The 100,990-nt window shown below is 40.1% G+C and overlaps 8 protein-coding genes across 10 annotated transcripts; 1 reads left to right on the plus strand and 7 right to left on the minus strand.

The window, feature by feature from the left end:
* Positions 1–6,453: 6,453 nt before the first annotated feature.
* LRRC38 (leucine rich repeat containing 38) lies at positions 6,454–25,581 on the plus strand. 3 transcript variants are annotated; one of them, XR_005102953.1, is made up of 4 exons: positions 6,454–7,232; positions 19,746–19,813; positions 22,499–22,734; positions 22,957–25,581. XR_005102953.1 is itself a non-coding variant. In XM_037378905.1 (3 exons), the coding sequence occupies exons 1-3, from the start codon at positions 6,605–6,607 to the stop codon at positions 22,574–22,576; spliced, it is 774 nt and encodes a 257-aa protein (XP_037234802.1). In that variant the 5' UTR covers positions 6,454–6,604; the 3' UTR covers positions 22,577–25,581. The 3 variants fall into 3 exon arrangements, 2 of the variants coding, with proteins under 2 accessions (XP_037234802.1, XP_037234800.1); XM_037378905.1 differs by having other exon boundaries at positions 22,499–25,581; XM_037378903.1 differs by lacking the exons at positions 22,499–22,734; positions 22,957–25,581 and having other exon boundaries at positions 19,746–22,036.
* An 18,440-nt stretch (positions 25,582–44,021) lies between these two features.
* C3H1orf158 (chromosome 3 C1orf158 homolog) lies at positions 44,022–48,546 on the minus strand. The gene is given in 9 exon segments (XM_037380062.1): positions 44,022–44,902; positions 44,905–44,984; positions 44,986–45,046; positions 45,645–45,744; positions 45,747–45,842; positions 46,720–46,833; positions 47,859–47,900; positions 47,902–48,006; positions 48,475–48,546. Coding segments are annotated over 9 exon segments (807 nt in total). The 3' UTR covers positions 44,022–44,765.
* On the minus strand, positions 48,355–52,774 carry LOC119145387 (arylacetamide deacetylase-like 4). The gene is made up of 4 exons (XM_037381827.1): positions 52,372–52,774; positions 50,381–50,600; positions 50,116–50,179; positions 48,355–49,429 (listed from the first exon to the last, which is right to left on the minus strand). The coding sequence occupies exons 1-4, from the start codon at positions 52,537–52,539 to the stop codon at positions 48,655–48,657; spliced, it is 1,227 nt and encodes a 408-aa protein (XP_037237724.1). The 5' UTR covers positions 52,540–52,774; the 3' UTR covers positions 48,355–48,654.
* Positions 52,775–54,047: 1,273 nt separating this feature from the next.
* Positions 54,048–56,500, minus strand: LOC119144562 (arylacetamide deacetylase-like 3). The gene is made up of 2 exons (XM_037380063.1): positions 55,780–56,500; positions 54,048–54,898 (listed from the first exon to the last, which is right to left on the minus strand). Exons 1-2 carry the CDS (start codon positions 56,498–56,500, stop codon positions 54,048–54,050), a joined length of 1,572 nt encoding a protein of 523 aa, XP_037235960.1.
* A 2,234-nt stretch (positions 56,501–58,734) lies between these two features.
* Positions 58,735–63,260, minus strand: LOC119144896 (arylacetamide deacetylase-like 4). Its single transcript, XM_037380838.1, has 4 exons — positions 63,084–63,260; positions 60,738–60,954; positions 60,275–60,338; positions 58,735–59,509 (listed from the first exon to the last, which is right to left on the minus strand). The coding sequence occupies exons 1-4, from the start codon at positions 63,258–63,260 to the stop codon at positions 58,735–58,737; spliced, it is 1,233 nt and encodes a 410-aa protein (XP_037236735.1).
* A 2,237-nt stretch (positions 63,261–65,497) lies between these two features.
* On the minus strand, positions 65,498–69,976 carry LOC119145643 (arylacetamide deacetylase-like 4). Its single transcript, XM_037382317.1, has 4 exons — positions 69,794–69,976; positions 69,198–69,414; positions 66,598–66,661; positions 65,498–66,272 (listed from the first exon to the last, which is right to left on the minus strand). The coding sequence occupies exons 1-4, from the start codon at positions 69,974–69,976 to the stop codon at positions 65,498–65,500; spliced, it is 1,239 nt and encodes a 412-aa protein (XP_037238214.1).
* A 7,834-nt stretch (positions 69,977–77,810) lies between these two features.
* LOC119145527 (arylacetamide deacetylase-like 4) lies at positions 77,811–82,855 on the minus strand. Its single transcript, XM_037382089.1, has 4 exons — positions 82,700–82,855; positions 80,468–80,684; positions 79,609–79,672; positions 77,811–78,588 (listed from the first exon to the last, which is right to left on the minus strand). Exons 1-4 carry the CDS (start codon positions 82,853–82,855, stop codon positions 77,811–77,813), a joined length of 1,215 nt encoding a protein of 404 aa, XP_037237986.1.
* Positions 82,856–88,111: 5,256 nt separating this feature from the next.
* Positions 88,112–96,870, minus strand: LOC119144563 (arylacetamide deacetylase-like 4). The gene is made up of 4 exons (XM_037380064.1): positions 96,700–96,870; positions 92,162–92,378; positions 90,562–90,625; positions 88,112–88,883 (listed from the first exon to the last, which is right to left on the minus strand). Exons 1-4 carry the CDS (start codon positions 96,868–96,870, stop codon positions 88,112–88,114), a joined length of 1,224 nt encoding a protein of 407 aa, XP_037235961.1.
* Between the last annotated feature and the right edge of the window lie 4,120 nt (positions 96,871–100,990).

The following is a 100,990-nucleotide window of genomic DNA, read 5'->3' on the forward strand; positions in this document are numbered from 1 at the left end:
TTGGGGTTTTTTTGGTTGTCTTTTTTTACTCTTGAGTATCACGCAGGCCTAATGATCTGGAGGGGTTTATACTCAAAGAATATATACGTGGTGTTTTTATAAACATCAGCTGTCAACTGTTTTAATTGTTGTAAATCTATTCGCTGCTCATTAGAACAAGGAGAACTCCAATTGGTTTTCAGTGTGGGACAGAGTACAAATTAAAACTATATACTTCCTACTGAGAGAATACAGTTTTGTTTCCCAGATGTTTCAAAATAATTTCTGGTTTTCCTTCCTTACAGGCAAGGAAAAATTGTCTCCTTTTCACTAGAACATACACCATTTATAATACTTTACCCTCTGCCTAGCCAGATTGCACAGTGGTGTGTTCATCCTCTGAATGCTTTGATCAAGTGTTTGGCAAGTTGTTCTCTTTAAAAGGGCTAGAAAGAATGAGTGTGGAGTGCACAATTTGGAGAAAATCAGTTCCTGAGAGTTATTAGTTTCCTATCTTTTTAAGCAAATATGCTATGTTTAGAATGGCAGTCATGGGTTAAAAATAATGATCTATTTAGCTTTACATCAGAGCTGGATTAAAGTTTGTGATGTCTTGGGGCTTTGAGAATTTGCCCAAACTTCCTTCTCTGTTCAGCTTTGCTGCTTGAAACTTGGGTGCAGGTTGCAGCAGGTTTCAGATATGAAAGTTATGGTTCAACTGCTACTTTAAAGTCACTGACTTTTGTAAGTTTTCCTCTACAAATCCAATGTTGGATTTCTCATATATGTTTTTATTTAGAAGCTCTGAGCTTCCAAAGAATCTCTGATCTCGCTGAGGTTTTTCAGACCCATTGGCGAATCTGATCAGATAAATAGCATTTTAGAAGAAACCTGAGACCAGCTTTACTTGTGACTTTGATACATGCAAGAGTAGCAGTGGATATACGTGAGCATATCTTTGTGAAACAGCTTAGGAGAACTTTCACTTTTAGTCACCTTTAATTTACTTTAAAGCTGCGGTAATTCTGAACCAGTATATACACTATGTAGAGGGCATGCAGTTGACTACACTGTCGTGGCTGGATACAAACTCATTCCTGAGGGGGGAAAAGGAAACATAATTTGCACTGTTCCATCTCTTGTGAATGCTTTTAGTGACTGTAAATGGTTTACAGTAAGATAGTGACCACATGTCTGCGTGAGCCACCTTGTCTAGAGCAGATGATGGAAGTCTTTTGATGGGTTTAGGCTGGTCTCATTTGGCTGCTGAACTGCAGTGTCTCAAGTTTTCAAATTCAATCATTGCTGCTGCTGCATTGATTCATTTTGATGCAGTTTCCCTCCCAGTGGCATGGCTGCAGCAGTGAAGGACTGGGCAGGTGTAAAACAAGCTTCAGTTCACAATTTCTACAGTTTCATAAATTGTAAGACAAAGGAATATACCTTTTTTCTCTTTGGCTTTTACAGTCCTTCTTAGATGTAAGATCAGAGGGAAAACTGTCCAAAGGTGCCCCTTGGCTGTATACACAAAAACACGCTGGTCATAGCCAGGGAAGGTTTTTCTCAAAAATAAAACCCTCTAAAGCCAAAATGGTAGGTATCTGAATAAAAATGGGACTTCTGTTCAGAGATGTTGTTTAGCACTTGATTTCAGTGTTTGGTTAATTGATTAGCATACTGTTAGTCATTCAAGTTTGAACGTTAGTTCCCATGACACATTGCTAATGTATGATAATGAGGAGGAAAACCCTTTGCAATCATTTGTGCACCTGGTACAGCAGCCTTGGACATGACATGTACCTTAACTCAATGAACCATAAGACTGGAATAATTTCCTTCATGGAAAAATATGCTTAATTAACTGTTAAAAAATATGAATGAGGATGGACAGTTTTCAGTTTCAGTCTCTTGTCAGTAAGGATTTGTTGGCTGAGATCTGAATCCTTTGTGTGTGTCTGTACTATGATTGCTCTTTCTTTTTTCTTCCATTACTTAAATCACTTTAGGAAGTTTTGAGCCCTTTTGAGGGAAGGCCTAGAACTTTCTAAGGGAAAGATGAAACGTTATTTTCACGCAAAGCTATTTCTTACTTCACTAGGCAAGGAAGCGAATGTTTTTGTATTAGTTTCCTACTGCTTGCCATGATACAGTACTGCAAGCACGCTAAAGTTCCAGGACCAGTGTGGCTTGTCACTCCCTGGTTTATTTTAGAGGTTTCTCTTAGTAGTATCCTGAATAGAAAATTAAAGGAATGGAAAGCCAGGGATTTGTTGTTTTAGTCCAACACCTGTCTACTGTTGTGCTTATTCAACTCCTACAGCTGGGAGGTGGCAAGAAATTGTTTTTGCATCCTCATTCTCCACAAAAGGATTTGACACAAACCCCTCCATAGTTCTTTGATTGTTATCCCGTTTGTTTTACAAGCATGTTTTTCAAACCCATGCTGTCCCCCTTGCCTTAGGGAAGCCTGGAAGCCAGGATCATAGATAAAGGAGCTGATAGTTGGGATTTGATCTGTGTGGGATCCCATCTGTGTGGAGAGCAGAATGTCTGGGTTTTGTTTGGCATCCATTTCTAACTGGGAAGCTTGTGCTTTTTCAAAACAATATGGAGTAAAATTTAGTACCAGAAGTATTTTTTGATAACAGGTAAGAAAGCTATGAGGGCTTGCTTATGAGTACTGAAGAAGCATACATTATAAATAAATCTTTATTTCTGAGACTAATCACTGGAGCGATTTTGTATTACCATAGTGTCAGTTGAAGCCAAAGTCCTGATCTGCATTATCTATTGCAATGTATTTTCAAATTTACTCCTCCCCATACCCCCAAAAAAAACTTATCCAGATCCAATAGGTGATTGGCAATCTATGATCAAGTGTCCCTGTTACTGCAACAAAGAGCCAAAAGGTGTAACCGGCTGTGCAGGTAGAATGAAATTCAGATGGTGGGAGGGCAGCATGCAGTAGGTTTCTCATTTGGCTCCTCAGCCTTAGTGCAATCAGAGAACTAGAAGCTTGCTTTGCTCCTTGCATTTTCTTCCCTTCTCAGGTCTATGCGTTGCTTAGGCTTGCTCTGTGACACTTCTGCTGTCGTCTTGTACATGCCTCTAAAAATAGCACATAAGAACACCACCTCGATTATATCTTTTATTTTCTTGCAGGGAGTGATTGGGGTTTCTTTGATAGGCCGCTGGGAGAGGAAGTGAAGCTCAGAGTATAGGTAAACCAGGAGTATAATAAACAACTTGCCAGGAGAGACCAGAGTGGTTGTGGAATGGCCACTGTCCTGCAGGGCACAAGAGGGTGCTGTGCACTTAGCAGACAGCAGGCAAAAACTCCTTATTTTTAGTGGTACAGGTTACTATAACTGACTGATGCAAATAAAAGACTAAAAAATTAAAGCTTTAATATCTTATTGGATAGAAAGCTTTTCAGAATCTCCTTCCTGCTGTCCAAAATCACATGTCTGGCAAGTGAATGAAGCTTCAAAAAGATATAAGGGAATTTCTATGCTGTGGGAAACAGACGAGGTACAGAAATAGGCAGTAACTAAGGAATGAATAAAGCTGAATGGACAAAATGAAATGGGAAACGTTACACAGAGAAAGGTCAGAAAGAAGCTCTGTGAAATCAAAGAGCAAGAGAAAGGTGTCAGACCATGGCAGATGGCCTGTGATGGCAGGCATTGCAGCTGTTTGCGTGGGTGCTGTGGGAGCAGGGCCTGTGTTTGACAAACCTACAGGGTACCTATCTGGAAATATCCAGGGCCTGACAGTAATCACTAGTCTGCTGCCAACCCCTTCACAAACGTCTCAGGAAAGCTCCATGGATTCTGTGGAGAAATTGCAAACTGCGTGTGAGTGTGCAGAATGAGCAGTGAAGAGAGTGTTGCTTACAGTGCTTCCACTACAGAGGGTAAGATGTAAAGAAAACCCGTGAGCAGCTGAGCAAAAGCAAGGTCTGTTTCTTACAGAAAGGAGTGGTAATTTTAGCAGGGGCTGGTGGAATTTTTTGGGAAGCTGAGTCCTATTCCTACCCCTGCCACTAACATGTTCTTGGATCTTTCACAAATTGTGCCTTATTGTCTCTAGTCTGCCATCTGTGAAATAGGCATAATAATGCTGAGGCATCTTTGAAAAGAAAATGTCAGAGTCTGATTCTGTACGTTCAATAGAGAAAGGGTGGGTCTGCATAGGGGCCCTTAAGATCCTGTGTGTTGATAACCTCACTGAATAGAGAGGTAGATCTATTTATAGCTATCTGTTTATAGACAGCTAGGTAAAGTTATCATTACTACAAGGTATCAAGTCAGTTCTGCTTTCCTGTGTTAGGAACAGCTTTATCTCTGACCTAAAGCCTTAATTGAATTAGGGGCAGAAAACCAGTAAATTACAACAGGAGCCAGTATTTGCAAGATACGGACTGAAAAATTGAAAAAGCATCAGTTCTGTGTGAGAAATGCCAGTTGCAGTTGCTTGTTGATGCTGATTCATTGAATCCTGATGCCAAGAGTTACTTTACTTGTTTTTTTTTTTAATTTTATTCAGAAGTAGCCTATCAAACTTCAACTTCCTTCGTAATTTAAAGGTAAATATTTTAAATACTCATCTCGGGAATTTAATTGGGCTTTGGTCTGGTGACTTAGAGGCAGCTGTGCCTATTTCTTTCTGGGTGGTGGTTTAAAAGTAATTCAAGACATGGAAGACACCTGGAGCAGGATGTGTGTTTATAGGAAGGATCTAGAGGCTAGCTGAAGGTGGTAATTTAGCTAAAAGACTTACGAATTAGAAGCGAGGTGTGTGGCAAAATGTGAGAGAGGTGTTCAAAGTTGTAACCCTTCCTGGCATGTTCATTTCCGAACAGCAGTTCACAGAATCGCTGAGGTTGGAAGGGACCTCTGGAGATCATGTAGTGCCACCCCCCTGCTCAAGCAGTCAGAGCAGGTTGCCCAGTGCTGTCTCCAGTCCAGTCCAGTTTTCAGTATCTCTGCAGATGGATACCACAACCTTTCCAGGCAACCTGTTCCAGTGTCTGACCACCCAGTAAAAAAGTGGTTTTTTTGTGTTGAGGAATTTTTTAATCTGTGCCTATAGGCCTCTTTTCCTGTCAGTGCGCGTTACTGAGAATAGTCTGGCTCCCTCTTCGTTCCCTCCCAGCAGTTCAGTGTTTCTACATGATTACTGAAGGAGAGTAATTTAAATAATAAATTAAATTAAATAAAATGCTATATAAAAATAAATATTAAATACTATATATATAAATAAAACATAAAATAAAATACTGCTTTCGTTGTTTGAGATTTAAGTGCCGGTATCTTGGGAGGGTAGGCTGTCTTTGAAGGAGATTTTTGTACCTTGTCCTGGGTGAAAGACACTCTGACTTCACATATGAAATATGACCTTAAACTGAGATTACTGGTTTCTCTTTGGCCTAGGAATGCGCTTTCCAAAGGTGTTTGAGTTTGTGCTCTAATATTCAAGACACATGCACCCAAATACAATCCTTCTTTTTAGAAAAATCTTCCGTTATAGTCATAGCACATAGGTGTGGCCCAAGCACTGGAATCCCATTTCTGTCTGCTTTACTCAATGTGCATAAAGAGGGAGGGATGGAGTTAGAAGTTCAGCTTGCAGCTGGCAGAGGACTTGCCTTTCTGGGTGTGGATTTGGGGATATCAGAAAAACACAGATGCCTCTTGCAGAATCATCTCTGCTGTCCCATGGCAGGCAGGCAGATTGATTATCAAATATTTCAGCCCCCTGAAAATGAAGAAAATCTGTTCAATTTTAACTACCTGAAGATTTGATCCACAATTTTCACTTTTATGTGGCCCATCAGACATTACTGGTGCCACTTTAGAAAGTAGCTGATTTGGTCATTAGAACAGAAAGGAAAAAAAAAACCTCTCACTTTTGAGACCATATTCCTTGTTGCTAGAGTAGGTTATACTACTTGGTTAAAAGATAATGAGTCATATTTAAATAATGTTAACATGCTTGTTCTAAAAGCTGAGAAGGCATCCAGGAACAGCACCAGTCAGCCTTCCTTGTCTTTGGGCTCCCTCCTTGCTGTTCTTCTGCTCCCTGTTTTACAAAAGAAAAAGAAAGCAGTCCTTAGCAGTCAGCCAGGATACATACCAGCCCGACCCTCACTTGCATTTCTATAGGGTATTGGTCACCTTGACAAAATAAATGATTTCATCAGGGTTTATTACCTGGAGGGCTTTTTAAGCATAAGCTGTTGCTGTCAGAGTCACAGGATCAGGTGTGTTTTCCCATTTGCTGGAATATGCAGCAAATAGGCAAACAGGCTCTCGGCTTTTTTTGGCTCACAAAAGCAAGGGAGTCCTTTGAAAGATCCTCCGTTTACCCAATCATCGCTTCCCCTTACACTGTACAGCATTATAATATTCTGACTGTGTAAATCCTCACATTTGCCTCCCTCCCTCTTTCCCTCAGTCACTCTCCCTCCCCCCTCCCAAGACTGCTGCTATCGGATCTGTGATGATATGTGATCTCCTGGATACAATCACACACACACACAAGTACCAGGCACTACTGCTCAGCTGAGCAAAATGTCTTTCTCTTAGAAGTGGTGCTCATCACAGCTTTCAAATCCTTGACGATGTTGCCATGCTTTCCGTTCTGCCTTCTGCCTTTTTCTGTCTTTGCCTGCCTGCTTTTCTTACCCGTGGGTCATTTTTGCCCTGCTGTCTGTAGCTGTATGGACTACCACACCATAGATTGCCGGGATCAAGGACTCCCAAGTGTTCCTAATCCATTTCCATTGGATGTACGGAAACTTCTTATAGCTGATAACAACATTCAGGCGATACCAGCTGATTTCTTTATATTTTATGGAGATCTAATCTATTTGGACTTCAGGAATAATTCCCTCACTTCTTTAGAAGAGGGCACTTTTAGCAGTTCTACCAAACTGGTGTATTTAGACTTAAGCTACAATAATTTAACGCAGCTTGATGCTGGGATATTCAGATCAGCAGAAAAACTGATAAAATTGAGCCTTGGAAACAATAACCTGGTGGATGTGGATGAGGCGGCTTTTGAGAACCTGGAACAGCTCCAAGTGTTAGAATTGAATGACAATAACTTACAAAGCCTAAATGTGGCAGCCCTAGAAGCGCTTCCCTCCCTGCGGACTATACGCTTAGAGGGCAACCCTTGGGTCTGTGACTGTGACTTTGCCAATCTTTTCAGCTGGATACAGGACAATGCATCTAAGCTTCAGAAAGGTAAAGCTTGGTGGCTTACAGTAGTGTGTACCTTTCTCTGTATGTGTGTCTTGGAGGGAAGGAGGGTTCTTGGTCAAATTGTCTGTGTGCTGCCTGCAGTGACCCAAACTGCATTTTTGGTCAAACAGTAATTGCATGCTTTCAACAAATGAGTCCATTAAAATGGTGTTGGCTTCTTTTTGGGAGCAGGTCCTCCTCCCAGTTAAGAAATAAAATTTAAACATTAAGCCCTAATAATTTTGATTTACAGACTAAACTTACCTAGGCAGTGAAAGAGCCTTTTCAAATTCATTCAGCCCGGAGCTGGTTCTCTTCCAGATTTCATTTTCACTCTGGTAAATATATTTTCTACAATAAGCCCTTTGAGCAGCTAAATATTCTGTGCCAGCTCCTTAGGAAAACTGATTTATTTCTCATTTAACGGATCAGCTATAAGCTGCTACAGAAGAGTTAAATCTCCTGTTTTATGCAACTGTGACTGTCAGCCCTTTCCTGAAAGTAATTTGTTGTGATACACTGTTTGAAACACTCTTCAGTAGCTTGATTTTGACTGTTTTCATTAAAATAGCACTGCTTCCAGTATTAGGAATAAATTGAAATGGCTCTGGAACACCCCAAAATGCAGGATATATAATACTCTTGTTTGGGCCAGTAATTTGCAGAAAAGCATGAGCAAGAAATAAAAGTATTAAGACTGCCATGCATAGGGAATCCAGACTCTTGCTCCATGTTTCCCACTCGACCCCAAAGCCTCTCTTAATCCAGCTTTAGCAAGAGATCATCTCACAGTTCATGTCTCCCAACAAGCACCAGGGCATAGACTCGTGTCAGCAAGCTGCCCAGCTGCTTGGAGAAGGCAAACGGCTTGGAGCATAAAACTTTCCAGAGAGTATTCAAGTTATTACTTGGCCTGAAACTGCTAGTGTCTGGGCTGTGTTCAGGGGGGTATGGCTGTGCAGAAGATGGTGAGAACTGTAAGGCTGGGGGAGAAGAGCTCAAGAGAACAGGTTATGGCCAAGTAACTCCTGCTTTGAATTCAGGCAACAAGGGAGAAAAACACAGTGAGCCAACAAATTTCAGAGGCCTTTTCTCTCCTTTCTTGATCATCAGAGTCTGTAGTCAGTTATTCAGGTTCTGCCTATGCTCATGACCTCGGGTAACATATTTTTAATATACTCATCTAGGTTACCCTAAATATTCTTAGCTGTAAAACTTTGCTGTTTTAAGGAAGAAGTCACGTGAGGAAAAAATGTTGGGATTTTTCTTGTCTGCCTTGGTGAAACTTCCATCTTGATTCTTTCCAAACCAAACCTGGGGCTGTTCTCCCACCTTCCATGATGCTTTAGCTAAAGTTTGCTCTATTTGAACCAAGTGCTTGCCCATCTCTCATACTAAACATCAGTTTGATTTCCCTGTGCTTTCCATCTCCTTTAATGAACTTCTAGCTCCTTCCCCTTTATCCAGAGGCTGTTCAGTTTGACAGCCTGTCCCAGCCCATCTCTCTTCTCTCTTCCACCCTGTCAGTATTTTAAAGCGTATCTGAACTTACGTCTGGAAATCTCAAGTGACTGAGCTTTCCCATGGTATTGCCAGTGTTCCCCAGTGTCTTGCAAGCTTAGGGAGAGGTTTCCTCACAGCCTTTTGTCTCATCCACAGTTGTGTTTCAGCCAAGTAGCTAAAAAGTTACTAGCTCATCCAGATCTTCCAAACTTTCATTTAGATTTGATTTGAGAAGACGAGGAGGGAAGGAGCAAATATTCCAAGTGGTAGGTTTTATGAGAGCTGTCCGCCTGACATGGCCGAAGCAAATGTTTTGCGTTTGTGCCCAGGAGCAAGTCCCCTGAAATCTTTGCAGGCAGTCATATTGGCGAGATCTAGTGCATGTATGCAGAAAAGTGCAAAGTCAGCAGTTTCATTGTTTGTTGTGAGCAGCTGCCACAAAAATACTGGTTGTCTCCTTTAATGAATTAGCAAAACATTATTCATAAAGGTGCTGGCAAAACTAAACCCAAAAAGAAGACTGTCTCAATGAGATTTTAAAACCATATGGCCACAACTGAGTGCCTTTTAAAACAACTTTTGGAAAGTCAGCGTAAAACTTAATTCTTAGAATTACGATTTGATTGCATTTTATATCCAGTTTTCAGTTTTTAATGATGTTGCAACTTTATACCCATTAGGAACTAATCACGTTAGTGTTACTTGTCTGGTTTACTTGTCCAAAGCCAGGTTTGCCTGGCCTTTCCTGGGAGGGGTGGGAAGAGCAAGTGACTGAAAGAGTCGGCGTTCAGACTCCAGACTTATGTACCATACTGCTGTAAGGCTGAGACAAGTGTTCTTGCAGCAAACACATCAAGATAAGTAAGGCAACAGGCATTATGCCTGGAAATACAGCAGAAGCAAAAGACAGGGATACATTTTCAGGGCCCAGGAAAAGAGCTTAATTATCCCGACTGCATGCTTCTTCTTTATAATTCTGCAACAGCTCAAACATCTGCATTGCATGGCCTATACAAATGGAAAACGGCAGGAAGGAAAAAAAAAAGTTGGCTGGTGTTTTTCTTCTCTTGGTTTTCTTTAAGAATAAACTGTGATTAGCAGTACAGAATGGTTCCCTGACAGATTGGAGTTCCCCGGCCTTTAAACGGCAGACTTTGTAACCTGGGGTTACTGAGAAGGGAAACAGCGTGGAAGGGTGAATGACAGTAAACTTGCACTAGTGATCCCCAGTCCTTTCATGAAAAGTACAAAGCATTGCAGGGAAGCTAAAGGCTCTGTGCACCGTCTTACGCAGGCTTGGGATGCTTCACAATGGTTAGACAAGACCAATTTGATTTGAAAATTAGAGTTTTGTCAGTGTGAACTGGAATGTTGATAATTGATCCTGAAGTTCTCTACCTCTGTAATTAAGGTCTCTGGAGAACTCAGTGATCTGAACAAAAGCCATACTTCAACTCATTAGTTTTGCAAAAGCCAGGTCCATTTTCTTTCTGGCGTGCTGCCAGAAATAGCTTGTAAAGTTATAACTTATGCTGACCTGTCTGACTAGCTGACTGTAAACCCTCTGCCCAGCTGAGCTGCCTCTGCACCTCTAACATGTCACTTCACACAAACAGCTGGGGTTTGAATCGTTTTTACAGATCCCAGCATTTATTCATCTAACCCAAATTTCGAAATGAAGTCTTAATTGGCCGTAAGTGAATACTCTGACATGCCAGATTCATAGGCAGACTTATGAAAGAAACTGCACTGAAAGTCTGGCAATTAAACTCAGCGCTTTAAAACAGCAAACATATTTTTATACTCATGAAGAGATAGTAATATCTGCATTTTCATCATACTCCAAAACCAAACCCCATCCCCCCCCCCCCCCCCGTTTTGGTTATTAATTGGTTAAAAACAAATTAGTGTCTGTAGAGCAAAGTAGACAAAGGAACTGTGAAGATCACTGGAATGGTGATAAGTGGAGAATATATGCAGGTTGTTCTTTTTCCTAGAGAAGGTAAAGTATTCATTATGGATCAAACTGGTTAAGTTACAAAGCTTAAACATTTTCTGTGAGGTATGTTTGATTTTATAGGCATTTGTTACACCTGAATAGCAGCATGGTGGCCAGTGATTCATATTAAAGGCTTCCCATTAGGAGGAGCATGGAAATCAAGAATACTACATAATTTTTTAGAAATAGAGAAGTTGTTGTAAGATCTCTGTCCCTTCAAAGATAGGTGTAAAAACTTTCATGAAAGGCTTTACTCCATGGGGGGCATGCAAACTCTCAGAACAAACACACAACGTGAAAGATCAAAGATCTAATTTGGTCTTAAATGTATTAGTCAAAGGATTCAGGGAAATCATATATTTGAGCTGTCTGCTATTATCTTCTACCCTCTGCTTGCCTGTATTTGATCCATCTTCTTGAATTTTACAAAAAGCAGTTGACAAGGCTGAAGTTCTCTGACGTGAGAACTGAAGAAAGAGGTGGACTCTTGACAGTAGAAATTAAGAAAAATTTGATTAAAAGCAGGAGAGGTACTGAATAAAGGCAAGGATGGTTATAGGTTAAATTAAGCAATTTTGGGGCATTATGTTTCAAAATTTTGAATTTAGTAAAGTCTAAGGACATTTGGCATTCATTTTTTCAAGATCAAGAGTCACCTTGGAAATTTATTGCATTTTCTGCTTCAAGGGAAGCTGGAAATCCTACAAAAATACACTCAGCAATTTCTTATATTTTGAAGATCTTTAATCTGCTTTCAGAGCTTATTCTGTATCACATTTTATCATGGCTAAAAATGCACTTTCCTTTCTTGCTTCATCTCTTAACCTACTTTTTTTAGTAATACTGTTTGAAACTCTGGGTTTATCCAGCAAAAGGTTGTTACTGGTGCACATGACCTACAGAACTGAGTTGTGTGAACGCTTCCCATTTCAGTATTTCAATACAAATGGCTTGAATGGAATAAATTTAGGTGAAAGGTGCTCTCTTAGTGCGTAGCACTGCAGAATATGTTCCTTGAACCCATCTGAAGATCCCATGTCAATGAAGGGATTGGATTCAGATAAATTGCGTGTAACAAAAACCAGTACAAGTAGTCTGCAACGGCCACATTGAAGTACTTTGTAGAGAACTGTGACCGCATTTCTCCTTTCCGTCATTTTGCCCTCATTTTGCTTTTTACTTTCTTTCTTCTCAGTATCTTTGGAAAAACCTTTTTGGGAAGTTGTGTAGAGTTTCTAGGATTGCAAGAAATAGTTGGTTTCTATGTTTTTCATGCTAGATGCAATGTTTTCTTCAACCTTTTATGTTTAATACATACTCACAAAAAATTTTGCTGCCCTCTATTAAAACAGTAATAGAAAGACTTAACAATTTGATGAGAAGGCGTAGACTGAGCATTTTTATGGGTAACCTGTGTACAGTGATGTTTCCAGAAAGACTTGCAAAAATCATTCAGAATTGCCAGTGACAGAATTCCAAATAGACTTGTGCTGCCTGTGTGATAAATAAAGGAGACAGATGTTCTGAATGTTTGGAATTAAAGTAGCACAAGTTTAAGTGAGGATCAGTGCTCAGTGTTAGGCTTCCCTGTTACACACAGGATTAGTTGGCACAGTGTCAGTTCACCATCTTCCTGAATTGTAACGTTTATGTTCACACCACTACAAGCAGAATTGGTAAAAGAAGCCTGAAGAAGACAGAACTGGGTCCACGTGCAGAACTGTATCCTAAGCAAAGGTAACTGCTGAACTTTACTGGAAGAAAATTCATTAGTGGCAGCAAATCCCGTGTCACAGCATAAAGGCTGTAGTTGCCACCACATTTTCCTCTTCATTTGGTCCCATGTTGCTCCGCTTTGGGCAGTTGTGGGCGAAAGACTAAGATACTCGAAGGGGGTTTTGGTGCCAGTACTGATACAGATGCCATTTAGCTACTTCCAGGACTTCTGTAGCTAGTACCTCCTCGATGTGAATGGATAGGTAAATTCTGGTAAAGTGGCATATTTCCAGACAAAGACTGTCTATGCAAAAGAGTAGGAGAGAAGTTTGGCAGTGAGAGGAGGCAGAAAAAAAGAAAAAGCAGGTGACAATGAGACTGTAAGCAGCCTTCTGGAACAGGATGCTCAGATTGAATTCAGTACAAAAAGAAAGCGGTTTTGAGATTCAGAAGTGAATCAGTGTAGTGAGAAGAATGGATTGATTTTTGTAAGCCTGCTTAGAAAGCTTGTGCCATGAGGGGATCACCTCTTGCTTCTTGGGCTGTTTCTATCATCCCATTCCAATCTAAGATGCAATACTAAACTTATTCTGTGAATAAAATAACGCCTTACTTCACTAGTCCAGACCTTTATAGTATCCCTGGGGCTCACTGAAAATATTAAACATTGTCTTCAGAATAAAACATCATAATTTCATGGTGGTACCAGTTCCATCTGACCTTCTAAGCTAACTAAAAGACAGTGAAACAACTGAGCATTTTGTAAGTCCTCTTGACTTACCATTCTTTATCAGTACCTGTTTATTCATCTGCTATGTAGAGAAGGTTGCCTTAACTTCATGCACTAATATAGAACCAGAGCAAGCTTCAAGTAAAAAGGACAGGCTGTTCTGTCCATTACAGCCGTGCAGTTCTTCCCCCAGTATCATGCACATGCTAGTACATCACTAATACGGAACATAATATCCTGTTTTTTTGGAAAGGAATTAAAAGCCTTAAGACATTTCACACATTCAGCAGCTTTTATTCTGTTCAAGCAGAAACTCCTAACAGAAATTAGATTCCCTAACAAGCGCATCAAATCTGTTTCTATATATATACGCATATATAAGTACATAATTTGATATCCTAGTCATTTTCAGTAAAATGATCTTACTGCCACTGTCTTTTCACTCTGTTTCTTCCATCTTAAGGTTTTTTGGAGTACTTCCATCTTTCACGGATTTGACGATGTGAGGACAGCATTTGCAGATGTGAACATCTAATGTTAAACTTTGTATTTAGACATTGAGGCAAAATGTTAAGTACCCTCTAATGTTGATCTGTGGGACTCTAGGGCACTTGGCCATAAAAAGTTTTATTTAGGGACCTAAATCTAGGCTTTGGGATTTTTTTAAGCCTTGCTGTTCTGATAGCTTGAGGCTATTTCCAATGAAATTTCATAACTCTTCAGAGGCAATGCCTCTCTCACTGCTTATTAATACATCTAATACATTAGTGACGGTGTTTAAGTAGACTGAAGAGAACTACAGCTGGAGGCAAGATACCATACAAGAAATAAAATGCCACATTTAAACATTTCAAGTCTCTGTCAGCTACATTCAGCAATGTGAGAGAACAGCTAAATTCCACCCAAAAGGGCAAATACCAGTCTTAGTTAAAAAAAAATAAATAAATTGCAATATCATATTATAACGCTCTTACATTTATTGTATAGATAGTTACAAACATCTCTGCATGCAGCTCACTTAAATATTTATGGCTTCAGGTATTTTTTTGGATGTATTTCCTATACATACCAGTGTACGTATGAGCAGACATTTTCATTATCTCATACTGTTGTACATTGCTGAATGTTAGGAAACATTTCTGTTGATAACCTGTTTTTTTGAACTCCACAAATACCCAGCAGAATTGAGGCCACCTTTTTTTTTTTTTTTAAACTCTGCATCAAAATTATAGATGGGAAATCTCACTGTGAGGGTTAACAGACAGACCATAATATCAAAGTGATAATGAATTTCAGAAGTTGTCCAATAAGATACGGTTAGCCTAGGTACTGGAAGAAAAACGAGTCCAGGAATACACATGGAGTCCTTCAAAATAGTGTCAGGTGACCTGGAGTAAGTGACAGCTTCTTGCTGCTTGTCTTTAGTTGAAGGAATATAAACTGAAACTCATGTTACAATATCTCATCGGTCAACATATCTAGGGAAAATGCATGTCAGGTCCGAGGGCAGGCAGTTTCCATGGGCTCGATGGTCCGGCCGATGTACTGTTGGAAAATTTCTGATCAAACAGTACCTATGAGAAACGTGGTTCAATTATGGCTACAGAGTACTAGCAGAATGCTAATGAAACTTGGTATCTGGGGGTTTGTGGGTTTTTGAGATTGGAAGATCAGTACAGTTATGACTTTAGGGCTTTACAGCATTGTCAGTCTGTTTTCATTAATTTACAAGGAAATTATTAATTATTTGTATAAAGACTGGTTTCAGGCTGCATCCATTTTTTAAGAGCTTCAGTTTTACAGGGGAAGTATTTCAGCCTCTGCCTCTTCAAGAGAAGCAGGCCTGCAAATAGGCCTCTACAGAAACAAAAGCTGCAGCTTAATTGCTTACAATTAATTGTAAAGGTTTATGTGCTAGACTTCAGTGGAGTCATAATCCTCTGATTGTAAGGCATCTTAAAGTCATGTTGTTCTAAAACCTATTAGGGAATTTCATTGAAATAAACTCTATCTGTAACCCTCCTGCATCACTTTATAAACACAAGTATCTTTTTTTTCTCTTTTTAAAAACATGCCCCTCCCTTAACATCTTTGCTCTAGAATCCCAGCATTTTCATACTTCCCGTGTTGCTTAGGTGATCTGTTCCTCAGGGTACAGCCCCATATTTTTATCTTATTTTTTTAGTGTTGAGACAAGCCTATATAGAATCTAGCACCTGTCCCTTGACTGGGGCTTCAAAGCATTCCCTTTTTAAAAGCAAACAATACATTACAGCTTGCCAGTATGGTACATCTGCTTCTTCAGATGACGTAGCAGAAAGATACAGAGCGTGTGACATTGTCCTTGGGACAGCTGGAGTTATTACAGATAATGTGATGGCCCTGACCAAAATAGCATAAGCTATATATTTATAACACACTCACACTTGTTATTTCATCTACAGATTTGTTTGGTATGAAGAAGCAGCTCTTTGAACATGTTGTGGGAACAATGATGTATATATGTATATAACTACCATCAAAAGTTTTCTTGCTGCAGCCAAGCACTAAATATCGAACTGCTTTGAGATAACCCTTACAAGAAGCCTGGCTGATTTTTTAAAAGAATAAATTGAACAGGTTCTACAGAATTAAAAAAAGAAATCAAACAAACTTTAACCACTTGAATGTTGTTATTTTTTTAAAGTGTGTGAAAGTAGAGCACTAAGGTTAAATGGCACTTTCCTGTCCTCCGCAAGTCTTGGGGGTGGGGGGGGTCAGGTAATTTGATCGAGCCAATCTATATGCAACAGAATCACCCGGAGGAAAAAAACCACACCTTATAATTAACACTGATCACTTTATAGAAGCCGTTCCTCTGTTCATTGTTCATTCAGAGGGTGTATGATGACCTGGGATTACTTCCCGCCCAAGCAAAGAAAAAAATTGGATCTATTGCTGGGCACGAATGTAACAGGACGGGTTGAGTATAGAAAACATCAGTTCTCCACATGCACTGGATTCTCATGTGATAAGGGCAGCCTACTTTTAAATAATGTAAAGAAAGTAATGCATTGCTGTGGAAAGAAGCAGATGAAATGGTATTGTTCATATGTCATCTTAAGCAGACGTGCATATGACCTTCATGTTACGATGTGTTCAGGTAAGCAGTCAGAAGCTCTGGTGAAATAACCCCTGAAGTATCTTTGGGAGGAGAAGTTCCTTGTGCTACCAGAGATCCAGCTGCTAATCTTAGTACTGTCACAAATGAACAGTCTGTTCCAAATTCTCTTTGGAGTTGAAAGAAAAGCTTCCGTTAACTGTACAGGGGTTTGCAATAGTGTCACAACACAGCAAAGAAAAACATTCACTGAACAGGATGGACTAGTAAAAGTTCCTCTCACCCTCAGTCACTGGCATGGCTTCCACTGAGCTCTGCAGCCCTCCTAGGTTGCCTCCTGCACGATTTTAGCAGACTGCCTTGTGTGTGCATGGGAGAGGTCAGTTCATTCCTGTCTTGTTGAAAAGATGGTGCATATGCAGGGTGGCTGAAACTGTAGCTGGGAGCTAGCCAGGCGTCTGGACTGGCCCTTGCTCTATGATGCTCTATTTTGCCTATTGACATCTATTTTTCTCAATGACTAAGAATTCTGCAAAAACTTGAGGCTAAGCTAGCACATCGGAGTTTCACAGAATAAAGGGAGTAGAAAATTCCCATCTAATGTATTTGGTTTGAGAACATGACCTAGATTCCAGTACCCATGGCTACATGAAGAGGAGCTTTTTTATTTCTGGTTATTGCATAATCAGACTCAAAATCATTACAGTATGCTGATTCTCATAGCAAGAAATACTCTCTAAAGTGACTTAGTATGTTGCAGATTCTTTTCTATTTGTATTCTATGTGTTGTGATGTTAGGTGAAAGCCTTTGGGAAACAGGAATAGAGCTTGCAGTCTGCAGGCTCAGTTTTCATCCGTAGCAAAACTGCTGCTGGTAATAGTAATGGATAAGTGGTCTCTTTTCCATCTCTAGGATCCCAGGCAAATACTGCCATACTAAATTATTTCTAGAGGCAAGGGCTGCAGTATGTAGAACTTCTTAGTTTTCTTCTGGAGTCTTTTTTGCTTTGTCTCTTTCTTTTTAATATATTATTTTTCTGCTTCCTTATGGAAGCTTAGATCTGATACTCCAGCTCATCAAGGCTATTCCAGTGTGGAGATACTTTTAAAAGCTGGCAGGTGAGGACACTAGAGGATTTCTTTTGCAGTTGGCAGAAACAGACAAAGTTGTTTATGGTCACCTGTGTACTCTATAGACATGCTGCAAGCATGGCTCAGCTGCTGTGAAAGCAGCAGTTCTCATGAGGTCTCAACAGAACAGTTTTACAGAAACACAGTTCTGTGGAAACTTGGGTTTTCTTGTCCTTGCTACAAGAAATGGAATTTAGGTGCCATATTCACTTGGACCAGGCTTTTCGGCCAAAATACTGCAGTGGTCTTTTCCTATTAGCAAGGATCTTCCTCTTCAAATGCATTTGCGATATGTTAAATTCATTTTCTTGCTTTTTCTACACAACAGCAGTAACCGCTTCGATTACTGTCAACATCACGTTGATTCACTGAAAACTGTTTGCTTTTTAAGATCTGACTAAAAAGGCAATCCCAGCCTATGGCTTTTCACTTCTCTCTGATTTCTCATGATTTTGAATAGGGAAGGATATCCATCTGTGTCCCCTTTCGCTTGTTACTCTCATTAACCCCTAGAATTGCTATTCCCAAGTTGTGACAAAAAGAAAACAGACTCAGTGAACAACTCTCATTTCTTTCAGTAGAAAGGTTTGTACAAAGAGCTCTGTTGCAGGCTATAGAGTGCAGTAGTATGTACTTCCTCCAGCCATCTGTGCACTTCCAGGCACACTCAAATGCTCCAGTATGGCAGCTTGTATACGAGACATGGTGCCTATGAATACTGCAGGTTGCAAAAGCCTCAGAGGATGCTTGAAACTGTGCAGCTCCTTTACCTTCTGGTCCAGTTCCATGGACAGGATGTTTCAAAGTCCTGCAAAGCAAGTTGCCTCACCATCTGGTATGCATTGCCAGCACACTCCAGGCTCAGAAAAAAAATGCAGCATGTATTCAGGTGGCAGTTTGCCTAGAGGAAACCATTCAGCCTTGGACATACTGACTGTTGTCCTGTTCTGCTGGCAGCTTTTATTACATTGTCTGTGAGAGGCAGCATGAGAAAGAAGGAACATGACAGAACTTTAGGCAAACACAACAGATAGAGGATGGCTTTGAGGGATCGAAATTTAGTACAGTCATCATTGCAAGGTCAAGTAAGTCAGGGTGGTAACTGGATCCATAGTAGACTTGGCTAAGACTCCCGCTCAAATCAACATAACAGCTGAGCTGGATCCAGAAAACCAGTCAGGTTTGCACCACTTGCCCTAGCAGCCTGTGTTTAATAGTAAAACATCATATGCCATAGCTGTTCAGCCACGAGAAAAATGGGATTCACAAAAGCTAACGAGATCTTACCATCACACATTCCTTATTTAAAGTGACTTAATGGTTATGTGGTAGAGCTGTGTGATGGAAGTGCCCTAGACATTGTGTGCCCACAGCAATGTAGAGTCAAAACCTGGGAGTCCATTCTGTGATCATTAGCAGACAAAGAGTAAAAATGTATCAAGTAAGCCAGCAGCAGTTCTAACATCATTAATACATAAATCTTTTATTTTTCCTTTACGTTATATCCTTAATAGCAAGATAAAAGCTCTCTTGCTAGCAGCCTTACAGACTTTACTTCAGTATTGTTCCGTTCTAGCCCTGTTAATATACTTTCCTGATTTTCCCCTGTTGTGAATGAAGAGGGAGTTGGGCATATGCAATGAACTCTATGCTTTTATTGTTTAGTACCAAACTGTATTCTCACCAGTTTTTAATTTTGATTTTTTTTGCTTTCACTATGAAGAATGCAGCTCTAGGCGTTCTTCAGTAATACATGGGGGAATAACACCAGCTAGCCTGCATGTCCTCATGACAGAGAGAAAAGGTGAAAGCAGGGCATAGAAAAAAAGTTATCTGTTAAACTTGAGCTTTTGTTTTGACCAGAAGAAAAAGACAATTGTAGTTTTGGAACTACATGGAACAAAGCAGTGTAGGTTTTTCCACATCAAGGTGTGGAAGGAACTTCAGAATCCTTGTTATCCTGTTTTGCAGTCAGAATTTCTGTTCAGATGGGGTAGCTGGGAAGTGCTTTCAGGTCTCCAGATTTAGATGCATCCAGGGTTCAACATTTTTTTAATTATTTTTTTTAAATCCTCAAAATCATGGTCCTAGGTCACATGTGGCCTTCTGGAAGACTGAAGGTGAAATAACTTTATTTCCAGGAGCCACTCAAGGGAGTTATGTTATGGCTTTTGGATAGCAACAGATTTTGTCCCTTTTTTCCCCCTGAATTTTGTAAAAATCCATAAACCTAGAATTAACCCTAAAACTTTGCTTCAGCCATTCGGTCTCTGACTGGAGCAACAGAAGGATTCATCGATATTCTGCTGATTTGTTTCCCTTTCCTCTTCTTTGCAGGTCTCCATGAAATCCAGTGTTCCCTGCCTGTAGAAAATAGAAGAATCTTTCTGAATGAATTATCTGAGGTCAGCTTTAGTGAATGCAAATTTAGTTTGTCATTGACGGACCTTTTTATCATCATCTTCTCTGGAGTCGCAGTCTCCATTGCTGCTATTCTATCAAGCTTCTTCTTAGCAACCCTAGTACACTGCTTCCAAAGATGTGCTCCCAGTAAAGATGACGATGATGATGAAGACGACAGTGAGGACTGAACTTAGTCTATATACTTAAGTTTCCCTGGTTTATAACTTACTAGATCATCAGCCAAAGGCTAGGAAGAAAAAAAGTAGGGTAAAAGCTTTAAACATGAATTAAATGAAATCACAATGTGTAAAGATCCCTTCTCATCTCATGATGGTCACAGGTAGGAACTGTAGTTTGCATCTGAGACTGTTAGCTTCGCTTACATATGTAACCTGATGCAATGAGACCGGGTTCATTTCTATGATGCCTAATCAAACACTGCATTTAAATTAGAAGATTAGAGGGAAAAGGGGGAAAGACAAAAAAAAAAGTTCCAGTGTTTTAAAAGACTAACACATCTTCCAGATTGTCCTGATGAGATGCAGATTGCTGTAAGTGCTTAATAGGCTTGTTCTAAATACACTTTGAAAAAGACTGCCTAAATGGAGGCATTTCAGCTGGAAAATACAGAAGAAATTTAAAATAGTGTCCCTCCTAGATTTAAGTGGTGGGAGATTCTATTAAGCTCACACAACTTTCTAAGTTACAAAATGCAATTAGATTAATTCCTAGAATTGTAGAAACCGTTATAGGAAGGTTGGCATTTTTCTCTAGAAATGCAAATGTTCTCTATAAACATTCATCCTCCATTTAATAACAGCAGTTGCAAGCATCATTCAGCCAAAAAAATTTTTTTCTGGAAGTGAATGTAATTCTAGGTTTGAGTCATCCACTGCAGCTGCCTGGCACCTCTTTGGTCATGGCACAAATACTAAATATAACATTCTTTTGCATTTTTAGATGCAATGAAGTAAAGGATTTCCCTTCCCTGTAATGCTAGGCACAAGTAACTCTTGCAGCATCCAGTCCATTTAGTTATTTTCAAACCCTAAGGGCTGTATTCTGCTACTGATTATACTAGAGTAACAACAACTGCAGTGAACACCATGATCCAAATTGGCAACTGTATAAACAAGAGTGGAATCTGGCCCACGAGGTTTCTGACTGTATTATAAATTTGTCGAAACTTGAGCTCTTCTATATAATGGTAGATATTTTTCTTAAAATTAAAAAAGACATTTATTACAAGAGATTTTTGGAATAGTGCCGGACAGCTTTTTAGGATAAGTATATTTTTAAAATATTTGTAATGGAAATATTTTTTTAAAGCTCTGTGTATTTAAAGTATTATCTAGAGTAGCTGTGAGGGCTTGAAGTAATGAATAATATAGTAATAAACAATCTAAGGACGGTATGCTATTATAAAAGAATTAGATCTGATAAAAAGTAGCATCTATTTAACTACTGTAAATGCTATTATTTCTTTAAAAACACTCTGGTTAAAATATTGCCTTGCTCAGTTAATATGAATGGTCTTTCATGGACAGTTAGTTCCAAATCTCTTGTATCCGTTGTACTAATTGTTCAGGCAGACAGGGTGAATTACGGCGTGTGCGTTAAGGGGAAACACGGTGCAGTAGGTAGGGCACATGGGTAGGACTCCATGCTCCCGATGTCCCCATCGAACAGTGATCAGGTAGAAGACCTTCAGCAAACCACTATCTGTCTCTGCCTCAGTTTCCCTACCTATGAAACGAAGATCATCATAGCTGTTTATCTGTTCAAGTGCTTTGAGATGTGCGGGGGGGGGCACTATATTGGGGCTGCGTATAATGATTATCTATGTTAGTCTGAAGCAGATGTTACGCAGTAGGTCTAATTGAACTGTTACCAGTATGACCAGTATGACTTCACTGACATCAGTGGAGTTACTCCATTGGCTGACAGAGTTTGTAGTGGAGTTTGCACCATGCTGAGGTCAAAACCGGGACAGGAGTGTTTATTTCTGTTAGCTCTACAGCTTATTCAATGCGACTTAATGCTACCATTGTTAAGATTATTATTTCTGAAAACACATTGAAACAGAATTAAGTAGGACAGTGAGAGGATATTCTGTATCAATACTGTCTTAGTCTATTCTGATTCTTTCAAGCAAAATGAAATGACATGATTTACACTGTGTAGTGCCACGATTATAAATAACACAAATATATTTATAATTTCAACATGGGCTTTCATGTTTATTTGTATATGGGTATGAAAAAAGGAGAAAAACTGTGCCTGATTCTCTCATCACTTATAAACAGGGTTTTGCAGTATGGCTGGAAATATGCAGCTTGTTGCCCCATGCAGTTGCTGAAGTATGCTCCCTTTGCAACAAGTTACGGATACGTTACCAACAGTTTTATATTTAGAGCTGTGCAAATTGTTCAGTCATGGAAGGAGAAACTGGGTCACACTTTTTTGTCTGCAAGTGTTATTATGGACTCAAAACTTAAACCAGTTAGCAAAATGATTTGTCCTACCAAACTTTTCAGTGAGACATCAGTGAATGTTTCAGCAAATGTCTACCCTTCCTGTGGTAACAAAATTATGGTTTTGTTTTATTATCCTGTAAGGCTAATTGATTTTGCAGAGGTCGCACCTCAAACTCAACTATTTTGACTGGGTTCTGCTCTTACTTGCAGGTTCATCCTACCGTGGTGCCTCAAACTGAAGATCTAGATTTGTTTATAGTTTGTAGCTTTTTGTTCAACCCACCATAAAGCACTGGTTGTATTTGGAACTTAGCACCCCTCAGAACAGCAAGGAACAGACCAAGGTGACACCCATATAATCCAGTGCAAGCTGAAGAGCAAGGTTTAGTAAAGCTTTATGAAGCTGCCATTCTGGATACTCCATCACATCAAAGTGGTTTTGCAATGTATGTTTTCTTCCAGATAAGAAACTTTAATCATATTTTCCCCTATTAAGTAATGTATATTTCATAAGTATTGAACTCATCCAGTCAGTAATATTTAGTCATTGTAAGCATCAGCAGTTACCTACTATTAATATTGATTTTGCATTATTCTAATTGCTAGTAAACGAGACAGAACATGGATTAGTTCTTACTGAGATTTTTCTTATTTTATATACTCTTCAGAGGAAAACATTCTCCTGTTGGAATCTTGCCAGAACTAGTGATCACCACAATGATCCCCTGCAAAACTTTGAAAGCAAACTTCGTCATGAATAGGAAGCGGCCTGAAGGCTGCATTTATTATTGCAGTTTTACCCCCACAAAGGTAATAACATGCAGGTAATCCCAGTTCCAGCTTTGTGGACATGGGAAATGTTCCTCTGCAGGGATGCTGCTGTGGGTGGGATCCAGTGAGCATGCACTCCCTTCTCAGACTGCAGTAACCCCCGTTAAGATTAGTGAAATTACAGTGGTGCCAAGTGTAAAAGCTGAATTTAGCTCCCTGTGCAATACATCGCTAGCTCAAGAAGCGCTGCCTGTAGGCGATTATAAATGTGCAGTAGAAAGTTTGTCTTAATTTATGATTTTCCTTCTAAAATGACTTTATTTTCGTGGTGGTATCTTTCACTGTCAGAAGTGAGCAGACATTTTACCTGCTTCAAGGGGAAGGAAAGATCCTATGTGTGACCCAAATAAAATGTTGCAGGCTGAAAGAGCCGGGATGCAGCTGTCACATTGCCTGCAGCTATGTCTCCTTGATGAAATGCTGGATCTTGGTATGTGTGAGGATCCAAAAAACGTGCAAAGAAGGAAATCTGCATGATGTAATTGAGATAGAGTCTGACTTTTTAAAAGTGTGAGCATTGGTTTAAAACATCTCTGATCCACAGAATATTAAAATAAAGATCACCTGAAGCAACTGTCCAAACCTAGCATTTCACGCTCAGCCAGCCAGCATCTTTCTGAGGCAGCTTCAGTCCTGCTGTGATTCTTACTTAGATGTGAATATTAATGGATTGTTTTCTAGAGCAGCATAAAATGCATTGGGAAAGTACCTGGAAGGGATGGTTCTGGAAGCTCCTAAAGGGGCACGCACTGCTTGTCTACCTCAGATACATAGTAGGGAGTGACCCATTGTACACTGACAGCTAAAATTTAGTCTGGCACACTTAGAGAGGACCAAAAACGGTCTCATCTTTCGGCTGTGGGAAGAACTGTGTGCAGTCACCTCTTTATCTGGATAGGATGTACACACTTGTGCGGTAGGGAGAAGGGGTGTGTGTAACAATACTAGAGCTTGCTGTAACTATCACCCCTGTAGACAGCCTCAGTTGGGACAGCTGAAGCCTGGTGGGGGTGCTGAGCCTGAGACAGTACATCCTTAGCAGAGTTCCTCTGTGCTGGCTTTCAGACCTATGGGAGCAACTCTACAGAGGACCTTGTACGGATTCCACGTGTGCTGCCTACCTGCTACGTGAGTAAATGACTTCAGTTTCCAGAGTTGCTAGCTGGCACATTTCTAAGTTCAGCTCATGGCCCCCAAAATAAAGGGGGTTTGATAGTGTCCAAATCTGACCGTACCTCCTAGAGAATGATCTTCTCACTTGTGGTGTAACTTGTTTTATTGACCACTAGTGGCAACTGAGACGCTTTACTGTGGAGGTAAGTCATTGTGATTCATTGTGGTGAAGGAGATGTCAAAATGCTGAATCTTTTCATACTCTTTCCAAAAATAAACCAAAATATACATTAGGAAATTAAATTTCTTGGAAAGTAAGATCTGCCATGGACTCGGAGTGCCAAGCAGCCTGTAATATGCACGAACCACCAGAAACTTTGTGTCCTGTCTGTTAACATTGGAGCAATACAACCTTGTTGTAGAATTGTAGAAAATAGCTATGGAAGAACCTCAAATACATCATCTAATGATAGCTGAAGCTTCATAATGAAAATACTTTTGTTTTCTAATCAAATTCCTACTCTCATCTTGCCATCATCTTCCCCCTTGTGTCTTGGTTTCTGTATCTTACTATCTTGACTGTATCTAGAACAGAATCTCAGTTCGGTGTTATCTCTGAATGGCACAGCAATACAAGCCACCAGCAGCAGCAACCTACCAGCAGACTAGGAAAAACGGTGCTTTGTTTATGCTGACCAACCATCCATCTGTGACTGTAAAAAGTTAGCAGGAAAAAACTATGGAATTTTAAGCTGACAGAGAGAGCAACAGGAGACCTTCTGTTGCAAAGCAGAATGCCTGAATTATGTGTCTCTCCAGTTCCCATCAGCTCTCCCACCCCACCCAGAGCTCCACGAAGCCATGAGAAATTGTGTAACATTGGGTTAGCAGCACATAATGTGCTTTTTTGGGGGCTGTCAAAAAACATACGAGTAAACACTTCAGAGCAGGCTTCTGTTAGTTTTGTGGGAAGTGAAAAGTTTGCAGGGAGGTGAGCAGCAAATAAGAAGTGAAGCAGCTTGGGCCAGAGTTGTTCAGTGGAGTCAAATTTGCTTCAAAGAAGCATTGTTTGGATCTCAGAGCCGCTTTTTCACCAATTTCTGTTAGCAGTTGTGAGGTCTAAAGGTTAGCCAGTTCACAGCCAGGTATGAAGTAGTATAGTCTATTTCAAGCAGAAATTGATGTCAGTTGAATTTCTAAGGTTTACTGCTCCCAGCCAAAGCACAATTTGCCTATTTAAAAGCTTTAATTCGAATCTGAAATGTGATATGTCACTAAGTAGGCTGTACAAAAATCTTATATCAACTCAGAACTGAGAAAATAAAAAACGTCCATCCAGATAGTGGTGCTAGCAAGATATGCTTCAGTTGTTTTGGTATGTGAGGTCATTCTTCCAAGCTTGCATATAAGCAACTGGATTTTGACTCTTCCATGCTCCTCACCAATAGCTAAGCAAAGAGCAGGATACGGGCATTGTACACCACCTTGGAAACTCCCCTTAGCTGGAAGAAGAAGCAAAAAAGAATTGAGGATTGAGTGGGACATCCAGCTTTGTGACCTTCGCTTAAAATCTAAATGTGATACAGTCCAGCTAACTTGACATTCCAAGGCGTAGCTTGCTGCTGTTGTGTGGGGGGTTTGCTCTTTAATTAGGGCAAGTGTTGAAAGACTTTGCAGTAGAAATAATGTTTGGTCTTCATGGTATTTAACAGGGAATGAAATGACTGTGAAGATACTTGACAAACAGTTCTAGCCTATTTTTGTCCACCAGTTTTTCTCAAATTGAGAAACTGTCACTCTCTTAAGAGTGGATTAGGTTTGCAATCTGCAGTTGGTTAAAGCATTACTCTTTATCCTTTGAAGATCTGGCTTCAGATGTGAATTTGGGTCACAGGAGGAAATGACCAGAATAAATCCCTTAAGGTCATTCTGGTCAATTGGGCAAATGCACAGAGATGCTCTTACTAACAATGCGAACTGTATGCTTGAAGATGGGAAAACACTTCTTTGAACTGAGTGATATGTAAATATATTCTAGAAATACTTTCTCGTAGAGTAACTTGATGTTGAAAATTCACAAAATCCAATTATTTGTTTCCAAGAGTGATATAATATTGTGAGTGCAAAGTTAGATCTATTGTCCACATCTTAAAAAAAATATGAAAGAATTGGAAGAAAAAACTGGTTTAGAGATTATTCAGTTTGGAATGGCTTTTTTTTTACAACTAAATTAAAATAAACCCTGCGATGCAGGATTTTAAATGAAAGCAGAAAGTGTTCTAACCATAAACTCATGAACATGATACTGTATGGCAGGAAAATGACTACAGATTTAACATAGTCTAATTTATATCCTTCCTTGAGGGAACAAAAGTCATTAGGCTGAGAATTTTGTATTGTTTTCAGAGGAAAGATTTAATGCAGGCTAATTTCTTCAATATTGGTGTATAGGTTGCAGATTATCCATCATTGAGTAGTGTGAGCTTTGTGAGACTGTGAGTGCTTCAAAGGGAGTAATTGCTTTCTGGTTAACCTGGAGTATGTTTTGACAAAAACAATTGTAGTTGTCTGTTGGCTTCGATTCTGATTTCACTACTAAATTATTTGGGATCTGGTCTTATCTGGCAAAGATTGGGAGGACTCCATTAACTTTACTACTCCGATATGCTGGTTTACCTAATGAAGATACTGCCTGGATAATAGAAAGTCTGCAGTCATTCATCTCTTTGTGTTATGTTTTCATACAGAAAGGAAGAAAATCACTCTGCGTGGGCCTTTTGTAGTGGTGATCTGCATGTATGTTGGTAACCTGAGTTTGTGATTTCTGCATTGGAGGGTGAATGCTAATTTTATTTAGGATTATAGGTGGCATTATTCGGAGGCTGCAGACATCCTGTGCAGAGAGGCCGTACAACTTTTCCAGATTCTTTCTGGATTCAGTGGTATTGCTCTCTGCTCTGTGAAAGGAGGATCTGACCCTGCTTACCAAAACCTGACTGCAGTCTTGTGTATCTCAGGCAGCAACAAGGAGGTTGTCATTCTAAGCACACTCCCTCAATCTAATAACCACTGTACATCTATGTCCTAGTTTGATGATGGATTTATAGTGAATGTCTTTAACCTCAGTGTAGCCATCTGCTCTGTGAAGCAAGCTGGCACTCCAAAGCCATTTTTTGCTTCAGAGTGTCTCCTTGTAGTCTTACAGAGCAAATAGTGAGTCATCTCCTCCCACCAGCGTACAGCAGGATTGTAACCCAGCTCAGTGTGAATGCCCAGTAGGAAAGACAGGTTGCAGAGAGTTCCCCAGCCAAATACAGTAATAACCTTTGTGCTGAGGAAAATGAAGGCTTGTCAGAGTAAGCAGTGTAGACGTACATATGTCCTCAGCAGGGGCTGTAAAGGGGGCTGGAGTCATGATTACGTTAGCCAGACATGTTGAGGGGTCATTTGTAGAATCTCCTTGTTGGTACGGTTATGTAAAGACAGGCAGGCATTTTTGGGTGAGCCTTCTTAAAATGCAGAGGGCAGAGAAATCAGATGTTTCCTATTTTGTTGCATCTGTTTTACTGAAGACGTCAGAGCTATGTATTACTGGACATGGGCACCAAACTTTAGCATTATTTCTTCTCAGCTGAACCATGGAGCAATGACACACTAATCTCTTGAGGGATGTGTTAGGTATGGGAATGTTTAACTCCTGTGGTGTATAAAGAGAGGGATTTTCTTGTGCATAGGATTGATGGGCTGAGTAAAACACAAATCTGAGATAATAGCTTTGTCTCTGCCGTGGTGGTATGATTTATTTCTCCAAATGTTATATGAAATTATAGGAATTTTAGACTGATTGATTGGTTTTCTTTTGGTTTAAGATTGTCTTTGATATAATAGAGATATGTGGAAAAGATTTTAAGATACTGCTACCTCATTTTCATCCTTGCAGCATCACTGGTGCAGCTTGTATGCAGTACATGCGTACGGTAGCACTTTGGCATAGTGTTGCGTATAGTGCTTTATATACCCCTTTCACTGTATGACATGCACAGAAGCTGAGGCTTAGCACAGTTTCTCTGTAAAACCCATGGTCACACAGGGAATTGGTTCCAAAGCTAGGTTTCAACAGAAAATAATAGTTTTTAAATTTATCTATTACTCTACACCTTTGAATCTTTGATAACCTGTTCTAAATCACATGGCTACTGAAGAGAAGATGCCCACTGACCCCCTACCATATGGGCTTTTATCAAGCAAAATGCCTTTGGATTCTTCCAAGGACGTATGGTCTATGTATTTATTTAAGGAAAGCTTGCCATTCAGTTAGTTGCCCGTTTGCCCATCCTGAAGGTCCATCTGTTCTTTTCTGAGATGCAGGAACTGAGATTTCACTGTCAGCAAGAGGCACTATTCCTGCGAGCCTCCATCACATACCTCTTTGCAGTGCAGTGAAGCCCCTGGCGCACATCTACAGGCAACGGGGGAAACCCAGTGCTTATTCTACTTTCAAAGTCCTCCTTTGCAGTTCCTGATGAACTTCGGTCCTTGCCTGTTTCATATCTATGTCACCATAGATTCCTGAGACTTTATTCTTAAACTTTGATGGCAACTGTCCATTTTTCTATTTGACAGGATGGCTCAGAAAGGGAGAGTGTCAGTGAGGGCAGTCACTTCATTAATGGAAATAATTTTGGGGTTATTAAACTGATGTCCACCTGCCTACTGTTAGCAAAAATGAACCTTTGCCAAGTCTCCAGGATTTTGGTCTGTCTTCTATTGCAGCACTAGAAAATTCGGAATGTCCAATCTTAATGGAAACGTATAAGAAGCTTTGTCTCATAAAGTGACGCTTAAGACTTGTCTGTCGGTTTTTCCATGTTCTTTACTAGATGATCCCCCCTGCTGCCACCTTCAGATGAAGTGATTTAAAATGGATGGGATATTAAAGCTTTAAGATAGGGTTTTAAAATAAATTAAATGCTATCAGGACTGTAATAGTAACAGCTGTTGTGTCCGCCAGCTGGATGGTAGACTTAATCACTCCGTCAAATCCCACTTTCTACAGTGCTGCACTTGTTTTCTCTACCTCCTGCCCTTCCACCAAAACCACAGCGGAAACTCTACAGAGGGATGCTTTGCTGTGGTCCATAGCTGGCTCTGTCAGAGCTGTGGAGGGAGAAATCTCGCTCTCTGAATTGGCAGCGCAGCATGCACTGTGCAGCTGAGTCTGCCCCTACCTGGAACGTGCTTTCTAAAGTCCACAAATCAGGAAAGAACAAGAGCTCAGGCTTAAACCTGTGCACACACTTTTTATTCCCTATCTGCAAGATACAGGTAGGAATGTGCTGTTCAGCGCATTGCTATATACTCTTACAGCCATAAAGCTGGGCATTTGGGAATCTGCTTTTGCAGATGTTGGAAAAGAAGCTCTGAAGGCCAAAGTCCTGTCTTCTGAGCCTGCTACTTGTAGTGCTGTTTTTCAGAGAGAAGGAACTTCTGTGTTCAGTATGGGAGTGAATATTAACGATGTTAAATATACTCCATTAATGCTGTCGCTTTGAAGAAAAAAGAACTTGTTGCTGCTGACTTTTAGGCTAGCACTATCATTCAAAGCAGCAGTTCCAGGTACCACCAGTTCACCTGTCGAAACTGATTGGTGAAACAAATTATTTCCAACCGCCTCATCTCAGAAAACAACATGGGGTTTCAAAATGTCAGATTTCCCTTCGACTTTCACATAAGATTTAGATAAAGTCTAGCAGAAGGTTTCCTTTGAGACGAAACTGAATTTTTTGGTTGACAAAAATTAAATTTTTAGTCGTACCTCACTTGGTTAAAAGAGCCATTCGAAACTATTTGTAGTGAAACTGAAAACACTATTTGTACATCAGCTACCAAATAAAGAAATTTATTATTTAGTCAGGTGTGGGTTCTGACTCCCAACAGTGCAGCTAACTTAGTGTGCAGCCGTGGACAAGGCAGTTACCCTTTCTATGGGGCGTTTATCCATCTGTAAAATGGATATGATGCTACTTACCTGCCTGACACAGCTGCACAGAGGCTTGGTTTTTAATCAAGCTCTGTTAAAACACTTTAAGCTCCCTATATAAAAAATGCACAGAGACGCAAAATAGTTTTATTGTGATATTATTGCTTTCATAAAATATACATTTCCAAGAGTAATATATGGTGATCTGTATCAGCGTTCTAGAAGTAACATCAGAAAGGGAAGGAAGTCTCAAGAAGTGTGAGATGTACTGGGATGGAGTACAGACTTTCTGACAGTCTAAGGTTCCTTCATCCCTATTAATTATACATGTTGAGCAACTTGTTAATGCATTTCTAAATACATGTTGACACAAGCTCAGACCTCCAACCTGGCAGGCAGTCTTTTGAATTAATTTAACCCCAGGATCAGAAGGAACTGGACCAGGTAGTTGAAGGCATTTCTGTAACAACCAAAGTAGACTATTATCAATGAAACAGATTTCCTGGGTCTGTGAGTGAGAACAGGAAGTAATGGTACACCTTCACGGGAGCTCGGTATGAATAATTTCTGTAGAAGGGCCTGGCATTACATTTCAGGCTGATTGTCCATGGAATATGACCAGGTATCATTTTTTATGTCATTTCTCTACCCACTATGACCTCCAGCAGTTTCAAAAATAATTATGAAAACACTTAATTTTACTAATAAAGTGCTTGAGTTATTCAGGAGTTATGCTTATGGTAAAATATAATTGTGTATATTTAACAGCTAACAGAAATAGAAACCAATGATTAATTATATTTGAACAGATTGCCTAATACATGCTACAGTATTCAAATCTTACCTAATATTTTTAAGAAAATTTGACACTGTGTGCTTTGCAGGCACAAAATTACTGTAATTACTGTTCATTTCCACAGCAGTGGAGATGCAATGTTTGAAGTGCAGTTCTGCTATGCGAAGTGGCTGCATATGCAGGTTTGTGAGGTTTCCTTCTTTGTGCCGCCTGAGAACCTCAAACCACACGTGCGTTCTTTACCCAAGAATTGAGAACAGTACAGCCTGCAACTTCCATAGACCAAATTGTGGCAATTTCTTGAGTCTGTAGATGAATAAGGTCATAAAGAACACATGCCTCAATATGATACGAACCTATTACAGGGGATGCAGTGCTCACAAGATTTCTATTGTCTCTTTCAGAGGCATTTAGAAAATTAGACTTTCCAGCTAAAAAAATGGAGTGGTCTAAATTAAATAAAAAGCATTACTGGAAGAGACATCCACCCTGAGTGTCAAAACTATGACATTACATTAGTTTGATTATTTTACATTGCTGATTCATTCACAGGGAAGTCCCTCTAAAGCATCTAAATATCACCGTGGGTGTCTCAGACATTTATAAAATGAATTCTTAAAATAACCAAATGACTTAAGCAAACACTTTCTAAAGTAACTATTGATTCTGAGTGTGCGAGCTGAGAGATCCTGAGGAACCTGACCTTAAAGTGCTGAGCACCTACTGTCTGGGAAGTGCTAAAATTTGGGGGCATCCAAATAACTTCAGTATGTTTGAAAGTGCTAAATCTTAGGTTTAGCATTACCTCTTTACCTGAAGACCAGATCTCTTGCATAATATGAGTTCCTGTGGAGAAAAAAATTTAAAGATGTAACCTGAGACATTATAGCCATTACCAATATTATGGCTTTGGATTTTGTTGGTTTAGTGCGTTCTTTTTCCCTCTTCCTTTTCCTTCCCATGCTGTTCAGAAATATCCTGAACAGCTGTAAAGGTTAAAGCTTTATCCACCAAGATATATTTTCTTCAAGCACAATGCATTTAATCCATAGCCCAAACAATCCAGCAGTATTAAGCCTGTACTTTATGCTTGCTGCTAGAATTTATGGAATTGAACGGACTAATTTTTTTTTCTATTTACTTAATAAAAATAGGCTTCTGGATAATCTTTAGGAGCAATCACATCAGTCTGTGACACTTGTCACTGTAAAAATCCACTCAAGTTTCTGTCATTCAAGTTGGTCGGGTCAATCTAAGCTACGTGGTGGTTCTTTTTTCTGATTTGTTGACACAGCTGTGGAAATTACTATGAAGAGTTTACTGAGTGTGTGACACTGTAGGAGAAAGCTTTGAGAAAAGCACCGTTTCAGCTGTGCGAGTATAGGTGAGAACCCCTTGTAAAGGATGTTACCTATTACTTCTTTAAATAAAGCCCTGCTCATGAGTTCCAAATCTCTTAAGGTTTTTTTTACAGGAAAACCTTAGGAAACTACTCACAAAACAAATTGCAAAAAAAGTGGAAAAGGACGAAAAAATATTTTTAAAACCTGAACAACTAGTCAAGATCTGCTAATGGCCTGTGAGCTTTGGGAACGATGTCTTTCTCATTGCATTAGCAATTAGTAGATGCCATGCTCCACAGAATAAGGGACAACAGGAACAGATTTATTAGAGATTTCGGGTGGACTGGGAAAAAATGCAACTTTATTACCCAGTCAATATTACTGATGTTTAAACAGATGCTCACACCATAGACAAGTAGCTCTGCAGCTTCCTCCTTCAGACTAAGGCTGTACTCTGCTTTTAAGAGTTAACGTTCTCTACTCTTCCTTTTTTTCCTCCCTCTCTGCTACTGGCTCAGAGCACTGCCTTTCATTTGAAGGGCACAGCATACTGAGTGATGTTCACATGATACCAATGACAGCAGCATGATAAGCCTATTTCTGACAGTGTGGCAAATTACTATTATGAAATCCCAGTACATTTGATTGTAGAGTGACTTTCAGAAGGGATCACACAGCAAGGTTATGAAAGGCTCAGTGTTTATTGCAGTAACGCTGACTTACTGGAAAAGAATATCAAGAGCTCTTTAAATAAAAAAAGCTTGGGAGAGTCCCAATTCATAAAATATTTGCCTGAGTATATCCAACCATGCATTATGTTTCTCTAAAATGAAAGGGAGGAAATTATCAGGAAAAATCCATAGGCTTATTGTTTTCCCTGTGCTGAATCAGTGAAATGTGTTTGATAAAGATTCACTCAAAAGGGATCATCAACTTCAGGCTGTCCTTCCCCTCTGACATCGCTCACTGTGGGAGGTTACGGTTTCTCCATTCTGCCTGTCCATTCCAGCCAACAGCCAGGATCTCCTATGTCTGTATAGTGCCCCTTTTAAAAGGAGAACAAGATTCAAATAAAAAAATGACAAAAGCAGAAGTGGGAGGAGAAATAGGCAATTTATGGGCTAAGAAAGCAGGGAAGTTGCCAGTAAAAGAAGCTTATCTGAAAAATACCAGATAGCAGTAACCCACCTGCTGAATTATGGTCAGCATCCAAGGGTGTGTTACAACATGGAGAGAAACTGTCCCTGTCCCAAACACCTTCCTTTTGAAACTTATTTGTGGCATAACACAATCAGCAAAATAGAAAAAGCAGGCATCAAATGGCTCAGGTTTACAGCAGGATTTTTATGACACCAGTGGGCAGCAAGGTATTTTCATGGTGAAGTACCTTTTCATACAATTACCTAATAAATAAATATGATTATTACTTTTTTTCCTAGACTTCATTGGTAAATATTTTAGTTATGATAACCCAGGTAAATCTCTAATCGATTTTCTTTTATTAATTCTAATACCAACAAGTTCTGATTACTCTATCCATAAGCAATGTTCTGACTGCTCAGCTTACCTAGACCCTGTGTATTCTCTTTCACATAGAATTCACATAGTAGTACTGGGAAGCCTTAGCATTCCTGTTAAATTTCAGTTCAAGCACATTGTCCCCCTAAATGCAAACCTACCGGTCTCTGCTGCCTTTTAGCAGTGTTTTGGAGCACTTTTGTGCTGTATTATAACCAGGGTGATGCAGTCAAGAGCTCAGCATGCACATGAATCTGATGAGGTGAGGATGATGCATTGGGAGAAAAAACCCAACACCCCAATACCCAACAAACCCACAAAAGCAAAACAGTCAGCCCAATGGAAAACATTTTTTTTTAAGTGTTCCTGATTTGGACTTGTTATAGCTTTGAGATGTTGAGGCAAATAAGGTTTGTTTTAAGCAAGTTTGTAATAAATGTGTGCTCTAGATTTAGGAATTTTAACAATTGCTCTGCACTTCATTCAGTGAAGCAGCTACTTCGTTAGTCCTGTCTGCCTTTGCTCAGGCAAACATATTTGCCCTGGCAGGTAAAATCAGGTGTGTGGCAAATTCAGATCTCTTTTTTTTTTTTTTTCCCTCTTCCTCCCTCCCTCCCCCCTAATTGAGGAACTATTTAAATGTTGGCTGAAATACACCTGATTGCTGTAAATATGGATACAAAACATAAAAGCCCCTGAAGTTTAGGTAGAACCCCCTAGGTTTGTATGAGGTTTTTGAACAGCAAAGGAGTAAAATATGTCTCCAAAAGCCCCCAAACACCTGTAATTTCTATTTCTTAGCACATTTTTAAGCTAGGAAAAACCATGTCAGTCAATAGATCAGTATACAAAAGATGATGGTTCCGACTCCTAATTATCTCCATTTTCTTGGCCAAGTAGAGCATTCATATGATGTTTATTTTGGGAGACACACACAATACAAACTTTTTTGTCTGCTGTTCCAGTCCGCTTTGATTACTTTTCCCAGCTGAATTAGGGAATCGATCCCTTAATTTAGTAAGTGGAGACTTGTAGGTTTACTTGTATTCTGCCCCTATTGTGATACAAATATATTTAGCTGATGATGGGATACGGCTTTCATATGTAGGTGGCCACAGCCTCTCATAGGTTTAAGCTGACTGACCAAATGTCTGAAGTTAGATGTGTAAGGTCAACAGCTGTCTTTTTTAAAGGTTATTTTTTAAAGGCACATGTTCTTGGAATTCGTTTCCTGCGTGGCATGTTGCACCGTGAAGAGGCCAAGTGTTTAAATAACCTCGTGAAACATGTATTTTGCACTTTGCTTTAAGGCCTGAAGGCAATTGCCTTTGAAATCAAACTCATGATGGCAAAAGCTTTGGTTGCCAGTGAATGTTTAGTTATTGCCTTTCCCTCTTTGTGAAAGGGAAAGAAATGACAAAGTGGGGATCTTTTTGCATGTCATAACAAATTTGGATAAATGAGACTTTTACCTCTGACTTCAGTGGGGTCAGAATGGCACCTAGAAGTTTTTGGAGAAGAGAAATGCTGATGCTGAAGTGGGTAACGCCATGTTGCTGGGGACAAGCTGGGAGGATGAGTGCCATTATTATTTGCAGGGATCAAAGACACACCACCACTGTGATTGCCGTGTTCCCTAGCCTGGGTGCACAGAAATTGTGTAATCACAGCTGCGGAGCATGTGGCACAAGCTGCAAAACTCACCAGAACGCTTGAGCTCCATGTGCTGAACCTGGGCTGCTGCGAGCGTACAGGTTTGCTGCTAAAAAGCTGCTGCATTCTAATTCTGAGCAGACAGGGTGACTTGTTTGTAGACCCACCCATGTCTACGTGAATGCCAGGACATGCTTTCTTGGATAATTAAACTCGAATGAATTGCAGTTATCTTACTGAAATGTCTTGTGATCGCTTATGGAAAGTCCCAACACTGGGGGGGAGAAGAGGGTGCAGGGGGTATCCAGCCTTTGCAGTGGCACTCTTCCTCACAAACCAAAGGAAAAACGTTTGGTGGTGCTACCCAGCTATCTGCGACCGTGATCTAATAATGACAGTTCTTGGTTTCAAGGTTGATGCTGGCTAATTGGACAATGTGTGATTTAATCTACAAAGAAAAAGGGGGGGAGGAGGGGGAAGAATGTCCCCCAAAACTTTGAAGTGCAAGTACGCAAGTGGGTACAAGAAAAGGGGGAATTTTCTTGTCATCAGGGTCTAGAAATAGAATTATTTCTAGCTGCAGTTCTAAGAACCAAGTATTAACAGCCTGACCATAAGTCTTTTACAGGCAGTTAGAAATCTTTTCCACTGTTTTCAATTTACTTTGGACTATGTTGTATGTAATGCATCTCATGCTGTAGAATTCCTAATTTCCCCCTGGAAATATAGTCTGGATCCCTGCTGTGTTATATATATTATGATGCCATTTCCAGCAGAATTTAAGGACCTACAATGATAAACACTAGTTTCACAGCAAATTTTTGCTTAGGTATTTCAGTTTAGTCATACAGTGGCTGATTATACAGTAAATCTGCATGTCAGTATTTTATATGGGCAGTCTGTTGTACTTCTGACATAGGAATTGCATCAAATAGATGAAAATAAAGAAATAATTACTGTTGCAGAATTCTGAAGGGAAGACAATAATTAGCAGTAGTTGGTCTAATTAAATTAGGCCTTAAAAACATCTGGAAGTTTGCTATGACTCGGTATGTTTGAAGGAAAGAAAAATGTTATTTTAACTATGAAGCTGGCAAATTCTACCATTTTGATTCCACAGCAGTGATCTCTGTAAAAGACACGATTTAAAAGCTGCTATTTCTCACTGTCTGAAGCTAAATAAACTTCTTTATTCTAACAAATTTGAGTAAAATTAGAGCACTCTGAATAAATCCACCCTGCCTCTGCGCCTGCTGTCTTAGCTCGAGGCAGAAGCAGATGACTGTGATCCTCTAAGACTGTCAAACTAGCACCATAAGCCAAAGCTACATTCACCTTAAAAAAAAACCCATGAAATTTATTTCAGCTTGGTAACAAGCTGGTCCATTATTTTGGGGTTTTGGTGCCAGTGTTCACCTTTTAAAAAGGCCATCTGAAACCTCACAGGCATTTTTGACATTTCCCATTAACAGGGTTGGTATTTGGGGGCTTGAGAGTGCTCTGTTTGCATTCAGATTTAAACTTTTAGCACCTTAGATCTGTCGCCAGTTCACTGGAAGATGCTATTTTGATTTTCCTTGTTAGCTGCTCTGTAAAAAGGGAAAAAAAATATTAGCCCATTTCTCATTTAATATTAATTGGAGCATATTTTTCCCTGTAGCAATTTGCTGATTATGAGATTTCAGTGCTGACTGAGGTGGCTTTGCAAATAGTCTCTATATATAGAAAATCAGAAGCTGTTTCTGTGAAATGACCAGCTAGAGAAAGACTCGTTAATCAGAGAAACAGGTACAGCCCGAGAACCCTGCTTACCACTGACCAGGTAAACAGGGGCTGACAGAGCTGTCTGAGCAATCAAGGGGAACAGTCTGGGCTGCGCTAACATTTTGTAGGGAGAAAGTTTAGTCAAGTGTTTAAAATATGGAAATAAGGATCAAAATGCCTGTGTTGTTTCTCCAGCTCTCCCACCGAGTAGCTGCAGGCAAACCACCTTGCCTCCTTGTAATTTAATCACTGACAAAGGGCCGGTTTCTGCCCCAAAACTGAGAGCAACATTTCCTGGACAAGGCAATGTCTTCACAAATGGAGTGCGAGAGGTGAAAGCGGCTGGTGTGTAAATCACACAAATTTGTGTGACAATGCAAATTGTTTGTGTTAAAACACCGCGGGTGGTTCTGGGCTGGCTGGCATCAATGTTTTCTGCCTTCCACGCCCTGTACTCTGTAGTAAGTGCATTGACTATTTCCAGAAACAATTATTGATGAAGGAGAGCCAGATCTCTCGCTACCTGGTCCATCAGCCACGTACCATTTAACAAGTACCTGTGCCAAGGTCTGCTTTTTGTGCTGATGGCATAAAATCAAGTGCAGTTTACCTTCGACGTTGCTTTGACCTCGTTTCTACTGTAGTAGAAATAAAGAATAGTAACAACACCTTTCATCTCCGGGGGTTTCAAAACATTTGGAAAAGCTGCCTCCTCTGAAAAGATACACGGCGCTGTTTTAGGGAACGCGTCCCCTCCCCGTAAGGAGGAGGGGGTGCTGCTTTCCCTTAAATCAGAGATGGGCTCTAGGCCAGCGGGGGCTGGCTCAGAGCTCAACTGCCAGCAGCCCTGTGGCCACCACTTGGGCTTTAGCTCGCCGTGCAGGGAGCCCCGGTCCCCGCAGATGCGCGGGGTACCCACCAGCGGGCAGCTGCTCCTGAGCCGCCCCTGGGTGCCGGAGAACCCAGGGCACCGTGGTGCAGGCTGCAGGGAGCTAAACCAGGGCACATTCTGCCACCTGCTGCTTCCCTGCACTGCTACAGTGCCCTCGCTGTCAGTAATGCTCAGCCTTGGTCTGCTTTAACCTGCTTGAGATTTACCGAGATGGTCTGTACCGGTGGGATTGCTGCACTTAAGCCTAAAACACTTGAGCAGCTAGATTAGGTGATTTGCTTCCGATATTTATGAGTAACAGCAGTAATGAAAAATGTCTGTGCAGTATGTAGTGATATACATGGTGAAGAATGTCCACACCTGTTTTACAAAAACAAATAATTAGATTGTGCTAAGGATGTATTTAAAAGTAAAATTACTGATAACACAAACTGTCAGGAATATTGACGAAGAGTGGGCTGTCCAGCAGGACCACTGACATAACTAAAGGTCCTTTCAAAGCTTAATCAATTGAGGAACAGAGGAAAAATGCAGGCTTGCCTGTACAAACCAGTGGATTTTTATAGCATCCCTCTAGATATCTCAAAGTGAAGAGTTTAAATTAGCAAGCTGGCTACGTGGGCAGTTACCAGCAACCAGCATGTGCAAAGCCATAGCTTCTGCATCGCTGGAGGAATTCAAACTTGCTTTATTTTTAATTTTAAAAATCTAAGATTTTCTCTTTATTGGCTGCTAGGCTGCAGCACACAAGAAGCTTCGGCAATGCCTAGCCGCTGAGCCATAAGCACTTCTCTGTCTGGTATGAGTGTTGCCCCCCTTGAGGTGCGCTAGGGAGGACAAGGCTGGAAGCTGCTGAAGTGCCGATATCAAGGATGTTAGGGTTGCCACGGCAGAATGTTGTTGCTTGGAACTTAAGGGAGATGTTGGCGGCATTCCTCTATGGATCCTGAACTACCTCTCAGGCCAACCACTGTCAAGGACAAGGGCTACTATCAGGTCAATGTTCTCTTTATATATAGTGCTAACTAAATTTAGTGTTAAATCTGCTGTGAAAATTTACAGCTTGTAATATTTACCTGACAGACATCCAGACCCTCTTCTCCAAATATAGAGTTCCTTAAATTAGACACAAAGTGTGTCATGAGGCAGCAGCCTAAATTACGTATTTACAGCACCAGAGCAGGTAAATAGATATTGATGTAGCCAGTCCTGAGTTTTTATTTTAAAACAGTGGACTGGCTTGTCCAATGTATTTTTTAAAACCTTGACAGAGTATTTAGATGATGCTGGGTTTGGGAGCTCTCCGGGCCAGGGGCTGTCTTTGTATTGTCTGTTACAGCTGAGTTCTGCACAATAAGGCTGGCATCCTTAGGGGTTGTTGCAATTGAAAGAATAAAAGTATGTGACAGTAAAGAGCAACTCCCTATAAAATGATTGTGCCTAGAGATTTTTTCCTTCTTAGCAAATGCTATTGCCCCAGAACAACTAGTATATTATTTATGTAACTATTTCCTTATGGGTCATTGTGGAATAGAACTCAGGTCCTTCCATACCCAGAGCGAATGCCCCCATCACTGCAACTACAAAATTATTTCCTTTATACGCTGTCAAGATGGAGTTCTCTTCACCAACAAGCTTGGGAGCTACCTCACGGTTACACACAGGAATAATATAATTCTATTCTGCAGCAGTTCTTCAATATCCCAAACTTACTCCTTTGTGAAGTAATTCTCACAAATAGCCTTTTGAACTCATGTAGCTTTTAAATCATAAGAAAAGAAGATCAAAGAAAGAAAGAACCAAGGGAATGTCTTTATTAGCGACAGCTCACAGCACAAATCAAGTTCCTGACATGCTGCTGCATTTCTGTGGCTTACAGCTGCTCTTGAAGACAGGTGGCTCCTTTGAAATGCGAGTGTGTGGTGTAGATTAGGTAAGATGTTTTTGTAAAGAATGTGTCACGTTTTGGGAAGTTTTTGCACTCTTCGTTGGGGTGAGTACGCAGGGCCTAACTCTGCTTAATGGTTAACTTGGCCCTACTGAACCCCGTGGGACTGTGCCCCCCCTTGGTCCCTGTCCCTGGTGGGAGCCGTGTGGTACAGCACTGTGTTTCAGGTATTTTCTTGGTTCGATGAAAATCTTGACGGGAGCTGTAGTTCCTGCTGGTGTGTAATAGTGTTTCTATGAGGAAAGCTGTGCTGTCTAGGAAAAGAAAGACCGAATACATATTCTTTTTAAAAGCTAGGAAATGAATTTTTTTCCTGAAGTGTTACAAGCCCATATGGCAGTAAGATTATCATCATAGGTGTGCTGCAAATGAAATCTGTTTAGACTGCTTAGACTTACAGGGGGAAAAAAGGGTATCAATGGTATGGTTTTAAGATGGTGCCTTAAGAGCTGATCAGTTCACCTCAGTTCAACAAACAGTACAAGAATTTAGAAAAGGAAACTGCTAGTTGCTAGTGGCAATTTGATGTTTCATCACCAATATGAAAAATGCATGTTTAAATATACAATGAGCTTTGCCAGATATGTGTGCCTTGTGTAACTGCCATCAAAGACAGCTTTTTTATAGCCTCACGGAAGCAGGGTGAGGCTGAATCCCAGTCCCAGGAGCTATACGTGTTTAAAGGTGCTGTTCAAAGAAATCAGTGCAATGGAATGTGCAGATTTGGAGGACAGGACTTGGCAGCCATTGTGTCCCTGTTAGGCAATGCTCAAATTCAGACCAGTGAAGCTGTTTTACCAGTTAACTGACTTGGATAGCTCTTTTTAAGCACCTTCCAAGGAATATTTGTAACTTTCTGAAAGAAGCCTCCTGACCAGGCAAACCACCTCTTGTCAACAGCCTGTTTCTCCTCTCCCTGAAACCCTGCCATTTAGGCTCTGTGACCACCCTCCCTTCACAGCTGGCATCCACAGTCCCCAATTATTTCAGAACTTGCCAGCCAGAATCAGTGTTCCTTGTCTGAGTCCCAACCCTGACTGAGATTCTCGGTCCAAAGAATCTATCTTCTTGTTTATGCAGCTCATCTAGGCTGACATCCGTCTCCTTCAAGGCAAGAAATGTGCTTGCTTTGAGAGATGTGCATCAATTCTAACTACCGCTTTGTCTCTTTAATGTCACAGAAGTTCAGATATGAGTCTGATTTCATGCAATCAAGACTGTCTAGAACGTTTTTATAACAGAGCTGTATCAAAACATCTATTTGCTCCACGAAAAATTGAAGAGACTGGTGCACTCCTTTTCCAGACCACAAGGCCCTGAGACTAAAAAAAAAAAATTCTCAAAAAAAGCTTGGGTAAATCTGACACAACCACAAAATATAGTCCTTTGCATGTTATAATGATTCTCCCAGGAGTCCCAAAGTGCTTGTTGTGCATTAATGAATTATGAATTACAACAGCAGAGTGTACTCGTCTGATAGAAATGTACTTAAGTTCTGAACTGGATCCATATTTCACAGGTCTCCAAGATTAAGAGTTTTTATCACCAGGTCTATATCTCAAGCTGATCTCTTTCCTTTCTAAGGCCATGCTATTTTCATCATTGATATCCCCTCTTCCTGAAAAGTGTACACCTTCACAGGGTAACCCAGCCTTTCTGTTGCACGTTTTCATTAGCTGGCTGCATTTTCTATTTACTGGTAAAGGGATTTCTAAGCTATTGCAAATTTTTTAATGATGAAATTTCAGTTTTTCTCACCTCTTTTCCATGGCAGCTGCAAACATCTTAATTGTTTCAGTTTTTACCTGTTCTTGAAGCACAGGCAAAATGACCTCTGTTTTAGTGGGTTTACCTTGCATTAAAGTCCTCAGAATTTCTGAAGTTTTGAGGGAGTTGGGTAATCTATTTGTGCTAGACACAGCAAGGATATTTATTATTAAAGGAATCATCAGCACAACAGTGCTGTAAATGATTAAATGGCATTTTTTGCCTCAGCAAGGATTGGTGTCTACAAACTGTAGGTGTAGGTATCCTTCATTTTTATCTGCCATTCCTACTTCTGCCAAATGTAGTATAGGACCTGGAAAAAATTGTGTATATGCTTACCTCTGCCTATTGGCAATGAAATATATGTACAGGATCAGAACCTAGGATTATGGCCTAATCAAAAAAATATAAATGAGGTGTTCTTGGCATAGCCGTGCGTTTGCAGCAGTGACTCAACCTTATGGTTTTGAGGGGCTCTGGACTTATCTAGGCCAACTATGTTTTGTAGGGAAAAAAAAGGGGGGGGGAAGCTTGATTATCAGTGCTATTTTGCCTGAAATTCTGTCTTGTAGAATACTTGAGCAATGCTTTTGAGATAAGGATACATTCATTCAATTTTTGTTAGTCTGGTTGGTGTTTGATTCCACCTTTGCTGAACTCAGATCAAGAGATGGAAAAGCCTGGACTCTTTCTGCCATGAGTTCAGCTTGAGGTGTGAGTCACCAAAAACCTAGCAAGATGCATATTTAGCATTGCTGAAGTGAGAACAGCTAATCAGTTAAACAGTTCCGAGCAGATATTTTGCTACCACTATTATTAATCACAACTGGCATGTTTGTAGAGTTGTGCATTTATCTCTTTAAGAAGCTCTCTATCAAAATGCATTTTATCTGGTTAGCCAGCATGCTTTGTTTGGTTCCTCTGTCTGTTGTAGTTGTAGATTTTACTTGTAAATGGCTCAATAATTGAACAGATTAGACCTGTGCTTGGAGAGCCCTGGCCAGTCAGCTTACAGATTTGGAATTAATGTTTTCATACAGATTTCATAGGTGGTACTTGTGCATCTCAGCAATTCCCTGTACATCAAGCTGGTCATTTCTTTCCATATATGAGCTTTGGTTTTAGAAGCAAAGTAGATAACAACCGTAAGTGTTTCATTTCCTATAAATATTCAGTAATTATGAATGATTGGTGACCAAATTTCTAAGGAAACTGATAGTTGCATAAAATGAAGGCTACCTTTGTGTAATTTTCTAGGCCGTATTCTAAATATTATATGGGTTTTGTTGTGCTATTAAGATGCATGCCTGATTGGTATTTTCATTAAAAATATTAGCATATGGGTGACAAACAGAAAAATATATTTTTATAGTTGTACTGGCAATAAAATTGATCTGCATGCACTTCCTCATGGAGACAAGAATTTCTGTATCAGCCCATTTCCATTCCATTGTAAGGCATGTCTTCTTTATGGGTTATTTTAAAGATGTTTTTTCAGGAGAATGTGGGGTTTTATGACACAGCACTAACAGCTGGCCGCGTTTCAGTAACTACTTTCACTCACTTTGTTTTCAATTTTTTCTAATTGCCTTTGGTCCCCCTGGGCCTTTGTAGCCAAAAAAAGCCCATATAACGCTTATCTAATTATCAGGGCTCTTGCAGCTCCAGAAGATTTCATTAGCAATGCTGCTTTCTGATTCATGCAGCCAGCTGAAGGTCTGCGTCCTGCTCCCGCAGAGGCCTTTGGGTGTTTCATAGATTGGTGAAGAATCACTTTGCCAATAGATGCCACTGTTGCTCTGTGCACATGTCTGAATTGTCCCTGCCCTTCAATTGAAAATCCAACCTTGAAAAAGCAAACCTAAATCACGGTGGCTAAAACGTTGCAGAGGTAATACTCTGTACAGACCATGGCCAGGGGCTCGTCCATGCCAAGGCTAAGGTATATGCTTTATCTTATTCCTAAAAATAATCATATTATTGCTTGAGCAAAACTGATGAAGAGATAAATATGCGTTGAATTAATTCCAGATATATTTAATCTAAGCCTTTCACTTGCTGCAACTTTATTGTTAAGCCTCAGACCAACAGCAACTGAACTTTGCAAATATCTCCTCTGGACCAAATGTGGTATTTAAATACAGAAGCTGCACATCGCTGCAAAAAGAATTCAGACTTCTGTCAGCACTTTTTACATAGGCCATTCACATACTTTCTCAACTGAGTAATACAGGGTAGCCTACCCAGCAGTATAAAGGTCACCTACAGAGATTTCTTCCACGTTTACAGTCTAGTAATGTAAGGTCAGCTAAAGTAGTTCACTTTGCAGCTTATCTACCATTAAGTGCCATTCAGTACATAAAGCCAAGGGCAGTCAGGGTCTGCTTGCTTACTGCATTGGGAGAAACCTTGGTTCACCTTGTCCTTCTTGGGTATGCAGCCATTTCACATGTTTACTTTATTCTTGGGTGTTTCAGACACACTGTGGGATAACACAAGTTTCTTTTCTACTCTTGCTTCAAAGAAACATGTCAAGCTGTGTAAAAATGAAGAAACAACTCAAGAGAAAGCAATTAAGAGACTTACATCCTTTCAGGTTCACTCCCACTCTGTTTTGTTTTGTTTTTTGCTTACAGCAGCTATTCATTGACCAGACACCAACAGATGGAAATTTTGTTTTCAGTGATTTTATATCTTCTGAAATATTCCCAGCCATCTGCAGGTCAGAATGTAACCCAGCAACTTGTTCTAACTAGTAGACAGCCCTCCGCCTATACAACCTCATTCTCCTTACTTCCACGTGGAACAGATCCCTCTTACGTACATAAACAACAAGCTATATTAAGTAGTACTTAAGATCACCCTAAGCAGTTTACACAGAGGTGTCCCTTGCTTTCCTGTCTCTCACCAGTTGGCCAGTGGCTTGCAGATATTTCTGATCCCCTTCACAGTCCAGGATTCCTCTAATGTTTTGGGGAAGATGTTCCTGGTTGGAAGAGGGGTCATGATTTTAGCTGGTTGTCTCAGCTGACAAGTAGCAAAAGCAGAAATCAGTGGGCTCTGATAGGAAATGGTGTAGACGTTGTTCATCAGCTTCTTTCTTGTGCCATTTTTTCATCAGGTGCTCAAGAAGGCCATAGTTGGTGGGTGGTTCTGAGGCAGGAAATGATTAAATATTAGATATGATAGAATTAAATTGTTGATCCTGGTCTTTTTACTCCACAGTTGTCATAGGAAATATTTGTACTATTTTGACAGCAGGTCAAGGATGAAACTGATCTTTTTGTTCCCAGGGCATGTGTGTCTACCCTCTGGCTGGAAGGGAAAATCACTGTGACAATAGGACAGCAGTAATGGTATAAATGTGAGGAGTCCTGATTCTTCATAGTCCCTCTGGCAGATATTAAAAATACTAGCAGAGCTGTACATGTCACTTGAATTCAGAAACATAATACTCCATGAATTCTCCTGCTAGTTGCATCTCCTTGTTTTCAGTTGGTGTCTTGCATAACTGCACAGGGGAGAGAGATCTGTTCATTGACACTGTCCTTCACTGCTTCCTGTGGTGATTAAGTAACATTTCCACTTCATCAATCCAAAAAATAAGCTACTGCCTGCATAAGAAAGTAGCCGAAAGTCACCACAAGATCCATTTTCAGAATTAAAACAGAAGGAGGTTCCTGGCTCTATGTCTATATATGGACCACTGCATCATGTTCCATCTGATTGAATTAATAATGCCAAAAACAACCAAGTATGGGGAAATCTGATTTCTGAGGAATCCAGACAAACTTGCATCCATTCCAGCTGCAGAGGGGAGGCAGCACAGGCTTGTAACCATGTCTATTGTATTCATTATATAATATTATGTATTATCATCATACTCCGATACTAAATTTCAGCTTCTTGGTTCCTCATGGTGGGTGAAGAAGCACTGCATCGGCAGGCCCTGAAATGAGATGTACATGAAACCAAGTTATTTGTCCTTGTACGCAGCATTCAGAGGGCTTTAGCACACTTTGAATCAACTGTACTACCAGTCATACCACACAATTTTGTCAGGACTTATACTACTTTTAGTTATAATTTCATCTCTGAAAATAATGGCATTTGCATTTCAAGCGAATTTCTAGTTAAATTAAGCAACTACATCTGTATCTCATGAGATCTGATTAGTCTGATTTCAACACATGCATCATGGGTTTGCAGATACATTTAAGAAGCCTGCAAATGAGAAGCTGATTTGTCTTATGCTGCTTAAGTGTTTTTAATTGTGCCCTAGCACTACATACACTACCTTCCAACCATCTGTCAGACCATGATAATATTTGGGGATGGAGAGGCCCCATGGAGGAGGGGACATTCTAGCAGATACTTGTGGCAAAAATATTGTAGTGAAAGACCTGGGTCTTGTTTAAGTGCAGTTTGTTCCTATGAATTGGAGGTGTGCTGATGGAAATAATCCTCTTTACTAGGAAGCTCATGTTGTAGCCCAGGGCATGTCCTGAAGACACAACACCCGGTCCTAGCTGGCAGTAATGTGCTGATCTTCTTTATATGCCCTGGTCACCCTCTGAGACGGAGACTGGAAAACCACCAGAGTGCCAGGAAGGACGTGCTGTGTGTCTACCTCTGAAAGGCATCCTGCTTTAAGCAAACACCCAGGGGAGCTCTGGATCCTGTAACCTGGCCGTGGAGCTGCACTGCCTTCTTTTACACATGTAGTTGTTTAAGGATACAAAGTATTTTTTAAGTATTAATCAAAGGTCATCGGTGTTTGAAATGTTGGTGAACACAGCCCTACATTTGAAATTTCTTTTACTTACCTCAGATTTTTCCATCATGGCTCTCCTTAGTGCTTCGTCTGGTTTGTGATTCAGGAAGCAGGTGAAGTCTGTTCTGTACATGCTGCTGCCGAGTCCCCCAGTGTCTTTTATAAACTAAATAGATACACAACACTCAGTATAGCTAAGGCAATCTGATAATTACAGAAGCTCTGTTCCAGTGCTGCTTTCTTCATCTACACATTTAAAAAGCACTCACCTGGAAAGAAGTCTGTGCTATGTACTTCTTCTCAGCTGGTGAAGTCAGCTGGTAAAATCAGCTATTGTAAAATTCTGGATTGATTTCTTGGTGTAAACATAAGATACTGTACAGCACTTGGAAAATTATTCATGGTTTGGTGTTAAATAATTTCACCTGCCATGTGAACTAGCATCTGAAAAGGACAAATTAACCCATTTCCCCACCCTTGGTTCCTACTTCTGCTGCAGCAGGCCAGTCTCAGCAGTATAGTCTACCATTTTGCTCCAGAGAGGGGGGGGCGGGGAAGTCTAAAGGAAATCATTTTAGCAGCCAGGAGGATTCGCCCTAACAGCTCCAATATTGAACCTAACTGGCATGTTTCCACAAAGATGTCTAATGATAAAATTTTTCTCAGTGCTTAAGCAAGGCATGCAGTCTGTTGAGCGGCTCTGCTAGCGAAGATGCTCTTGTTTATACAAGCAAATGAAACCAGTATCTAAATTATTAAGGATGCTCTCATACAAGTAATAATAAGTATTAACTTGTGGAAAGGTTAATGAAGCCTTTCTTGTACAATGTCATATATATTATTAAGTTGTATATATTGTTGTCGTATAGCTGTATGTAAGTTTATAGCAGTCTGAAGTGATTGCCATGAAAAGTGCTATAGCATTTTTATTTGGCTAACGTTAGGTGCAGTGTGAACCATACAATATAACCCCTGCTCAGGCACTGCTGCTGTCCTGGCTTAGAGAGAAGAATGGCAGATCATAAACAAAATGAATTAATGCAGGACAAGCAAGATGCTTATTGCTCTCCCTTTAATTACTCTTCTGAGATGAGCCTGGACTCTATCTTATGACTGCAGTACTATACCAGCTCCACAGCGCTGGTCCTGAGCCATTCCATTCCAGCTCTCACACTGCTTTCCCAATCTTACCCTTTTCCTCTCTTCCAGCCAATTTCAAATGAGAACTGTATTAAGAGTATTTGGGTTCAATTTTCCACCAATCCTGTCTATCCTTTTGCGATGCAATCTTATTTCTTTGTCTCACCAGCACTGCCCTCCCTTGGTTGTTGGAACTGTCCTTCAGGTTGTGTGGGTGGAAGGTTACTCAATAGTTCAGAGCTAAAACCAGGGCAGAAAAACCTTCTGCCTGCCCGTGTGCTGATAAACATGGGTGACATGTGGAACTGCTTGGCCACAGAACCTTTTGTGTTTGCTGTCCCCACGGTGACTGTCGTTCCGTAACCACATTCTAGGCTGCATCGTATTTACTGTTGACTGAAACAGTGGCTCCTAACCCACTAAAGTCAGCTGTTTTTTCTCTAATAGAGTTCAGAACCAGAGCACAGGGTATGTCTCAAAACACTGCTACAAAAGTGACACACTGCTCTATGCCAACACACCACACATGCCTGCATGACACACAGTCTCTCTCCATAGACAGACACATTTTGTTTTAAACAAGTGGACCAAACCAGGATGTCCGTTCAAAATCTTGTCCTTCTTTATTGACACAGCTAAAGATAAGGGCTTGCAGCCTGGTACAAGCTTGTATAATGTTTGCATATTCCATGTTCCAACTAAAAGCTGGAATGCAGTTCTGATGAGCCGTTTTTCTCATTGTTAATGGCTGCTGTTGATTGACTACCCATCACCTAATACTGAATATCCTAAAAAGATATTTTGCTAGGTTGAGGCGTGAACAGACTCATGGAATCTAAGATGTTTACTATAAGCTTTTTAGGAACTTAACAATTCTGTCCAATCCCCTTTTCCCAGCTGGAAATGAGAAACCACAATAATCATACAGGCTTATGATTCCGTGGAATCCATCCTCGAGGTGGTACCAGGTCACTCGAACACCGTTGTCCTCCAATCTCTTCTTGTAAAGCAAGCCGTCATCCCTCAGCACATCATACTCGCAAGTCAAGATGAAAGACTCGGGCAGCTGGTGAATAATAGCATCTTCGGCCAACAGCGGGCACAGGTTGGGCTCACAGAATCTTTTCACTGTCTCATAAACTTCAGCTATAAAATCAGTGGGCCTAAGTGGCTTCACACCTCTGACCTTAAACTTTTCGGGGATGTTATCTGGACTCACCCACTTCCTGTACTTGAGCCTCACATCTGGAGGTATATGAGAGCCCTCCAAGACCTCTTGCATATGCAGTGCGTGCCCGTTTAGGTACTGCAGAGCAAAGAAAGCGGCGCGTTCTCGGAGTAAGAGAGGGACTCCCCGATTCTGCTGATAGGATGGTAAATTGAAGTCCAGTGCCTGAAGGCCCGGGTAGATCAAGATCTGAGCACGTAGTTTGGGGAGGTCTGATCTGCCTGCAAGGGTCTGGCTAACAGCAGCTGCTAGATTGCCCCCAGCACTGTCCCCGCAGACAATGACATTGCCAGGATCCACGTCATAGTGCTCGATATTCTTCATGAAGTGTATGGTGGCACTAAGACAGTCTTCATACGCAGCAGGGTATTTGTGTTCAGGGGCTAAACGATACCTGGTACACAGAAAGAGACAAGTATAAGAGAAGGAAATGTCGTTAGCATTAATCAGGAAATGGTATCCTATCTATGCTCTCTTTCAGCCCTATCATTTTGGGGTGTTTTTCCTCTAGGTTAGGATATTCATTACCTCCTAAGCAGGCATTCCTCAGTTAGTGACTGCAGGTAAGCTGTAAATCTGTGTTTTCAGTCACAAGGACTCAGTAAAGTAGGACTGCCTTCTGATCAGGACTCTGATCAAGACCTTGTACATTTCTTAGTCATGCTGAAAACTCCCTGTGTATTCTTGACAAGATAATTATATCATTTTGTGCCTCTGCTTCCTACATATAAAATGGGAGTAATGCAGTGTGATTATTCACTTTAATAAATCACGTTTCAAACATCTTATTACATGCTTGTTCGTTCAGCACAAGGAAAACTTTTTTTACCCAAGTTTTTGATTGGCTTTTACAGATTTTCTTAGTGTGCCAAACATTTCAGTTTGGGTCTTTTCTGAGTATATCAGGGCATGAACAGTTACGAGGTGTGCAATCTCTGTTACTCCTTTTGTCTCTTTATAGACTTCACTGAATTCTACAGAAATTTCTCTGTAAAACAGAACACCTCCAAAAGCAGTGCATCTCTGCTGTGGCACCACAGCAATAATAAATCTCCAAACAATAGAACTGGGTTCACTTACTGAACAGATACAACTACCGATTCACTTTCTCTGGATATGTAGCGACATACTTTTTCATAGGTATCTGGAAAAGAAATATTTTTATTAGTGGTTTGCTATTGCCCTAATCTTTGAGACAGCTAGGGAATGTTCATTCCAGAAAGGCATCTATTTGTCTTCAGACCTCCTCCCAAATCACATGCTGAAACCTCCTCGTACTTCAATTTTAGAAAAAGACGAGAATGTTCTTTCTACATTACTGCAACTCCTCCAGCAAATATCTTACCAAGACTTCCAAACACCCAGCCTCCTCCGTGAAAGAAGATGATACCTCTCCTTCGCCGCCCATCTGAGGTAGCTTTAGGCTGATAAACCCTCACAGGTACTTTGTTAAACTGCAGATCCTGGATAAAGAGCTTTGGATCCACCCCGAGTTTCCGGCCCTGTCGCACGTATCGGCCAAAAGTGATCTGACTGCAAAGTCCAGTCTTCTCCAAGATCCTTCCCTGTTAAAGGTAAAAGAAATTAAGGCTTCTTTGAAAGTCTTGAGTTATTGAAGGTATAACAACTCTGCATCATACTTACATTGAACTGTATTTGAGGGAAATTTTAAAAGAAACACAGAACTTTGGAGAACAAAAGTTGTAATGTTCTAAAATATTAATACACTATAAGACAATAAAATAATAAAAGAGCACAAGAAGTTAGAATAGCTACTGTGAGGACTGCTGACAGGGAAGGGTAATGGCTATGCAAGCATCTTCCAACCATTCTCTAAATGGCTTCCTGTACGCCAAGTACTGACAGGGAGTTCATTCTAACAGGCCGTGTAGTCCTTGGGGTTTGCCTTGATAAGCCTGTGGAAAACAGTGAGGAAAAGTAACTCCACAGCTGGTTTTCTTGAGAGGAATGCCCAGTGCTAGGAAGGTAAGAGATCCCAAGATACAGTCAGAAAACAGTATTTGTTGTAAATTTGCCTAGATTAGTTTTACCGAAAAGGAGTTCTCCCTTTTCTCATATGAGCAATCACTGGAATCTGAAGAATCGGATTAAAAAATCTAGCCTTCTCATACAGTAATTTTGGCCCCTGTTGTCTGATAAAAATAAAAGCACTCTGATTCAGAAAAAAAATTAATCCCAAGCTCTCACATCCTACAGACGGTAAAAAATCTACTTCCATTACTCAAATCCAGTATCATTCCAATGTCACATCAGAAATTTTATATAGGCCACCCAAACTGGCTGTCTTGGAGTATACATTTTAATTCTCTGTATTGTCCTGCACACTTCTGTGCTCATTTCGTTCCAGTTTTACTGGGTAAAAATGAAATGCCATATATAGAAGCAGTAATAAAAACTTGAATAGTTCTTCAGTGCATAACTGATATGCCTGAATTAGACCATAAAACTCAGGGAATCTGCAAATCTTAAGTGCTGAGTTGTGTTGTGTGAGTTAGTTACTGCTTTTTATTTGCACAACAGATTTACTGACCAAAATCAAGCAGCTTCCTTTCCCAGTGCTCTTGCAAGCTAGAATATAAATCTGATGTAGTAAGCGCACAAACAAGAAGTTGGGAACCAAATTAATTAATGGCATCACACAAATAAACTATTGCAGTTCAGTTACTAAACAAGATCCCAGTTTCAAATGCCTGGCAAGAGTCTGTCTTGATCCATTTCCTTGTTGTCACCTGCTAGTGGAATTCAGGAGTAGCTTTGTCAGTAAATTCCAAGAGGATGTAAATGGTGTAAGAAACGGTGCAGAGGAAAACAAGGTGTGTGTGACAGCCCTGGCAGTGTTGTGGCTACAGGAGTGATGGTGAAAAGTGAAGATGTACAAAAATGGAAAAGATACAGCAAGTGACAAAGGAGGAGCTGGGAGAGCTCTAATGCCGTTTATGCAACGCTGCAGAAGGAGCCCAGGGATTAAGCAGCGCAGCCCTGACCGGCTTTGCACCGTCAATGTCAGCCGCGGCAGGGACCGCGCAGGGCAGGGACCGCGCAGGGCAGGGGCCGCGCAGGGCAGGGGCCGCGCAGGGCAGGGGCCCCTTGCGCAAGGTGCCCTCGCCTGGGGCCGCGGGCAGCGACCAGCCCGACCCGGCGCGGCCCGGGGACCGCACGCCTCGGCGCGGGGGGCGGCCTCCAGCACCGGCCTCGCCGCGGGGGACCCCGGCGGGTGCGGGTGGGGGCGACCCCGCGAGACCCGGCAGCACCCCGGCGCGGCCGGAGCACCCCCGCCCCCCGAAAAGGCGAAGCGCGGCGGCGGGCGCCACTCACCAGGGCCGCCGTGCCCAGGAGGACGGCCAGGACCAGGCGCAGCTTGGCGGGCTGGTTCACCCCGGGCGGGATGTCGTAGCTGGGGAGGCCGAGGAGGACGGTGGCCAGTGCCACGGCCAGCGCCGCCAGGGGCAGGAGCAGCAGCAGCAGCGCGGGCAGCAGCGCCATGGCCCGCCGGCCGCCCCGCGGGGCTCCCCGGCCCGCCGCGGGGCCCGCAGCGCCCGCCCGCCCCCTCCTCCGCGGCCCGGGCCGGCGGCGTCACGGCCCGTTTGTGACAGCTCTGCAAAGCCGCCGCCGGGGTCATGGTGCGGGCGGCCGCGGGCTGGGGGGAGGCCGCGCCGCCGGCTTGAGGCGCGCCGTAATCTCGGTTCAAGGAGGCAGTGCGTGACCTGCGGCTCGGCTCGGCTCGGCTCGGCTCGGCTCGGCTCGGCTCGGCTCGGCTCGGCTCGGCTCGGCTCGGCTCGGCTCGGCTCGGCTCGGCTCGGCTCGGCTCGGCTCGGCTCGGCTCGGCTCGGCTCGGCTCGGCTCGGCTCGGCTCGGCTCGGCGGGCTGCGGGCGGGCGCTGCCGAGGGGCCGATGGTGCGCGGGACTCCTGCCGGGCCAGCCCGCACCGGGCGCGGGCCGGACCGTGCAGTGCCGTGCCGTGCCGTGCCGCGGGGCCGTGCGGGCGGGGGCCGCGGGGGCTGGCTGCCTGAGCCCTTGCGGCATCTGAACGGGACAGCACTTGTTCCGTAAAAATTCCTGATTTCCTCTGTCTTGGGATCTTTTTTGGTTTTCCTTAGGGTTTTCATTTCTTCAGCTTGCTATTTTGAGTGTGCTCGCTGCTGGTCTTCCTTGCCTTCATCAGCAGGGTATAACAAAGCATCATGTCGAGGAATACACTGGCTTGTCATATAAAGAAAACACACAACGTGGAGAAACAGCACAAAATGAAAAAAAAATTAAAAAAAGAATACTGGGGAACTACTCTGAAAGAACATGAAAGTGTTTTGTCTCTTTACCCTAAACCTTCCAGCAGACACAGGTCAAGAGCCCACTTGGCTAACCCTTGCTTTCTTCCTAAAAACTGACATGTTTCCTCTCAACCAGTATCTCAGATATGAGATATGCCCAGAGCTTAAGTGGACATAATGGAAACATCCCAAAATGAAACAGGCTTTTGTAGTGCTGCGATTATTTCAAAATCAGGGCAGCCCTTCCTTGCCTCCAGCAAGGTGTCCCCAATTAACTCGGGCCACCCACTGCCACACTCAGAGATGTGGTTCTGCCATGCCCACTGAATGTCGAATTTTTCACACAGACCTTGACCGCTGCCTGTTTTTCCAGAGCTTTCCTCCCTCCTGCTCACCACGTAGCTAACTTGTACTTTCTACCTAAATAAAATCATGCTTTGGGGCCTATCAAATGGACATCACAAAGGTCCTGACTGTAATTCATGGGAGCTACTTAATCCAAATCATTCCACAGATGTTATTTACCTAGAAGTAAATAATCTGGTAAATAAATAAAAGGAATCAATCAAATGCTGATTTGAAAGACAAGGGATTGAAACACAGCATGTGGAAAATATTAAGACTGTAAAGACTGAACTAGTCTTACGAGGACAAAGACCAGTGCTCATTTCAAGTTCATGAATATTAAAATTGGTATTTGCATCACATTTTTGCTAACAAGTGCTACCTAAGGTTTGGGAGCCTAAATGGAGACATTAGTGTGAGAAGCATAAGGAAAGTTGGTTTTATAGGCCTTTTTAGGAATTTAACAGTTCTGTCCAATCCCCTTTTCCCAGCAGTAAATAAGAAACCACAATAATCATACAGGCTTATGATTCCGTGGAATCCATCCTCGAGGTGGTACCAGGTCACTCGAACACCGTTGTCCTCCAATCTCTTCTTGTAAAGCAAGCCGTCATCCCTCAGCACATCATACTCGCAAGTCAAGATGAAAGACTCGGGCAGCTGGTGAATAATAGCATCTTCGGCCAACAGCGGGCACAGGTTGGGCTCACAGAATCTTTTCACTGTCTCATAAATTTCGGTTGTGCAGTCAAGTAGCACATGTGGTTTGTAGCCTCTGACCTTAAACTTTTCGGGGATGTTATCTGGACTCACCCACTTCCTGTAATTTAATTTAATATCTATAGGAATATGGGAACCCTCCAAGACCTCATCCAGATTTGATGCATTCCCATTTAGGTACTGTAACACATAGAAAGCGGCGCGTTCTCGGAATAAGAGAGGGACTCCCCGATTCTGCTGATAGGATGGTAAATTGAAGTCCAGTGCCTGAAGGCCCGGGTAGATCAAGATCTGAGCACGTAGTTTGGGGAGGTCTGATCTGCCTGCAAGGGTCTGGCTAACAGCAGCTGCTAGATTGCCCCCAGCACTGTCCCCGCAGACAATGACATTGCCAGGATCCACGTCATAGTGCTCGATATTCTTCATGAAGTGTATGGTGGCACTAAGACAGTCTTCATACGCAGCAGGGTATTTGTGTTCAGGGGCTAAACGATACCCGGTACACATAAGGAGGCAACAAAAGAGAAGGAAGTGTCATAAGCTCAAATGCAAATTTCTTAACAGCACCTTTTTTTTTGCCATGTTTGGAGTATTTTTCCTTCAGCAAAGAAACCCCCAGGGCTGTTATCTGCTAAACAGGTGTTTGTCCAGTGAGTTATCGCAGATAAATGATAGCCAGTAGGATGAAGTTGCAAGGATGTAGCATAGCTGGGATTGTCTTCGTAGAACAGCACTAATCAGAACTTAAGTGATCCAAGTTCATTTTGCTCTTCTGGTATAGACTGCATCTGGCTTACAGATAAAGTAATTTAATCGATCTGCACCTCGCCTTTACTTAGGGTATTTTGCCTTGAGAATTTTTTTTACTCTATTTTTCTTTATTTAAATAATGGGACAGTTATAGTTTTCTGTATTATTAAAATACATTAGCATTTTCTTTACTGTTAGAAAGCTCCTTGGAGTTTACAGGGCAATTACATCTACTTAAATGGATCACTGAATCATCACCTTCCAAGTTCGTTTATTAGTCAGTTCTCAACATGTTAGAAAACTCTTCTGGAAAACATTCCCTCTTTTCTGCGTGGTGCCAGCAGCACGCCGTGCTGGGAGGCACACGACCATGCTGGGAGGCACACGGCCATGCTGGGAGGCACATGGGCCGTACTGGGAGGCACATGGGCTCTACTGGGAGGCACACGGGCCATACTGGGAGGCACACGGCCATGCTGGGAGGCACACGGCCATGCTGGGAGGCACACGGCTGTGCTGGGAGGCACACGGCCGTGCTGGGAGGCACATGGCTGTGCTGGGAGGCACATGGGCCGTGCTGGGAGGCACATGGCCATGCTGGGAGGCACACGGGCCCTGCTCGGGGCTCGCCCCGCCTCACCAGACTGGGGAGAGGCCATGAGCACCCCCTGAGGTGCTGCCAGGCCACAGGGGTCTGGGCACACAGTGTGCTGAGGGGTGGCATTCCCACAAGATGTGCCACCCTGCCATGCCCAGAAGTGCCCAGAAGCAAAAAGACGCTGGCCCGCAGGGTCGCACCGGCGTAGCTGTCCCGGCACAACCACCGCTGGCTCTCCGGCGGCGTGACGGCAGCCCCGCTCACGGGGATCCGCAGGAAAGCGGGGGGCTGCGCGCTGCCGCCCGGCTCCACAGGCAGCGGCCCTTTTCCCGCCCTTTTCCCGCCCCTCACAGCCGCCTCCCCTCGCCTCACGCGGGCACCCGCGGCTCGCCGGCAGCGCCGAGCTGCCCGAACATGACGCGCAGTCTCCGCCAGATTTCGGTCCCGGGCCAGAATCATCCCCCCGGCTCCGGCAGGGACCGCGGCAGCGCCCGGCTGCGCTGCGGCAAGAGGCCGAGGCCCGGCCCGCCCAGCCGGTGCCGCAGGACAGCCGCCCGCCGCCGTGCAAGAAGATGGCGGCCGGGCGCAGCCGGCAGATGGCGCGCGGGGCCGGTGGAGCCGCACTGGGCCCCGGCCTCACGGTGCGGCCCCGGCCCCACGGTGCGGCCCCGGCCCCACGGTGCGGCCCCGGCCCCGGCCCCAGCTCCAGCTCCCGCCCGGCGCGCACGTAGCGGCTGAAGGCGATCCGGCTGCACACCCCCATCTTCTCCCAAATCTTCCCCTCTTCGAAGAGAGGGAAGAGAGCCCGGCCGAGCGGAGCGCGGCCTCCCCGCGGGCAGCAGCTGCAGCAGCCGGGCAGGTTGCCACGAAGGAGACCCTGCGCCTGCCGCCCCCCGGCCGCTGCCAGGCCTGAGGGGGCACCTGGGCTTTGTGTCGGCGGGGCCCAGCCCGCCCCAGAGCCGCTGGCCTCCACCTTCAGCCTTGGTGGCCGCCCCAGGGCTGGTCCTCACCGAGAGCTGGCCCAGGAGAAGATGGAGCTGAGGCAGTGCGCCCGGCCGAGCGGGGTGGCAGTGGCACCGCGCACCTGAGCAGGTAGGCCCACGTGTCCCACTCACGCTCCGTCAGGCAAAAATGGCTTACGGGAAAAAAAAAGGAGTTTCTGTCCCAGCGTCACCACATGTTAGGGTTTGTGCCAGCCTCCCACCACTGCCCACCTTGCCACTCGGGTGTCATTCCCCAGTGGTTCCCCTGAGTCTCTGGTTTTATCTGCTTAAGAAGCACCTAGCTTTCCATCAGTATTACTGGAAAGCCCCAAGAATGGCCTAAAAACCATCATCTGTGCTGAGCTAAAATGGAAGCCAAAGCAATCTCACTTTTTATAAATAATTAATTTAAACTTTATTAGGGAAACTGAGCTGATAAAGCTTGGGGTTTTATGATTGGCTTAGTCCCTGTGTTGTAGGGAAAACCTGGCTGAAACTGCTTGAGGCCTAACAGATTATTTTACAAAAATTGTTCTCTAAAGTCAGCTCCCCAAAAAAGGAAAGCCTTCTGGGTGTAGCCAGCATCTTATTTTATATTTACACATATAACCTTACAAAAAGAACACCTCAAACACATTTCTGGCAGAAATCATGAGAGCAACTCACCATAGCAGATGTACAAATCATAGAAGCAAGGACAATTCGAAGCTTTCCAGGGTGATTAACTCCAGGAGGGATGCTGAAGTTGGAGTACTCGGATTTAATTGTTTGCATAATTGCTAGGATGAATGAAGCAGTAAAAATCACCAGCAGTATCACCGGCAGTATATAAAACCCCACCATTTCACTTAACCAAAGGTGAGGTATCTTTATGCCTATCTTTGATTTATCTTTCTCAGTAGTAACAGATCTCTCAAGTGCCACACACTTTAAAGTCCTTGGAAATATTTGCAAGGTGCCCTCATGCATCACATTGGAGAAGAGTCAGAGGAGAATGTATTTAATTTCCTGTTTAGCTTTATATTAATTGTGGGATTGATACAGGGCCTGATATTCTACGTGCTATTATTGGATTGCGGATGATATGAAAGGCTGTTCAGAGAGAGATAGCTGTTAAGTACCGAATGACATTCCAGTTTATGATGGTCACTATTTACAAGGAGAGACAACTAATGTGGAGGTTGTCTCTTACATCTGATCTGCAGCCACAACATATTGCTTCCTGTGTTGTGGACATTCTTTAAGTAGTTTAGAATATATAGTTTTAACAATGACATTTAGAAAAGAAAACGGGAGCTAACATGAAGGGAAAAAACCAAGCCAGCTAACATGTGCTCTAGAAAGGTAAATACATCAATCTTACTTTGTTGTTGAAGTATTTAAGTACAGGAACAAGTTTTTCAGCATACCTATGTGTTTCATAAACATAGGGAAACACAGCATTTCCTCCATTTTAATTTAAACAAAGCTGTTAATAGACTATCTCTGTTGGTGACAGTTGCAGTTTTGACTTCATTTATTTGAGTCTAAAATACCAGTTACCTAGCGCATAGAAATTTTCTGCAAGTTGGTGACTGGGAATCTTAGAATCAGGTGCTACCTGTAGCATATAGCATGGGCACTGCATTGTAGCATTGTAATACCGGTACATTGTAATCCTTTCTCCTTCGCCAAAATGCACTTGGCCTCTAGGAAGAATGACACCATCCATTGTAATTGAATAAAATTGATCAGACTAGATGTTGATTTAAAATTTTACTGCATCTTTAATGTTCACTGGGAGAATGGAAAGTGTCTAGTACAAATAGATCATTAAAATAGGCAGACTGCACATGAAATACTTCAAACAGCGCTGAAAGAAACTTTCACAGCGTTCTTGAAATACATTCTTCAGTGGTCACACTGACGTAATTGCTCATTAAGAAATTGTCCTATCTAAACCTCTTGTAGGGAATTTGGGAGATAAAAGACCACAGAAAATTGGCAGTTCTTACAGAAGAAAAGAAAATTGTTTCTATAAGCTTTTTAGAAAGTTCACAATATTGTCAAGACCCCTTTTCCCAGCTGGAAATGAAAACCAATCACTATTAAATGTATTTATGATTCCGTGGAATCCATCCTCGAGGTGGTACCAGGTCACTTGAACACCGTTGTCCTCCAATCTCTTCTTGTAAAGCAAGCCGTCATCCCTCAGCACATCATACTCGCAAGTCAAGATGAAAGACTCGGGCAGCTGGTGAATAATAGCATCTTCGGCCAACAGCGGGCACAGGTTGGGCTCACAGAATCTTTTCACTGTCTCATAAATTTCGGTTGTGCAGTCAAGTAGCACATGTGGTTTGTAGCCTCTGACCTTAAACTTTTCGGGGATGTTATCTGGACTCACCCACTTCCTGTAATTTAATTTAATATCTATAGGAATATGGGAACCCTCCAAGACCTCATCCAGATTTGATGCATTCCCATTTAGGTACTGTAACACATAGAAAGCGGCGCGTTCTCGGAATAAGAGAGGGACTCCCCGATTCTGCTGATAGGATGGTAAATTGAAGTCCAGTGCCTGAAGGCCTGGGTAGATCAAGATCTGAGCACGTAGTTTGGGGAGGTCTGATCTGCCTGCAAGGGTCTGGCTAACAGCAGCTGCTAGATTGCCCCCAGCACTGTCCCCGCAGACAATGACATTGCCAGGATCCACGTCATAGTGCTCGATATTCTTCATGAAGTGTATGGTGGCACTAAGACAGTCTTCATACGCAGCAGGGTATTTGTGTTCAGGGGCTAAACGATACCTGGTACACAGAAAGTGGCAACAAAAGTACGAGAAGGAAAGTGGGTTTAAAGATATTGCTGAAAATACTGGTTCCTACCACCAGTGATACCTGGATTCCTCAGAATTTCCCTTTCTCCACAGGCTGATCATAAATAAACTGTGGCTAGTTCAGCCAGGTGGTGCAGATTAATTTGTTAGGATATCATCTGTTTAGGATGTTTCTCAGGTCTTTAAGAACACAAGAGTAACCACCCTCCAATTATGTCTGGGGTTTATTGACATTCATTTAGTCATTTTATGCTTTAGCTTTCCATGGGTTGGATACAAATGTCAGTGCTTCTGTTTTACATCTTTATTACAGTGCAACTATATTCTCATAATCCAAATCCTTATGTCAGTACATCGATGATGTCTTGTCATTCATGTAGTGCCTCTGTTAGCATTAGGCAGAGTTCCCTTGAATAATGATTAAGTCGAATATATGGCTTACTATCTGTTTACTATCGATTTTGAGTTTGGAATTTGAAAACATTGATTCAAAACTTCATTTTCCCGCTAGATATCCCCAAGTATTATTTGTGATGTAGTCAAACAGTGAAAACTTAGCTTGAGTCAGCCTTCAGTGGCTCCAAACAAAAGCAGAGTGAATTTGTAAATCGCATCCTTGACAAGTCCTACAGAAACACTTACCTGAGAATGGTTGTTGCTGCACTCAGGGAAGCTCTAAGGTGATATGAACGCTATGGGAAATAATCTCTAAAAAGCAATGTGAGGAAAGACTCACCCAACAGATACAACCACTGACTCGCTTTCTCTGGCAATACAGCGGCATAGCTTTTCATGAGTCTCTGAAAGAAACATATTTGGTGGGGTTTGGATTTGTTTAGTTTTGGTTTGTTTTTTTCCCCAGAGTGTTAACATTGTCTATTGCAGAGGTCAAAGAATTGCAAGAAGAAAACACTATTTCCCCTTGCCACATAGCTCTTCAGATCTTTTGTACCCCGTCATCTTCCTATTTCAATATTTGCTTACTGTATTTTTTCCTCTTATACCTCGTCGTCCTTGTCTTTTAAGAAAAACAATGCACAGCAGATGCTTTCCTCTAACAGCAGTGCTTGGGAGAGTGCATCTGTGGTTATACTTGAATGTCATAACTGCTACAGGTCAGGCGACAATCAGCTTTACCATTTATGAAGAAAATACTTCTTTAGCTAAATTACAATATTTTTTTCTGTTAGATATCTTACCAAGACTTCCAAATACCCATCCTCCTCCATGGAAAAACACAACTCCTCTCCTTTGGCTGGCAGATGGATCCTTAGGCTGATAAATCCTTACAGGCACTTTCTCAAACCACAGGTCCTTGATGAAGAGCTTTGAGTCCATTCCCAGAGTCTTTCTTTCTTGTGTGTACCGGACAAATGTAACCTGACTGCAGATGCCAATATTCTCCAAAATCTTTCCCTGTTTAAATGCAAAGAGAATAGGGAGTTCACTCAAGAGATTCTGTATTTTCCAAGGTAAAGGAACTGTATGGGCAGTATACTCATGATGTCTAAGTCGTATAGTTTAGGGCAATCATAAAATATTTGAGTAGTTGTACAAGTGTAGTACAACTGCACAACTAACAGTAGCATCATGAGAGGTCACATGAACAGCAGTGCTCACCAAAAAACATAATCCCAAAACAACACAGCATTAACAAAGACTGGTGAAATATATTCGTTTGCTTTCTCAGCAGGTCCTTTACCTAACATTGAAAACAAGTTTGATTTTCACTGGTTATTCTGTCCTTGCCCCTGAGAAGATGTGAAAACGTTGTGAAAGATGATAGTTCTGGTGCTGATTTTCATTATTTGGATACTTGCCCAAAGCAGAGTTGACTAACTTGAGAATATATTGGATAATTGCTTTTTGATTGGTCTCAGAAATGTTCACTGATGTATACAATACAATGAAAGATCCTGAGATATTTAGTAGGACCAAACTTCTGATCTTTACATATGCTGACGTGATATTCGTGCCAGGCACCAGAAGATGAAAAAAATATAAATGAGAGCTACTGGTCCAATATAAGTTTGCAAAAATAAGAAAAAAAGGCATAACTCTGTTTTGAAATACATTATTTAGTCGTGCCAAACCAGTACTTTGGTCCTTATGAAGATTTGGATCAAGCTCTTAGTATTCAATATTTTGTTATGAATATTTCCATCTGTATGGATTGTCAGTGCGGTGTTATGCTTCTCGATATATTTACCTATGAAAGATCTTTTCTTCAGTGACTCCAGGTATTTGTAATGTTCTCCATAACAGATTTTGAAGCTGAAGAAACTAATATATTTTGCAACCTACTGATTTTAATTCATTATAGAAACTAATCTTAGTGTCTCTGATTGTATACAAACATGATCAAGTTATTTATTCTTTTGGATGTGCTATTTTCCAAGCAGAAATGGAACAACTCCAAAGAATATTCTCACCTTTACATTCAACTTGTTTGGTCTCTTTCATCCTGTATTGTTTACATTGCTGCATACAGTTCTGGTTTATGGTGTTAATGGGCAGTGTGTAGATGATAAAAAGAGAACTGGCTTTTCTGGCTGCTTGAGTGAAGTAATCTCTTTCTAACTGCAACTTGTGTGCAGCCAAAGCATGTGAATACGTATCTAGAATTCTTTACTGTGGTCCACTATAATCTAGAGTATTTCTGACAATTATTCCCCCCCAGCCCCATTTTAAATAGTTTTTCTCTCTTGGAGGTGTTTAAGTACATTATTAAATATGTGCACAATTTCTGCCATCTCATATATTTCTAACAACTTCTGTCATCACAGCATCTGTGCGTCTATCATTACATGGAAATAGGCTGATTCAGTGAGATCCTGTGTCAGCAGAGATCACCAGAAGTTGAGTGCCGGTAAGAGCTTCAGCTCCTGTGGGCTGGTTAGCTTCCCACTCTTTTACCTGCCAGCTCATCTGAAGAAGTTGGGCTGGCCAGAACCCCCCATTCCCATCAGAGAAGCCTGCTTAGTTGCTGCAGAAGTTATAAATATGTGTTCAAGGGAGATGGAATTCTTTCAGCTCCTCTTGAGCAACATTACCTAACTTTGTCACTTGTGTGACAAAAACTCCCCCTTCCCAAAACCAGTTTTGAAATGTTCAGTTTCCAATTTTATCTTCAAAATAAATACTTAACTCCTCATACCCAGATCCAAGAAGAGCTAGAAAGCATGACCCAAAAACATCTGATATACAGAATGGAAATATAAATGATCCAACATATGATAGTGTTCTTAATTAAATTATTGCTAGGTTAGTACAATTAATTGCAGAAGCACAGTCAGACTTTCAAATGCTTGTGTTAGGCGGCATTTATATACTGCCTAATGTAAGAGCTAGGCAGGACTGTAGTAATGCAGTGTAGCATAAAAAATCTGGTAAAGGTTTCTTTAGAAAAAACGAACATGTAGCACGACAGCAATGCCCTGCTCTCCTCCCTGAAAATTAATTCCAAGTAGGGTTCTAGCGTTGCATTGTTTAAAATCTATAGGTTTAACCATTCTTCCCCCAGAAATCACACCAGGTTAACTTACCACCACGGCTCTGCTTATTAAAATTACATGAATGATTCGGAGCTTTACAGGCTGGTTCACTCCAGGAGGAATTTCTGAGTTGGAGATATCAAAATTAATTGCCCCTATGACCAATAATATGAATCCAGCAACAAAAACTGCTAAGAATAACACCAGCAGTGTGTATACAACTGCCATTTTGCCAAGCAGCAAAGTGATCTGAAATGCCTTTGATTTGACTTTCCCAGATACCTTCGGTTTGTTACTTCCTGATTCTTTGTTTGTCATAAGGTTGCTCTAGTAAAAACCTTTCTCCTGCCTTTTACGAATACATTAGTAGGTATCTTTCCCTCTCCCACTTTCTTCCCCTGTGCTGCCTTTATTTCACAAAAAATAAGTTGGTTAAAGCCCTGAACTCATTTAAAGATCTATGCCAGCATCACTTTGGAATTTTTGCAAGAAACCAGTCCTTAGCTGGTTATTAAGCATTAATATTAAATTAGTTAGAGGTGGAAGATGGACACAGGGCATTTGTGTGCTTTGAGTCTGTGACACTAAACCGCACTATTCTGAAGAAGAGTCTCTCTAGGATTTTGCAGAGATATGCTTATGATGATTCTGACTCTAAAGGGCCAAATGGATTGTCACCAATGTTTTTCAGAAAAGTGTGCTTATAAAATGATGCCATTATCTCAATCTCAGTTTTTATTAGTTTTTGTGTTTTCTTCTAAAAGAAAAACATGGTTAGAAAAACCCACAGGAGGCTGAGTTTAGATTCATGATCAGGTTACCTCCTGTCAGGTGAGCTTCAGTCACTCTCAGTGTGCAATAGGTACAGCATAAAATGGCTTAAGGTAATCGGCAATTAAAGAGTTCAAGTCAAACTGCTTTATCTTGCTCTTGCTGTAGAATGGGATTGTGCTAATGTAGAGTGCTGTGATGTAAATGAAGCTTGAGATACTAATTGTGAATCTGAGTCTGCAACTCTTCAGATAACTAGGATATCAGAACATTCTTGAAATTGCAAATTCCCCGGGGAAATGAAAGAAATAAAAATCTAACTTCAATAATCAGCCATGTTATAATGTAACTTTTTTATTTTAAGTGAAATTGTAAGTGATAGGAGGAAAGTACCATGCCATTTTAGTTAGAAAACTTCATAGAAAATTAAATTTCATTATTTTTTCCAATGAGAAGTTGAGTATTTTTAATAGGGCACATGGTCATTGTAAAATATTCTGAAATAGAAGGAAATGGTTTGTTTAAAATGGCAAAAGTCCAGATTAAAAAAAAAAAAAAAGCCCACCCAGTGGTGTTGCTGGACTTTCAGTTTGTGTTATGGTTCCACAGTTGTGTGATCATATACAATAGTCTTGGATAGTCCAGTAGTCTGGTAAATGAATTACTGTGCAGAGCACAGGTTTGACAAGGTAGAATTAGCAAGACTGTGGTCTCTGTCTGCCAGTGTTGCATGGTTCCTTTCACCATGAGGTGTTTGTTCAGGTTCATCACTGAGTATGTGTTTAGCAAATGTAACTTGCTCTCGTAACAAATATTTGAAGAGCTAGTTTGTTGGTTTTTGTTGTTGTTGTTGAAAGCATCACAAAATTGCCATAGCATTACAGTGGTAAGATAATATAATGTTGTGCTCCTCTGCCTTCTTACATCTGTGATCTTCAGAACTTTTTCAACAAATGTAGCGTAACAGGTAGTCTTGAGCATGAGACAATCTTGAAGGAAAGAGTACAAAAAGGAAAAGAAGTCTCACCTCTACACTTCCCTAACATGTAGACACTCATTAAAGTTTAGGGATTCTAGTTTAAGAATCAAGTTCCAAAATGAAATGTTGTTTCTCAGATTCCAAACAAAGTCAAACACATACTAGTTCCAGTTTAGAACTTCCGCCTGGGACAGAAGCCTTTCTTTTGAAAGTCTTTGTGCAAACTAACCCTAAAAATCAAAATGTATAGCTGCAATTTCCCTATTGGACATAAGACTTGATAGAACCCGAGTCATTGGGCTCTCCATCTGATAGTGTAAACACCTCCTGTCTCTCACCAAATGGACCAAAGTAGATCCCGCTTGTTGTCTTCAGCATTTATGGGCCGTCAAAGAATCTTCAGGGAGGGGTGTTCTTGCTGCTTGCCTTGAATGTGTGCCAGCCATGCAAAGATACTGGGATTGCTAGAGTTAAAGTGAAAGAGTATGTTCCAAGTGGCTTGGGTTTGCATCTTGGATCTTATTGGTGTGCTTTTATAATAATGTTTTCTAGAATGGTGGTGCTTTAAATAATCTTAACATTTTTTAGAGAGTCACTATAGAAGCAGAAATAAGAAAGTAAAAAATGCAATCTAAATCCAAAACATTAATCAAAAGTGTTAACATTCTTTGCCAAGAATAATGCAAGACTTGCATCTTTATTCTGAAAAATACTTTTATAAACTGTTTATATACTTCACAGTACTATCCATTATCTTTTTTCCAGATAAAAAGGAAAAAATCCCGTAGCCAAAAAAGGCTAAAATTCCATGGAACCCACTTTCACAATGATACCAGGTCACTTGAACACCATTGTCCTCTAATCGCTTCTTGTATAATAGTCCGTCATCCCTCAGTACATCAAACTCACAGGTCACAATGTAGGATTCAGGGAGCTGGCAAATTATGGAGTCTTCAGCTAAAAGTGGGGAAAATGTTATTGCTAAAAGTTCTTTGACTGCTTCATGGACTTCAGGTTTGTATGAAGTGGATTTCTGTGGTACATAGCCTCTAATCTTAAATTCATCAGGAATAATGTCAGCACTTATCCATTTTTTATACTTCCGTTTCATACTCTCAGGAACATGGCAGTTTTGTAGGACATCTTCCAAAACTGATGGTTCTTTATTAAGATAACGAAAACAGAAGTAGATAACTAGCCTCCGAAACAACATGGGGACTGAAGCATTCTGCTGATAGGAAGGCAAATGAAAATCTAGCCCCTGTAGTCCAGGATAGAGTAAGACTTGAGCACGTACTTTTGGGAGATCTTTTTTATTCAGCAGTATTTGGCAAATAACCGTAGCAAAATTAGCTCCACAGCTGTCACCACTAATGATGATGAGAGCAGGATCCACATGATACTCTTCTAAATTCCTCATAAAGTATAAGGTGGCATTGAGACAATCAAAATATTGCCCTGGGTATGGGTGTTCAGGAGCCAAACGATAACTGAAATGTCAACAGTACTGTGGTTATTGTCAAAGTAATTATAAAAATTTAACTTGTGTTGTTCATGGTTGACTGGTATGATAGTTATGTAGGCCTTTTTTCCTAATTTTTAAAGATTATATTTGTTTTTAACTAGTGTAGATTGGAAAGAAAAACTAATGGTATTAGAATACTTTGCCTATAAGCACACTTCTAAATTAAACGAAAGGCTAAAGCAAAAAATAGGGAGCCCAATCTAAAAAAAGTATTTTCAGCAGATTTTTCAGAAGTGTTTCAACACTGAACTGTATTACCACAAATACTTCTATGTAAAAGTAGCACTTACCCAACAGACGCAACCACTGAGTTGCATTTTTTGGCAATATATCGGCATATTCTTTCAAAAGCTCCTAAAGAGAAAGTTTATCAGAAATCATGTTTTAAAAATCAAATATCCTTTTGAAATGAAAATATAGATCCTTGAACCTATGCTTTGTGGAAGGCACTGCAACATGAGACCGATGAGTAACTTGTGTTACGCAATGCAGTCTTTACATGTTAACACATTCTCTGGTTATTGGTCAGTGGCTGTTAGGGCATAAGCGTGTAAGAATGGTAATACTAGGAAAAAACAGAAGTCTGTCTAGGCTGGTATTGCACCTCAGCTGGTGGTCAGCAAAAGATGGCTAAGGAGAAGCATAAGCTGAGGACAAGCATGTAGTAATAAGAAGCATACAAAAAGTTGAGGCTCAGAGAACTCCTTTGAGACAGAAACTGTGTCTTTATATTTAATGCCATTGATTAATATTTCTTCCCTGAATTATTCAAACCACTTCTCAAAGCCATGATTTTAACATTAACAACTTTATGCATTGAAAATGTCCATAGCTTGCTTACAAACATGTAAAGAACCATTTCTGTTTGCTCATTTTGTACCTGGCATTCACTACTTCTATTTGGTGACATACCATCACCTCAGTCTCCTTTATTCATGTATTTGCTGACTCATTTAAAAAAATTTAAATTCATTTGTGAAGCATGGCTGCCATTCATATGGATTTTAAGGAGTAAGTCATATTTATCTGCCCAATGATCCTGTTCATTGTAGCTTCTGCTAACTTGCTAGTTGCAGACTTCAGGCTTACTAGTATGTAGATTCCCCAAGTCCCTTTAAAAGCTTGTCCTTATGTTGCTTTCCTGTTACCAAGTACGATCGGGAATTCAAACGGAAGGTCACATGATACAGTCAGTGTATCGGTATGGGTATTATATTAATCCATGGCATATGATACAGCTCCCTCAGTGTCCTGATTGTGCAACAGCAATTGTGTTGTGAACAACAACTACAACTATGCAACTTTGTGGTGTGTTTTTTAATTCCAGCAATGGCAATTTACCTTTCACTTAGATTGGAAGAGGCTTATCTCTTGAGTCCACCCAAACTAGCTCTAGAACTGGAAGCATCACAGCTGGTGTCAGCCTAACACTCCACCCAGATTAACATGCTCTGCAGTGAAACGAGGGTAGATTATTTCTGCCACAGTGCAGAACGGAACCTCAGTTACTAGGGGTTTGTATTGTATTGTAAACTATTACTGTTTCTGCATGATGCTCAATGAAGCTAGGGAGACTCTAACTCGTTTGCAGGTAACTGAAGTCTGTCTAATGTAGTGCTAGTGGAGACTTACCCTTTGAAACAGTAAAGGTTTCAAACCCCACGAACTTCCCTGTCTGACCCCTGGAATGAAGCCTGGGTTTCCATGTTAGGTGCCCTGGCTTCCAGACAAAGCACACATAGACTTGGTTGCTCAGAAAAAGATTCAGAATGATTAGGAGGCTGAGCCAGCTGCTACTGAGGCAATCAAAGGGTTGTCTCCCTTTCTGAAAAAGAAATAAAGCATTCTGTGCAGTGTTATCACAAGGATCAAACTCTCCCAGACTGCTTCTATTTTTAATGCTCATTTATTATTTATATTTCCCTTCATTTTCATTCCTTGTTTGCATGAATGGGAATATATGTACAGATTAGGTTTTTAATGTATTCTTTAAATTCTATTTTGGACCATGTTATATCTTTTAGACTTCCTTTGATGCATGGACTGCAAGTTGAGAAACACTGACTTTTGTAGTGTTTCCACACAAAAGTTTAGTGCTGAGCGCAGAAGTATATCTTAAATTCTGTACTTTGAGGCCCTACCCAAGCTTACAGGAAATACTTCAGTCCAATTGAGATCCAAAACTAAAAATTTCTCCTTGAGAAGTAAGCAAAGCATTGTTCCAAAGAAGGAAGCCAGAATATACTCTTTTTAGCAACAGCATTGCCATTTTCATGATACTGTAATTATTCCAGAAAGTAGATCTAGGCTGAGTTCCATATCAACCTAAAAGGATTTTAAGGTACATTTTCAAAAAAGATGGAGTACAGAGAATGAGAGAAGAGCCATAGATTCCAACTCTTACTCCAGGACTGTTGCTGTATCTTATTTTTAGCTAGCCATTAGTTAAGGTTCACGAACATCCTGTGAGCTGATCTTCCCTCACAGTGACCTAAGCATACGTGTTTTGTTTTAATGGTGTCTCTTTCTCGGCCCCAGCAAACTGAATCTTTCTCAGAACAGCTTCAACAGGAGGAGCAGAGTCCCTTTGCTGTTAGCTGACAGCTGATTGAGGGGTTTCTGAATCACAGTTCTGGAGTTAGAAGCCTCAGGTCTGCTAAGAGCTGCTTTCATCAACTTTGCCTGTAGCCCAGAGAAAGCAGAAATGTGATTACCTGGACTGTGCACTAGACTATTAATTCCACAAGGTGTTTTGCATTTGTATTGGGACTGATTGCAAAGGCTATCGTCACTAGAAAGGACAGGTGAGATACTGACTGACACATGTCTGAAGGTAAAAGTGTAAAAGGTTTGGATTTGATTTTAAAAACAAAACTTGCTGATTTCTTACTAATGCTCCCAAATGTGCCAGCGCCTCCATGAAAATACAGTATTCCTCTTCTTTTGCCGGTAGGTGGCCATTTAGGCTGATAAATCCTCAATGGTACCTCATCTGCTTTGACATCTTTGATAAGAAGTTTTGAATCTCTCCATGGTGGTATTCCATCTAGGATAACTCGCAATAAGCTTAAATCACTGCAGATCCCTAGCTTCTCCAAAATCTTTCCCTGTGGAAAATAAAGAATTTGGAAGAAGAAGAGTAATGTAGGCTTGCTTCTGAATAGATAGCATTATTAAATATACATGCAGTTTAATAGGTACAGAATACATGCAGTTATTTTTTAATTCTCATGTGAAAGTTTTCCAATGTATAGTGGCTGTAGTTTGACAGATGCACTGAAAAATCTAAATAAGCTTTTAAGATCAGTCGTATCAGTTTTATGAGTTAATTTAACGTGATGTGGTTCATATAGCAATGCTTACAGGCTTCAGGAGAGTGAATTGCTTCTTCTTGTCTTTTTTTTTTTCTTAAGTCATTGTCTTCCTGCTCCCAAATATCCTACCAAAATAAAAGTGAAAACCCCAGTTATAAGAAAGTTAACTTACCAAGACCATGGTTGTAAGCAACAATGAATGGAAAAACCGAAGCTTTAGAGGTTGGTCAATTCCAGGTGGCAGTTCTGAATTGAAAAAATCATAAAACAACCCGCCCAAAACCAGTGCTGGTATTATAACAGGAGAAATTAAACCCATTCCTATTATTGCTAAAATTGTATAAACCAATGCCATTTCACTTCGACAGAAGTGAACACTTAAAAAACCTATGCTGTCTTTAGCCTTGTTTTCAAGTGTTTCTGAGGTGTCTTCACAGGAGACTAAGCACTCAGTTCATAAGCAGAATAAAAAGTTTATTAATGTTGCAATACCATAATTTTCTCCACCCTTCTTTTGTTAATGATATTACTGGCAACACTTCCTTATACTAAAATAAAGGCAGGGGGAAGCTTCTACCCTTTACAAAAGGTGGAATTCAAAGTACGTGGAATTGATTTGTATCATGAGTTCTTCACTAACAATGAGAAATTATTATTATTCAGAGGGGCCCTTAACTGAAGATTGTCTGTGTTTGGTTCATTGTGGGTTCATTATGGATGGACATTCCTGTTGTAGTGTTAAATTTTAGTGATGTGGGGCTACTTGCAGTTGTCATCAAGGTATATACCTCTCTGAGAAGAAAAATACTCAAATCCACGTGTTTTTGAAACTTTGTTTCATAGTGGAATGCACAGAGACATTAATTCTTTAATTTTGGTTTAAATAAGAGTACATTTGCTCGGTGTATAACCTGTGATATGCTCTGGCAGACAGATTTGCTCTGTTTATGTGATATATGTCTACATTACTTCAGCTGTGCAAGATAGATGTTTTACGCATAGATACCGCTATTCACATCGGAGTAGGAATACAAGTAGAATCAGTGCTAGACAGTGCAAGTCTTAATGTACATTAAAGTCTCTCCAGATACATGGTGGTGTGTTTGTAGATTTAAGTCACTGTTGTTTCTGGTAAAAGCTTTTCACTAATTAAACTCCCAGAATTTTATTTTCATTGTAATTCTTGTTTGTAGTTTAATGTACAGGCATTAGGAATACATGTGTATTAGAGAGGAATGATTAAAGTTGGTGGCAGTTGTTTGGTGAAATAATTTTTCTGGTTTGTATTCTTCTTAGCAGAATGTCATTTCCACACAATTTTAAAGTTACAGCTCCCAAACTTTTTCCTCTCCTGGCTTTTAAAGTGAAATTCCAGTCTGAAAACTGAATCAGTCCTTAGCTTCATTAGCACAGTATTTAAAGCAAAGCAAAAATTTTTACACAATTGTAGCTTGTGGAGACAAGAATGTGTGGGATAAAGCAACCAATTTGCACCAACATTTGTGAAATGGGCAGGTCGTGGGCTGTTCACAGTAAGAGCTTTGCCTTGGCTGGGGTTGGCTGTCCCTTACATGGAGCATAAATCTAGCGATATAGTTCCTTACAAATGTCAGACTAGTGCTGAAGCCAAACCCAGACTCTGGTCAACGCTCATTCTGTCCTAAGCTTATCAACATATATCTGCAGGGCTTTTTCTGCAACACAGTAGGGTCATCCTGTGGATGGTTTTGGTTATTGGTTCTATAAATAGTTTCTCTGTAGTGTGATATTATAGCACAGTCTGTGGGGTTTTTATTATTTGTTTTGCTGTATTTTCCCAGCAAAACAGCAGAACACCACAGTTGTTATTAAGTGCTTATTTCCGATGTCTGTGCCATCAATCCAAATATCCTGAAATAAGTTAACACATGGAGATCAGCTTTGAATATTGTGTTTCAGCATTCTTGATAGTTTCTTATGTTTGAATCCTCAGAGGAGGAATATTCTGTGCTTTCAGAAGAACCTGTAAACAAGAATAGTAAACTCATAAAGGCACTTAACAACTGCAGTGGCAGTAAATGAAACTTTTAAGAGCAACCAATAACAAATAAATACCCGACACTTGGAATAAATCAGTTCAGATTGAAAAACTTAATACCAAAGAGGACACGTATGTCTGCTGTAGCTGTATAAGCTGTTGCTGACACCACACGGGCAGGAGTCTTTTCTTCACAGTATTCAGTGAGTCAATAATTAAACGTCTTTCATCAAAACCAAAACACCTCACAGATGCCATCTCTGTTTTGAAACTTTGATGGGTCTGATAGAGTGGAAGGAATATTTCTTTACTGTCTTTTTTATTTAAAAAATTAATTAAAAAAGAGACAGTCTGGGGGTTTTGGTTTCTGTTTGTTTGTGTTTTGATGTTATGCCCTGGCAGTTGTCTTCAGTAAGAACCTTGTACAGTCATGACAGTCTGAACAAAAATCTTTCAGTTATGCATTATAGCCCTTCTGTTGTTAAAGAAATCTTGGTTAAGTAATGTTTCAGAATAGTATCTTAATATTTTACTCTTGAGCTCTTAATATCTTAATATTTTACTCTTAAAGCATACTCAGAGTATGCTTAGTTAGAGCATATTCTAACTGTATGCTATGTCAGCACCTCAGTCCTTTTACAACAGTTTTCATGTTTTTCCAGAATCAAGCAAATCCCAATGTCTTTGAGCTACTCTGTCCTTCTTGGGATGCTCATATTCACAACTGTTTCATGATACTTGGTGTGTCATATTTAAAAATGTTCAAGTGACTCAAATAATCCTGTTGCTGCATGTCACTTTACTACTGATGCTTGTTCAGAGGTGCTTCAGATATTTCCAGTCTGGTCAGCCATTCCTGTACCTGCAGATGTATGGGTAGAGATATCTATGATCACTGTCAGTCTTGCATGTTTCTAACAGTCAGTGGGTTTTTTGGTTGTTTTTTTCTCAATCGTTTTTTGAGGTGTTAAATTGTGAAAAAAATGTTTTATTCCCTTTCAACCCACTCCATGAAGTGAGTGCCTTACATCTTTGCAAGCAAAAAGGCTTTCTCTCTTTCTTGCAGTAGATAGATATCCATCTTGGAGAAAAAGTTACTAATAGTAGCTCTTTAAACTGTAGGGTTTTGCTGATGTGTTTTGCTACATCCATTCTTTCATTCTTTCAACAAGCTTGGTGCAAAACCCCAGCTTCCACAAAGTCTTCACCTATCCATAGATGAGAACAGCCTTGCATTAGGTAAAGAAGTTGGGAGAGATTCCACTAAACTGGTGAAAATTAACACAGCCTGGAGTGTGGCATTGTAATGTGCATTATGGATGTGCATATGGTTCTTTATTCTTATAAAACAGTCAGCTACTTGGATCTCATGAAACCGATACTTTATTCATTGAATTTAGTGTTGCTGGAGACTGACAGGTTTAATATATCAATTGATGATAGTTGAGTAAATTCTTCATTTTCTCATCAGCAATCCTCTGTTTATGCAAGAGATTAGTCACCTCTAAAATTAATTATTTTCTTAACTTTTCAGCGTATTTCTAATGGTCCTAGTAATGATAGGGAGGCCAAGTATTATAACAATACCTATTCAAAGAAATATGATCTTTGCTGGGTTTTCCCCAGGCTTAACCTGTCAGGTTTTGTAAAGTTTACGTAGCTGTGTAATCACAGACCTCTTTGTAGATTGAGAATGTGTAAAAACTCATCAACTTCACATCAATGATCTATCAGCGTAAGAGGCAGGTAGCTTTCAAGCCAAACACTAACAAAGGCAAAAGTGTCAGGGTGGTTGGTGCTAATGAGTTATGTTAATGTCATGTGTTACTGTTTTTCTTGTAATGTCTTTATGTAAAATATTGCAAAACATTTCGCTTGTGATTGTAGCCTGTGTTTCCTAACACAGCCTACAGTTAGCCTATAGTTAGTTGACTGTTGGTGGAGCTACTATGTGTAATACAGGAAATACTACAAGGATTAACTAAAGCATGGATAAGTAGCTAGCTGTAATGACTGAGGTATTGATTCTGACAAGTATAGCTGGACTTAACAACTAACTGGAAGGCATAAAGCTAAGAAAACAGGAAAAATTATGTATTCCAAAGAGGAATTAACAGCAGAAATAACAGCTTCTGATACATTCCTTTTTTCTTTTTTTTTTTAATGTACATTTCAAATTGAAACACTCTGGTAAATATAATTTGCCTGGCTTTTTTATTTTATTTTATTTATTTACTTTAGGTAATTTAGTAGGACAGTTAGGCTGTGTATTGCAATTTCACTAACTTTGTTTTTATTAAGTAAGCATGTAAGAAAAATTACTGTCCTCCAGGTCACATTTCTTCTCTTGTATTTATGTAAACAAATGACTGAAAACATCTCAGACTTCTTCATACCTGTAAGCCTTATTCTTCCCATCTGTGAAATGGTTTTAGCATGCTCTTTACAGTGACAATAAGATGCTTTAAGAAATTACAGCTTAGTATGTGCTTTATGATGCTGTTTTATAAAGCTGCTATGTATTTGCTTGATTTATCTCCTTCTTCATTTAGCCTGCCTCCTACCTACTTTCTGGTGTCCTCCCTTTTTGTTATCTCCATCTCCCCACCCACATGAGTAGCTACTCCCTGTGCATTTTGCCCTTACTTACAACTGAAAGCCGTCTTCCATTTAGTCTGCCATAAAATCTTTATTTTAACCTTTCCTTTCTTCCTCTAAGTTATTCTTTGAAGTCTGTCCCTTCCAAATGACTCCTAGCTTAAACATCTGCTGACAAATTCTGCAGTAAAAAGCTGTACTGTATAAAAAAAAAATTGAAAAAATTATGACAAATATTAAGTTCTAGCATTCAGTGATGGAAATTCAGATCTTGTGCTGTACAGTTCAGAGCAGGTATATTTTTGAAATGGTGACTCAACAGAAGGGTTTTTTTGTTATGTAGCATTTTGAAATGTGGACAAGTTCTTGGATATATGTGTCTCAGTAGCTGTGCAGTTCTGTTTCTCAGAATGGATGAACTCTGCTCCATGCAAATGGAGTCCAAATAAACTGCTCTGGAACATCCACCTGGATTTTCATGACAGGGCACCGCGCCAAGATGTATTCTTGTTAAGCCATAAGTAGTTGCAATGTAAATATGTAAACCACAACTGGCCTTAATTTGCTGTGGCCAGATTTGTCTGAGACTCATTACTCCAAGTATTTAGGTTAGCAGTTTCTTCACTATCATGAGACAGTCAGTGAGCACAATGAATCATTGAGGTAATGGGTAATCAGAGAAAGAAGACTGATCGGAATAAAGGAGCCATCGTCTGCAGGATTATGCCTATTTATTTCAGGAGCCATAAGGAGAAAGTGCATCATATGCAGGCAGTAATGTTAAATGCTTTTAAATAAATAATAATCTTTATAAATAGTAGAGTTAGTACATTTGGAATGTTTTCTATTTGCCTGCTTATTTTTGAAAATACTTGCTGTTACATATTAACTTTTAATTAGAAAGGTACAAAGAGGTTCTGTAAAGACAGCAAAGCAGAAGATAATTGAAGTTGTAGACTTCTGTAATAAACCACTGTAACTTGATTGGTTTAGAACAGGTAATCTAACTTTAAAATCATTGTGGTTTAAAAGGTGCTCTGTTATTAAAAATAACAGCTTCAGTCTATGAAGACATAACAACAGGTTCGGTAAAAGTACTTAAAGCATGGATTGACTTTTTGTAATGTGTTTTGGGTACTCGTCTTCTGTGCCCAGAGCACAAAGAAGTTTGCCAGTTTATTCTGCTGGCATTAGAAACTCAATTGTGTACTGACATCTGGTGATGGGAATGATGCACAACAATTTTTCCTTTTCTTAATTTCTTTTAACATCTTCCTGTAACACATAGCTGCACAAATAGTGTCAGGAGCTCCCAGCTGTACTGAACTTTGCAGCATTTCACCAGTTTTCAGGTCTTGACAGTGTTCTGATCTGTTCCTGAATCCTTTTATTTGTGATATACTGCCTTTGTGCCAAAGTCTAGCTAAAGAAATGTGGCTCATGTCCATGTTATTTAGTCTTACTACCTCTGTAGTGGACCAGCCTTGTCCACAGCCTGTTACTGCCTGGGGAGCATCATGGCATGGTCTGCCTCTTTACTCAGGATGTAAACTCTAGAGTTAATTATCACCTCAGGCATACTCGCCTTCCCTTTTGGAAAGAACTAGTTGTTTCTGTTGAGATGGGAAGCAACTGCCATATCTAAGGAAACTTATTTTTCAAGATTATATTTTCCTACGTTCTTTATGGGTAAAGACTCCTTGATAACCTAGCAGTTACCTAGGTTAAAAAAAAAAAATAAAAAATAATCTGTAGTATCTTCAGCATGCCTTCTTCAGGGTTTAATACCCATGAGAGATTTGACAGTTGTCAGCCTTTGTCTTAGTCTGACTTCTTCTGTATTCTAGCATTGGGAATCTACTCTTCTATTACTTTATGGACAAACTGCCACTGACATCAATGGAGCAAGTAAATCTTAGCGTTAGTGGGATAGGTTGCCCACATGAAAAACGCAGCATTCAAAAATTGGTTTTAACTGATAGGTGTGTCTAGAAATCAGGAAAATACTGTAGAAGATTTTTCGGGCTTTTTGCTTATTCAAATTGTACTCATTCAGAAAGGGCATATGGAAGAGCCCTGTAAAATTTCCTCTTTTTTCCTGAGTGTAACTGAATGTCATTCATATTGTTCTGGCAGGCTTTATTTTCTCATATGCTGAATACAGATAATATAGCCACGCAGAGCATGGCAGAATGTCCTTCTGTTGCTTGTAGGGTGTCTTCTGCTGGAACACTTACCTTACATAACTGTCTGCCACATGGCTTTGCTTTTGATTATAGTTTAAATAAGCCAGTGGTGGGCAGAAAATATGTACAATAACATCAGATAAAGATATTATTATTAATTTTATATGTTAAATCTATAAATTTCCCTGACAAGAATGAAGGTAATTCATAGTATGGGTAGTGTTCTAGGTATTAATTTAAGCAAAGATAGTCAGAAGTTTTGACTGTAAGTAAAATTGCTACCTAGCCCTGCTTCTATTTCTGTGTGGAAATATATGATGCCTCTAAGTATAATTTACTGAAGAATTTAAGATATTAGAGTCTAATGACATTATAAATTATTGTAATGCAAGATATAAGGTTATAATAAAAGCAGAGAGGAAACAGTTATACTGTGAGACACTCATCTCAGGAGAACAGTGTCATTGAAATGTTTACATTTCTTGGCAATACTTGCTTACATTTCTAAGAAAATATCGGTACACATTTGCCATGCTATTTTGTTTTGTATTTTTACTGATCATTAATCTCATCTTGTTGTAAACAGTTTAAGAACAATGTGAACTTTGATTTCATTATGATTTTTTTTTCTTCCTTCTTCATTCTCCTTACTTTGCCATGGCACTTTACATTGTTCCTCTGTGAGGAAGTGCTTCCTGCTTCAAACAGTGCAGGCCTACAGTTAATACAAAGCTCTTTGTAAAGTAACTGATACTACTGTATATTCCCATATATCTTTATCTATATATAAAAGATATATACAGGATTTTAAAAACAGATTTTATATTCCTTAACCAATACTTTTTATAACATCTGTAGTTTCAGGCCTAACCCTTTTCCTGACCTCCTTTCCTTCCACTTCTTTTATGTCTATGCTCAAATCTTTTCTACTATATTCAATTCTCTTTAAGCATTCTTCAAATTCAGCTTTCACCAGATGTAGGCTTTAATAAATCATTAACTGTGCTCATTATACACTTAACCTTCCATGATTCATTCCGTTACCTGCCCCAAGTAGTCCTCAAATTGCGGTTTGTGTTTTAATATTACCAGAACTTTATTGAGCCAAACGTCATTACAGAACACTTGCCATGGAGACCAGATCTTTTATGGGCACAGGAGAAAACTTTGAAGAGGTGGTAGAAGAAAGGTAAGTTTACCTGATTTTGCCTCTCGTAAGAGAAGACGAAGCAAAAGCAATCACCAAGTTGATTTATTGGGTAAAAAGAATACAGATGCACTGCAGAAATTTAAGAAGATGATTTAATAGGAAAATAGAGGGTATTTTTTAAAAATCTTTGCAGGCAATAAGAGACAGGAATCAGGAAAGGAAAGCAAGAAATGGAATTTTACATCAATCTTAGAAAATGTACTATCTTTTCCAGGCCTTTATTTCCAGACCGGAATCCTATCACCTTACCATAAAGAGCTAAGAATAATGTTCCATGGAATCCCTCTTGCAGATGGCACCAGGTCACTTTTACACCATGATCCTCTAATCGTTTCTTGTACAGCAGTCCATCATCTCTAAGCACATCAAATTCACAGGTCAAAATGAAAGTCTCAGGAAGTCGAGCAATAACACTGTCTTCAGCTAGCAGTGGTGAAAAAACAGTGTCAAACATAGGCTTGACCACTGCATAGACTTCTTCTGAGAAAGGATGCTTTGTACTTGGTTTGTAGCCTCTTGTTTTAAACTCATGAGGGATGCAGTCAACGTTTATCCATTTCTGATACTTAAGTTGCAAATCTTCTGGAATATGACAACCTTTGAACACTGCTTCCATGACAGACAAGTCTTTATTAAGATACTTCAAACCAAGAGCAAGGGTTCGTTCCTTTAACAAAATGGGGACTCCCTTATTCTGCTGATAAGAAGGCAAATTGAAGTCTACACACTGGAGAAAAGGATATATTAGGATTTGTGCTCTCAGCTTTGGGAGATCTCTTCTGTTCACCAGTGCTTGTGCAACAGCAGCAGTGAGTGTACCTCCACTACTGTCTCCACAGATGATAATGCGGGAAGGGTCTACTCCATATTCCTGTGCAGTCCTCATAAAGTGTACGGTGGCAGTGACACAATCCTCAGACTGGGTTGGATATGGATACTCGGGAGCTAAGCGATACCTAAATATGAGTTAAAGTGTTTTAACATAGTCATATCTAGTGAATGGTCCTCTTGTCATCTTTTCATTCATGTATTTCTTTCTGAAGACAGGAAAATATTCTGAGATAATGACAGCAATAGAATTTATCAGTTATTGCTTTCTTATGTATTATTTGCTATTGTTGTTAATAGTGTACTGACTCCCTCAAACATCTTTGCAGAATACTCCTTTCCCTATCTCTTAGGTGACTGAAGGCACAGGCTGGGTCATTGTAGAATTAGGTGGCAAGACCAGTATGTGTGGCCTTGATATGAACTGTATCAGTTATCAGCAATTCTAATTAGAAATTGCAGTGAACGTTTCCCAACAAATTGTTAGAGAATATGAGCACAGGAAATTGATAATGAAAATAGGAAAGGTTTTCAGTGTTTTTTTATCAGCTGAGTTCTTTATAAACAGAATCAATAGGAGTTAATTGTTCAAGTATTTTAGGATGTAAACACTAGTTAGTGCAATTTTAATCAGTTTCTAAGACACCAACTTTTTTCCTGAACTTTTAGAAATTGCTTCCTTTAAAAGCTCATCAGAAAAATATTTTTGATGTTTGAAATCAATCGCAGGTTGATTGCAAGTTAAATGTGGATATCCCTCCACCAGTTTTTCAGAACTACTCACTGAAGTGAGTGTTTAGTAGTCTGGGCAACTGTGCTTTTACAGGAACAGTTATACTTCAGGCACAGTGTTGGCTTTCACCTTATAGGTGGTTTGGATACAGCTTTAGGAGACAAAACCATCCTTACCTCTTAGTGGTGGCTACAAATTAGAAAATTATTATAATGAATTTTATTTGGAAATAAGCAATTGGAGATTAGGTGACTAATTCTTCCTAAGAGTAATTAGTGCTGTGAAACACATGTGATTATTAAATGTAAGTACTGTATGCACTTTACAAGGATTGTGACTATGTAGTAAAGACTTACAAACCTAGAAGGAGGCACAAATGGCTATCGTATTGTGTGTCTGGATTGACTCCACTTACCCAACAGACACAACCACTGAATTGCTTTTTCTAGCGAAATAGCGGCATGTTCTTTCATAGGCCCCTGTAAAACAAAATATTTCAATGGATCTGTAACTTGCGTTAAAACCAATTTGAATGAAACCATTCTGAAATTCTTCTCTCTATTCTGTGATTAATACTACACTGTAATTCTATTATTGTAGCATGGTCTAATCTGGACATTGCTCACCATTTCATTACTTCTGGGGGAATCTTCTTGCCAGTAAACCCCCTGGAATTTACATGAATGTATTGTATTGTTTCATTCTTCTCTTTGAAAAGTCAGTTAATAGAAGGCACCACTGCTGCCACTTCTAAAGCAGTATTGCAGGTGAGAAGTTATTTTAAAAAAACCGGCAACATGAACTCCCCCTGCTAAACCTAGCACAAGGATTTTTCCTGTGCATGTGCTGCTGTCTAATCTCTTAGGCCTTTCCAATTCAAATACCAAAACGTTTTTTTTCCTTGTTTTGCCACTGTGAAGACACAGCAGTATACACACATACACATAAGCTTGTACATACATGTGAACACAGACTGGGTTCTTTAAGAAATAAAATTCTAATGAGATTTTCAACTTTTCTCATAAGCATGAAGAAGGAAGAAAACAGGCATTATAAATGATCAGATATTAAAAGTTCTGGATACACAACCTATGTAAAGAGAATTTAACATGATTCCCACTGCATATAAATAAAATTACTCTGCTGTCCTGAAATTAATTTTGTTATTTATAATGCTTAACCTACTAACTCTTCTTGTCATGTAAGAAATACTGAATCAGATCAGAAACTGCATAGTATTTTTAGTTATAGGTCATACTATTTATATTACTTACGTATGCTTCCAAACCGTCCAACTCCTCCATGAAAATAAAGGATTCCTCTTCTTTGGCCAGTGGTTGACATTTTTGGCTGGTAAATTCTTACTTTAACCTTTTCAAACCGTAAGTCCTTGATAAAAAGATGTTTGTCTTTTAATGGTGGTACTCCATCCATTGCAGCCCTGAGGAAATGGACCTCTGAGGTGATACCTACTTTGTCCAAAAATTTGCCCTATTAATAAAGGGAAAGAAACCACAGATTAGTGCAGATGTCTGTCTTGGCTTAGGAGTGGGGGCCCAGAGACATGCTCAAGCACAGGACTAGGGTTTGCAGCAACATGCACAGAGCAATGTCTGTGGGAGGGATGTGACAGAGCTGTGCTATCTGTGGTGTTAGGGTCCTCTGGCCTCTGTACACAGGTACACAGGCCTACCGTGTGCACCCCAGAACCTGACTGCACTTCATGCCAGCTCTTCTACCTAAATCATTGCTGGAATAAACTGGGTACAAGAAGCTTACACAATTATTGACGCGGTAGGTAGCATAATTTAACCAGTCCCTCTATTACCAAGACAGGATCAGTTGTAAGTCGCCTGTCGATTGTTTAGCTTTACCAATATGTCAGTTTTTCTTCTTATAGACTGAATATTGGGTGAAAAAATAAAGGATGAGTTAATGAATTTTTTAGTGAAGAAGTTGTATTAACTTTAAGGTGAGGAGGGGTTTATTTAAGTGTATCCTCATAGGTGAATGCAGACATCCTCTCACAAAATCTATTAGATCGGACACAACTACTTCAAACTGCTTTCTCTCCAGTTACATCACGTGCATCTTTTGTCCCAGCTGAAGACTAGATATGCTAGTAGACTTTAATTTCCCCTGCAGTTTTGACATTGTGACAATCTTTGAAAGGATTTGGCTACTTTGGCATAACTAATTTGCCCAACAGCAATACCACAAGTTGCTACGTGACTCTGACTTCACTTGCATTTAAACTTTTGTATAACCATACATTAATATTCTTATCTTTCTGCTTCTTTAGATGATGTGGTACAATGCTTTCGCTTGGCCTCTCAGAAGAGGTCATCAGAAAAGGTACAAAATTATAAGATCAGAAGTTAAAAACCACATTAATCACCATTTTATTTCCAAATTCTGAAGTTCAGCTTTTTCCATATGAATTACACAAAGATAAAATTTGTCTGATGAATAAGGAGTATTCATACAGTGTTTTGAAAATGTTGAAGTCCACACATTGTAGAGTAGATGTAGAAAATTTAATTTGACTTGTGTTGCTCTTCTGTTTCACTGCATTGCTTTGCTGTGGCAGCAGTGTTCAGGCCCGGGTGGGGCACTTCTCCAGAGACGTGATGAGTCAGTTCGTAGGAGCTTACTGGCTGACTTCAAACAAAACTTCATAAGCAATGTAGCAGGGAAAGGGAGGAAGAAAAAACATTGGAACATGAAATTGAAGTGAAATGTGATACTCAAGTCAAAGAAACTGATTATTTTTTTTACAATTCAAAGAACTAAAAGAAAAGAAGCTTGATTTTAGGTATCACAGAAGTGTTTTTAAAATGACAGAGGCAACAGTTAATTCAGCAAAGAATAGGTGTTGAAACAGAAAGACAAGTAGAAGTCACATTTTAGTTTTGAAGCGAAGCAAGTATGAAAAACAAGGGAGGATCAAAAATGTGCCAAAAACAATGACAGAGAAAGACAGCTTTAATACTATGTGTACTATCTCAAAAAAGAAAATCATATAGACATATTGAAAGGCAAAAGATGATGAGTGTGGCAGTTGTCTTTCAGAAGGCTCAGAGTACACAGCTGTAGAAAGGAGCTGAAGTCATAAACATTATTTAGTTGCTCCTTCTGTAAGTAAGCACTGTGTTACACAGCGCAGAAGTTCCACATATACAGTGCAGTAAGCTTCTGAAGCCTTCCAGCAGTGCATCGAGGCAACAGGATTAAAAAGCTAAAACACAGGCCATCAGAAAACACTGGGAATTACACAGTCTGCAGAATTTTATTTTTCCATATTGTTACCTTTGGTGCTCTGTAGCAAGCAGCAGAGTCTGTTACATCCAGCTGAGCTGAAGGTATCTGCAGTGGTTCTCACATCACCAAATAAATCCAGTGGCATATTTCCAATATATTTAAACACTGATTCTAAAAAAACCTCAGCAATCCATTACCCCTCTATCAGAAATTAAAAACTCCAGCTTTAATGAAGTTTTACTTACCAGACCAAACCCGAAGTTCAGGATGTAATGAAAAAGGTAAAGCTTTCGGCGCTGACTAATTCCATGAGGGATGTCTGCCGTGGGGTGTTCATAATAGAATGCCATTGCCACAAAGACAGTCAAAACAGCCAGAAAAGTCACTAGGAGGAGTTCCATCTCACTGTAGTGTTAGGAGCCAAACAGAAGAACCAGCTGTGGCTTCTTTCCCCCTCTGGCTTTTGAAGGATTTCTGAAGGTAAAGGCAAAGGATTAGCAATTCTCTTCATATCCCATCATTCAGCTTTTAAAAATGCCAATAGGAAGATGAAAGTGTGTGGCAATCAAACCATACAATTAAACAGGCAGTAACAATTAGTTGTGGGAGAGGCTTACATAAGCAGTTTTTCGTATTTGCAGCTAACATGTTCTGAGTCTCTGCCTATCAATATAGAAGCCGTACTTGATGTATCATTTGTAGCATCAGTGTTAAAAGAAGACAAAAACTTATGTCTCTCCCTAGTTCTTGAATGCAGTCAAGTCTGTATTATTTCTGAGTTCCTGTGAAACAGGGTTTCGTAGTAGTCATCTTCAGAGCTGCTCAGTTCCTTGGTTTATTGTGCTTCCACACCTTCCTTCTTTAGACTTTTTAATGAAATCAGGGTTTCAGTGTCGCAAACACATTTCATCATCTTTGATGACTGATTTTGTGCACTGCTATGCTGTTGCATCTTTGAGTCTAATGGAACCAGAAGCAGCTAGAGCCTGAAGTGTCAGTGCTTTGCAGCTTGCTTCATCCTCCTGGGTAGATTTTCTCCAGCAGTTATGTTTGTTTGGTTTGTGTTTGGTTTTTTAACAGCCTCTTGGTTGAGCCTTACAGTACTGCTGTCTCTGTTTTCTTATTAATATATTACTTACAGATGTCATTCCAGGTAGAGATATGATTCCAGCTAATGAAAACTAGACTTGGACTTCATGGTTTCAATGCTAGTAGCAATGACTAGGCATCAGCAGCGCGTTCTTTTCTGTGTACTCTGTGGTGAGCTTTAGAATCTGTGCCTTCCTCTGGAACAAACATATTTTTCAGTGCACAAATCATTAGTAATAAGATTTAACGTGAAGTAAAGCATGTATAAAGCAAGGCTTTTTCGGTCCATACAATGTCACCTTTGGGAACAGTGTCTTTTGACCAGTCTGCTCAAACTGTGAAGGCAACAGATTGTCACTCTGAAAAATACCAGTATGGGTAAATGGGTGTGTAAAACTTAAAAATAAATAAATAAATAGATAGATAGATAGATAAATAAATAAATAAATAAGAGTACAAGGAATGAGCTGAACTTGACATGTATATTAACATTAAACTAAACACAGAGAATCCCAGATCTTTAGAATTCAAAATCCATGACCTGTGTAGGAAGACCTCAGACTTGATTCCTGACTTTAGAAACTTTTTTTATTATTAATTGTTTAGAATAAACAGGAAGGAACTTCATTTTCAAGTCTTGTAATGTGCTCTCTGAGCAGAAGCTGATTCCATGTTCTGCTCCCTCTGGCCAAACTGTTTCTTCATTTTATCCAACAACTCTTTGCAGACTTTCATTTCTCAGTGTCCCCCTTCCCTCTCCCTCCCTTGCCAGAAGGTTATTTACATGCTAGGTGTAAAATCAGGTTGCTTTTTGTTTCTTCTTCCATGTGGCACGTGATATAGTCACCCAGCTCAATAAGGGATGTTGATGAAAGGCACGTTGCCTGGTGATTGGGACACTCTCCTGGGAAATGGAAGCGGTGAATTCAGACCTGTCAGGACCAAGGTGCATATAGGGTTCAGCTTTCTTATAGCTCGGAGAAGATCATTAGGAAATACTGTTACACAAAACATGGTTGCAGCTCACTTCTTTAGTGTTTAATAGTGAAAGTAGTTAATCAGCTTTGTGCTGAACTGTGCTGTCCCAATGAGTTAGGTGTGGTCCAAGTATACTTATCAGATTTGGCCCCTCTGGGGATCTAAGAAGTCTCCTGACACTTGTGACGGATCCTTTTACTAAGATTCTTGCCACCTATTGTTCATCTCTTTTCTAAATCTTTTTGGTACCAGTCCTTATGGTAGCCGGGCATATTAACTGGCTCCAGACCTTCCAGCATGCCCACCAACCCCAGAGGCTCCACACAAAATCTGGATGTGCGGGAATCTGGTATCAGCTGTAAAAGAAACAAAGTAGTTGGTTCCTGAAGTAATAGACTGTTTTTTCCTTTGGGCATTGCATTACACAGGTAATGCTTAATGTTTTATAAGCATACACTCAGCAATTTACAAGTTTGCTTGAGTCCCAGAATGGAGAACCATTACCTAAATCTTTCAAAGGTATGCTCTCTCTGGCTTCTGATATTTTAACCTTATCTCTTTCTCCTGTGCGATACACCAGAGGCCTTGGCCCCCGAGGCCAAAATCCCATTTTCTCCGACCCCAGGAACTCCCTTTCTTATTAATTTCCAGTGAAGAGCTAAATGTCAGTGCCTGAAATCTTGTCAGTGCTGGGCTGGCACCCTTAAGCTTCTTTTCTGTTATGTAGCTGCACATGCTAAGGGGAGACAGAGACTGAGCCAGTTGCAACATGTATGAAATATTTCCTTGTGTGGTCTCCAGGTGTTTGCAAGAACTCTGCCTGTCTCTGAATCATGGTGCTGGTAGGTGGCAACTGGGTACTCACCTGCTTAGACTCAGACACACCAAGTGTGACTGGATAGATGCCTGGACTCGGATACTGGGAAACATTCCTGAGAGAAGGTGCTGCCTGACCCAGGAAGCTCCTTTGGAGTCCTGCAGAGTGTGAGAGCTACCTGGTGCTTCAGGTCTGAGCTGGAGCACTGAACTAGCCTAGTCAAGTCCTCACCAACATGCTCTGACTGCCATTAGCTGTAAACTCCTATGCAAAGCATTGACAGGATCTGTTAATGGCCTATTTTGTGTGGTAACTTGTGTGTGCATACTTGTATCCATGTGTACTTGTAGGTATAATTCCTTGTGAAAAGACAGTAATGTGCGTAATTCTGTAGGTGCAGTGTAAGTTTGTCATTGATTGTATTTTAAGTACTTGAAAATCAATACCAAACTTCGGAAACTATAAAATGTGTTCAAATGAACAAGTATTCTGTCTTAGCAATGCAAGACACATAGCAGATCTGTAGTTAGTTAAAATAAATTAGAGGATAGGAAGTTCCATGGATACAATTAGATCTTGTAACTTTCTAAATTTAGAAGATATGGGAATCACTACTGAAAAACGAATACATTGTTTCAGCACTTGCTGTTCTTTACTTACCCCTCTGTACTACCATGGTTATAACCCTCAATACAAATTAAAATGCATGAGTTCAAGAGAGGCAGTAATACCACTGACGTATTATAAAGCTACATTTATTAGTATTTGTAGTAAATTAAATACTTACAGATAAAGGACCGCAGAAAAAACTCACAAGTAGATCAGTGTAGAGTTTGGACATTGGCTCATAAATGAGGCCTAAGTCTGGAGATTGAGTAATGGAGAGAAAACAAGTATTGGCTTGCTGAACTGACAAGGAGTATAATACACGCTGCACTGAATGAGATGTGTGTAAAATAGTATGAGATCATATGTGATCATCTCATAACTTACAACGTACAAGGTGAAACTGTATGGATATCCTTAGTTCTAGCAATTCCAACCATCTTGGTACCTGCAAAGAAGCATCAAAAGAGCAAGCCTGCTACAGAAGATGCAAAGAAGAGTGATACAGGAATAAAAATGATCCTGAATAAAGATAAATCTAATGACTGTCACAGGTCTGAGTAAAGTTTGTGAAGACATGCCAAAACTAACTTTAAGCCAGCTTGCTTAGTCCAGATAACAGTACAGCCATGGCAGAACAGCCATGGATTAACTGCTCAAATATTGTCCAGCTCTGCATAGCTTTTACAGCAGATACAAACTCTGGTGGCCTAGCTTCAGATACCAACACGTAAGCTGGCAAGCCACCCTTCATCTTGAGACCAGAAACCAAAACAAATCCCCAGTGTCACATCAGTTTGCATAACCAAGGCAAATCCTGAAATCCTCAAACAGTGGAACATCTGGAATTTTATCATGCTGTTTACTCCTGGAAGAATTTCTTTGTCTGTTGTGTCAACAGAGCATGAAGAAACATAATTTCATTTTGCTGAGAGGGACTGTGGAACAAGAATTCACAAGTAACAACATGTTACTCCAGAGATTTGTAACTGCTAACTTGTCACTGTGTTTAATTAATATGGTGACAATGGGAAGAATTTAACCCACCATTTTCTTCCTACTCACAGTTTGGCTGGCAGAGGATGAAGATACGTACTAACCTCTTTCCACACTTGTGTGTACATAGATATTACAAGTGCAAGGTGGTTGCATAACAATGAATAAATATTTTACAATTCCTAGGCATTGCGTGGCCAGCTATTTTGACATGCAATGTCAATTATCTTGGCATCTGTGTTTAGCAAAGGTGGATCTGTCCTAATAAGCAATGTAGCAATTGAGCTCAGATTTTTCTTTTCCTTCATGTTTTTGATATTTGCAGAAATTGTTTTGGCAGCTCACGTGCTGTTTACATACTTTCTCCCTAAATTCCAGGTAAGCAAGTTGATTATTTGTCTAATTACAAAAAGGCAAAAACCAATATGTCTCCGTCTTCCCTGAATACAAATGCTTCTCAGAAAGGAACTTTATAGAATATAGTTTAGAGGACATTCAGTTATATTTGTACAGTTCTCCCTTGCTTCATCTCTGCTGCCAGTCTCAGATATTTATACAGATAGGCATCTCGTACAGCTTACATTTCTGTACCTCCCTTCTGGGTCACCTGTTGCCCTTCAAGATCAGATTTGTAAGTACCGCCAATTCCCTCCTTCTGATTTTACAGCCAGGTCCAAAGTGATTGGTTACCTGTACGCATAGTCTGACGATGATTACTACTCATCTCAGAAGTACTGAAAGTCTCTCCAGTCTCCAGAGGCACTGGGGGTTGGCATTTTGTCTGTGCTGTCATGCTGATGTTGCATGTATTATGTGGATATGCATATGCATGTTGCTGATGACTCATGTATTGCATGCTTTAAAATGTTAGGAGGGGTGGATTTGCCATGGTGAGTTTTTATCCTTTGACATAAGAAGAGAATTAAAATTCTTGCAATATAAGAAAAGAACAGCAAAACAAGATGTTTTAATGTTAGTTAATACCTATTAATGTTTTTTTAAAAAAGATGAAAAATACATCATGTTTGCAAGTAATAGCAACTGAAAATCAGAATGCAGCAGACCATGCTAATCTTATTATTTCCCTACTAGATTCTAATGTACAAATAGCTAGTAAATAGTTAATTGAAATACACTCTGCATACCAGTACACTGTATTCAAGAAGACATTTTAATAACCTTTTATAAAGTTTACAGTGTGATTCACAATTTTACTTGATGATGGAAAAGAGAAAATACCATAACCAAAAAATCCCAGTGCACAGTGGAAGCCTTCTTGTATGTGGTGCCAGGTCACTTTTATATTGTTGTCCTCTAAACGCTTCTTGTACAACAACCCATCATCTCTGAGCACATCATGCTCACAGGTAATTATACAAGTATCAGGTAGGCAGCAAACAACAGCATCTTCTGCTAACAGTGGGGAAAATCTTGTCTCAAACAGTTCTTTTGTTTCTTCATGAACTTGAGGTAAAAATGAAGTGGGTAATGGTGGCTTATAGTCTAGTCTAAATACCTCTGGGATAAGATCTGGATTTATCCATTTCCTGTATTTTAAATGTATACTCTCAGGAACATGAGAGCCGGCCAAAATAGCTTCCTTCATAGAGCAATCCTTGTTCAGGTACTTCAGAACGAAATAGACTGCACGTTCCTGGGACAAGAAGGCAATAAAAGCATTTTTCTGGTGAGATGGCAGATTAAAGTTCAGTGCTTGGAGAAGTGGATAGATCAGTACCTGGGCACGTATCTTTGGGATATCTCTTCTATTTGCCAGTTCTTGGCAAACACTAGCAGTAAAAGTGCCCCCTGCACTATCCCCACAAATGATAATCCGATCAGGATCCACCCCATAGTTTTCTGCGGTCTTCAAAAAGTATACAGTAGCAGCGAGACAGTCCAGAGTTTGGGCTGGATACTTATGGTCAGGAGATAAACGATACCTGAAATGTACAAAAGACAGCTATTATTACAAATAACATAGATTTGTAAATTGCTTGAATGTGTTATTTTAAATGCATCTCATATATTTACAAAACCTCACCAAAACCAGTATTGCTGATTTAAAGTTTTGCATGCTGAAGCAAGCCAGAACAGCTTCCCCTCCCATTTCTGTCAAAATACAGAGACCATTAATCATTGGGGTTTATTCCAGCGTAATTCAAGAGCATGAGGGCTGGAGTAGTGCAGTCCAATCACCCACATTATACAAAGCCACACATTTACACAAGTCCTGCTCTGAGTGCACCTGCCTGGGCTGAAAGTTCATACCAGCCAGCAAGTCTGCAATGCTCTCATTTGGCCTGAGCCTGGATGTATGCATGGCTATGGTCAGTCCAGCTTATCCACAAAATCCAACCAAGTTCTGGCTCCTGAGCTTTTTACACTGGGGACAGTGGTTATTGTATTATTATATATTAGTCCAGTATTGTGTATTACTAATACTTTTTAATATAAAAAGAAAATCTAGTAATATATTATAAACCACCACACAGTAAATGTACTGTGGTGACAAAATAGCTTCCTGTAGACAATACTTTTATTTATTTTATTAATTGGAACAAATGAATTACAGAGGAATAATGTTAAAATAACAAACTGTTTATTTCTTAACTAACAACTTACTTTCATATGATGAGAAGAAGGCAGGCATAACAGTCAGATACCCAGTCAAGTTAAAGTGGTATGCTTTGATTCCAATGACATATAAGACTACTTTAAGACTACATTTTTAACAGCCATGTTCTTTCTTCTCTGCATTTGTGGTCTTAGGGCTTTTTGGAGAAGGTTAAGTTTAATAAGGAAAAGATAAATACTACAGAGGTAACAGTGCAGGCATTCTCTCTTAACCTTTCACTGTTTGCTGAGGCACACTGCTTCTGCTTTTCTGTTTTTTCACTATTGTGTGAAATTAATTCAATGGATTCATAAAGTAATTGTTGTAATAACCCAGGAATAAAAGGATATCAGTATCTTATTTCAGAGTTGCTTTAAATGCATCGTGACTTACTCAGACAAGACATGGAATATGCAATTCATTCTCAAAACCAGTTCCTCTGAACTTTGTAAAATTCTTTAACAATGAGTTTTTTAATGGAACAATTTATTGGAAACTGAAGTTTCTTCATACCATCAGTTATTTTCCACAAGCAGAACATCTTAAAAGGAAGCAGTGGTCCATACAGTTTTAAAAAAATGTTGAATTTTAGACTTATTATTTACTCTTTACAATCATCCCCAAAGCCCCCTAACTATTAAAACCTGAAGTTAGGAAAACAGCTTATAGCTATCGAACAGCCTTACTATGAAAGGCAATGATTTTTGTGACAATAACAACATGAAATTAGTAAATCTCTTTGTTCTTCTGAAAACAGCTGGCATACATATTATTTCTGTAACTTTATAAACTTGCATCAGGTATTTCTCATTGTCATTGCGTGGCACGTGCTTGCTCACACATGTCAACAACATAGGGGCAGGCAACACTAGAGCTCAGTTTCTTTTCTTATATTCTAAGAAACGTAAGTATAGCATGGGCACTGTTCAGAGGGGTGGGGGAGGTAGCGGGGGAAGCAGCGAACTGTCTAATTCTGGGAGTAATATTGGGTGGAGCTCACTTACCCAACAGACACAACCACTGAATCAGATTTTCTGGCTATGTGCCGGCATATTCTTTCATGACTTCCTGAAGAACAAATGTTAATGTAATTAATATCTTAGAATACTTGAAGCAATATCAACCCTTATTTTGTTATGACATATTACCGTGATTGAATGTGGGCCCCTTGCCTATTTAGTGAGCTACGCAAATTTTCTCTAGGATAAAAATAATCTAGATTTTTGATCATCAGGACACGCTGTAAAATTCATGCAATTAGGGAGATTGTTTACCTGTAAGGAAAATAAGGAATTATGACTATTATGATTAGACAGAGGGAAATGGTTTTAATCTGAGAGGGGGCAGAATTAGATTGGAAATGAGGAAGACATTTTTTGTGATGGGTGTGGTGAGGCAATAAAACAGGTCACCTAGGACAGGATGCCCTATCGTTGGGAGTGTTCAAAGTCAGGCTGGATGGGGCTTCAAGCAGCCTGGCTGGTGAAAGATGCCCCTGTCCATGGCAGAGGGGTTGGACTAGATGATTTTTAAGATCCCTTCCAGCCCAAAACATTCTGTAATTATAATGCACAATTGCTTAGAGTCGTTGTAATATAATAATGACAGTAATGATAAAATAGCTTGAGATCTTTGTAAAAGCTTATTACATTGTTTTAAGTAACTGTGTCTGAGGCTGACATCATTTTGCTGCTGTGGGAATGCTAATTGTAGTACTACAGTTAAGTCTAAATAAATTGTGTATTTGAAACAGAGATTTGACTATTTTCTGAAGAATGAAGGGTGCAGCTGGTATGCTCCCTGCAAAATCAGTGTATTTCTGTGTGGCTAACGTAGGCAGAAATCTAAGGCATCCAAATTGTGTTACAGTAAATTGTCTGATTATATAATTATATAATTTTTCTGTGGGAAGCTTATAGGCAAAAATATGCCTCTTTTAATGTATATAAAGATATGTTGAATTTTCCTTCAACCTTACGTCTGAATTTGGTACATTTAGAATATTTGGTTTACAGGTATTTGCTCAATGATGTGTTCTTTCAGTTACAGAATTCTAGTGCCATTTAATATGTGTGCATGTCTACTGCCTTTAGAAACAGTATCTTTTAGAACTTTTTAGATTATGTTTGAAATTATCTGCTGTCTCTTAATAAACTGAATGGAAAATGGAAAAAAAAGACAACATAACTAATGCATCAGGGACACACGTTTTAATGTGGCTGCTATAGGCCACTTGAATTGCAGAGAACACTGTTTGTGGAAGTCCCAGTAAACATGCTGCAGTTAGAGGTCAAAGGGAGGAATGCAGGTGTTAATAACTTCTGTAAGGTTTACAGACAAAAAAAGAATTTTTTTCTTTAGCAGCACCACTTACTGTAAGAAATATACATGCTGTATCCTAAACAGAGTGCTATATCCTATTAAAAAATAATTTAGATACTAAATAAGGGCAGATTAAGAGTTTAAAAAGGAAAAATACACATTAAGTGCTTTCTATCTCAATCTCTCAAACTAAGCTTCAGTCATTTCTTAGGTTCAGGAGAGTTTTAAAAAATACATAGTTAACAATCCTAAATAATCATATTTTGTCTTTCAGTTCCTTACTGATGCTTCCAAATATCCCACATCCTCCATGGAAGACGAGGACGCCTCTCCGTTTGTTTGCAGATGGTACCCTTGGCAGGTAAATCCTCACTGGCACCTCATCAAAATGCAGATCCTTTATGAAGAGCTTTGAATCCCTGCTTGCCGGCAGTCCATCAGCAATCAACCTTAGAAGTGTGTGCTCCTCAGTGATACCCAGACTTTCTAAGTTCTTTGCCTAGATAGATGTAATAGGAAAAATAAGAAATTAGTATAGGGAATTCTAGTCTTCCCACTCTGTAAGTGCCACAAGCTACCTTTTTCTATACTATATTTAGGATAATTCTGTTGGTTATTTGCTGCTTTTTAGGATTACCACAAATAACTCTAGCAGCTTTGTGATTTCAGTTATGAAGGTGAAAATGTACATCTTCATGATTTGAGATACCATTATTTTTAGAAGAATGTTGTAATACCTGTTCCATGAAATGTGTTATATAAATACCTTCTAATTTGCCTGATCTGGATTTACCACAAGTAACAGCAGGCATTTGCTTAGGCATGGAAGTTAGGAGTCATGAAGCCTGAGGCTCCTTTTCTGATCGGTGAAGAGAAAGAGGCATTTCTTGAGGACGGTTCCGATTTCAGGTGTGTTAAATCATGCTCTGGAGATGTCTGTTCATCTCCATTGATTATGAAGGGAAGCTGTGTACTTCAGATGCCTCAATTAAAGTATTTAAGGTTAAGTGAGATGAAAATGTCCCTAGCATGACAGCATTTAGCATACTGGGAGGAGATTCAGACTGGTTTGCGTGCAAAATTGGGTGACTTACTGGTCATGTCCATGCCACAGACTCAGTGAGAACAAGATTTAAGAAAATAATTTTGCCTGTAATCAATAATGAAGGGCTGCTGGCCTAAATGAAGAACAGATGAAAATGGTTCTGAATCTTATCTCCTCCATCAGCAAAACTGTTGCCTTGATCAAGATCTCACAGGTAGTCGTGAAATGGCTCTGCAGTCAGTCTCTTACATCTAATCAGGGAGAGCAAATATTCTGAAGACAGGGGAGGTTTGTTAAATATGTGAAAACATTTTCTTACCCAAAGCCAGTCAACTGCTGATAATTAAGATAGCCTGAAGATCACACATCAATCCTCCTTTATTTTGAACACGTAACAGATGCACTTCCTGCTAGGACAATGTTTCCCTTCCCATTAAATGGTGACTTAGTTGGCCTTACGGACTATTATCATTCATTCTTCTGGAGTTATGATAATCATCACAAGCAATTTGCAAATTGTGTTGCTCTCTTCTAAGCAACAGAAGTCTCTGTATACTGCTGTGTCAATGCCTCACAAACTAAAGGCTAGCTATGCTTTTGCAAATTGTTCTTTCCAGCCTTGTGTATTTGGCCTTTTAGATCTGCTCTGTCACAGAGACCATTCAGTTATTTACCTTACATGGTAATTTTGCTGTGAAAGAACACCAGAGTATGACAGAGGGGCAGAACTTTCTTAGGTGCACTGTCCCAGCTATCACGTATGGGTGAAGGCAGATCTCATGGAGTTCAAGTGTGCTGCAACACCCAGTTTCTCACCAAGGCCTTTTTCAAACAGCACAGATTCTTTCTTCCTAATAATCTGCTGCCATAAACAAGTTGGGTGAGGAGTAAGAGAAGAAACCACCATGAGCCATGGAAGAGAAAGTAATTTAGAAAAAAAGACAGGAACCCAGAGATTATCTGGAGTTTTTTCATAACACTCTATGCAACAACTTCCAACAGTGCTTGGGTATTTTAAGTCCCAGTTCCCAGAGATAAATGGATAGATACAGTTCTGGCCTTACATTGGAAAACGCACATTTTTAGGTATCATGGCAAAGGGAAAAATTAATATAAGAGCCAGGGCAATCATAGCAAAAACCAAAGGGTCAATATAACCTTCCAAATGCAGCAATTTTCAAAAACTCTCATGACTCTTAAGTCAACCTTTTTGTCAGAGTTACAACTTTAGAATGGTTGAAGTTGGCAGAATTGCCATTTAGTCTCATCTGTACTTGCCAACATCCCTGAATTTTTACAGAGATTTCAAATGAGAGTAGTATATATGATAAACTTGGCATCAGAGCATTCTATCTAAATACTGTCTTTCCTTTCCTTATATTAGGAGTTCCTGACAACTTCAGTTTCAGGGAAAACACTGTCATGAAGGGGAGTGGGGAATTTGGTATGTATTCTGTTGAAAAGCTTCTTGATCAATAATTACAAAATACTTCAGAACCAATAAGAATACATTGAAAAAATAAAAGGTGTGACCATTTTCCTAGACAGATGTGATCAGTGTTACTGTGTGAAACATACTGTATAAGCCAGGTTCTAAAATGTGTATATGTGTAAGAGAAAGAGGACCCAGATCAGCATGTCGGCATACCTTTTCTTGCAAAATAGGGTCTTTGAAAAGCTATTTGCTGGAGCACCTGAATTCTGACTTTTTATGTGGATGATCATACGGGGACCAGATTTTTACTTCAAAAATAATTATGAAATCACATACCAGCTAGCAAAAAAATACTCAATTTGAGCTTCATGGACTTTAACACTACATTAGACAGTCTTTCTGTCAGTCACTTTGAAGCATTACACTTTGCCAGCCAAAATAATTATCATCAAAGCTTTATATCACAGTGCAGTATGTACAGTTAGTCTAAATGCAGATCTGTATGAATAGATTAAAACAAAAGCTAGGATGTGAGATAGGAGGCTTTCTCTCATCTCTTCCGTTAGAGACTGTCACTGATTTCTTTATGACAGAGTATGTGGATAGGTGCAGCAGGAGCATCGTATGCATGACACCTATGCTGTGGGAACTACACATTTAACCATTGATGCAGGATTTTTAAGTCATCTCGCAAGTAAGGTGGAAGAAAAGAGGAAAAGACTGCCCTGTATTGCAGAAAAAAGAGGTCTTTACTGCAACATACAGTACAGACACGTTGCTGGCACAAGAACAGCAGCGTTCATCAGAATAAGCAGGATACATTCATTGCACATGGGCAATACACAAAGCATTGTGAACTTTGTAAGAAACCTGTGAAGTGCTCACTATGAGGGCTGCTTCTGTGAGTAAAAACATAAACCTAGAAATTCACCAAAAGTACCAGCAGATGTCTAAAGGTTTTGGAAAAAAAATTAGGTAATGAATGGATTCAATGCATAGCAAATGGTGAAATGCATCTTTAAAACTATTTAGAAAAAGGAAGGTGAAATTTCTGGAACATATTATCAATGAAGATAAAATATGTACTATGCCATAACAGCCATTTAGAAGCTGTAAAAGCAGATAAAAATAATGATTTGAAAGAATCTTTTCATCCAACCAAGTATAGAAACATAGAGAGCTTAATAATATACAGTCATATTATTATATTATGGGCATATTATGGTATTAACTTTGTATATAGCTTAACGTGAAATGTGAGATGCATAAGGAGAGCAGACTCTTCTTTCATGCCAGACAATGCAGAAAGGTACATGGGGCCGTGGCCATTTGAGACCCAGGGACAATTACTGGATTTGGTGAATGCTGCTATGTAAGTTCAAGCAACCCATATAAGGCTTTAATAGCTTAGAGTGCCCCAAATACCTTTCAGGACATGAGCCCTAGTTACTGTGTTCATTAGGTATAAGTAGGGGATTAGAGAATACCTTTACTTCAGATGAGCTCTGTACAAATGTTAATGAAACCACTCTGAAATTTTCCTGCAGGCTTTCTTTTAATGTGTTATGTGCCAGACGTGACAGGGCTTAGCCTGCTTTTATGTGCTCCTGTGTTGCCTTCTTTGAAATCTTTTGGGGCAAAAGCTGTTTCTCTCTCAGATGGCAAAGCACACAGCACAGTGCATGTGGCTTACAAGTACTTAAATAATAAGTGGTAAGAGATCTAGCTGAACCTGCTTTGGCCAGGAGGTTAGATCAGATGACCTCCGGAGGTACCTTTCAACCTACATGATAATAAGTGGTAAGAGGTCTAGCTGAACCTGCTTTGGCTAGGAGGTTAGATCAGATGACCTCCGGAGGTACCTTTCAACCTACATGATTCTATGATATTTAGCTAAGTTTCAGTAATTCAGTCACTGCAGGAATAAGAACAGAATCACAAGTAAGAAAATTACTGCAGATAGTTAAAAATTTAGGAAATCACCTTAAATATATCAAAATGTATTGAGATACAGGAGGTTTGGTTATTATTATTCATATAAACGATCTCCACAGCCCTCCTGTCATCCACAGGACCGATCATTTCATTACAGAAGGCTATCAAATTACAACAGAGGCATAAGAATGGTTATCTCAGTATTTAAGAGAACTCACCTCATACTGGCTACTTTTATATACATTAATAGAATCCCAAATCAAACTTTGGCCTTTATCTTTGAATCTGTGTTACTCTGTGGTTCTCATTACACATAACTGCAATATTTAGATGCATATCTTCATAGTTCTACTGAAGTTTTTCCTTTCCTGAAAATCATAATATCACAGAGCATGATAAACTTACCAGAATTCCTATCAGAATATACATGAAGTGATATAAGCGAAGCTTTGCTGGCTGGTCAACATCAGGAGGAATCTCTACCTTGAAGGAATTACGGTAAGTTGCAATTAAAACCAGTAATACGAAAGCAACTAGAATTCCCGCTGTTAAAGCCAGAGCATGAAATGATTCCATTTTTCTTTGGTGGGAATCATTTATTAGAGAACTGCTTGATACAAGTCTGTCAATATTTATATCCTCCAGACTGACTCCACAGAGAACTAATTTGAATACCAAAATTCCTCCACCCTTCTCCTACAGATGGTAAGGCTGCCAGCTGGTAGAAGCACACAAACATCCGGCTATTATGACTTCATTTAGCATGGTCAAAGTTAATACGTAGAGGAGTCATATCCAGGAAATGTCACTATTTTGTATGTCCCAAGATTGCAAATGAACTTTATTTTTCATCTGGTTTAATTATATTCCACTTTACAGGCCTGAAAAGCTATGTGTGATTATTTGCAAGTGTGCTAGTTAGTGTAATGAAAGATACTTAAGAACAACCCATGGGTGACTAGCCATGCTGAGCTCCATTCTCCATGTTCAGGAACTGCAATGGTTCTGCTCTTGGAACAAGTCTGAAGTATGAGTCTCAGACTTTTTGCTTAGTGCTGATCTTTTTTTTTCCCGTGCTGTATTGCTGGGCAGAATGGTTAGAACAGACATTCTGAAGGACATCTAAAGGCATCCTGCTTTCAGAGATCCATCCAGAGCTCTCAGTTATTTGGAGGCTCCCTACCTGAGTGTGCAGTAAAGGTCTCTGGGCTCACCAATGATAGCCAGTGATATCAGAGGGAAACTTCCTCTTGACTTGGAGAACTTTGGCCCTAACCCTCTATTCTGAATCATTTAAAAGAAAAGATTTTGATGTCTTTACAACTTCATAGTTTGCTATTTTTTGCCAAGACAACTCCATGTTATCCTTTGTTGTAATTTAGTGATTAGACCATATGGCTAGCCAAATGTTTGTACCGATAGAAGTGATAATAGTGAAGGAAAGAGTGACTAGGAGCAATTCCATATATTTCTGTCCACCGTGTGACTGGACAAAACTTGTTTGGGTAAAAGTAAGGAGCGAACAAACATCAGCTTAGTTTGATGTAAGCAGTGCAACCTATGCTTATCGCCTGAACACTCTGAACTATTTCTTTATCCCCACTAATCTCCTGGGTGCTCCATTTAAAAACCCTTATAAAAGCTTGTAATTGTGGTCATAGAAGAGAAATACCTCTTTTTATGAGCCATAACATTCTGCCTTTGGCTAACAAACCTGTAGTGGTTTCCTTCAGAAAGTGGCATCTTGGCTAAGAAAAGGTGAGTCCTGTCTAGCTTTTCTTATACCCTTAAAAGAAGCAGATGAAATATGTCTGCTTAGAAAAATCCCATTTATGCAAAATATGCATTACAGGAAAGGGCAAGAAACTTTAATGTGAATTAGTCAATAGGGTAAATGAATAAGAGTATATAACATGAATCATAAGAGATAAAGTACCAGATATAAGTGACCAGAGTGGATTCTTAAGAGGATAGGTCTAATCGTTTACTTCAGTGGAAGTCAGCAAGTACAACTGATTGAATTATGTGGTTTAATATTCAAATAAATAAGTAAAAAGGTATTGAGGGTAAGAAATCCATGAAATCCAAATTATAACATGGAACTCTCAGCTTAACGCAGCAGGCCTGGAGCTTGTGATCATACTGAACATCTTCCCAATACTGACCCAAGTTATTTGACTAAGCTGGGGAATAACTGATCCCTTCCACCACTGTGAGGTATGGGATGCTTAACTGAGCCCTTCCCAACTTCTTACTTCATCCAGACCTGTGGGGGTGCACTAACTGGAATGATTAAAAAAAAAAGAACATAAAGCAAAATTTAAGGCTGTTTTTATATTCTGAGAAGTAATATCTAGGTTGGGGTTTAATGAGTTTTACTAATCCATCCTAAAATTAATAGGTTTTAAGTTTTGAATGTCCCCATATGCTTTTAAATATGACAAGTGAAAGTTCAAAGACATTTCTTCCTTATTAATTTTTAATTCTCCTTGTGATGGATTAAACACCCCACTGGTATTATCATCTGAGGAAATTATGGAATATCCAGATTTCCCCTCATAAAAGCTGGATGTCAAAATACCAATTGCCAAGTCACTTAGGCATTCCCAGTGTGCATGTTTTTTCCCCCTTGATATCAAGACTTTCAGGCCAGCATCCAAGCATGTAATGAGAGATTGGAGGGGAGGTAGGAGTCCTGTGAAGAGAGGTTCTTGGATTTTGGGGTTGGTTGGTTGGTATAAGGGATTTTTTTTTTTAACCAGGTAGTGTTGGACAAAGTTTACCTGGAGGGCAGGGATGAGCGTTCTGAAAAAGCATCTCTGTTACTTATTTTACAAGTCAGCTTCTAGGAAACATCTGGATTTATGCATGTTACTCTTGTAACAGATCTTTCTTCCTCCAAAGAATCAGCTGATTCTCACTGCCCTGTGCCATTGTGCCTATACAGTAACTTTTAAGAAGACAGCAGTTCCCTTACATGAGTTAAAGGATCAGTTGGCCTTTGGAAGCCCTGTGTTGTTTACCCCATGGATCATTTGCTCTAGTGTCCTCCTCCAGAACTGCTCTTCCCTTAAAAAGATTAGTGATAATAATTTGTAGGACTAATGGCAATGATTCAGCAAGAATGAGCAAACTGACTTTCTGGTAACAGTGGGTATAGGTCTAGAAATATCCAGATAAATTATTAAAACTCCAAACTTTATGCTTGCTCAGACCGTCATCAAAAATGCTGTGGGTTCTGTCTGAACGAAGACCTGGGATCCCTCTGTGCCTTCTCTTAGCTCAGGGGAATCTTCCCAGAGATCTTATTTTCCCATCATCAGTTTATAACATGATCGTATTCTTCCACATCAGTTCATACACCTAAAGCTGATCCATCCTAGCCTTCCAACCAAAAAGGTTTGCCTTTGACAACAGCATTCTCTTCCTAACATTCCTCCTCTTTTTGGCTTCCTTTCTGGAATTGTCAGGTTTGAAGAAGCTTATGACAGAGGCCTTGAATTATTTCACCTCTGTATGTACTAGTGAACCATTAGCTCTGAGAAGAAATTATAGCTGCATATAATGAATTTTTTTAAAAGATACTGTTAGAAAGGATTCAGGGAATGTTTTATCTAGAATTTTTTTCCTAAGCTAGTTTACAAGTTTCTGGTGGAAACTTACTATAGGCATTAGCCTACTGTTCTGGTTTTGTCAAAATCTGTGTCACACCTGTTCAGTAGGATTTCAGTTCAGACTCTTGAAACAATAAGCTTCTCTAATTTTGAGGCCCTTATGGACTTAATTCTTCTGCCTCCCTAGGTCCTTGTGTGTCTTACAAGTTTTGTCAGGACTGAGGAATTAGTCAGAAGGAATGGTGAATATTGTTTGGCCTAAAAGTGAGGTAAATGTACTAAAGAGAACATGAGATGAGTCAATTGATTTAACAAAATATAATCACTCCATTCCTGTTTACATGTGGTATTTTTTTTACTCTTCTCTCTTCCAGTATGAAGAAGCAGACTAACAGTTTGTGGCAGATTTGGCTTCTAATTAAAGATAGGTGAGAAAAAAGAAGGGCAGTTAGTACAAATGACAAAATCTAACTAATGTACTAAAATGACTAAGCAACTGAAAGAAATACCACATGCTTGTTGTATCCCTTTGTCTGAATTCCAGATAGCACCTACATGCACTTGAAAACACTGTACTTCTGCTTATAAAGACAACTATTTTTACACATATTGAACTAGAAAGAGATGTTTGTTATATCTTTATTCATTATACTGATTTGTTGTGAGACAGACCCTGGGAAAGCAATTAAGACATCCAAATGTAGCTTTTTACACAAGGCTGGACGCAGACTGTTTTCTGTCAAGGCTGAACGTTAAACAAAAACCTGGTCCCTTTGAGCTTAGTCCATGGCAAAACTCCACTTACAAGGCAACAGTATCAGACTCTTAATACTTAATAGCATGTAGAAGGACAGTGTGAAATCATAGAACCACTGGGACACATTTCAAATGGAAAATGTGAACTCAAGGGAAGAATGAAATCAAGAAGCACAAAATTGTAGCTCTTGATTTATCCAAATCTGACAGCAGTACTTCATCTAACAAAAAACAGATCAGTTGGCAAAGGATTTTCCTTTTCTAAATGGGGTTTAGTTTTAATCTGTGATCGTGATAGATTGTCCATGGTCAAGAACCCTGCACTG

The sequence above is a fragment of the Falco rusticolus genome, chromosome 3, assembly GCF_015220075.1.
Source record: "Falco rusticolus isolate bFalRus1 chromosome 3, bFalRus1.pri, whole genome shotgun sequence".
In the NCBI taxonomy this organism is placed as follows: domain Eukaryota; kingdom Metazoa; phylum Chordata; class Aves; order Falconiformes; family Falconidae; genus Falco; species Falco rusticolus.

What these genes read in the sequence shown, in the direction of transcription:
- LOC119144563 (XM_037380064.1), bottom strand. Translation starts at nt 96,870, where the DNA reads ATGGAATCATTTCATGCTCTGGCTTTAACAGCGGGAATTCTAGTTGCT. An exon ending in ATATTCTGATAGGAATTCTG is followed by an intron (nt 92,379 to 96,699) that starts GTAAGTTTATCA and finishes ACATCTATCTAG; the next exon opens with GCAAAGAACTTAGAAAGTCT. An exon ending in TCAGTGGTTGTGTCTGTTGG is followed by an intron (nt 88,884 to 90,561) that starts GTAAGTGAGCTC and finishes TGTACATTTCAG; the next exon opens with GTATCGTTTATCTCCTGACC.
- LOC119144562 (XM_037380063.1), bottom strand. Translation starts at nt 56,500, where the DNA reads ATGGGGGTGTGCAGCCGGATCGCCTTCAGCCGCTACGTGCGCGCCGGG. An exon ending in CATGGCCTCTCCCCAGTCTG is followed by an intron (nt 54,899 to 55,779) that starts GTGAGGCGGGGC and finishes TTTGTTGCCTCC; the next exon opens with TTATGTGTACCGGGTATCGT.
- LOC119145387 (XM_037381827.1), bottom strand. Translation starts at nt 52,539, where the DNA reads ATGGCGCTGCTGCCCGCGCTGCTGCTGCTGCTCCTGCCCCTGGCGGCG. An exon ending in TCCTGGGCACGGCGGCCCTG is followed by an intron (nt 50,601 to 52,371) that starts GTGAGTGGCGCC and finishes TACCTTTAACAG; the next exon opens with GGAAGGATCTTGGAGAAGAC. An exon ending in CTGGGTGTTTGGAAGTCTTG is followed by an intron (nt 50,180 to 50,380) that starts GTAAGATATTTG and finishes TTTCTTTTCCAG; the next exon opens with ATACCTATGAAAAAGTATGT.
- LOC119145643 (XM_037382317.1), bottom strand. Translation starts at nt 69,976, where the DNA reads ATGGCATTGGTTTATACAATTTTAGCAATAATAGGAATGGGTTTAATT. An exon ending in TGCTTACAACCATGGTCTTG is followed by an intron (nt 69,415 to 69,793) that starts GTAAGTTAACTT and finishes TATTTTCCACAG; the next exon opens with GGAAAGATTTTGGAGAAGCT. An exon ending in TGGCACATTTGGGAGCATTA is followed by an intron (nt 66,662 to 69,197) that starts GTAAGAAATCAG and finishes CTTTCTCTTTAG; the next exon opens with GAGCTTTTGAAAGAATATGC.
- LRRC38 (XM_037378903.1), top strand. Translation starts at nt 6,605, where the DNA reads ATGTTGCCATGCTTTCCGTTCTGCCTTCTGCCTTTTTCTGTCTTTGCC. An exon ending in TGCATCTAAGCTTCAGAAAG is followed by an intron (nt 7,233 to 19,745) that starts GTAAAGCTTGGT and finishes TCTTCTTTGCAG; the next exon opens with GTCTCCATGAAATCCAGTGT.
- LOC119145527 (XM_037382089.1), bottom strand. Translation starts at nt 82,855, where the DNA reads ATGGAACTCCTCCTAGTGACTTTTCTGGCTGTTTTGACTGTCTTTGTG. An exon ending in TGGACGGTTTGGAAGCATAC is followed by an intron (nt 79,673 to 80,467) that starts GTAAGTAATATA and finishes TTTGTTTTACAG; the next exon opens with GGGCCTATGAAAGAACATGC. An exon ending in TCAGTGGTTGTGTCTGTTGG is followed by an intron (nt 78,589 to 79,608) that starts GTAAGTGGAGTC and finishes ACTCATATTTAG; the next exon opens with GTATCGCTTAGCTCCCGAGT.
- LOC119144896 (XM_037380838.1), bottom strand. Translation starts at nt 63,260, where the DNA reads ATGGCAGTTGTATACACACTGCTGGTGTTATTCTTAGCAGTTTTTGTT. An exon ending in TAATAAGCAGAGCCGTGGTG is followed by an intron (nt 60,955 to 63,083) that starts GTAAGTTAACCT and finishes GCATTTAAACAG; the next exon opens with GGAAAGATTTTGGAGAATAT. An exon ending in TCAGTGGTTGTATCTGTTGG is followed by an intron (nt 59,510 to 60,274) that starts GTGAGTCTTTCC and finishes TCTGTGTACCAG; the next exon opens with GTATCGTTTAGCCCCTGAAC.